Below are 132,317 nucleotides of genomic sequence, written 5' to 3' on the forward strand. Positions count from 1 at the left end.
ATATGATATGATAATGTATTTAAAGGACTCAAAGGACTCACTAAAAATCTATTTAATAATCAATAAGTTTAACAAATTTGCAGGATATGAAATATATTTAACCAAGTTAGGATTTCTATATAATACCAATAAATGCCACCAAGATATAATAGAAAAAGAAATCTATTTTAAAATTATCGTACAAAGTATAAAATTCTTGAGCATTTACCTTCCAATATACACATAAGAATATTATAATTACAATTGCTAACAATAGTTCAACATAATAACAATGACCCAAATAACTGAAAAAAAGTAATTGTTCGCAGATGAGTCAAAATAACAAAAATGGCAATGTTACCTTAATTAATTTGCTTATTCAATGCCATTACATTTAAACTACCAAAGAATTACTTTTTAGAGCAAAAAATAATAGTGAGATTTATACAGAGAAAAAAATTGTCAAGAATTTCTAGAGAAATTGAAAAGAAATGTGAACAATGAACTTCAGTTTTAGTTATCTACCTCTGTCACAAAGAAGTTTCTCTTAAAATAAGTTGATACTAGTTAAGAAACAGATTAACTAGTGAAACACATTAGTTGTACAACTTACAGAAACAAAGGTATTTAATATCCTAGCAGTCAATAAATACTATCCCACAAAAATCTGCCAGGAAAATTGGACATCAGTGTATAAGAAATGGATTTTCTATCAACATTTCACATTTTGTACAAAGATAAGATCCAAATAGATATGTACCCTAAATAAAAAAGGTCACATCATAAATAAATTAGTGAACATAAAAAATATACCTACCAGATCTATGAGCAGGGAGAAAATTCATGACTAGAAAGTAAGAGAACGTTATAGGAAACAAGATAAGTAATATTGTTTATAAAATTTTAAGAGTTCACACCAAAAAAATCAAAAAATCTAAGATGAAAATGGAAACAATTTACTGGAAAAATATTTGCAATAAACTTCTATGCTAAAATTTTCATATCCAAGATAACTCAAGTTCAAGTAACTCAAATATGTAAGAAAAAGAGCCATTTTTCATTTGAAAAATTTAAACAAACAATTCTAGTTCTTAAAAGAATACCAAGTTATCTCTATGAAAAAAGCAATTACAAATCACTACTTTTATATTTATTTTTTAAGTTTTTATTGATATTTTCTGTTTCTTATATCACCAGAGTATACTATGCATCTCTTTCCCTCCCTCTCTAGAGGCATCACATTATAGCAAATATTATTTTTTAGATTAGCACAATTGATTGACATAATGAAAACGTCCAAAAACATGGGGTTTGCATAACACCTGTACACCTCAATAAAGGAGTAGGTTGGGGATATCTTCTCATATTTTTTCATTTAGATACTACTTGATCTTTATAATTTTGTTACACATTTTTTTTGGTGTGTCATTGTCATTTATACCTACATCATACTTACTTTTATATTGTTTTCTTGGTTCAGCTTATGTTTAGTCATTCTCTAATTTATAGGTATGTACTTTGTTTCCAATTCTTAGGTATCACAGTAAGTCCTGAGAAAATATTTTGGAGTATATAGGGACTTTTTCTTATTGATAACTGGATTTTCTGATTCAAAGGTTATAGTCACTAAAATCATCATTTATTGGCATAACTCTAGATTGCTTTATAAAATAGTTTCTTCATTTCACAATTCCACTAATGATATATTAGTGTGACTATCTTTCCATAATTCTCAAACCTTGACTCTCATTCTTTTTGGTCATTTTTGTCCAATTGCAGGACATGAAGCAAAACTCCAGGATTATTTTGATTTGCAATTGTTTTATTATTTATTTGGTCAGTTATGTGGTACAGTGGATAGAGCACTAGCTTTGGAGTCAGGAGGATGGGAGTTCGAATCTGGTCTCAGACACTTGCCACTTACTAATTGTGTGATCTTGGGTAAATTATTAATCCTGATTGCCTCATATCCAGGGCCTCTCCAGTCATTCTGATTCATATCTGACCACTGGACCCAGACAGATCTGGAGGAGAAAGTGAGGCTGGTGACTTAGCACCTCCCTTACTCAAACCTAATTCATATGCTTAACATGGCATCACTTCCCTTGATGTCATGTTCTTCTTTGAAAATGAAGGACAACTACTGCATCTATACCCTGAAGAGTTCATGAAAAAGTTATGGAACACTATTCTATCAGAAACCAGGAGGGATGGGATTTCAGAGAATCCTGTAAAGACTTGCATGAACTGATACTGAGCAAGATGAGCAGAACCAGAACATTCTAAAGCCTAACAGCAACATGGGAGTGATGATCAACCTTAATGGACTTGCTCATTCCATCAGTGCTATAATCAAGGACAATTTTAGCGTAACTATGATGGAGAATACCTTCTATATCCAGAGAAAGAACTGTAACCAAAGATTATTGCCTTCAATTTTGTTTTAAAAAGTTGTTTTGGAGTCAGGAGTAACTGGGTTCAAATCCAGTCTCAGACACTTAATAATTATCTAGCTGTGTGGCCTTGGGCAAGCCACTTAACCCCATTTGCCTTGCAAAAACCTAAAAAAAAAAAGCTTTAAAAAGTTGTCTTAAGTACTACATAATTTTGTTATTTCTAATATTTTATTTTTTCCTCAAGGATATGTTTTTTTCTCTCAAGACATTCAATTTTTACCAATGCATAGCAAGGAAACAATGTAAAGATTATCAGATTGCTTTCTGTGGGGGAGGGGGAATTGTAAAATTCAAAACCTTACCCAAAAATGATGGGTAGAAACTACTATTGTATATAATTGGAAAACAAATAAAATATTTATATAATAAAAAAGAAAATGATAGACAAATTTATTTATTGTTGGGGATTGGAGGATTTTTTCCTTTTGAGGACTGTTTGTTCATTTCCTTTGACTATTTGTGTATTGAGGAATGACTATAAGTCATATACATACATATATAAATATACACATATATGTATATACATGTTATGATAGTTGCTTCTGATTCTTTATCATTTCATTTGGGGGTTTTCTTGGCAGGAATACTGAAGTGGTTTTCCATTTCCTTCTCTGCCTCTTTTTATAGATGAGGAAGCTGGGGTCAACAGGTGAAGTGATTTGCCTAGAGTTATGGCTAGTAAGTGACTGAGGCCTGTTTTCAACTCTTGTCTTCTGACTTCAGGCCTAATGATCTATCCATTATGCCACCATAGATAGATAGATAGATAGATAGATAGATAGATAGATAGATAGATAGATAGAGACAGATATGGATTATAGACATATAGATAGAGATAGAGATAGAGATAGAGATAGAGATAGAGATAGAGATAGAGATAGAGATAGAGATAGAGACAGAGATAGAGACAGAGATAGAGATAGAGATGTATGTGTATATACACATACACACATACATGCACATGCATGGACTTCCAGGGCAGAGCTAAGATGGCAGCATGAAGCTAACATGCTCCTGGAGCTTTTCCCTACCAAAGATAAATGAAACCTCTACTCTGACATTCACACTACAGATTCCACCAAGTAAAAGACAAGATTCAAGAAGTTTCCAACTGTAGACATCATGGAGGATCTTCAGTGAAGGTCTATCTAGGATATTCAGTGAAGGTCTGTCTCTTCAGGGGAAAAGGGGAAGTAAAATCCAGGAGGCAGGAGAGCAGGAAAACCAGCATGAGACTTTTAGTCATAGTGTAATCCTGATCCCAACAGCTTAGCAATAGCAGAGGTCCCAACAACTAGATAGCAAGAAAGCAGGGAGGATCCAACCCAAAACAAAGGCTGAACCCTGAGAACAAGGGAATAGAAGACAGGATGGGGTTAGGGACAAACAACTGATAAGTCAGAACCTGGACATAAAGAAGGGGAAAAAAACCTCTACAAAGGCAATGACTAGCCTGCATAGGCAACACTTGGCCAATGACAAGTCAGGGATGAGACCCCAGTCCTAGCAAAAAAAAAAAATAGCTTAGAGCTATATTCCCTATACTCCAGGAGCAGAGCTCAACCAATAAAGATGAACAAAAAAGCTAAAAGAACACTCACTATAGGATACTACTTTAAAGACAAAGATGATAATTCCATGTCTGAAGAAGAAAGCAGTGAAAAATCACTCACAGGGGCAGCTAGGTGGCGTAAGTGGATAAAGCACCAGCCCTGGAGTCAGGAGTACCTGGGTTCAAATCTGGTCTCAGACATTTAATAATTACCTAGCTGTGTGGCCTTGGGCAAGCCACTTAACCCTGTTTGCCTTGCAAAAACCTAAAAAAAAAAAATCACTCACAGGGGAAGTATCAAAACAGTCTATAAATTGGACTCAAATACAAAAGCTCATCCAAGAGCTTAAAAAAGAATTTAAAAACCAAAGTGAAGAGGAAGAAGAAAAATGGAAAAAAAAAAGAAATAAAAGTTATGCAGGAAAATTATGAAAAGTTGACCAAAGAAATCAACTCTGTTAAAAGTAAAAATAACCAAATGGAAAAAAGAAACACAAAATCTAATTGAAGAAAATAAAATCATAAAATTAGAATTGAACAATTAGAAACCAATGGACCTACAAGACTACAAGATTCTGTCAAACAAAATAAAAAGGCTGAAAAAATTGAAGTAAATGTAAAGTACCTTTTAGGGAAAATGAATGACCTGGAAAATAGATACATGAAAGACAATCCATGAATCATAGTACTACTAGAAAACCTGGATCAAAAGAACTTGGAAAACATCATGCAGGAAATTATAAGGGAAAACTCTCAAAATCTACTAGAACAAGATAACAATATAACAAATGAAAGAATTCACAAGACCCCTCCAGAAAGAGATCCCAGGATAAAAACTTCAAGGGCTGTAATAGCCAAATTCCAGAACTCTCAAATAAAGGAGAGAATATTGCAAGCATCAAAAAGAAAACAATTCAAATAAAAAGGAAACACAATCAGACTCACACAGGACCTATCAGCCTCAACACTGAAGGATCAGAAGACCTGAAATAGCATATTTCAGAAAGCAAAGGACCTGGGATTACAACCCATAATATTATTACCCTGAAAAATTCAGCATACACTGTCAGGAGAAAAGATGGATATTCAAATGAAATAGAGGACTTCCAGAGTTTCCTGACACAAAGACAAGAAATGAACAGAGAATTCAATCACCAAATACACGACTCAAGAGTTACATAAAAAAATAAATGAAAAGGGGAATGAAAACAAAAAAAACAAAACAAACATTGGTCAAGACCATCAAATTGTATACAACCCTAAAAGGGAAGATACAACATTTCTAATTCTTTAGAATTTTACTTCTCTTAGTATAATTAGAGGGTAGAAAATAATTGAAGAGAATGAACTTAAAGGACTTGGGTAGAATTGGATCTTATCTCTCCACTGAAGAGCTCAAGATGACGTCACTATGTTTGAGACAAAAAGCCCTGAAGAAAAGCAGGAATGTTAACTTTAAACTTAAGTATCTCATTATCCTTTGACCCATTTTAATTCTCCTGTGCTTAGCACTTTGTCAGATGAAGACATCATAAACTTTGAGATCCTGAGCCAGTGTCTCTATAACTGACAATCAGCTGTAAAGCTCTTAGGTGAGATCTCCAGAGCTTCCCAGGACTTAGAAATCTTAGAAATCTATAATATTTGTGCAATTAATTAGATCAAGGTTTGACTTAACTGGTTCTTCACTTAACAAGGGGTTAATTACCCTGGGTGAGAGGAAGGGAGTGGAATGGGCTTTACTTCACTTAAAAAGGTGGTAAGTACTTTGGGTGGGGAGAGGGGAGGTAAAGTGTGAAAGAAAATATGCCTTTCTTAACAAGGGGTTAAGTACCATGGTGGGGTGGGGGTGGGGGGTAAAGTGGGAGAGAGAATAGGCCTTGCTTCACTTAACACAGGGTTAAGTAACCTGACCTTGGGGGTAATGTGTGGAGAAAATAGGCCTGGGGGAGGGGCACAAATACTTCAAGAAGTGGTATGGCTTTACATGATAATTTGGCTCATGAGGAAGATTGCCTGTACTTGAAAGATATTTGAAAAAGGAGTAGGATAAAAATGGTTTTAATTAAAATTGGATGCAATTAAAGTCAATGTTGCTTATCAAGCAATCAAGCAAACAATATGTGATACCTTGATAACAATATGAGCAATCAAATAATCAAAATGTGATTGATGATGCCTGATTAATAGTATTACATCAATAAAGAACCCCAAGGGAAGAGGCACAAAGATTTATGATTTTAGAGGAAAAGAAGGGAGAATGTGAATGCTGAGTAAATTCTTTTCAATTTAGCCCACAGAGAGAATAAGCTACATTGCCACTTGGGTTTAAAAATCTACCCCAATCTACAGTAAAGGGAAGACTGGAAAAGGGAAAGATAAGGGAAAAAAGGACTGATAAAAGGGAAGGTGAAGTTATAAGTGAAAATAAACTGAAAGTTAAATTTAAAAAAAATCAAAGGGGAAAGGTAGTAAAATTTTGGTAAAGAGGAATAAGAGAAAAGGAAAGAGGAAAAATATAAATGGAGAAAGATAGCATGAAGGAATATACAGAATTAGTAATCTTAACTGTAAATATGAATGTGATGAGTTGTCCCATAAAACCAAAGCAGATAGCAGAATGTATTAAAAACCAGAATTCTACAATATGTTGTTTATAAGAAACACATTTGAAGCAGAGGGAAACACACAGGGTAAAGGTGAAAGGTTGGAACAAAATATATTATGCCTCAGCTGAAGTAAAAAATTTGGGGATATGATCTTAATCTCATATAAAGTAAAAGCAAAAAATCAATCTTATTAAAACGGATAAGGAAGGAAACTACATCTTCTTAAAAAGCACCATTGGTAATGAAACTGTCTCATTACTAAACATGTATGCACCTAGTGGCATAGCATTCAAATTTCTAAAGGAAAAGCTGAGTGAATTACAAGAAGACATGGACAGCAAAACTTTAATAATGGGAGACCTCAATTTCCCTCTGTCAGAATTAGATAAATCTAACCACAAAATAAACAAGAAGGAAGTTAAGAAGGTGAATGAAATCTTAGAAAACTTAGATATGATAGACCTCTGGAGAAAACTTAATGGGATAGAAAAGAGTATACCTTTTTCTCAGCAGTACATAGTACCTTCACCAAAATTGACCATATACTAGGGCAAAACAAATCTTATAATCAAATGCAGAAATAATAAACACACACTTTTCAAACCATGATGCAATAAAAGTTCTATTAAAATAATAAATATCTATCTAGAACCATCACAAATATTATATGTAATGGGAATAAACTTGGACATTTCTAGTAAAATCAGGGGTGAAACATTATCACCATTACTATTCAATATAGTATTAGAAATGCTAGCTGTAGCAATAAAAAAAGAAAAAGAAGTTGAAGGAATCAGAATTGGCAATGAGGAAGCAAAACTCTCACTCTTTGCAAGTGATATGATATTATATTTAGAGAACTTGAGAAAATCATCTAAAAGACTCCTTGAAACAATTAACAAATTCCACAAAGTAGCAGGATATAAAATAAACCCACATAAATCATCTGCATTTCTATATATGAACAACAAAGCAAAGCCCAAGAGCAAGAAATGGAAAGAGAAATTCCATTTAAAATAACTATAAACAACATTAAATGCTTGGGAATCTACTTCTCAAGACAAACACAGAAATTACATGAATGCAATTATAAAGCACTTCTCATCCAAATAAAGTAAGTTCCAAATAATTGGGAAAATGTCAAATGCTCATGGTTAGGTTGAGCTAATATAATAAAAATGACAATTCTACCCAAATTAAATGACTTATTCAGTACCATACCAATCAAATACTACTTTACTGAGCTAGAAAAATAGTAACAAAAATTCATCTGGAGCAAAAAAAGGGCAAGAAGAGCAAGGGAACTGATAAAAAAAAATGTAAAGGAAGGTGACCTAGCTCTACCAGAGTTAAAGTAACATCAAAACTGTCTTGTACTGTTTAAAAAATATACAGTAATGAATCAGTGGATTAGGATAGGTGCAAAAGAAACAACAAAAAGTGACTATAGCAATCTACTATCTGAAAAAACCAAAGATACCAGCTTCTGGATTAAGAACTCACAATTTGACAAAAAAATTAGTTGGAAAACTGGAAAATAGTATGGCAAAAACTAGACATAAACCCGCATCTCACACCTTATATCAGAATTAGGTTAAAATGGGTACAGGATTTAGACATAAAAGGTGACACCATAGATAAATTAATAGACCAAGAAATATTCCGTCTATCAAATCTATGGAAAGAGGATAAATTTATGACCAAAAAAGATCTAGAGCACATTATTAACTGCAAAAGGAATGATTTTGACTGTTAAATTAAAAAGGTTTTGTACTAATAAAATTAATGCTGCCAAAATTAGAAGGAAAGCAGAAAGCTGGGAAACAATCTTCACAATTAGGAGTTCTGATAAAGGTCTCATTTCTAAAATATATAGAGAATTGCATCAAATTTATAAGGTTACACGTCATTTCCCAAATGATAGTCAAAGGATATGAACAGAGAGTTTTTAAATGAAGAAGTTAAAGCTATAAATATGAAAAAAATGCTCCAAATCATTATTGATTAAAGAAATGCAAATTAAAACAACAAAGGGGTATTATCTCACACATACTAGACTGGCCAAGATGAGAAAGAGGGGAAATGATCAGTACTGAAGAGCTTGTGGGAGGATTGGGATATTGCTGGTGGAGTTGTGAACAGTTCCAACCTTTCTGGAGCAATATGGAACCATGTCCAAAGAGCAATAAAACTGTTAATACCCTTTGACCCAGTAATTCCAATTCTAGATCTCTATCCAGAAGAAATTATAAAAAAGGGAAAAGTTCTACATGTTCCAAAATATTAATAGCAGTTCTATTTTTAGTGGCAAAGAATTAGAAATTGAGGGGATGCCCATCAATTGGGGAATGGCTAAACAAATTATGGCCTATGAATGCTATGGAATACTATAGTTCTATAAGAAACCAGAAATGGTCAGACTCTAGAGAAGCATGGAATGACTTACAGGATCTGATGCTGAGGGAAGGGAGTAGGACCAAGAGAACAATGTACACATCAACAACAACATTGTGAGTTGAACAACCTTGATGGAAACAGCTTCTCTCAGCAATCCAAAGAGCTAGGACAATTGTATTTGGCTGGCTATGGACTACCATCCAGAGAAAGAAACACATACACACACACAGACACACACAGACACACACACACACACACACACACACACACACACACACACACACACACACACACAAAACCACCCTTCCAAATCCAATGAATACTTTATAAAAATTATCTCTTTTGTATCTCTTTCCCTTAATCTTAATTCCTCATACTGAAAATTACTAATTTGTAAACATGTTTATCAAAATATGTATGTACAATGATAACCTGACTGTCTCTGAAGGGAGGGGGGGTGGGATGGGAGGGTGGAAGGAAATTTTGTAACTTAAAAATATACATGTGCATATGGACAAAATAAATAAATAAATAAATTTAGTTTTAAAAAATAATAAGAATAAAGTGGTGTGTGTATATACATATATACATGCAAATATATGTATATAAATGCAGATAGATAGATAGATAGATAGATAGATAGATAGATAGATAGATAGATAGATAGATAGATAGATATGCGCTTTGGATACAAAACCTTATCAGAGAAATTTGAATTTGATATGAAGACTTTTTCTCCATTTGTCCACCACTTCTCTTCTTATCCTAGACACCCTAATGTTGTCTATGCAAAAAGTTTTTTTATTTTCAAATGATCAAAATTATCTATTTTATCATTTATATCGCTGTTATCTCTGTTTGGTAAGGAATACATCTCCTGCTTGTAAGTGTGAGAAGTATATGATCTGTTTATCCTTTAAGTTTTTTATAGTATGATCTTTAATATTAAAGTACATATTGATTCAGAATGTTCTGTGGAGTGTGTTGTAATGTTAGTTTAAGCCTAATTTCTGCTGCATGACCTTCCAGTTTTCCCAGAAGTTTTTTTAAATACAATAGGGTGTTTTTTCCTGTCATTAATTTATTTCCACCTTTTCAAAAGTTGAGCCAAATTCTATTTTTACTGAATTTCCTCTGTCTAGTCTGTTCTATCGCTCTAGTTCTTGCTTCTCTATCAATATCAAATGATTTATTTGATTTTTTTTTTGGGGGGGGGTTGCAAGGCAGTGGGGTTAAGTGACTTGCCCAAGACCAGACAGCTAGGCAATTATTAAGTGTATGAGGCCAGATTTGAACTCAGGTACTCCTGACTCCATCCACTGTGCCACCTAGCCGCCCCTCCAAATTGTTTTGATGACTTGATTTACAATACAGTTTGCAATATGAAAATGCTATGCCTCTTTCTCCTTACTTTTTTCATCATTCCTCTTGATATTCTAGATTTTTTTTTCCAAATGAAATTTGCAATTACTGTATCAAGTTCTGTAAAGTGTTCCCCTAGTAATTTGATTGATATAGCATTAAAATGCAAGTTATTTTTGAAATATTGTCATTTTTATTATTTGGTAATTTTGTAGTATTGTCATTTTTATTATTTTGGCATGGTCCAGCCACAACATTAAATATTTACCCCCAAATTTAGATTTTTTCTTTTATTTCTTTAAGGAGTGAGTGTCATTGAATATATAGAAGTCTTTTGTGTGTTGTGGGAGGTTGATCCTCAGATCATTTTATGCATTTTGTAGTAATTTGGAATGGAATTTTTCTTTCTGTTACTTGTTTCTTTCTGTTACTTACTGTTTCTTGTGTTTTGCTATTATTTATAGAGAAAAGCTATTGATTTTGAAGTTTGTTTTGTAACTTAAAACTTTGTTTAAACTATTATCTCAATTAATGGGATTTTCCAAGTAAACCATCATATTATCTCCTCTGTACCTATTTTTATTCCTTTAGTTCCTTTGGTATAATTGCTATTTCTAACATTTCCATAATTATATCAAATAATAGTGGCATCTCTGACTGACTTCCTTATTTATTGGAAAAGATTCTAGTGTATCTTGATTACATATGATGCTTACTTTTGGTTTTCAATAGAAGTTTTTTAAGGTTTTTAGCACAAAAGAGTATTGTTGATTACTGCTGTTTTACAATATAGTTTGAGACAAAGTTGTCAAATACTTTTTCTACTTCTATTGAGATTATCATGAGATATAGGATTGTTTTTTTTTAATTTTTTAAATTTTTTTGCAAGGCAAATGGGGTTAAGTGGCTTGCCCAAGGCCACACAGCTAGGTAATTATTAAGTGTCTGAGGCCAAATTTGAACTCAGATACTCCTGACTCCTGGGCTGGTGCTCTATCCACTGCACCACCTAACCACCCCAGGATTAATTGTTTTTAATGTGTTTAATTATGTTGTTTTCCTCATGTTAGATCATTCTTGTATCCCTAGTATAAATTCCATTTGATCATAGTGAAAGATTTCTTGGCCAAATATTATAATCTGCTTGACAGATTTATTTTTGTTCAAAATTTTTGAGTTAGTGACCCTCAATGACACTGGTCTATAATTTTCTTTTCATTTTATATTATTTTGTAATATAATATAATGTAATATAATATAATGTAATAATAAAATTTATATTTTTTTGGTTTTAGGTATTAGAACTCTCAAAAAGAGGATTCTGGTCACCTGCTATCTGTCCCAAATTTTTAAAAATGAGATGGATGTTTTATTCCAAATTAATATATATTAGCCTCTATGATACTCACATTCTCATTCATCCTGCCAAAATGGTTTGATGAGAATATGTTATTTTTAATATTTATTTAAAAATTTCTTTTTCCCAATTACTGGAAAAAGCAATTTTCAACATTTTTTTTTAATTTTGAGTTTTAAATTCTCTCCTTCCTCTCCTGTCCTCTCATAGAAAAGGAAAGCTATTTATATAGATTCATGTGTGAAGTCATGTAAAACATATTTTCATATTAGACATGTAAAAAAACAGAAAAAAATCCAAGAAATAAAATTTTTAAACATATGCTTCAATCTGCATTGAGACTCCAACAATTCTTTTTCTGAAGATGGTTAGTATTTCTTATCATGATTCCTTTGGAATTGTATTGAATCATTGTTTTGCTGAGAATAGCTATCATTCACAGTTGATTATTATACAGTATTACTTTTACTTTCAACAATGTTCTCCTGGGTTCTGCTGATTTCACTTTGCATTTACTCATGTCAGTCTTTCCAGGTTTTCCTAAGAGTGTCCTGCTCATCATGTATTATAGTACAATAGTATTCCATCGCAATCATATGCCATATCTCATTGAGATACAGAGCTAGTAGTGTTATTACTAAGTCAAAAAGAATGCAAGGTTTTATAAACTTTAAGCAAGTAGGTCTCAAATTGTTGAATCAGTTCAAAACTGATGCATTAGTGTTTCAATTTTCCTTCATTGCCTCCAATATTCATCATTTTCCTTTTCTACCAAATTAGTCAATCTAATAGGTGCGTGGTGGTAATTCAGAGTTGTTTTAATTTTCATTTTTCTAATCAGTAGTGATTTATAGAATTTTTATATATGACTGTGGATAGTTTTGATTACTTCATTACATCATTACCTGATCTCTTTTGGCCAATTGTATCAAAACTGATTCTTTCCAATTGTAAAATGACCCTTATTTTTAAAAATTTAACTTAATTCTCTATTTTTGAGAAATGAGACCCTTATTAAAGAAACTTGCTATAAAATTTTTTAATGGTTATTATTACTGAATATTTCCCTCCATCCTATTTTACCCCATTTATATTCTCTCTCTCTCTCTCTCTCTCTCTCTCTCTCTCTCTCTCTCTCTCTCTCTCTCTTTCTCCTTTACCCTGTATATCCTCGAAATTGTTTTGCTTCCTGCTATGACCTTCCCAGCCCACATTCCCTTCTCTCATTCCCTCTCCTCCTCTTCCCTTCCCTTCCTGTTTTTCTGTAGACCAAGATAGATTTCTCTATTAATTAGGGTATATATTATTTATTCTTTGAGCCAGTTCTGTTAAGAATAAAATTCAAGGGGCAGCTAGGTGACACAATGGATAGAGCATTGGCCCTGGAGTCAGGAAGACCTGAGTTCAAATCTTCCCTCAGACCCTTAATAATTGTCCAGCTGTGTGATCTTTGGCAAGGCACTTAACCCCACCTTAAATTTGAAAAAAATTAATAAAAAAAGAATAAAGTTCAAGTACCCCTCTTACTATCCCCATCTTGCCCTCTACTGTAAAAACTTTCATGCCTCTTTTATGTGAGATAATTCGTCCATTCTACCTCTCCCTTTCCCTTTCTCCTATTACATTACTGTTTTTCATCTTTATTTTAATTATTTTAGATATCATCCCATCATCTTCCACTCACCACCATATTCTTGGTCTATCTATATATACTCCTTCTAATTACTCAAATCATGTTAAAGATCTTAGGAGTACCAGTATCAAGTATTATGTAGGAATATAAACAGTTTGTTGAATCCCTAAACTTTTTTTTCTTACCTTTTGATGCTACTCATGAGTCTTGTATTTAAAAATCAAGTTTCTCTCCAGTTTTGATGTTTTCTCTGGTAATGCTTGAAAATTCTCTATTTTTTAAGTCCATTTTGCCCCAATGAGTCTTATTCTCAGTTTGCTGCATAGTTGATCCTCAGTTGTAAACCTAGTTCCTTTGCCCTTCAGAATATCATATTCCAAGCTCTCCAATCTTTTAATGCAAAAGCTGCTAAATTTTCTGTTATCAACTATGGCTCCATGATATTTGAATTACTTCTCTGTGACAGCTTGCACTGCTTTCTCCTTGACCAAGGAGATACAAAATTCCTTGGAGTTTTCATTTTGGGATCTTTTTTAAGAGAATCGGTGCATTCTTTTCATTTCTACTTTATCTTCTGGATCTAAAGTAGAGGGGAGTATTCCTTTATGATTTCTTGAAATACTTTTGTCTAGGTTTGTTTTTATCATGAGTTTCAGGTAGTTCAATGATTCTTAAATTATCTCTATTCAAAATTCATTTTTGTTTTTCCAATGAGATAGTTCTCATTTTCTATTTTTTTTTCTTCTTTGGAACAATGATTCTCATGGAATCATCAGCTTTGACTTTACCAATTCTAGTTTTTAAGGTATTTTCTTCAGTGAGCTTTTTTTTACCCATTTTCCATGTGTCCAATTCCATTTATCCAATGTTTTTGAAGGAGTTTTTAAAGTGAATTTTTAGTGAATTTAGTGCATTTTTCCCATTTGACTACTTCTACTTTTTAATGCAACTATCTTCAATGGATTTTTGTGTGTCTTATTTTTTATTATTTTATTTTTACTATTGGTCTATTCTATTTTTTAATTGTGTTGTGTTGTTTCCTTCAATATTTTTTTTTGCCTTCTTGACCAAACTCAACTTTTTTTCATAAATTTCTTTTAACATTCTCATGTCTTTTCACATTTTTTCTTCCACCTTTCTTCTTAGAATTTTAAAATTTAATTTTAGTTGTTCCTGGAATTATTTTCAGCCTCAACTAATTCATGTTTTTCTTTGAGGCTTTGAATGTAGCAGTTTTTATATTGTTGTCTTCTTCTGAGTTTATGTGTTTTGTTCTTTTTTGTCGCCATAGTAACTTCTTATGGGTAGGTTCTTTTTTGCCATTTGTCCATTTTTCCTAGTCCATTTCTTGACTTTTAATTTTATGTTAAAATTGGACTCTTCCCATTATGGAGGAGACGTTGTACCAAGTTCCAGGGTTTCTGTGCAGTTGTTTTCAGCTAGTTCTGGAGTCTTTAAGTTTTCAGTTCCTATAAGATGGTATGATCTAAGGAGAGATATGTTTACTACTCTCCTGGTCTGTGCTCTGGTCTGTGAGAGATCGTTTTTTTTCTGCCCTGGAGATATGACAAGGGTCCCTTATCTCCTGGTGCCTTAAGTCTGGTGTGCTCATGTACCTCCTCACCATGTGTAATCCAGGACTGTGACCCAGATCCAAGTTCAGGCAATGCAACCAAGTCCTACACCCAATGCCAACCAGTTTTCAGATTCCTTTCCCTTCTGTAGTTTAGCATTCTGAAAACCTCAGCTGTCAGTTCAGCTGCCCCAAAGGCCTGCTGCATTGCCAGTCCATTGTGCTGGACTAGACTCCACTCTCCACTCCATTGTGACAGATCTTTCCTACCACCCTTTTAAGTTGCCTTGGATTGGAAAATTGTTTCACCTCATTCTTTTGTTATTGTTGTTGTTTGCAAAGCAAGGGGGTTAAATGACTTACCCAAGGTCACACAGCTAGGTATTTATTAAGTATCTGAGATCATATTTGAACTCAGGTCCTCCTGACTCCAGGGCAAGTGCTCTATCCACTGAACCACCTAGTTGCCCACCTCATTCTTTTGTTAGTTCTACTTCTCCAGAATTCATTTTGGAGTCAGATAAATCTTTGACTTTTCTCTGCCACCATGGCTCTACTTCCATCTTTCTCAATTTTTAAGAATAATTTGTGAAGTATGATTACAAAGAGTTCTTTAAAAGTGTTATATAATTCTCCAGTGAACCCATTAGTACCAAGAGCTTTTTTTCTTTTGTAGCACTTTTACAGCTCTATCTATTTCATTTTTATGAGATTGGGTTATTTAATAGCTCTTTGTGGTATTCTGACCATTTGGATAGTTTATACTTTTGAAGATACTCTTCTGGTTTTTTTTGTACTGAGTTTTGTTAACATATAAAGGTATATAATGTATTCTGATTATTGGGTTTTTTTTTAAATTTCTTCAAGTTTTGTTGTTATGTTATCTTGCTCATTTGCTATTTTATTGATTTGATTTTCTGTTCTCTTCTTTTAATCAAATTCATTAAGGAAAGGTATGTCAATTTTATTAATCTTTTTAAAGAACCAGCTTTTACATTTATCTAATATTTCTTTTTATTAGGTTTCTTTTTTTTTTTTTTTGCAAGGCAATGGGGCTAAGTGGACACACAGCTAGATAATTGTTAAGTGTCTGAGGTCAGATTTGAACTCAGGTACTCCTGACTCCAGGACCAGTGCTCTATCCACTGTGCCACCTAGCTTCCCCTTTATCTAATATTTCTATGGGTTTTTTTTATTTCCAGTTTATCTATTTCCCCTCTAATTTTTAGTATATCCCCATTTGTGTTTGTTTTGGATTATTTATTGATTTTCTAATTAAAAATGCATATTCAGCCAATCATCTATGTTCCTATTTTGTTAATATATGATATGATTTTTTGATATATGATATATATATATAATCAGGGCTTTTGATATGTATTTGGTATACGATTTGATAATATATATGATTTTTTCCCCCAGAGGACTGTTTCAATTGTATCCTAGAAATTTTGGTACACTGTTTCACTATTATCATTTTCTTTTACACAATTATTCTTCTTTTGAGCTCATCTAAACATAATAAGATTGTATCCAGGCCCTCTGCCTAATCAAGTTTTCTCCAAAACTCTTGGTATTGATAAAGTTCTGAGGGGTTATATGTATCATTTCCCCATAAAATAATTTAAACAATATAATCTTGATAATATTCTGTTATGATAGCTCACTCATGTTTACCTCTTTATGTTTCTCTTGAATTCTATGTTTCAGTGTCAAAATTTCTATTCAGCTCTGAACTTTTGATCAGAAATTTTAAAAGTATTTTGCTTTATTAAATGTCCATTTCCCCCTGTAGGATTATACTCAGTTTTTCTTGATGGTTATTCATGGTTGTAATCATAGTACCTTTGCCTTTGAGAATATATCCTGAGTCCTCTGCTCATGGTTTACAAATAAATCTTGTGGAGCCTAACTACATCTTTAAGGAACTTAAATTGTTTCTTTTTGGCTGCTTTCAATATTTTCTTCTTGACCTGGGAGCTCTGGAATTTGTCTATAATACCCTTGAGAGCTTTAATTTTGGAAACTCTATAAGAAGGTAATTGGTGGATTCTTTCTATTTCTATTTTGCCTTCTGGTTCTATGATATCTTGGCAGTTTATTTTCTGATTTTGTAAAATGTGATGTCTAAGTGTTTTTTGTCCTTGATTTTCAAGTAGTCCAATGATTCTTGTGCCTTCTCAATCTAGTTTCTATATCAAATGCTTTTTCCTATGACATATTTCACATTTTCTTCTTTTTGTCAGGCTTTGACTTTATTGACTTTATTTTATTATTCCTTGATGTTTTATGAAATCAATAGCTTTCATTTGGCCAATTATGATTTTAAATGTTATTTGCATCAGTGTGATTTTCTAATCTCTTTTGTCATTGTTGCTGTTTTGTTGTTGTTGAGTTTCAGTCACGTCAGGCTTTTTGTGATTCCATTTGAGTTTCAGTCATGTCAGGCTTTTTGTAACTACATTTGAGCTTTTCTTGGGAAAGACATTAGAATGGTTTGCAATTTCCTTCTCCAGCTCATTTTTATAGGTCAGAGAAACTGAGGTAAACAGAGTTAAGTGACTTGTTCAGGGTCACAGAGATAGTGTAAGAGACCAGATTTAAACTGAAAAAATTGAGTCTTCCTGACTTCAGCTCTGGTACACTATCCACTGTGCCACCTAGCTGTCCTTTGAACCTCTTTTACCAAGTTATTCTCTTTTCATAGTTTTTAACTCTTGCATTGCTCTCTTTTCTTTTTGAATTTTGCTTTCATATTATTTTTAAATCTTTCTCTCTCTCTCAATGTTTTCTTTAACTCTTGTATGAAATCTTATTGAACTTTTGTCCAATCTGTATTTTTCTTTGAAGTTTTGAAGATATTTTCAAGTTGTTGTATTCTGTATTTGTATATTGAGTTTCCCTATCATCATAGTAGCTCTTTATGTTTAGTTTTTTGTTTTTTGTTTTATTTTTCTGTTGTTTGTTCATTCTTCCAGCCTCTTCTTGACTTTGAACTCTATGTTGGCTTGTGTCCTTTTTTGGGGAGAAGATGGTATTAGAGGGTGGCTGGCCTGAGCTTCTGTCCTTTTATGTGATTCTACTGTTTTCACAAGTCACATTGGGAGCTTGCAAACTTTCATTGCCCCATAAGTGGTTTTATCTAAGAGGTCTGTTCCCTGTCCTTCTGGCCTACAAGTTCCTGTCTCATGTTTGGGTCTGTTGGCTTTGTATTGTTGAATTTCAGTAGATTACTATTGAACTTAGTCACTGTTGGCTCTTGTGAGATTTTGAAGGTTCAGAGCAACTGAACATCCTTTTTCTGTTCCTTGTAATTCTTTCTCCTTTTTTTCTAAAACTCCAAATTTGGCTATTCTACTGCAGGATTATGTATAAGGCTGAAGATTAGACCTGAATTCCTTATGCTTTACTGCTGAGTTCAAAGCCTCATTGATATTTCCAGTGTTTGTTTTGCTCTCAGGGCTTAGCTAGGGCCCATCCTCCACTTCATCTTGGATCTGTGATTCAGAATTGGGCAATGGATGACAGAATTGCCAGATTACATTCATTCATGCACCCAGCACTTGCTCAGTGAACTCCACGGATCTTTCTGCCCAGTGCTTTTTGCCCCAGTGCTTTGTCTAAGCCCTCTTTCTGTCTTATTGTTGGAATGTTCTCTGCATATTCCACATATTTCTGACTAACCCTTGTCCCAGTGTCAGCAGACCTACCTCCCTAAGCTCCCCTGGGCTTGAAAATGACTCACTGTGACATTTTCTTAGCTTTCTCAATCAGAATTCAGACTGTCCCATTTTCTAAATTATTGTGGAGATGTACTAGACAAACTAGGCAAAAATACTTCCTCTCACTCCTCAGTCTTGATTCCTCTGATTAACCAGATGCTGATCTTTATACTGCACAACAACAGAAAAATCATTAGAACTCTGAGCACTTGAAATAGATGTCAAGAATACTACTAAAGTCAGGGGGAAGGGGAGGCACCACTGAGTACAGTGGATAGAATACTGACCTGGAGTCAGGAGGACCTGAAATCAAATCCAGAGTTGTGTGACCTTGGACAAGTCACCTAACCCCATTGTCCTGCAAAAAAACAATATAATTGGGGCAGCTAGGTGGCGCAGTGGATAAAGCACCGGCCTTGGAATCAGGATTACCTGGGTTCAAATCCATTCTCCTACACTTAATAATTACCTAGCTGTGTGGCCTTGGGCAAGCCACTTAACCCCATTTGCCTTGCAAAAATCTAAAAGCAAAAAACAAAAAACAATGTAATTAAAAAGAGGGGACATGGAATGCAGAAAGAGAACTCTGGATAAATCAAAGATAATTAAAATATGCATGTACAAATTAGAGAATATGAGAAAAAAGGAACCTTTAGAAACTTTCTTAAACTGCAATCCACAATCTGTTCAGCAACATAAAATCTTAGAAAATTGCTTAGGACATTAAGAAGTTAAGTGACTTGTCCAAAGTCACACAACCAGTACAAATTTGAAATTTTGTTGACTTTCAGGCCAATTCCTTTTCCTCTATGCCACATGGTTATTCCAGAGAATATGTTAGCAGGTCCTTCATTCTTGAAGAAGACTATGACATCAGGGAAGTGATGCCATGATACGCACATGAATTGGATTTGAGTTAAGAAGTGCAATGCTAAGTCACGAGCCTTACTTTCTCTTCCAAAGTCATCTGAGTCTAGTGTCCAGATATGAATCAGGACAATTGGAGATGACCCTGTGAATGAGAGGCAATTAATAGCTAGTAAGTGTCTGAGGCCAAATTTGAGCTCAGCTTCTCCTGACTTCAAGAATGGTGCTTTATATTCATCTATTAAAAGGAGATATATTGGGGCAGCTAGGTGGCGCAGTGGATAGAGCATCAACCCTCTAGTCAGGAGGACCTTAATTTAAACCTGACCTCAGATACTTAATAATTGCCTAGCTATGTGACCTTGGGCAAATCACTTAACTCATTGCCTAAAATAATTTTTAAGAGATATATTTAATCAATACAACAACTTTCTGGTTCCAGACACAGAGGAGGAATAAGAGGAGAAAGCAATAGAAATTTTTTTTCTATTTTTTTATCTCTTCTATAGGATTTACCATTTTGGTTTTCCATTCAGGTCTAAGCAAGAAGTTTTCCAGGGAATGTGCAAGGAATAAGAAAAGGGATGGGTACTTCCTACATAATAGCAGTTCATATATTCTTAGAATTTTAAGGGTTTTTTTTACTGTCCTCAATGTAACACTTTAAGGTAAGTAACACTCATTTTAAATGTAGAGAAACTAAGACTACATCCTGACTTCCATGTGATCACATAGCTATTATGTATCAAAGCAGGAATTTGAATCCAAGTCAGACTCTTTTTCCATGATGCTGAGCTGTTTCCTGCCTATTTCTTGCCCAACTTTCTGAGAAATGCAGAATACAGATCATTAATCATGGAATTTTAGAAGTAGAGCATCTTTAAAAATTATTCTTGCCCCAAGGAGCCTTTAGTCTCAAAGAAGAGCTATGACAAATTCACAAATGAAACAAAGGTAAGTAATTAAATTAGGTAATATGATAAAATTAAGACAAAGAACAAGGGGTTTGATAGGGTTTGATAGGGGTTTGATAGGGATGTGATAGGCATTTGAATGGAGAAAGTAATGTAGAGTGAGAAGACTCCACAGAAGAGGTAAGTTTTGAACTGAACCTTTAAAAAATAGTTTAAACTATTAGATAGGAGGGGAAAGGAGATGAGGAAATTTATTTTTTATTCACTTCATTATGATCATATTTCAGAACTTCAATAGTTCATTAACTTTATACTATGTAGTGATTTAAAAAATAGCCAAATATTTTACTATGACCCCATCTCAGTGGATACCAAGGGCTTGGTCTGTTTTTGTTTTTCCTGCAAAGATCCCCGAGTAACATGAAGTAAAGCAGCTGACTGAAAATGTTGAGTTGTACTTTAAAAAATGTGCTAGACAGGCAAATCTGGCCAAAGTCCTAAATTCCATGGAATCCACTTATTACTTACAGCTGTGTTGGTTTGCCTTTATAATGCATTCTCAGCATTCTCATTTATGTGAAATATCCTAAAGTGCATAAACATAGATATAATTGACTTACTTTTGTATACTAGATATGTATGTATTAGTATATAAACACCTCCCCCCAAAAATGGAAATTTGTGCTTGAAGGAATGTTGTTCCTTAAATAATAAAATCTTTTATATTGCCCCTCCCCATGAAGTCTCTCACTGCTGTTTTGATGGTTTTGTGTCCTTTGTTTCATCAGCTCTCACATTATGTGAAGGACTCTGGTATACTACAGGAAATTGTTACTACCCCTATACAGAAAAGCTTGGAGATTTGTTGTATGGCATCATCTAGTATAAATTTTCATCAACTTCCCTTCAGTGTTTGCAAAACTTAAAGAAGCAAAGTTTTATTTAAAGGTCAATGAAAGCAAATTAAACCTGAATAGTGCCCATGAAAAATAACATCATCTGTCAATGAGAATATATAGTCTCAGCAAACTTACATTCAAATACTAGAGAGGAATCTACAGCCAGCAATAGTCTCCTGAATTTCCTCCTCAATGGTTTCTTCTGTGGTTTGGGGCAACTCCCAGTAGGTGGCATCAATACTATTTCCCCATCATAACTTCTTCTGTATTTCTGATTCCGCCACTTAATTTTGATTCCTCTGAGTATTTGTGTAGCTCAGTAGGTGTAGTCAGAGAGATCACTTCCCTGCTGTGTGGTCTGTCCCAATGCAGAGAAGAATGCTCCAGAATTACCCAATTTTGCCAAGGAACACAGTTCTCCCAGTTGTTGTTATTGTTTGTCTTTTATTCTTGAAGAGGACCATGACATCAGGAAGATGATGCCATGACTTGCAAGTGAATTGGATTTAAGTGAGGAGAGCTGTGCAAAGTCACCCAACCTCACTTTGTCCTCTGGAGCTATGTGGATCCAGTAGTCCAGGTATAGATCAGGACAACTGGAAATGGTCCCAAATGCAGTGACCTTTATAAGCTAAGATTTTTCCCTTCATCTCAGTTTGACTGAAGCAGCACTCATTCAGTAATTAATGCTAGGAATGAGGAAAAGAATGGTCTGGTTATTTCCAGAAAAACAGATCATCATTTGAGCTAAAGTTTACAAAATTCTCTGTGCTCCAAGTAATTCATCCCTGAGATAAGAAACCAACATTCTCATGTCCAAAGAAGACCTGTGCACAAGCTTCAGGTTCAGATATAATGGCTTCAAAAGTCTGATATACTTATTCCCCTGACTGGTTTAGAAACAAAGCAAACACTTCAGTTTCTTCCTAGTGATTTTTTATTTCATTTTCTCTGGGAATAATTAACTCTTGTTAATCAAAGACTAAAAAATTGCTACCCTGGGGTAAAGAGAATGGATTAAGATGCTAAGGGTAATTTGAAATTCAGGAGGAGTTAGAGGGAAAGTGGAGGTAGAGACTATGAAAAAAAAATCCCCTCTCAGTTACCACAGCTTAAAAATGGTAAAGTTTAAAATAGCTTTGAAGTCATTAAGTAAACCTTCCCAGTCTACCAGACTTTCCTTGCCTAAGTCAATTCATTTCAATGACTCAAGTTTTCTTGGTTAATGAACCATTCTGCTTTCTGCCATGCTTCTATTTTTTTGTATGTTCCAAGTATAAGGTACAGCCTGGGAAAATCTTCTGAAATTCAGAAGTTCAAAACATCTAGGAAGTTGAAAGATGCATCTGCCAAATTGTGATGATAGGCCAATTGAAAAGCTAGAAGGGGAAGGATATTTCTTATCCAGCAATCTGGAAGTAGCCAATTTAGTCTAGGGAGAAAAAGATAGCTGTAAGTTCTTGGTGGAAGTCATTAACAGTATTCTACCAAAATGAACAAAAATAGTTTAAATATTATTCTTTGACCAAAGGGACAAAAATGCTTTAAAAAAATATTATTTTTCTTCCAAGTCTTGTTGCACTTTATACATTTTATCTTAGCAGGTTTTCCCAAAGTGAATTTAAGCCATCTGAGATGAGGTTGCCTATGCACCATCCCATCTACTGTCTAAAACTAGTCCCTGTGGAGGCCATGTGACCTGAGTCCAGAAGATAAATCTAGATTGTTCATTTTACCCTAGTCTTTAATTCCCCAAGACAGTGATTCCACCTTAGGCTATACTCCCAGATGGAAATGACTTTCTTTTTTGATTTCTGTGCCCTTGGGTGGACTTCTCCAAGTTCATTGGCAAAGCTGATCTAACAAGCACACTCAGAGCCAATAAACACTTAATACCTTTTCTTGACCTGACTTTTGGCTGTAAACATCTCCTTGTACTAGATTTCTGAGTAATGGCTCTTGTCCAAGGGAGTTGTTTCTTGATTTCTGATATATCACTAGAAAAATGCATAACATACAGTTATAAGAATAACAGAACATTTCCCAATAAAACCACCATCACAAATGATAAACTAGAGTGCTAAGTCAGGCAATTTTAATTATAATTTCTAGTAATTCATCAAAGACTGGGTTGGCACTTCATGAAATTGGATGAGACTGAGACTGAGGAGGATAGTAATTCTGCATTGAACTTCTTGTCCTAACAGAGCTTTTACAGTCACACTATGTCTAGTACTTAGAATTAGATAAATATGACTTGGCTGCTACAAGTGTTTGGGGAAAACTTGGCAGAGCACACTTTGGCTCTTTGGATCTTCCTGTCAGTTTGAATCAGATTTTCAATTCACATGATTAACGACACTCCCACAAAACTGGTTCCATTGCTTCACCAATTCTGATAATTTACTGTTGTCTGAGACAGGTTTATTATAGTTTAAGTGCTATTTCTTAAAAGCAGAGTTAACATTTTATAAAGAAGCAAATTAAGTAGAGGCAGGAATTCTGCTAATATTTGATAAATAGTATGTTACTGATAATAATGAGAGAACAATAATGTAGTATATTACCTTGGATTCAGGAAGAGCTAAATTGCAATACTGCCTTTGACATAATCTTAATATATTACTATGAACAAGTCACTTAATCTCTCAGTCCTACTAACACTCTAAGACTCCAAGTTACCTGACTCAGTTGAAGAAGTTTTTATTACCAAAAGATTCTCTACACTGAAGAAATCACAGGTTTGTACTGCACACAAATCTGCCAGTTAACCCCTGATTAGTAAAGCACAATTGCAGAATTGTGGAACTATGAATTTATTGACACTTTTTTATAATGGATAATTTTTCATTTAAATTTTTGTTTATTCACATCAAATAAGAATTAATAATACCATCTACCATTTATATAGTAGTTCAAGACTGACAAAGCAATTTACAAATATCTCATTTTATCCTCACAATGTGCTCTTATTGTCTCTATTTTTCTGATGTGAAGTCAATTAAGTTATTTGCCCAAGGTCATCCAACTAGTAAGTGTCTAAGGCTGTTTCTCCTAAATGTGTCTAGTACTCTATCCATGCCACCTCTAGCTTGAAGATCCAATTCCCATTATGTATGTGTTAGCAAAGACCTGGTTATTCATTTCAGATTTGGAGGTGCACCACTGGTTTATGTCTGAGAACCTCATTATTTGACCTATTTTAGTTATCTCCTAAAGATACTACATTTCCTTCTTGTAAGTCACAGAGGCTCAACCAGACAGCAACATAGATAGGATTTTTTCAGGGTGCGTAAAGAATAGAGAAGTAAAAGGTTATATTTATAGATAGCTTTCTACACAGTTCTGGTCACAATTCTTACAAAAAATTCACAAAAACCAATAAGAGAAATTCCTATATCCTAATGTAGAAACAAGAGCCAATTCAATGTCATCTACCTTCCAGTATTTTCAAGGGATCAATATTACTTTTATTCTGGTATAAACTGCCTTTATCTCATTCTTTCCTCTTCTGTTTGCAGCTACCACTACTACTGCTATCACTTATTTTGAAGCTCTGGTTTGCCTCAGATATTTTTCTACCAATCATACTATAAAAAAATAGTATTCTCTGTTCACTACAAATTATTTTCCTTCTTCATCACTGCCATCTACCTATATGAATTTTTCTCTTCTCTAGCAGTCCCTGCGAGGTCCTTTTGGGGGACATGCACCCTGAACTCATAGCATTATTGGAGAATGAATTATTTCTGGAAGACTGGCTCAGTATACTCAGAAAGAGAGGGGTTGTTCAAAACTCCTATTACTATGAAGGGAATCAATCTTTTTCTTCTACATTTATTTATCTTAAGCTAGAGTTGCTATTGCTTACAGAGAAGGAAGAAAATACAAACCATTCTCTGACCATATCCCTATGCTTTCCATATTCCTATTATTCCAATTTCAGACTGCCCAAATGAAAACTCCCTTGCCTTCCTTAACCTTATCTAACTCTATTATTCATTTTGCATTCTTATCACCTTTGTCTTTCCCTTTCTATGGAACCTCTACTAGTTGAAAAGAAGTTAAACTTTTTTTTGTTCACATTCCTCCCATGTATCAGGAGAGAGAGAGAGGGAGAACCATGCACTCAGAGAAACCCCCCAAAGATATTGCACCTCTGTATACCCTTTCTTGAACTGGCTGTACTTTTTTGGCACTCATTGTCACTTAGCAATGTTTTGGGTTTCAGTCAATTTATGTATATCAATTTTAGTAGAATGAATATCTCTACCAGAGTCCCTCATCATGTAAAAACAACTAATTCTTTTCTTTACAAAGTCCTGTCATCAACTGTTGAGTGTCATCAACACAATTGACACAGGTGGCCAAGTCTTGTGTCTTTGACACAAACTTCCTTGTTGTTGACTAGTCACCTGAGTACAAAAAGGTTTAAGAACTCAACTACTTCTTAACATTTAACTGGGGATTACCATGAATGGCTTAGAGACAGGAAAATTGTGCTAAGTCAAATCAAAGAGATGTCCTTGCTATATATCTTCGTTTAGGATCTCTCCCTTACTATAGTTAACTAAACTACCAGCGAACTAGCCTAGTCAACCCTAGCCTATAATATCCATCCATATTTAATCTCTGTCTCTCCCAGGCATTTTCCATCCTTCTAAGGGAATTTAGCAATCCTTTCCTCATACTTGAAACTTCCAAATGCATGTCTGTTTCCCTATCATCATTCTGCCTTAGACACAAGCAGGGATTATCTTCTTCCATGAGTTTTTGTACTCTTTTACCATCGACCAATTCTGCTTTTGAGATGTGATTTTCTTCACTATTTTTGTGCCTGTTTAATCAAGCTGTTGTCTTCTCATAGTTTTCTTGTTTCAATCTTCTTTCTCCACTTTTTCCTCTATCAGTCTTATTTGATTTTGAGTGGAAGGGGGAATGAGAGAGCCTTCATTTTCATCAGAAATGGCTCAGAAAGGAAATATAGAAATATATCTTACCCTAGAGGAAAAATGAGAGAAAAGGAATGGGATAAGGGGGATGGGGATGGGGGGGTAAGGGAAAGAGTAGGTGATAGAAGACAAGGAACAGGTTGAAAGGAGAGAGAACAGAATAAATGGGAGTGGAGGGGAATAGAATGAAGGGTAATATAGTTAACAATAGCCAACTATGGAAAAAGAAATTGAAGCAACTTCTTTGATGAACTAATGATAAATAATCTAATCCCTCCCAGAGACAGAGTTGATGATTTGTGAACACAGACTGAAGTACACTTTTTTCCTCACTTCATTTCTCTTGAGGTTTCTCTATTGGGGGTGGGGAGGAGAGTTATATTTACTTTCACAACAAGATTATTGTAATAATGTGAAAATAAATGAATAAATAAATCAAAAAAGGAAAAAAATGCTAAGAAGCAAAATGGAAACAAAAAAATTATATTTCAGCTCTTCTAGGAATTCTTATTGGGCTTGTGTCCAATTCATTTTTTTTCTTTAAGATTTTGCTTGTTGGCTTGACATTTGTTCTGAGTTTGTGTCTTGATCTTCCTTCTCACCATAAAAGTTATTTATGCTCATTATTTTTGATGTTATTGTTTTCAATATTTTTGATATTATTTTCCCAGTCCATTTTTTTGATTTTGAAATTTATGTTAAAACTGAACACTTTTCATCTGCAGAGGGGGTGGGGTAGTTGTGGTAGGGACTGTCTCAAGGTTCAATGTTTGTCACACTGCTGTTTTCAGTTTTAGTTCTGGGAGTTTGATTAGTTTTGGTTAGTTTGAATACTTTTAATGTGATGTGACCTGAGAAGAGTTGTGACCACCACTCTCCTGATTTGTGCTCTGGTCCTTATATAAGAAGGGCCCCTGATTCCTTGCAGTCACAGGTGCTATTGCTCCTCAAGACCAAAAGCACTTGTGACCAAAAGTACTTCTCTCTACCTTGGAACTGAGATTTTGAATGTCAAAGGACTTGCTATACAGTGCCTTGTTCTGTATATGGTACTAGTATGGGGGTCCCTTATGATCTCTTTCTGACCAATTGCCAAATCTTCTTACCATCTCTGGATTAAGAGCTCCCAAAACTTCTGTTGCTGGCTATTGCCACCAAGTCTCACAATCACAGCTCCCACCCTAGCATTTCAGACTTCTCCTTCCAACCTCCTAAATGATCTGGTGTAGAAAAATGTCTGTTTCCAAACTTTTGTTGTCTCTGCCACTCCAGAATTCTATTTGAGGTATTATTTTAAAGTTGTTTGGAGGGGAACATTAGGAGAACTCATTGTAGTACTGCCTCTGTTCTATCATCTTGGTCCTACTCCTGGAGATGTCCAGGTAAGTTATTCTCAATTTTAATATTAGCTCCTTTGCTTTTTGGAATATCATATTCTCAACCTTCTACTTCTTTAAGTAGAAGGACTGTGTGATTGTGTGGTTGAAATTTTTTCTTTTTGACTCCTTGCAATATTTTGTCTTAGATCTAGGGACTCTACTTTTGCCTGTGATATTCCTGTGTGTTTTAATTTTGGAGTATCTTTTAGGACATGGCTGGTGGATTCTTTCATTTCTACTGTTCCTTCTAAGAGATATGGACAGTTTTCTTTTACAGATTCTTAAAATATGATGTCTAGGCTTTTTTTTTTGGATTGAGGTTTTCAAGTAGTTTATTAGTTATTTTCATCAATAAGGCTTTATGCCTCAATTCTCTATTCATAATTTTCTTCTATTATTTTCATTTCTTTTCCAAATTTTTTTCCTTTATCATTCTTATTTAATTCTTAAAATGATTTTTCCTACTCTTTGTGATCTCTTTCTTTAGCTCTTCTAAAAATTTTTATAGGACTTTTTGTCCAATATGCATTTTAATTTCAGGTTTTGTTTATAACTGTTTTCTTGTCATTGTCTTCTGAGTTTTTGTCTTGAGTTTCTCTGCCACCAGAGTAGCTTTTTATGATCACATTCCTTTTTTTTAGTTATCTCATTTTTCCAGCCTGTTTATTGACTTTGGACATTATGTTAAGAGCTGAACTCTGCTCTACTCTGAGGGATATGGCTAGCCTGAACTTCCATGGCTAGATCTAAAGGCCTATAAATTTTTGATGCTTCCACAGTGGTGTGATCCAGGAGGTGTTTTGGTCACTCTCCTTCTTGTTTGTACTCTTGCCCTTCTCCAGATAGGACCTCTGCTCCCTGGTGATCACAGACCATAACTCCTCCTTTTGCCCTGGAACTGCAACATAAAACTAGGTAATGAGTGAAGGAACTGCCAAGTCTATTGCTAGCACAGGATTCTTCTTTAGTGGTTCTTGTCCTTCATTTTCAAAGAAGACCAAATTAACATCACTATTTTAGAAACAGATTACAGTGTGCTACAATTCTGCCTGCATAGCACCTTCTCCAAGGGGAGCTGGGCAGTCTTGTGCCAGTATCTCCCATGATGCACAATCAGTTCTCAAGTTCTTAAGAGGGAAAAAAACCTAAAAAGTTCTTAAAAGAGACCTTTAGCATGTCCTTATATCACTTTTTTGGATACTCCCTTTGAGCTCTTGCCCTCTGTAAGTTCTCCATATTTTTGGCAAGTGCACATTTGGAATTCAAATAACATGACCAGCCCATTGAAGCTGCACTATCTATGGTAATGTTTGAATGCTTGGCAGTTCAGCTTGAGAAAAGACCTCAGTATCTAGCATCTTCTCCTACCAGGTGATCTTCAGAATCTTCCTAAGACAATTTAAATGTAAGTGATTCAGATTCCTGGCATGGTGCTGGTAGACTGTCCAAGTTTCACAGGCATATAGCAATGGGGTCATCACAATGGTTCTGTAGACCTTCAGTTTGGTAGTCGGTCTAATACCTCTTCTCTCCCACACTTTCTTTTGGAGCCTCCCAAACAATGAACTAGCCCTGGCAAAGCATGTGTCAACTTCATTATCAATGTATACCTCCCTGGAAAGTGTACAGTCATTCACAACATGTAAAACTTCTCCACTTACCGTAACCAATGGTTTCATGTATGGATGATGTGGAGCTGTCTAATGAAGCATCGTGCTTTTTTGGTGTTGTTAGGCAAAAATTAGCACAGGCAGCAGAGAAGCAATTCATACTCTGTTGCATCTCAACTTCAGAGGCTGCATTTAGTGCACAATCATCTACAGACAGAAAATCATGCACCAACAATCCTTCCATTTTAGTCTTGGCTTGTAGCCTTTTTAAGTTGAAGAATTTATTGGCAATGTAGTAATTGACTTTTATGTTATGTCCATCTCCAGATTGATAGTATGGTTGAAAACAGCATTCTAAAAAGCACAGGAACAAGAACACAGCCTTGTTTCACTCCATGGATTCCTGGGAAATTGCAATGTCCTCCTCCAGTATCCAGAACCCAGGCAAACATGCCTTCCTGATATTGACATACAATAATGATGAACTTCTCTGGGCAACCAAATTTTGACATAATTTTCCATAATCCCTCATAGCTAGCAGTATCAGAGGCCTTGGTCAGATCTACAAATGTTATATATAGACCACTGTTCTGCTCTTGGCATTTTTCCTGGAGTTGTTGGGCAAATACCAAATTGACTTTCTGAAACTACCCTGGCTCTCAGTGTTACAAGTGAAGAATCAGCTTCTTCAGGAGGACTCTGGTAGTGACTAAGAAAGAAGCACCCCTGTGATCATCAAAAGACAATCTGTTCCATTGTATAGATATGGACAATGAGGCATACTTGAACTCTTGGGGGATAACCTCCTCATGCCATATAACCCTGAAAATTTCAGTCATCTTTTGGTCCATAAGCAATGGATCCCCCCGCATCTTGTAAATCTCAGCTGGAATAGAATGAGCACCAGGTGCTTTGCCACATGAAAAGAACATAATGGGGGCAACTAGGCAGTGTAATGGATAGAGCATCAGTCCTGGAGTCAGGAGGACCTGAGTTCAAAGACCTTAGACTCTTAATATTTATTTAGCTTTGTGACCTTGGGCAAGTCACTTAACCCCATTGCCTTACCAAAAAAAATTAAAATAAAATAAAACCCAAAACAACAAAAAAAGAAAAGAACATAATGGCATTCAGATAGGGATGGATTGACCCCAACTTGAGGTAAACAGTCAATGACTTCTGCATTGATTGATGATGGTCTATTAAGAACATTTTGGAAGTATTTAATCTATATTTCTAGAATCATGCCCCTAACACTAATTAAGGTGGCTCTATCAGCACTGAGTAGTTGAGATGCACCATAGGTCTTTGGCCCATAAATAGTTTTCAGCAAGTCATAAAAACAATTTGAATTGTTAATATTCACATAAAGCTGAATTCCATCTGCCTTCTTACTGAATCAAGAATCCTGCATCTCTCTAAGCTTTACTTATGATGGAATTAAATGCTGCCCTCTTAGAAATGGATGAGGGATGGCTAGGTGGGACAGTGGATAGTGCACCAGCCCTGGAATCAGGAGGACTTGAATTCAAATCTGGCCTCAGACACTTAATAATTACCCAGCTGTGTGGCCTTGGGCAAGTCATTTAACCCCATTGCCTTGCAAAAAACAAGCAAACAAAAAGAAATAGATAAACTATCCTGCTGGTAAATCTTGAGTTCTCTTTTTTCATTTAGCAGCTTCTGTATTTCCTCATCATTTTCATCAAACCAGTCTTGGTGTTTGTGAGGGCTCTTCTGTAATATCTTTCTGACCAATTGTTTAGTCCCCTTACAATCTTTAGGCACTAAAGCCACTTGGTGCCTCCACTGTTGCTACTGGTGCTGTAGCTGTGGGTGCTGCAACTGCCTCCACAAGTACTTCTATCCAAATCCCATTCTCAAACAGATCCTCAAGCAATCCTTTCCTTTAGTTTTCCTATGCTATCCTAGCCTGGAAAAAATGTGATTCTGCAGTTTATTTTTTTTCTTCTTAAGATTTTTTTTTTAATTTGCACATTACTAAAATATTCTTATTTAAGAGTAAACCCCCCTCCCCCACAAAAATATAGACCCTCATGAGAAATAAAGTAAAAGAAAGAGGGAAAAAGTGTGTTTCAGTCTGTGTTCTGATACTAACAGCTCTGTCTCGGATGGATCACATTCTTTATCATAAGTCCATCATAGAAGTTACTTCTATATTTCTCCACAGTTGCTGTTGCTGATTGAAATTCCCACTACCATCTATTATATTTTCTTTCTCCTTTCACTCTATCCCTCTTTGAAATTGTTCTGTGTGTCAGTTGAGTGGCACCAAGAGGCCCTAAGCCCATATCCCACCCCAGAGACGCAGCAACCACCTGGCTCCATGTTCACAGACAGGCCACCCAATCCCAGCACCTTGAAAAAAAAAGTAAAAAAAAATGTGTTATATCTGACTATCCTCTCCTATGCTCTACCCTTTCCTCTATAACCCACATCCCCTCCCCTCCCCCTGTCCCCCTTCTCTCCTTTTTCCTCTAAATGTCTATACCCTATTGAGTGTATATGCTGTTTCTTCTCTGAGTCATTTCTGATGAGAATGAAGGTTCCCCTCATTACCCCTCACCTTCCCCCCCTTCCATATCATTGCAAAAGCTATATGAAATATCTTTTATTTAAAACATCTCTACCTATTCCACCTCTCCTTTCTCTTACTCCCAGTACATTTCCCCTTTTAGCTATTGGCTTCATTTTTATAATATATTATATCGGGGCAGCTAGGTGGCACAGTGGATAGAGCACCAGCCCTGGAGTCAGGAGTATAATATATCATATCTTCAAATTCAGCTCTCTCCTGTGCTTCATCTATAAAAGCTCCTTCTACCTGCTCTATTAAATGAGAAGGTTCATTTGAGTATTATCAGTATCATCTTTCCATGCAGAAATATACTCAGTTCATCATCATTAAGTCCCTCATTATTTACCCTCTCCTCCACTCTCTCTGTGCTTCACCTGAGTCCTGTACTTGAAGGTCAAACTTTCTGTTCAGTTCTGGTCATTTAAACAGGAACATTTGAAATTCCCCTGATTCATAGCAATCCTTATCTCAGAAAAAAGCAGCTGCAAAAAGAGATAGTGTTAAAAGATATAAGGAAGGAAACTATATCCTCCTAAAAGGTACCATAGACAATAAAGTTATTTCAGTACTGAATATATGTGCACCCAATGGGATAGCATACAAACTGTTAAAGGAGAAGCTGAAGGAACTACAGGAACACATAGACAGCAAAACTCTACTAGTGGGAGACCTCAACCTCCTGCTCTCAGATCCAGATAAATCAAATCATAAAAATAAACAAGAAAGAAGATAAGGAGGTAAATAGATTGTTAGAAAAACTAGATATGGCAGACTTATGGAGGAAACTGAATGGGGATAGAAAGGAATATACCTTTTTCTCTGCAGTACATGGCACTTATACAAAAATTGACCATGTACTAGGATACAAAAAACCTAATGATCAACTGCAGAAAGGCAGAAATAGTGAATACATCTTTCTTAGATCACAATACAATAAAAGTCATATGCAATCTTGGGCCAGGGAGATGTAGACCCAGAACCAATTGAAAACTGAATAACCTCATTTTAAAGAATGAGTGGATCAAAAAAACAAATTATGGAAAGAATTAATCATTTTACCCTAGATAATGACAATAATGAAACAACATACCAAAACCTATGGAATTCACTCAAAGCAGCTGTCAGGGAATATATTATATTTTTTAATGCTTAGATGAATAAATTAGAGAAAGAGGAAATCAAAGAACTAAATATACAACTAAAAAAATTAGAGAAAGAACAAATTAAAAATCCCCAATTAAATACCAAATTAGACATTCTAAAAATTAAAGGAGAAATTAGTAAAATCGAAAGCAAAAAACTATTGAATTAATAAATAAAACCAAAAGTTGGTTTTATGAAAAACCAATGAAATTGATAAACCTCTGGTCAATTTGATTTTAAAAAAGGAAGAAGAAAACCCAATTGCTACTATCATAAATGAAAAAGGTGAACCTACCACCAATGACAAGGAAATTAAAGTAATAATTTGAAATTATTTTGCTCAACTCTATGCCAATAAATGTGACAATCTAAGTGAAACAGATGAATATTTACAAAAATATATGTTGCCCAGGTTAATGAAGAGGAGATTAAATACCTAAACAACCCTAACTCAGAAAAAGAAATTCAACAAGCCATCATTGAACTCCCTAAGAAAAAATCTCCAGGGCCTGATGGATTCACAAGTGAATTCTACCAAACATTTAAGGAACAATTGGTTCTAATTCTATATAAACTCTTTGGAAAAATAGAGGAAGGGAACTCTTCCTAACTCTTTCTATGAAACCAATATAGTTCTGATACCTAAACCAGGAAGAGTTAAAACAGAGAAAGAAAATTATAGTCCTATCTCCATGATGAATATAGATACAAAAATCTTAAATAAAATCTTAACAAAATGATTACGACAAGTTATCATTGGTATAATACATTATGATCAAGTAGGATTTATTCCAGGAAGGCAGGGTTGACCCAATATTAGGAAAACTATTAGTATACTCATTTATATCAACAACAGACCTATCAGAAATTATATGCTCATATCAATAGATGTTGAAAAAGCTATTGACAAAATACAGCACCCATTCCTATTAAAAACACTAAAGAGTGTAGGAATAAATGAACTATTCCTTAGAATAATTAGCAGTATCCACCTGAAACCATCAACAAGTATTATATTCAATGAGGAGAGGCTATAGGCATTCCCAGTAAGATCAGGGGTGAAAAAAGGATGGCCATTATCACCACTACTATTCAATATGGTATTATAAATGTTAGCTTCAGCAATTAGAGAAGAAAAAGAAATTGAAGGAATTAGAATTGGGAAGGAAGAGACAAAACTCTCACTCTTTTCAGATAACATGATGGTATACCTAGAGAATCCCAAGAAATCATCCAAAGACCTACTGGAAACAATTAGCAATTTTAGCAAAGTTGCAGGATATAAAATAAACCCTCATAAATCCTCAACTTTTTTATATATGACTAGCAAGATATAGCTTAAAGAGCTAGAAAGAGAAATCCCATTCAAAGTAAGTTCAGAAAATATAAAATACCTGGAAGTCTATTTGCCAAGACAGACTCAGAAACTTTTTGAAAACAATTATAAAACACTTCTCACACAAATTAAATCAGATTTAAATAACTGGGCAAATATCAGCTGCTCATGGATAGGTAGAGCTAATATAATAAAAATGACAATTCTACCAAGACTAAACTACCTGTTTAGTGCCCTACCAATCAAAATTCCAAAAAATTACTTTAATGAGTAAGAAAAAGTTGTAAGTAAATTCATATGGAGAAATAAAAAGTCAAGAATTTCTAGGGATTTAATGAAAAAAAGTGCAAAAGAAGGGGGCTTAGCCCTACCAGATCTGAAATTATATTATAAAGCATCAGTCATCAAAACTGTGTGGTATTGGCTAAGAAATATAATGGTGGACCAGTGGAATAGACTAGGTGCAATAGCAGGAAACGATTACAGTAATCTGCTATTTGATAAACCCAAAGAGTCCAGCTATTGGGATAAAAACTCTCTCTTTGTTGGAAGTTAGTATGGAAGAAACTTAGATTAGAACAACACCTCACACCCTATACCAAGATAAGACCTAAATGGATACAGGATTTACACATAAAAATCAGTACTGTAAGAAAATTAGAACATCAAGGACAAGTTTACCTGTCAGATCTATGAAAAGGGAAGCAGTTTATGATTAAGGAAGAAATAGAGAACATCATTAAAAACAAACTAGATGATTTTGATTACATTAAATTAAAAGGCTTTTGCACAGATAAAACCACTATAAACAAGATCAAAAGAAATGTAGTAAACTGGGGAACAATCTTTTACAACTTATGTTTCTGACAAAGGACTCATTTCTAAAATATACAGAGAACTGAGTCATATTTTTAAAAAAGCCATTCCCCAATTGACAAATGGTCAAAGGATGTGCAAAGGCAATTTACAGATGAGGAGATCAAAGCAATCCATAGTCATATGAAAAATTGCACTAAATCATTACTTATTAGAGAAATGAAAATTAAAGTTTCTCTGAGGTACCACCTCACACCTCTCGGACTGGCCAATATGACCAGAAAGGATAATGATCATTGTTGGAAGAGTTGTGGGAAATCTGGGACACTAATACATTGTTGGTAAAGCTGTGAACTCATACAACCTTTCTGGAAAGCAATTTGGAATTATGCCCAAAAGGCAACAAAAATGTGCATACCCTTTGATCCAGCAATACCACTACTGAATCTATACCCTGAAGAGATGAAGAAAAAAGTGTAAAACATCACTTGCACAAAAATATTCACAGCAGCCCTGTTTGTGGTGGCAAAGTATTGGAAATCAAGTAAACTGTGGTATATATATGTCATGGAACACTATTGTTCTATTAGAAACCAGGAGGGATGGGAATTCAGGGAACCCTGGAGGGATTTGCATGAACTGATGCTGAGTGAGATGAGCAGAACCAGAAAACCACTGTACCCCCTTACAGCAACATGGGGGTGATGATCAACCTTGATGGATACACTCATTTCATCAGTGCAACAATCAGGGACAATTTTGGGCTGTCTGCAATAGGAATACCATCTGTATTCAGATAGAGAATCGTGGAGTTTGAACAGAGTTCAAGGACTATTCCCTTTAATTTAGAAAAAACTGATATCTTATTGTCTGATCTTGTTATCTCTTATACTTTATGTTTCTTCTTTAAGGATGTGATTTCTCTCTCATCACACTCAATTTGGATCAATATACAACCTGGAAACAATGTAAAGTCTGACAAATTGCTTTCTGTGGGGGGGGGGGGAGAAGTAAGATTGGGGGAAAAATTGTAAAACTCAAAATAAATAAAATCTTTGATTAAAAAAAATCATTAAAAAAATTCCCTTGTTTCATTGAAAGCCCATCTTTTCCCCCTGAAAAAGGATGTTCAGTTTTGCTGGGTAGTTGATTGTCAGTTGCATTCCAAGTTCTTTTGCCTTCCAGAATATTATATTCCAAGTCCTTAATGTAGAAGCTGATAAGTCCTGTGTGATCCTGCCTGCAGCTCCACGATATTTGAATTGTGTCCTTCTGGCTGCTTGTAATATTTTCTCTTTGACTTGAGAGTTCTGGAACTTGATTATAATATTCCTGGGGGTTGGTTTTTTTGGATCTCTTTCTTGGGGAGATCAGTGGATTCTCTCAATTTCTATTTTGCCCTCTGCTTCTAGAATATCTGGGCAATTTTCCTGTAGGAATTCTTTAAAAATGAGGTCAAGGCTCTTTTCCTGATCATGACTTTCAGGTATCCCAATAATTTTTAAATTATGTTTCCTGAACCTGTTTTCCAGATCAATTGTTTTTTTTCAGTGAGATAGTTCACATTTTCTTCTAATTTTTCATTCTTTTGGTGTTGCACTATTATGTCTTGATTTCTCTCAAAGTCATCAGCTGCCTTTAACCCCATTCTACATCTGAGGGATTTGTTTTCCTTGGAGAGCTTTCTTATCTCCTTTTCCATCTGGTCAATTCTGTTTTTTAAGGCATTCTTCTCCTCAATAACTTTTTGAACTGTTTTATCCATTTGACCTACACTGGTTTTAACATGTTATTTTCTTCATCATTTTTTTGGATCTCCTTGACTAAACTGCTGACTTTGTTTTCATGTTTTTCCTGCATCTCTCTCATTTCTTTTCCCAATTTTTCTTTTATCTCCCTTACTTAATTTTCAAAATCTTTTTTGAGTTCTGTCATAGCCTGAGTCTAACTCCTATATTTCTTGGAATCTTTAGATGTAGAAGCTTAGACTTTCCCATCTTCAGATTGCATACTTTGGTCCTCCATGGGACCAAAGTAATTTTCTATGGTCAGGTTCCTTTTTTTTCCTGTTTACTCATTTCCCCAACCTGTGCTTGGTTTTAGGTTGCTTCCTGAGCTTTTGAGTATTATTGGGACAACCCACAAGGAATGCAGTGTGTGAGGCTCTGACTGCTCTCCTGGTCTGTGAATGACCACAAGCTCACTCTTCTGCCATGAGGCTGTGGTAGGAAGGGGGGGGGGGTGCCTGCTCTATGAGTGGCCTAGACTGAATGTGTTGAGAGCCCCAGAGTCCTGCTCCAGGGACAGAGGATAGACCTCAACCATTTCCCTCCACTCCCTTACCTTCAGTGGGCTAAGCACTCAGGGCACAGCTCCCTGAAAGCTCCTGCTGGGCAACTCCACAGGCCTGCTTCCCTTTCCTGGATCTGGGCTGCCTTGAATGATCATACTGAGGGCTTGGTTTTTGCCCTCACTCTGACCGAGGTCTTCCTGTTGACCTTCTAAGTTGTGCTTGGTGCTCCCTGGGTCGCAGGTCAGGAAACTGTTTCTGCTGCTAGGAGCCCTGCTCCCAGGCATCCTGCAGCTGTTCCCTGGAGGCTGAAGTTCCTTCACTCTGGCCCCCTCCATCCCTGTGGAACAGAGTTTTTTGACTATTTTCCAGGTTACCTTGGGCTAGAGAATTGCCTCATTGGATCTTTCTGTGGGTTCTGTCTCTTGAAAATTTACTTAGAGTCATAATTTTAAGGGTTTTTTTGAAATATTTTGGAGAGAGCTCCTAAGAGAGCCATCTTGGTTCCGCCCCCACTTATCTTTTTTGATTATCCTACTCAACTGGTTGAATGGCCGGGCTTCTGTGGTTTGTATGAAGACTATCCATTTTTTAGTTGTCATAGGAAATCCTGAGTTGTATATAAGAAAGTATGAATGACAGTGACAATGTAAACACTGTGGTCTTTGTATGTTCAGACCCTTCAATTATATTTGGACTTAATAGCATTGTGGAACCAGTTCCAACCTATGTCAGAGCATAATAGTACTAGGAATTTAATATACAATCTGAGTTTCCTATAGACAAATTATATAGAAGACAGGGCTGTTAAAGAATAAGTAGTCACTGAACCACCTACTCATTAATGGATACGGGGCAATTGTAACTTTAGTAAATCTCAAGTAATGGAAGTATTATCTGAGGGAAAAATATGGAGAGGAACTGCTGTCCTTTTTTATTGTATGTCTTAGATGTGGGGTTGAAATAACTAAATCTACTTTAGTGACTCCCAACCTTTTTAAGATCAAGCTAAAAAAATATCCATCTAAGAATAAATTACATAAAATTTATTAAATGATTATTGTGTGAAAAGTGAAGGAATCAATGCAAAAGTTAAGGCAAGCCTTTCCTTTCAGGGCATTGGAATCTAATAGAAGAAGGCAGTACATAGAATGGTGTCCAAAGAAGAAGATTTTGGTCTGCGAAGTCACAGGAATGGTGAGTGGAATAGTAAAGTTGACTTACAAAGGAAAAAGGAAAGCAGAGTTGTTAGTAGTGCTTATTTAATTTACTTCTCAGAGTAAAATATTTAAAGACAATAGGGGGCAGGGAAGTTGTGCATGGTACAAAAATGGAAAATGGACAGGTGAAAATGAGGATACTGGAGTAATTTAACTCTTCCCAGGCATGGGAAGTAAAGTTAAGGATGCACATTCCCAATAAGTTCTTAGCTGAATGTTTCAACAGCAGAGACAAATGACCTATTGTCACAGCTGAATGTTTCAGCAGCAGAGACAAATAACCCATTGTCACAGAATCTTCTAGCACTTATAGCAAGTTTGAATGATAAGATGTCAAATAAGTGTTAAGGTGAATAATGCACAATACCAGGAGTTGAAGATGTCTTACATGTTTTTTTTTTCCACATGGTAAGTGTCTCTGGGAATCTTATTCTCAAGATCAAATTAGCCTTCATAGTTAATCCATATCCTCTGCCCCTCTGATTGGAGATCCTTCCAAAAGTTCCATTTAACGATGGCACCAAGGTCACCCATTCCCTATGCAACAACATTACTTTAAACTTCTCCATTATTCCCTCATGGTGGCTACCCTTTACCATTAACCCCTTTGTTATCTTCCTTCTGTATGCTGTTTTCCTATTAGATTGTAAGTTTCTTGAGGACAATAGTTGTCTTTCTTATTTTGAATTTCTATCACCATTGCTTAGCATAGTACCTGGCAACATGGTAGATGCTTAATCAATGTTTATACTTTCTAACTTGTATTTGTGCTATCTTATCTCTATGGAAGAAGACAAGAAAAAGACAGACATCATGCTCCTAAAATAGATATGACCCATGTAATTTATTTTCACCATTACCATCTTCCTTCCTGCTCCTGGCACAATTAAAATAACCCATAGAAAAACTCATAGTTGACATGAATTACTTGAAGGTATAGCTGGATGATGCCATTATCATAGTGAGGAAAAGACTGGAATAACCAGAAGAAAGAAGGTATTAGGTTGTCTAGAAACTAGTGATTCTAAACTATCAATTGACATTGACTAGAGTGTAGGGTGTGTTTCAAGGAAGATTAGTACCTCTAGTATGAGGGCTTCTTTCCACTTTTGATGTCCACCTGAGTCACCTACTTTTCTCCAGTGACTCCAAGAAGCTGTAGCATGCACAGCAGCCACACCCTGGGCTAAACCAGGTTGAGCGTAACTGAAGGCATCTCAGACTCATCAGTGAGTTATGAGAGGTTACTACTCCAAGCATGTGAAATCTTCCACTGGTGGAAATGGGTGGATGAGAACACTTTGTTTCAACAGCCATGAATGCAACTGAAGTAGGTAGAAGTTGCAGAGCAATTAGATTTTGGTTAGTCTTTTTTTTAGGTTTCTGCAAGGCAAATGGGGTTAAGTAGCTTGCCCAAGGCCACACAGCTAGGATATTATTAAGTGTCTGAGACTGGATTTGAACTCAGGTACTCCTGACTCCAGGGCTGGTGCTCTATCCACTGTGCCACCTAGCCACCCCTTAGTTAGTCTTCAAAGACAACAAACTCATACATTTCACCTAGAGCAATAACCAGTTATCTTGATGCTATCTTGTCTCTGGATCATTACTTTAGAAGAGCGAGACCAGTGACTTCATGCAACTCTACCTCACTTAAATCCAGTTTACACACACACAGACACACACATCAAAATACATCACCCATACTTACCATTCCTCAAAGTCCTGTGGTGACAGGCAAGTGATAAAGCAGCAGGTATGGGTACACTGGGAACTGTAGTCACAACCCTGCACATTGGCAGCTCAGACCATAGTGTAATTTCTCCACTGAAAGCATCAGTAAGATTAAACATCCCCCTGCGTGACTGAGCAGCCTTTTTAAGGATCACACTGCTCATGTCCTGGGTTAAGAAAGGAGCTAGAAAAGGTAGCCTAAAAATTGTCTAGCTTAAGTAATCCTAGCCTGATTACCATGTAACCCTAACCTGATTACCATGGCAGGCAGAGATCCCACAGTGCAGTTATCAAACATCTTCACTGAGGATGAATATGACATTAAGATCAGCTACCACATTGATGGTAGATTCTTCAGCTTGAAAAAGCTATAAGCCAAGACTAAAGTGGAGGAGTGTTGGTATATTATCTGTTTGCAGATGGCAGTGTACTTAATGTAGCCTCTGAAGCTGAGCTACAACAAAGATAGATCAATTCTCTGCTGCTTGTGCTAATTTTGTTCTAACAATTAACACCAAGAAAACATAATTGCTCCATCAGCCAGCACCACAACATCCATATGTGGAACCACTGATTACAGCAAATAAAGAAGTTTTGAGTACTGTGGACAAGTTCACTTACCTTGGCAATGTCTTTTCTAGGGAAGCACATTGACAATGAGGTTGACACACACATTGTCAGAACTAGTTCCAAAAGAAAGTGTAGAAGAGAAGGGGTATTAGACTAACCCAAATGAAGGTCTGCAGAGCTGTTGTGCTGACCTCATTGCTGTATACCTGTGAAACCTGGACAGTCTACCAACACCATGTCAGGAAACTGAATGACTTCCATTTAAATTGTCTTAGGAAGATTCTGAAGATCACCTGGCAGGAGAAAATACCAGATATTGAGGTCCTTTCTTGAGCTGTCAAGTTTTCCAACATTACTACAGTGAGTGCAACTATGATGGGCTGAGCACATTGTTAGAATGCCAGAACTATACTTTCCAAAATGAATTTTTTATGGAGAACTCACACAAGGCAACTACTCACAAGGAGGGTCAGAAGAAGCAATACTGGTCTAAAGGTCTCAATAAAGAACTTTATAATTGATTATACAGCATGAGAGATATTGGCACAGGACCACCCATCATGGCATGCCTTCATTAGTGAGGGTACTGTGCTCTATGAGAATGGTGGCATTGAAGCAAGCATCTCAAAGAAAACATGATATATGTAAGTTTAGCAAACATCCCAGGTGTTCACATGAATTATTTGTGCTTTAACTGTGGTAGAGCATTCTGAGTTTATATTGGTCTGATCAGCCACAGTTGGACCCATTGTAATTTGTCTCATTTTTGTCTTCTTCAATAACAAAGGACAACCACCAACCAACTGAAATAAGCCAATTCTGTGAAGACTACATCAAACAGCATTTTGGATTTGTTCCTGGAGGCATTGGGGAGTCAATGGAATTCATTGAGTAGGGAAATAAGGTATGTGGAGGGGGGAGGGGGGACATGATCTCATCTGTTTTTAGGAGAATCACTTTGATTGATGAATGGAGAAGAAAGAATGACTTGAAGAACCAGCATGTTATTCACATATGAAATGATAAGGATCTGCACTAGAATGACCACAACATCAGAGGAGAGGATAGTGTTGCCCTCCAATAATGTTTGTCCTTAATTTTTGAAGACCACAACATCAGGGAAGTGATGCCATGACAAGCACATGAACTAAATTTGAGTGGGGGGGGGGCAGTGCTGTGCTAAGTTACCAGCCTCACTATCTCTTCCAGAGCCATCTGGGTCTGGTGGCCAGAAATGAATCCGGTCAACTTTGGAGATGGCCGTAGAAGGAGGGTAATCAGGTAGTAAGTAGCAAGTGTCTGAGGTCAGATTCGAACTCCTATCCTCCTGAATCCAAGGCTAGTGCTCTATCCACTGCACCACCTAGCTGCCCCTTTATAGTAATAAGGAAGGAGGGTGTAGTATTTAAGGGAGAAGATGAGTTACATTTTGGACATATTGAATTTAAGATGTCTACTAGAAATCCAGAAACTGAGATGTCTGAAAGACAGTTGGAGATGTGAGATTGGAAATCAGTAGAGTGGAGTGGAAGACACATAGTTCTGAGAATCATCAGCATAGAGATAGTGATGAAATCCACAGAAGATGATTATTTCATTAAGTAAAGTATCATATGAGAAAAAAGAGAGACAAGAGTAGAACCCTAAGGAGCCTCTATAATTAGAGGGCATGATCTGGATGGAGTAGGATTCAATAAAAGAGATAGAAAAGGAGTAGTAAGATAGACTGGAGGAGGGCCAGAAGAAAGTGGTGTCTCATAAACCTAGAGATAAATGAGTATCAAGGAGAAGAGAGTTATTACCAATATCAAAGGTTTCAAAGAAGTTTAGGAGCAAGAAGACTGAGAAAAGGTCACCAGATTTTGGCAACTAAGTGATCATTAATAACTTTGGAGAGAGCAGTTTAAGTTGACTAATAAGGCCAGAAGTTGAATTGTAAGGGGATTAAGGAGAGAGAAGAGAAGAAATGGAAACATCTATTGTAGATGATCTGTTCAAGGAGATATAGAATGATAACGAGAGGGGATGGGAAGATCAAATGAGAGCTTTCAGGCAGGGGAGACATGGACATGTTTATAGACACTAGGCAATGAGCCAATAAACAGAGAGACTGAAAATAAGTAAAAGTAGTAATGATGGGGCAGATGGGTGGTACAGTGTATAGAGTACTATCCCTGGAGTCAGGAGGACCTGAGTTCAAATACAGTCTCAGACACGTAATAATTACCTAGCTGTGTGACCTTGGGCAAGTCACTTAACCCCACTGTCTTGCAAAAACTAAAAAAAAAGTAATAATGATAAAGAGGGTAATAAATTGGAGGAGATGGGAAGAAATGTAATAGCCTTGGTAAGGAGTAAGATCTCTTTAGCATGTGAGACAGAAGAGGAAGAGATAGTGGCAGAAAGTTCATGGAGAATGGCCTTGTTTGTCTAGAAAATATGAGGCTAAGGTTCTTAACTGAGAGAGTATGGAGAGGTAATGAGGAACCTTGTCATAAACACCAATATTATATGTACTTAGGACTTTTAGGGATCAAGTCAGTGTTTTCCTCCTAGAGATAGTGATATTTTTATGGTTGAAGAGATTATTGTATGCATCAATGAGTGTAAATCATCAATATGTTCCTTTATATTAACATATTGAAGATAAAAATACATAAACTGGTTGGTCTATACATCATACATTACACTTCTTTCTCCTTCTACAATACATGGTTGCCTGGTACCCCTGGACAACTTCACCTTAGGATGAATTCCTGTGACAATGATAATCCACCAGAACTCATTCTCCAATGAGTTACACACCTCTATCCCATCATACTTAGCCCAGATTTGGAGCCCTAGTTACCATTGTTCAAATACTATTTCTCTATCTTCCACTGACTGATCCTTTATATTTTTAACTCCACCCCTCAATTTCTGACTCTAAAATTTCCCTACATTTCCTCTGTGCTCTCTGGAATATCCATTTCAGATGTAACACAGTGGATATCATCTCAAACCTTTTCCATTCTTATTCCTTCCATTCCGTTCTTACTCCTTCCATTTTGTTGGACTTGTTGGACCCTAGTTCCCTCCTGATCACACAGTTTCTCTGGCTACTCATTCCAGTAATTTAACTCATATTCCATTGGTCATAGTATGGGGGCTGAAATACTCCTTATGAATCATTGTCACTAACATGATCTCCCTCTACCATGATCACTTAGAGGTTAATTCAATCCATATTTATTACCCAATTGAGATTCTGTAACAGTTGTTGACAGACTTTCTCAATGACTTCAGTACCTGGCTTATAACCATACTCTCTACCTCAACTCCTTCCCTCAAGGACTTCAACATTGATGCTAACTCAAATATTCTAAATTTTCATTTCCTCAGTTTGTTTCATTCCTGTGACCTAATGTTCCATTCCACCTTAGCTACACACAGAGAAAGTCATATCTCAATCTGCATATCTTTATATCACCTACAAGGGTTCTGCTCCCATATTCACAAACTCTAAAATTGTTTGATCATAATATTTTATCAGATAATCTCTTTTGTAAGAAGTCTAGCATAGACATCACTGGAGAAGAAAATCAGGAAGATAACTGTAAAAATACAAAAAAAAAATAATGCACTGATCACCTGAAGTTGCTGGAGGTTAGGGTGAGGAACCTGGAGGGTGGTTCCATTTCAGTATGACCTCCATTCCTTCCATCCCTGATTTTCCTCTCAAGGCAATCACTCATCCACTAGCTATACTCTCTGCCCTTCCCTTGGTGAGCCAACTCAATTTTTCACTATTCTGAATCCAATCATATCTTGCCAAATCCCAGTCCTGCATTGCTTCCACCATTTGATGTTTTTGCTGTTCTTTACATTCTACTGAACAAAGAGGTAGAAAATCATGCAGCCATATTGACTGGACCCACCATAAATATATGTTTTCTAAACTCAACTGGGCTGTCATTGCGCCAAGGCAATAATTCTGTTGTTCAGTTGCTTGGTCATGTCTGACTCTTCTTCATGACCTCTTGGTCATGCCAGGCCAAGCCTTCTATCCTCCATTATCTCTCAAAGCTTGTAAACTTCATGTTCATTGTTTCCATGATACTTTCTATCCATCTTAACCCTACTGGCCCCTTTTTCTTTTGCTTTCCCAATCTTTCCCAATATCAGAGTCTTTTTCATTGAGTCCCATCTTCTCATTTTGTAGTCAAAGTATTTAAATATCAATTTCAGTATCTGACCTTCCAGTGAATAGCCTGAATTAAATTCTTTAAAAATTGACTGATTTGATCTTGCTAACCAAAGGACTCTTAAAAATCTTCTCCAGGACACAATTCAAAAGCATCAATTCTGTGGTGATCAGTTTTTCTTACAACCCAACTCTTATAGTCATACATTGCTAGTGGAAAACCATAGCTTTGACTAAATGAAACTTTGTTGGAAAGTTGATGTCTCTATTAGTATGCTATTCAAAGAGGAACAAATGTCTTTTAATTTCATTATTATAGTCAGCAATCTTTGAGCCCAAGAGTATAAAATCAGACTCTGCTTCCATTTCTTCTCCATGTGCTAAGAGAAGTGATAGGACCAATTCCCAAAACCATAAGTTGTTTGTTTATTTAAACATTAAGTTTCAACTCAGTTTTTGTGCTTTTCTCTTTCACCCTCATCTAGAGGTTTCTTAATTCCTCTTTACTCTCTACCATTAAAATAGTATCATTGGAATATCTGAGATTGTTGATATTTCTCCTAGAAACTTTAGTTTTGGTTCTTGATTCATCCAGCCTGGCATTTCACATGATATACTCTACATGTAATTAAATAATGTGAAAATATACAATTTTGTTAAACTCCTTTTCCAATTTTAAACCAATCAATTGTTCTATGTTCAGTTCTAACTGTTGCTTCTTGTCCTCTTACAAGTTCCTCAGGAGACAAGATCTTAAATCCCATTTCTTAGAGGACATCATAAGATTTTCTCCCGCTCCTCATTTTATGAAATGGTTTCAAAAAAATATTGATTTATCAATAGATAGAGTTCTACCAAATTCTATCCATAATGCCCCAGGTCAGCAATTCCATTACTATTTCTACCTTTACCTTTGTCTTCTTGGAAACATTTAGAAAAAAGTCTCTTACTGCTGTGACTGCTGCTGTTACTGTCCTTAGCTATTGCATTTTTTCACCCCACTTGAATTTCTGTTGTCTGGGGTGCTCAAGAAGCAAATAATCTCAAATTTGGTTTTCTTTCTAAGAATTTCAAATGCTTCCTTACTATTGACTTTCTATATTTCTTTTCATTTATAATTAAGCTCAGAGTTATATGACAGGTCACATGGGCTACAGACTGATTAAATTGAAACACATTATTCCATTCCCTTTTATGTTTTTCTGGTGGGTCCAGAATAATCTTGGGTTATATATTTCTTTTTTTCTTTTCTTTTCTTTTGGTTCCCTTAGTTGCTTGAAAAATTTGTTTTTTTCCCAATGGAAGTGTTTTATTTCATTACTTTGTATGCTTTATTTTACAGTCTTTTTCTGTGTTCTTTTATTTTATTTTCCTGGAGGTCTATTGGGTTTTTTTAATTAGTACTTCTTTACCTGCATTCAGTAGTTCTGGACAGTTTTCTCATATTATTTCCTTGCATTATGGTATTCAGTTTTTTTACTTATCATTTTCCTCTAAAAGACTTATACTCCTTGGACTATCTCTATGCATTCTGTCTTCAAAATCAGTGTTTTATTTAAATAGAAAGTATGTTTTCTTTTTCTTTCTTTTTTTTGAGGTGTTTGCAAACCAAGATTAATTTTTTATTGAATATTTATTTATTTATTTTTTCCAGCTACAGAGATAGTAGTTTTCAACAATCATTTTTTGCGAGGTTTTGAGTTTTATGTTTTTCTCCCTCCCTCCTGTTCCCCCTCCACTTGACAGAAAGCAATCTAATATAAACTATACATATATAACCATGCTAAACATATATCCATATTAACCATGTTGTGAAAGAAAAATCAAATCCAAATGGAAAACAAAATCGTTAAAGAGAAAAAAAGTCATAATACATAAGACAACTTTTAAAAATGGAAGATAATAAGCTACATTTAAACTCCACAGTTCCTTCTCTGGATATGGATAGTATTTATTATCAAGTTTTTTAGAATTGTTTTGGATTATTATTCTACTGATTTGAGTGGGTGATTGAGAGACTGGTGGTACCTTCAAGGATAATACTGAAGCTAGGAAACTGGGAAGAGGGTTTGAGAGGAAAGAAAGATGTTTTGCTTTGGACATAATGATTTTGAAATTTTTATTGGACTTTCACTTTGAGATTACCCATAAATTGGTAATGAAGGTATTCAAGGTTTATTTGTTTGTTTTTCTCATTTTATAATTCTTACCAATCATTTTTTTCAAGGTTTTGAGTTTTACATTATTCTCCCTTCTTCCCTTCCCTCCCCCCCCACAGGAAGAAATCTGATATAGGTTTTACATTTTAAAAATCAATAGAAAGAAAAAAAGACATATTATATAAGACAATTTTAAAAATTGAAGATTGTAAGCTTTGTTCTACATTGAAACACTATAGTTCCTTCTCTGGATGTGGACGGTATTTTCCATTATAAGTCTTTTAAAATTATATTTTGATTATTGTACTGCTAAAAATGAACAAACCCATCATAGTTGATCATCACCTCATGTTGTCGTTAGTGTGTATAAATGTTCTTCTGGTTCTGCTCATTTCACTTCACATCAATTCATTCAAGTCTTTCTTGGATTTTCTGAAATCATGATTTCTTATAGAAAAATAGTGTTCCATCACATACATATACCACATTGTTCAGCCATTCTCCGATTGATGGGCATCCACTCAATTTCCAAGTCCTGACCACTACAAAAATAGCTACTATGAATATTTTTGTATATGTGGAATTACCCTTTTTCATGATCTCTTCAGGATACAGACCCAGGAGTGGTATTACTGGATCAAAGGGTATACACAATTTTACTGCCCTTTGGGTATCAAATTGCTCTCCAGAAAGATTGGATCAGTTCACAACTCCACCAACAATGCATTAGTGTCCCAGTTTTCTCACATCCCCTCCAACATCGATCATTTTCCTTTATAGTCAAATGGCCAATCTGAGAGTTGGGAGGTGAAAAATTTACATTTCTTTAATCAATAATTATTTAGTGTTTTTCATGTAATTATAGATATCTTTGATTTCTTCACCTGAGAATTGCCTTTCCATATCCTTTGATCATTTATCAATTGGGGAATGACTTTTTTTTTTTTTTACAAATTTGACTCAGGGCTCAATATATTTTAGAAATGAGTCTTTGGTCAGAAACATTAGGTGTAAAAATTGTTTCCCAAACCTCCTACATTCCTTTTCATCTTGGTTGCAGTGGTTTTATTTGAGCAAAAACCTTTTATTTTAATGTCATCAAAATTATCATGTGCTTTTTATAATGTTCTTTATCTCTTCTTTGATCATAAACTGCTCCCCTTTCCATTGATCTGACAGAGAAACTATTCCTTGTTCTCCTAATTGACTTATAATATTAACCTTTTATGTCTACATCCTGCATCTATTTCGATTTATGTTGGTATAGGGTATGAGATGTTGGTCTATGCTGAGTTTCTACCACATTATCCTCCAGGTTTTCAGTGGTCTTTATAGAAAAGTTCTTATCCCAGAAACTGAAATCTTTGGATTTTCAAACAATAGATTACTGTAGTAATTCACTGCTGTTTCTTTTGCACCTAATCTATTTCACTGACTCATCATTTTATTTCTTAGCCAGTACCAACAGTTTTGATGACTATAATTTTAGATCTGATACTGCTAGGTCACCTTCCTTTGCATTTTTTATTAATTTCCTTGATATCATTTTTATTCCTCCATATGAATTTAATTATTATTTTTCTAGCTCAATAAAGTGATTTTTGGATGTTTTATTTGTATGGTATGTAATATGTAATTTAATTTAGATAGAATTGTCACTTTTATTATATTAACTTGGCCTAACCATGAGCAATTGAAATTTGTCCAATATTTAGATCTGATTTTGTGTGAAAAGTGTTTTATAATTATTTTCATATAGTTTATGTCTTTACAGGTAGACTTCCAAGTATTTTATGTTGTCTACAATTATTTTAAATGGAATTTCTCTGTCTCTTATTGTTGTGTCTGTTAGTAATATAAAGATCATGTTTTCTTTTAATGTTACTTTTTTTCACTTCTCTTCTAGATTGACCCTTACTTCTATGAATTTTAATTCTCAGATAAGCTTCATTCTTTTTCGTTTCTTTGGAGAGAATTATCATAAATTCAGATTTTCTGCTCTGTTTATTTTTTTAATGTGCAGGTCATAAATTCTGCTCTCAATTTTTTTAAACACTCAGGACCACATGCTGTGGTTCCATGTTCTCCTCAAATTCCACAGAGTCTTCTGTCTCACAAGATGTTGGATCACTTTCCTTTGTTTTGCAGTATTTATTCTTGCATGTCATATATATATATAATATGTATATACATATAATATACTTATATATCTTATTTACTAGATTACTAGATCTGGAGGTCATATTTCCTCTTGTTAATTTTTTTCCTGTTGATTTATATGTGCATGTTCAAGGTCTTTGGGTTTCCTTCTTACTGAGATTGTATTTATAATATCAGTGTTTCCCCCCTCATTTCCTCCTATGATTCACTTTCTGACTCCCCTCCTTTCTGATGGTTTTTCTAGGGTCTGAATCTCAAAATGCCTCTTCCCATGCGAGGTAATTCATGTTTAAGTTACTTTTGGATGAACAGGCCTGGTTTCCAAGTCTTTCCTTAGCTTTCCTTTAGGTTTAGTGGACTGTCACACAATCCCTATATTCTTCCTTTCTTCTTTTCTCTGTTCCTCAGTTTTCTCCCCTAGAACTGGTGATTCAGAGAAACCTCATTCTGGTACTACAGAGTTTATTTCTGTAGTTTTTAGTCTTTGAGACTTAGAAGAAGTGGTTGGGGAAGGGTACAGGGTTAAGCTATATTTCAAGCCTAGACACATGTCCTGATCCTTTCCCTCTCTTCCTCCATTCTTCAGAGATTTTTTTTGCAGTCAAGAGCATTGCTTCTGGGGTACTGTTATAGCCCTCAAAAGCTTAAGTAGCCTGGAGACAGAATCTAAAAAGGGGTAGGTGCTGAGGTTGGGGGGTTCTGGGTTATAAGGTTGTGTTAGATTCTTAAGTTTTCTTGCAAATTCATGTATTAGTTTCATGGATCAGCTAGTACATACTCAGAGCCTGGTACGAGGTGGAAAATGAGTTCTGAGTGAGCTCAGGGTAGGTATCAATTGTGTGTTGTGTGTGATTTTTAAAATTTTTTAGATTTCAAATGCCTTAGATCATGGATACAACTTTAGTATACGACTTCTGATTTAGGGAAGTTTGAGAAATTGTGGAGATCAGAGAAAACATTTAGTCTTCCCATCATATTGGCCATTTGACTAGCAATTCCCCCACTAAATCACTTTAATTGAAATTGTGTATTTCTGTCTTAGTTCTAGTAGACATTAAATTTCAAATATTCATATTAACTGGTCCCAAACCATGGGAGAAGATGTTTTAAAAAGTTGAGACTGATTATTAAGATATCAAATAGTTTCATTTTAAAATAAGTCTAAATTAGTTTAAATGAGATTGTTCCTAAAGATTTTAGATAAGGAAATTTGAATAAGTAATTTTTAAAGTCTTTTTAGATCTAACCCTTTTAAAAAATGTGAGAAAGAAATTTCCAACAAGTAAAAGCCTAGCTAAACTGGCTATTGGCTCAATTAGAATAAATTCCCTGGGTTGGCTAAGTGTCGCAGTGGATAGAGCACTGGCCCTGGAGTCAGGAGTATCTGAGTTCAAATGCGACCTCAGACACTTACTAATTACCTGGCTGTGTGGCCTTGGGCAAGCCGCTTAACCCCATTGCCTTGCAGAAACTAAAAAAAAAAAAAAAAAAAAAAAAAGTTTCCTTTAGTTTTCCAAGAGGGTTGCTGCTTCCTAACCAAAAGTCTTTTCTTTTTCTGGTTGTTGTTCTCTGGAGGTAATAAGGGCATGTACATACTTTAAATGAGCATATTCCTTGGATGACAGAATCTACTAATTTAATGGATTGATTTCACAAGAGTATAGCTACCAGCTAGCTTAAAGATTCCAAATTACACATTCCTTAGCCATCACTAGCTAAACAAAAACTGTCTATATATTTTCTTTCAAGAATAAGAGATGCCCCCAATTCTTAGTCCTAATCTAAACTTCAATTCTAATCAGAAAATGTTCTAGAATTTACTGAAAATTTAGAATAAAATAATTAACTACATTGAGTTAAGAGAATTTTTTAGTGTTTAACTGTAGAAAATGAGTAATGAGAATTGCCTCCTCCCAACCTCTCCTTCACCATAATTCTATTTGGCATATATAGTTGACTTCTATAAGCACTTGGAAGAATTGCTCATTGAATTCACTAAGGGAAATCTTTTAACCCAAGATCGAGATTTTTATTGTGAACATCTGTTTATGAATATTTGGTACAAAGTATAAAATGACTACATTGTCAAAATATTCTTTTGCAAAAGTTCACTTCTCTTGGGTGATGACTAATTGTCTTCTGGTGATTAGTAATAATGATTATGTAAAAATGATGATTCCATGAAACTTTTTCTACCAGTAAATGAAATAACACATTTCATACTTTAGATTTTTGTACATTTAGTTATTCTCAAGAAATTAACAAGATATATTATGCATTATGTAATGCATAAATGCAAAGTAGAACAAAATTCTTTATGTTTATAACAGAGCTGCTGCTTTCTACATAAAATCACATGTAATTTTCATACCTATACATGAATCATATGAATGGGAACGCCACGGTTTAGTGTTAAGAACTTCTGAATTTGTAATGGGAGAATCTGTGATCTTTTTTTCCCAATTATATGCAAAGATCGTTTTTAACATTCATCTTTTTGTAAGCTTTTGAGTTCCACATTTTCTACCACCTTCCCCTCATTCCCCCTCCCTATGGCAGCAAACAATCTAATATATGTTGTACGTGTCCAAATCATGCTTAACATAATTCCATATTAGGCATGTTGTGAAAAAAAATTAGAACTAAGGGAGAAAAATCCATAAGAAAGAAAGAAAAAAGCCAAAACTTTTAAAAAAGTGAACCTAATATGCTTTACCCTCCATTCAGACTCCATAGCTTTGTTGTTAGGTATTGTTTTTTTTTCTGGGGGGGGGGGGGGTGCAAGGCAATGGGGTTAAGTGGCTTGCCCAAGGTCACACAGCTAGGTAATTATTAAGTATTAAGTATTAAGGCTGTATTTGAACTCAGGTTTTCTTGACTCCAGGGCAGGTGCTCTATCCACTGCACCACCTAGCTACCCCCAGTTTGTTTTGTTTTTTTCTGAATGTGAATGGCATTTTCCATAACAAGTCTCTTGGGATTTTCCTTGATCATTGAATTGCTGAGAGATAATGCCATTATAGATGATCATCTCAAAATGTTGCTGTTACTGTATGCAATGTTCTCCTGCTTCTGCTCACTTCACCAGCATCAGTTCATTCAAATCTTTCTAGGCTTTTCTAAAGTCCGGTAACTCATGATCTCTTACAGAACCATAGTAGTCTATAACATTCGTGTACTAAAACTTTAGTCATTTCCCCAATTGATGGGCACCCCCTCAATTTCCAATTTTTTTGCCATTACAAAAAGAGCTGCTTAAATATTTTTGTCCATGTGGGTCTTTTTCCCTTTTCTTAATATCTCTCTGGGACACAGACCCAGTAGTGGTGTAGCTAGATCAAAGGGTATGCGCAGTTTTATTGCCTTTAGGCAAAGCTCCAAATTGCTCTCCCAAATGGTTGGATCAGTTCACAATTTCACCAGCAGTGCATTAATGTTTCAGTTTTTCCACATTGTCTCAATATTGCTCATTTTCCTTTTCTGCCATTTTAGTCAATCTGATAGATGTGAGGTTGCTTTAAACAGAGTTGTTTTAATTTGCATTTTTCTAATTAATAATGATTTGGAGCATTTTTTCATGTCTATAGATAGTTAATTTCTTCATCTGAAAACTACCTATTCGTATATCAATTGGAGATTGATATTCTTATAAATTTGACTCAGTTCTTTATATATTTGAGAAATAAGTCTTTTATCAGAAAAACTAGCAGTGAAAAATTGTTTCCCAGCTTTCTACATTCCTTCTAATCTTGATTGCATTGGATGTATTTGTGCAAAACTTTTTTAATTTAATGTAGTCGGGGTGGCTAGGTGGTGCAGTGGATAAAGCACTGGCCCTGGAGTCAGGAGTACCTGGGTTCAAATCCAGTCTCAGACACTTAATAATTACCTAGCTATGTGGCCTTGGGCAAGCCACTTAGCCCCATTTGCCTTGCAAAAAAAAAAAAAACTAAAAAAAATTTAATGTAGTCAAAATTATCCATTTTGCAACTTATGTTCTCTATCTTTTCTTTGATCATAAACTCCTCCCCTCTCCATAGAGCTGAAAAATTTGGTTGTTATATTTTTGTAGTTTGTTGTTCTTCTATCAAATTACATTGATGTAGTCACCATTTATGTTATTTTCCTGATTTTGTTTAATTCATTTTGCATCAATTCATATACTTTTCCATAATTCCTGTTTTCATTTCTGAGATAGTATTCAACTATCTTGATATACCACAATTTACTTATTCTTCAACTAAACATATGTATTGTTGCCAGATCTTTGTTGTAACAAAAATTGTTGCTTTAAAAATCCTAGTGTAAAATGAGTCTCCTTTACCTCATAAGCTCCTCCCCTCTCCATAGATCTGAAAAATAAACTAAAGGATCTGGGTTCTAATCTCAGTTCTGCCATTTAATACTTTTGAGACCTTGGTCTATCACTGAACTTTCCTAAACTATAATTTCTTCATCTGAAATATAAGGGACCCATGCAATTCAGTTCAACAAGAACTTAGTACACGCAATATATTTTTACTGGATATTAAAAAGTCCTTGGTCTCAAGGAGGTTACCTGTAATGGATGAAACAAGACCATAAGAGAGAAGCAAATACAAAATATATTCAAGATAACTAAAAGTAATGACTGGGGGCATTTACAATATCTCAAATGTGTTTGGGTAGAGTAGGCTATAGGATCACTCAGACTAGCAAATTAGATCCCTTGAAGGTAGCTACTACTCTCAGCATTCTAGAAATTACCTTGGAGATGAGGATTGTGGCTTCCAATATCACACACAAGTACCCATCTAATATGTTCCCTATTATCAGCTAATGAATTAAAATTTCCTCAGCAATCAATAAATGAGCATCTACTGGTTTTTACAAAGGAATATTTACTAAAAAGATAAATAAAGGACCAAAATACAAAAACATCTCAGATCAGATGTACATTCTTCCTTCTATACATGCCTTTGGTCCCTGAGGAAAGTTGATTCAAACTTTATTTTCCTGATTTTGTTTAATTCATTTTGCATCAATTCATATACTTTTCCATAATTCCTGTTCTCATTTATGAGAGTATTCAATTATCTTGATATACCACAATTTACTTATTCTTCAACTAGACATATGTATTGTTGCCAGATCTTTGCTGTAAAAAATTGTTGCTTTAAAAATCTTAGTGTATAATGAGTCTCCTTTACCTCCTAAAGGTTTATGAATAAAAAGGTAACCTCTTGGTCAAAGAAAAGTATTTTTTAGGGAAGATGGTTTTCAAATACACCAACTCCACATAGATTAAAGAAGAATGAATAAAACATTAATTAAAGGTTTACTATGTGCAAAGTATTACGTGGGGCCAGCTAGGTGCAGTGGATAGAGCACCGGCCCTGGAGTCAGGAGTACCTGAGTTCAAATCTGGCCTCAGACACTTAATAATTACCTAGCCATGTGGCCTTGGGCAAGCCACTTAACCCCACTGCCTTGCAAAAAAAAAAAATCTAAAAAAAAATATTATGTGAAATGCTGGGATACAAATAGAAAAGTACTAAAGTGAACAGAGCCAAGACAACAGTAAAGTGAACATTTTTGCAAACTTTTTCTACAGCCCTCTCTAAACAGCTGTTATAAAATTCATCAAATTAAATTCTAAGTGTCATAACCAACAAAAAAAAAGTCATAATGAGTCATTTTCCAGTCTAGGACAGCTTAGGAGGAAAGAAAGAAGAATGATGTGAAGACTGGTCAGGAACTACAGCAATGATAGCAACGGCAATAGCAATAGTTAAAGCTCTCAGTACCCAGGCAGTGGGAGGATTGAATATGTAGCTAGTAAGAAATTAAAGGGGACTCAGGTTTGGTGTCATTTGATAATTCCATCTCCCAATGCATAGTTCTGAGTCAGAGTTCCATGGCAGAGAGGAGCACTTGAAAATAGAAGGAAAGGGATCCTAACTGTGAAGGAGCCAAGACACAGCCCAAAATGGTGGTGATCACACATCTCCCTGTTCACACAACCTTAGAGATATTGACATATTGACTACAATACAGAATTTTGAAAACAGAAGGATGTAAAATACTAAAGTTCAGGAAAATTGCCACCACCAGCAGCAACAGCTGCAGCCCCAAAGTAAAAAGAGTCCAACTCTGACATAAAGTCCAAAATTCAGAAATAGCTTGGGTCTTTTGGTTTTTTTATGAAATAATGTATTTATTCTCATGTTACATTTTACAGAAGAATGGAATCTAAAGTGGCTGCTTAACTCTTTTTTTAATTAAAGATTTTATTTATTTTGAGTTTACAGTTTTCCCTCAATCTTACTTCCCTCCCCCCATCCCAACACAGAAAGCAATTTGTCAGTCTCTACATTGTTTCCATGGTACACATTGATCCAAATTGAGTGTGATGAGAGAGAAATCATATCCTTAAGAAAGAAACATAAAGTATAAGAGATAACAAGAGAGGGGCAGCTAGGTGGTGTAGTGGATAAAGCACCGGCCTTGGAGTCAGGAGTACCTGGGTTCAAATCCAGTCTCAGACACTTAATAATTACCTAGCTGTGCCTTGGGCAAACCACTTAACCCCATTTGCCTTGCAAAAACCTAAAAAAAAAAATCTATCTCTTGAGAAAACTGTTCCATGGCTAGCAGAACCTTGGAAATGAAAAAAAGAGAGAGATAACAAGATCAGACAATAAGATATCAGGTTTTTTCCTAAATTAAAGGGAATAGTCCTTGAACTTTGTTCAAACTCTACAATTCTTTATCTCCATACAGATGTTATTCTGCATTGCAGACAGCCCAAAATTGTCCCTGATTGTTGCACTGATGGAATGAGCAAGTCCATCAAGGATGATCATCACCCCCATGTTGCTGATAGGATATACAGTGTTTTTCTGGTTCTGCTCATCTCACTCAGCATCAATTGATGCAAATACCTCCAGGCTTCCCTGAATTCCCATCTCTCCTGGTTTCCAATAGAACAATAGTGTTCCATGACATACATATACCACAGTTGGCTAAGCCATTCCCCAACTGAAGGACATTTACTTGATTTCCAATTCTTTGCTACCACAAACAGACCTGCTATGAATACTTTTGTACAAGTGATGTTTTTACCCTTTTTCATTATCTCTTCAGGGTATAGACCCAGTAGTGGTATTTCTGGATCAAAGGGTATACACATTTTTGTTGCCCTTTGGGCGAAGTTCCAAATTTCTCTCCAGAAAGGTTGGATGAGTTCACAGCTCCACCAACAATGTAATAGTGTCCTAGATTTCCCACAACCCTTCCAACAATGATCATTATCCTTTCTGGTCATATTGGGCAATCTGAGAGGTGTGAGGTGGTATCTCAGAGAAGCTTTAATTTGCATTTCTCTAATAAGTAATGATTTAGAGCATTTTTCATATGACTATGGACTGCTTTGATCTCCTCATCTGTAATTTTCCTTTGCATATCCTTTCACCATTTGTCAACTGGGGAATGGCTTCTCTTTTTTTTAAAAAGTTTGACTCAGTTCTCTATATTTTAGAGATGAGTACTTTGTCAGCAACACTAGTTGTAAAAATTCTTTCCCAATTTACTACATCTCTTTTCATCTTGGTTACAGTGGTTTTATCTGTGCAAAAGCTTTTTAATTTAATGTAATCGAAATCATCTAGCTTGTTTTTAGTGATGTTCTCCATCTCTTCCGTAGTCTTAACTGCTTCCCTTTCCATAGATCTGACAGGTATACCTTGATCTTCTAATTTTCTTATAGTATGGTTTTTTTATGTCTAAATCCTGTATCCATTTAGATCTTATCTTGGTAGAGGGTGTGAGGTGTTGTTCTACTCTAAGTTTCTTCCATGCTAACTTCCAATTTTCCCAGCAGTTTTTATCAAAGAGAGAGTTTTTATCCCTATAGCTGGACTCTTTGGGTTTATCAAACAGCAGATTACTATCATCATTTCCTGCTATTGCACCTAGTCTATTCCATTGGCCCACTACTCTATTTCTTAGCCAGTACCAGACAGTTTTGATGACTGATGCTTTATGATATAATTTTAGATTGGGTAGGGCTAAGTCCCCCTTCTTTTGCACTTTTTTCATTAAATCCCTGGAAATTCTTGACTTTTTTATTTTTCCATATGAATTTACTTACAGCTTTTTCTAACTCATTAAAGTAATTTTTTGGAATTTTGATGGTAGGGCACTAAACAGATAGTTTAGTTTTGGTAGAATTATCATTTTTATTTTATTAGCTCTACCTATCCATGAGCAGTTGGTATTTGCCCAATTATTTAGATCTGATTTAAAGTATGTGAGAAGTGTTTTATAATTGTTTTCAAAAAGGTTCTGAAGCTGCCTTGGCAAATAGACTCCCAGATATTTTATATTGTCTGAAGTTGCTTTGAATGGGATTTCTCTTTCTAGCTCTTCCTGCTGTATCTTGCTAGTCCAGAAATAGCTTGTTAAAATGAAAAAAACAACAAAACAAAAGCTGACCATAAAAAGTCATTATGATAAGGAAGCTCAAGACACAAACTCTGAAGAAAGTAATTCCTTAAAAAGTAGAATTGAACAAATGCTAAAAGAGGTATAGAGTCTAAAAGAGGAAAATAATTCCTTAAAATGAGAATTGGGCAAGTGAAAACTAAAGATTCCATGAGACAACAAGAAACAATAAAAAAATTAAAAGGATGAAAATTGGAAAAATAAATGACTTCAAAAATAGATTAAGAAGAGATAACAAGAATTATTGAATGATCAGAAAGTTTTAATTTTTTCAAAAGAGCCTAGACATCATATTTTAAGAAATTATATAGAACTGTTGAGATATCTCAGAATCAGGGGGTAAAATAGAAATTGAAAGAAACCCGAAAAATAATTCCAAAATGAAAACTTCCAAACTTCCAAAACTTCCAATATTACAACTAAACTCCAGAGATACCAGGTCAAGGAGGAAATTTTTCAAGAAGCCAGAAAGAAATAATTTCAAATATCGTGGAGCTGCAGTCATGATCGCACAGGACTTAGCAGCAACTACATTGGAAGCTCATAGCACTTGAAATATAATATACTGGAAGGCAAAAGAGCTTAGAATGCAGCAAAGAATCAACTACTCAGCAAGGCTGAATGTCCTCTTCCAGGGAAAAAGATGGACTTTCAATGAACCAAGGGAATTTCAAATGTTCCTGTTGGAATGGCCAGAGCTGAACACAAGGTTTGATCTTCAGATACAGGACTCAGGTGAAGCATGGAGATTGGAGGAGAGGGGGGGAAATATGAGGGACTTGATGATGAACTGCATGTATTCCTGCATAGAAAAATGACACTGATAATACTCATATGAACCTTCTCAGTTAATAGAGCAGGTAGAGGGAGCTTTCATAGTTGAAGCACAGGAAAAAGCTGAATTTGAAGATAAAATATGGTGTAAAAATGGAGTCAATAGAAAAGAGGGAAATGTAATGGGAGAAAGAAAAAGGAAAGGGGGAATAGGCCAAGATATCTCATATAATTAGATTTTTCTTTATTACAATGAGCTATTGCAATGATATGGAAGTGGGGAAGGCAAGGGGGGAATGAGGGAATCTTTGCTCTCATCAGAGGTGGTTAGGAGAGGAAACAGCATATATACTCAATGGGGTATAGACATCTGGAGTAAGAATGAGGGGGGGACAGGGGGAAGGGGTGGGAATGTGAATGAAGGGAGGAGAGGATGGACCATGGGGGGAGAGTGGTCAGATATAACACATTTTCTTTTTTACTTCTTGCAAGGGGCTAGGATTGAAAGGCCTGTCCAGGACCATAGGGCCAGGTGGATGCTGGGCCTAAGGGGTGGTATGGGGGCTCAGGGCCTCTTGGCCCCAGGACCAGGGATCTGTCTGCTGCACCACTCAGCAATCCCACAGCAGAGATAGAGTGAAAGGAGAGAGAAAATATAGTACATGGTAGTGGAGAAATAAGAAAGGAGGGAGTTGCAATCAGCAATGGCAACGGTGGAAAAATATGGAAGTAACTTTTGTGATGGACTTACCATAAAGAATGTGATCCACCCGTGACAGAGTTGTTGGTGTTGGAACAGAGACTCAAGCACATTTTTTATTAATATTATTTGGGGGGGGGGTGCAGGACAAATGGGGCTGGATGGCCTGCCTGGGGCTTCATAGCAGGGTGATCGTTGGGTGTCTGAGGCCGGATTTGGACCTAGGTACTCCTGGCTCAAGGGCCAATGCTCTGTCTGCCACCCAGCCACCCCTACTATTATTACTATTTTATTTTATTTTGGGTCTTTTTTTTCTGTTTTTTGGTTTTTGCAGGGCAGTGGGGTCCGGGTGGCTTGCATGTCACATGGCTGGGTGATTGTGGGTGTACGGGACAGGATGTGGGCTCGGGTGCTCATGGCTCCAGGGCTGGTGCTCCGTCCATTGTGCCACCTGGCCATACCTACAATTATTACTATTATTCTTTTATTTTAATTTTTTCTCTCCCCTTTACTTTATCGCTCAAGCAAGTCTATATTTATGGGGAGAGGAATATTTCATTTACTCTTAAACAAGAATATTTTATTAATGTATAAAAACATTATTTGTACAAAATGAGAATAAATATTAAAGAACAAAAGAAAAAAGAAATTAAATGGGAATTTGGGGGAGTTTTGTAGAAGTTGCAAATGACTTGGGTTTTTTCGGGAGGTTGTTTTTGCAACATGGCTAAGATGGAAGTGTTTTGCATCTGTATAATGGGCATTGTCTTCTCAATGGATGAGGAGGAATGGAGGCAAAGAGAATTTGGGACTGAAAATAAACATTTTTTAAAAGAAAATTGAGGTAATTTCTGCTCTCAAGAAGCTCACAATTTAATGGGTAAATTACAAATAGAAGGTTTTAGCTGCAAGTCATAGTGAAAGGTTTTATTATCCTTAGGGTTCAGATGCAAAGAAAATGGAATGCTGCTTCTTTAATGTTATTTCTCCAGATAAATTCATATTAGTTTCAATCTTGCACATGGGACACTGACAAAGACTTTGGTGACAAGAAGCTTCTTTCCTTGGTCCTCATTAACATATTCAGGAGAAGTTAGTTACCTGCAGAACCTGTAACTTCCTTGGAGTTTTTCCAGAACCTTATCTTCAGATACTTGACTGGAAACACAGCTATCTCAAGTTTCTTGGGTTCAGGATCCTGTGCTTTCTTCATCAACATTTGGGGTGGGTAGGAAGGGAAATGATGATTCAAGTGGTGGTGATAGCAGCTTGACTTCCTTAGCACATATTGTCTTCTGTCTCTCTCCCAGGGTGCCTTGCTAATTTAGTTAATCTGAAGCACCTGCCCTGTTAATAGAAAAATACACCTCTTTTCCCATGGGAGCAGTGTTCATTGGGATCCCCCCACCATTCTTTTTAAATTGACACCCTTGCTTTTTAAATCCCGTTTCACATTCTTCCTCATCTCTGCCATTTTCTTACAGTCCCTCTTCTTACTGGGTGATATAAGAATTATCATCCTCTTATTGCTTCCCCTCTTATACTTCCCTTTATATACTTGCAGAAGTCCAGCATAAATATTCTCCTCGGAGGTATGGAGAGTTTGGCATTAATAGATAGTCCAAAGCCAAGAAAAATACTTGAAGAATGAGTAGGCAGCAAATAAAAAGAATCTTATCATAGAAAGTGATACAGAGATAAAGAAGCTAAAGACACAAATTCAGGAGAATAGAATTACAAGGAAATCCTTAAAGAAAAAAAATTGAGCTTGAGCAAAAAATAAAAAAAAAGAAATAAAACAAGAGGCTAAAAAGAGAGACCTAAAAATTGATTTAAAAACTGAGATCAGTTAAAGGGGAAAATGCAAAAAAGAAATAAACATCATGGAAGAAATATGTAATAAAAGAATGAGTTTCTAGGACTAAAAATCCAAAGGTTCAGATACACAAAGCTTTAGCTAAGCAACCAATATCCTGAAAATTAGAATGAACAAATGACCCCATGAGAGAAAGTGAAAAGACTTTGAAAAGTCTTTCAAAATAGAAAAAGAATGTGTCTCATGATAAAAATAACTGACCTGGGGCAGCTAGGTGGCATAGTGGATAAAGCACCAGCTTTGGAGTCAGGAGTACCTGGGTTCAAATCTGGTCTCAGACACTTAATAATTACCTAGCTGTGTGGCCTTGGACAAGCCACTTAACCCCATTTGCCTTGCAAAAACCTAAAAAAAAATAAATAAATAACTGACCTGGAAAACAGATCAAGGAGAGATAATTTAAGAATAATCAGAACTGAAAACCATGAGCAAAATGAGAGCTGAGATACCATATTTCAAGAAATCACAAAACTACCCAGATCCCAGAATTAGCACAGTAAAAATCAAAAGAAACTACTAGTCACCTCCTGAAAGAAACCTCAAAGTGAAATACCTAAGAATAAAATAGCAAAAATTCAGAGTTCTCAGGTCAAAGAAAAATTCTTCAAGTAATTAGAAAGACATAATTCAAGGTGCCATAGAGTGAAAATGGAGGAATAAAGGCAGGGACTTACTGGAATGCTCCCTCAAACCTCTCCAAATACCATTAAATAACTACTCTAAACAAATTCTAGAGTGATGAAACTCACAAAAATTTTGAGTGAAGCATTTTCCAGTCCAAGACAGGAAAGGTCTTTTGCACCAGGTGAGAGAGAAATGCAATCTAGTGTGGGCATAACCAGAGTCCCAGCAAACTTGAAGGCAGTCTGGGGCAACTGAATCCCTGGCAGCAGTGGTAATTTCCAAACCTCTCAGACCAAAGACAGTAAAAGCAGCTTAGAAGATTGACTGGAAAGGTCTGTCTCACCTGGGTGAGAGTGGAATGCAGTCCTTCAGAGGCCACACCAGCATAGCCCTAGCTTCAACAAACCAGGAGCAGGCCTTGGGAGCCATTGAATCAATAGTAGCAGAACTTCCAGAGCTCTCAACTCACTGATGGTATAGAGGGCCTCTTTGCTAGCACTGAGGCAGGACTCTGTTGCTTTGCCCTAGTCAAATCTGGGTTACAGTTCTGAGTTGCAGTCTCAGGGAGAGGAGGAACAATATAGCACACCAGAACTTGAAGCTCCAAGGAAGCAGGGACCCTCCTCACAATTCCAGAGCAGAGAAGAGTATTTGTGATCATTCACAGACCAGAGCATAGGCCAGGAGATCATACCACCTTAGAAGAATTGAAAGCTTGTAGGTCCCAAGAAGTATCTCTGAAAACAACTACACAAAACCCCTGAAGCTTGGGACAGTGCATCTTACAAGCTGGAAATAGAGCTCTACTTTAAGAAAGAGTTAAAAGTCAAATCATAGGTTGAGAAAATGAGCAAACAATATAACAAAAATATGACTTAGAAAGTTACTGTGGTACTAATAAATAAAAGCAAGAGTTTGTTTTATGAAAAAACCAATAAAATTGATAAACCTCTAGTCAATTTGATTAAAAAAAAAGAAAGAAGAAAACCCAATTGCTAGTATCATAAATGAAAAAAGGTGAACTCACCACCAATGACAAGGAAATTAAAGTAATAATTCAGAATTATTTTGCCCAACTCAATAAATTTGACAATCTAAATGATATTTATAAATTTATTTACAAAATAATTTTATGTACAAAATATATGTTGCCCAGGTTAAATGAAGAGGAAATTAAATACCTAAATAACCCTATCTCTGAAAAAGAAACAAGCCATTATTGAACTCCCTAAGAAAAAATCTCCAGGGTCAGATGGATTCACAAGTGAATTCTATAAAACATTTAAGGAACAATTGGTTCCAATCCTATATAAACTCTTTGGAAAAATAGGTGAAGATGGAACTCTGCCTAACTCTTTCTATGACACCAATATGGTACTGATACCTAAACCAGGAAGAGTTAAAACAGAAAAAGAAAATTATAGACCTATCTCCCTGATGAATATAGATGCAAAAATCTTAAATAAAATCTTAGCAAAATGACTACAACAAGTTATTACTAGGATAATACATCATAACCAAGTAGGATTTATCCCAGGAATGCAGGATTGGTTCAATATTAGGAAAACTGTCAGTACAATTAATTATATCAATAACAAACCTATCAGAAATCATATGATTATATCAATAGATGCTGAAAAAGCTGTTGACAAAATACAGAACCCACTCCTACTAAAAACACTAGAGAGTGTAGGAATAAATGGATTATTCCTTAGAATAATAAACAGTATCTATCTAAAACCATCAACAAGAATTATATTCAATGGGGATAGACTAGAGGCATTCCCAATAAGATCAGGGGTGAAACAAGGATGTCCACTATCACCACTACTATTCAATATTGTATTAGAATGTTAGCTTCAGCAATAAGAGAAGAAAAAGAAATTGAAGGAATTAGAATTGGGAATGAAGAGACAAAACTCTCACTATTCGCAGATGACATGATGGTCTACCTAGAGAATCCCAAGAAATCATCTAAAAGACTACTAGAAATAATTAGCAACTTTAACAGTCACAGGATATAAAATAAACTCTCATAAATCCTCAACATTTCTATATATGTCTAGCAAGATAGCAGAGTTAGAAAGAGAAATCCCATTCATAGTAACTTTGGACAATATAAAATACCTAGGAGTCTATCTGTCAAGGCAGACTCAGAAACTTTTTGAAAACAATTACAAAACACTTTTCATACAAATAAAATTAGACTTAAATAACTGGGCAAATATCAATTGCTCATGGATAGGCCAAGAAAATATAATAAAAATGACAATTCTACCAAAATTAAACTACTTGTTTAGTGCCCTACCAATCAAAATTCCAAAAAATTACTTTAATGAGTTAGAAAAAAATTATAAGTAAATTCATATGGAGAAATAAAAAGTCTCCAAGGATTTAATGAAAAAAATGCAAAAGAAGGTGACTTAGCCCTTCCAGATCTAAAATTATATTATAAAGCATCAGTCATCAAAACTGTCTGATATTGGCTAAGAAATAGAGTAGTGGATCAGTGGAATAGACTAGGTGCAATAGCAGTAATATGCTATTTGATAAATCCAAAGAGTCCAGCTATTGGTATAAAAACTCTCTCTTTGATAAAAACTGTTGGGGAAATTGTAAGTTAGTATAGAAGAAACTTGGATTAGACAAACACCTCACACCCTATACCAAGATAAGATCCAAATGGATACAGGATTTAGACATAAAAAACAATATTATAAGCAAACTAGAAGATCAATGAATAGTTTACCTGTCAGATCTATGGAAAGGGAAGCAGTTCATGACCAACAAAGAGATGGAGAACACCATTAAAAAATAAACTAGATGATTTTGATTACATTAAATTAAAAAGCTTTTGCACAGACAAAACCACTGTAACCAAGATGAAAAGAGATGTAGTAAATTGGGGAAGAATTTTTACAACTAGTGTTGCTGACAAAGTATTCATCTCTAAAATATAGAGAACTGAGTCAAACTTTAAAAAAAAAAGACAAGCCATTCCCCAATTGACAAACGGTCAAAGGATATATAAAAGCAATTTACAGATGAGGAAATCAAAGCAATCCACAATAATATGAAAAATTGCTCTAAATCATTAATTATTAGAGAAATGCAAATTAAGACATCTCTAAGGTACCACCTCAGACCTCTCAGACTGGTCACTATGACCAGAAAGGACAATGATCAGCGTTGGAAGGAATGCGGGAAATCTGGATTCTGTCTTTACCTAATACATTGTTGGTGGAGCTGTAAACTCATCCAACCTTTCTGGAGAGAAATTTGGAACTTCGCCCAAAGGGCAACAAAAATGTGTATGCCCTTTGATCCAGCAATACCACTACTGGGTCTATACCCTGAAGAGATTATTAAAAATGGTAAAAAATCATCTGTACAAAAATGTTCATAGCAGCTCTGTTTGTGGTGGCAAAGAAATGGAAACTGAGGGAATGTCCATCAATTGGGGAATGGCTAAACAAACTGAAGTATATGTATTTGATGGAACACTATTGTTCTATTAGAAACCAGGAGGGATGGGAATTCAGGGAAGCCTGGAAGGATTTGCATGAACTGATGCTGAGTGAGATGAGCAGAACCAGAAGAACACTGTACACCCTAAGAGCAACATGGGCATGATGATCAACCTTAAAGGACTTGCTCATACTAACAGGTCAACAATCAAGCATAATTTTGGGTTGTCTGCATTGGAGAATGACACCTATATCCTGAGAAAGAATTATGGAGTTTGAACAAAGACTTTTCCCTTTAATTTAAAAAAAAAAAGTTGTCTTATTATGTAATTCTGCTGTATCTCATACTATATGTTTCTTCCATAAGGATATGATTTCTTCCTCATCACATTCAACTTATATCAATGAATACTATATGGGAATGATGGATGGAGGGAGGGAAGCAAGATTGGGGGAAAATTGTAAAACTCAAAATAAAACCTTTCTAAAATTAAAAAAAAAGAAAGTTCCTGTAGTGACAAGGAAGATCAAAACATCCTCAGAAAAAAGATCCTGCATCCAAAGACTCCAAGAAAAATATGAATTGATCTCAGGTCAAGGAAGAGCTAAAAAAAATTTTCATGATCAAATTAGAGGAAAAATTGGGAAGAGGAACAAGAATGATGCAAGAAAATCATGAAAAAAGGAGTCAGCAGTTTGGTAAAAGAGACACAAAAATTACTGAAGAAAATAACACCTTAATAATCAGACTAGACCAAATGGCCTTAAAAAATAGAATTAGTCAATTGGAAAAAGATGTGCTAACATTCACTGAAAAAAATCCCCTTAAAAAATAGAATTAACCAAATGGAAAAGGAGGTGCAAAAATTCAATGAAGAAAATAATTCCTTAAAAATTAGAATTATGGGGTGTCTAGGTGGCGCAGTAGATAAAGCACCAGCCCTGGAGTCAGGACTACCTGGCTTCAAATCCCAGTTCAGACACTTAATAATTACCTCGCTGTGTGGCCTTGGGCAAGCCACTTAACACCATTTGCCTTGCAAACTCCTAAAAAAAAAAAATAGAATTGAGGGTCAATCAGGGGCCTCTGTGGAGAGCACCAATCCTGGAGTCAGGAGGACCTGAGTTCAAATATGACCTCAGACATTTAATAATTACCTATGTGACCCAGGGCAAGTCATTTAATGCTCCATTGCCTTGAAATCAAAACAAAACAAGACAAAAATTAGAATTGAGCAAATAAAAGCTAATGGCTTTATAAAAAGTTAAGAAACAAACAAAACCAAAAAAAATGCAAAAACAGAAGACAATATGAAATATCTCCTTGGGGAAAAAAACCCAGTGCCATGGAAAATAGATCTAGAAGAAATAATTTAAAAATTATTGACCTACCTGAAAGACATGATCAAAAAATAGCTAGACATCATCTTTCAAGAAATTATCAAGGAAAATTTCCCTGATATTCTAGACAGAGGGTAAAACTGATCACCTTCTGAAAGAGATATCAAAATGAAAATCCCCAGTAACATTATAGCCAAATTTCAAAGCTCCCAGGTCAAGGAGAAAATATTACAAGCAGCCAGAAAAGTCAATTCAAGTATTGTAGAGTCATAATCAAAATAGCACAAGATTTAGCAGTCTCTACATTAAGAGACCTTAGGGTTTGGAATGTGATGTTCCCAAAGCAAAAGAGCTTATATTACAACCAAGAATCAATTACCCAGGAAAACTGAGCATACTCTTTCAGGGGAAAAGATGGACATTCAATGAAAAAAGGGGACTGTCAAATTCTCCTGATGAAAAGACCAAAGTGGGATAGAAAATTGGATCTTCAAATACAAGATTCAAGAGGAAACATACAAAGGTAAATAGGAAAGGAAAATTATAAAAAGATGTTGAACTGTTTATAATCTTACATGACAAGAAGATACTGAAAACTCATGTGAACTTTCTCATTCTTATGGCAATTAGAAGAAGGACATATGTGTAAGTTGAATAAGAAGGAATAAATATCTTAAAAATAAAATGAAGGGATGAAAGAGAAATGTACTGGGGAAAAAGGGAAGGGGAGGTAAGAATGGGGTGATTTATCTCATGTAAAAGAGACAAGAAAATCTTTTTGCAATGGAATTGAAGAGGGGGGAGTGACTGAATCTTATTCTCATCAAAACTGACTCAAAGAGGGAATAACACAAACTCAATTGGGCATAGAAATCTATCTTATCCTATAGGAAAGTAGGAGAGGAAGGAAGGAGGTAAGAAAAAAGGCAAAGGTATTGGAAGGGAAGAGCAGATTGGGGAGGGCCTAGTGAGAAGCAAAACACTTTTGGGAAGAGACAGGGTGGAAAAAGAGAATAGAATGAAAGCAAAGGGGAAGATGTTGGAGGGAAATATAGTTAGTAGTAACTGAAAAAAGTTTGAAGTCAGTTTCTCGGGTAAAGGTTTCATTTCTCAAACATAGAAAAATGAGTCAAAGTTGTAAAAATAAGAGCCATTCTACAACTTATAAATAATCAAAATATATGAACAGTTTTCAAATGAAATTATCAATACTATTCATAACTATATTTAAAAAATACTCAAACACTATTGTTTGGAGAAATTCAAATTCTAAGATACTAGCTTTTACCTCTTAGATTGACTAATAGAACAGAAAAAGAAAATGAAAAATGTTGGAAAGGATGTAGGGAAAATGAGACATGAATATACTTTTGGTAGAGTTGTGAACTGATTCAACCATTCTGTAGAAAAATTTGGAACTATGGCCAAAGGGCTATAAAACCATGCATGCCCTTTGACCTAGCAATGCCACTAATAAATCTGCATCCCAAGAGAGATGAAAAAGAAAAAGAAGGGGCAGCTAGGTGGCTCAAGGGATAGAGCACCAACCCTGGAGTCAGGAGGACCTGAATTTAAATCCAACCTCAAACACTTAATAATTACTTAGCTTTGTGATCTTGGGCAAGTCACTTAACCCCATTGCCTTGCAAACGTTCCCCCCGCAAAAAACCGGCTCTTTTCTTGTGACAAGGAATTGGAAATTGAGGGGATGTCCATCAATTGTGGAATGACTATGATTATGATGGAAAACTATTCTACTATTACAGATGATGACCAGAATGTTCTCTGAAAAACCTGGAAAGACTTACATGAGCTGACACAAATATTGTAGGATGATCAGCTGTGAATGATTTAGCTTTTCTCAGTGATACAGTGAACTAAAACAACTCTGAAGGACTTATTCAACCTCAGAGAAATAGCTGGTGGTATCTGAATACAGATTGAAGCATACTTTTTTACTTTATTTTTCTTGAATAATTTTTCTTTTGGGGAGGAGGTGTGGAAATCTGTTTTCTTTCACAACATGAATATTATGTAAATATTTTATGTGACTACAATTTATAACCTATTTATAACCTATTGCTTGCTTTTTCTTTGGGGTAGGAGGTAGGAAGGTACTAAGGGAGAGAATTTGGAACTCAAAGTTTTAAAAATGAACATTACTGGGGGGTGGCTAAGTGGCTCAATGGATAGGCACTGGCCCTGGAGTCAGGTGTACCTGAGTTCAAATCTGGACTCACTTAATAATTACCTAGTGGTGTGGCCTTGGGCAAGCCAATTAACTCCATTGCCTTACAAAAACTAAAAAAAAATGAACCTTACATTTTTAACAGGTAATGAGAAATATGAAAAACTAAATTTTAAAAAAATTCAAGGACCAAAAGTCACTCAATTTAATAGTCACTGTATTTAGTATAGAGTAGCAAAAATTTTAGAATCTGATATTTCCAAAATTAATAGATTTAGCCTTACAGTCAAGAATAACTTACCCAGAAAAATAGACACTCCAAAATAGTAAGGAAGGGGGATGTACTTTTAATCAAATAGGGGATTCTCAAGCATTCCTGATAAAAAGACTAAAATTGAGTTGAAAATATATAAACACAGGCATCAAGGCATTAAAAAGGTAAACAGTGACCAATAATAAAGGGCTAAACAAAATTAATGTTTACATTCTTATTTAAGCAAATAATATATGTATCTTCTTAAAAACTTATCATTACCAGATGTCATAAAGGGAATCTAATTAAACAGAGAACCTGGGAATAATTCTGTCATGTTTTTATGATTTTAAAAGAAGACTTAAAAAAGGATTTTAAAAAAAGACAAGAAAGGCAAGAAAGTGGAGAGAGGAGAATGAATGGTTAAAATTCAAACTCATATAATGTATATATAAGTAGTAAGCTATAGAAGAAGAGAGTGTTGGGGTGGCTAGGTGGCATAGTGGATAAAGCACCAGCCTTGGAGTCAGGAGTACCTGGGTTCAAATCCTGTCTCAGACACTTAATAATTACCTAGCTGTGTGGCCTTGAGCAAGCCACTTAACCCCGTTTGCCTTGCAAAAACCTAAAAAAAGAGAGAGGAGAGAGAGAGTGTTAAATTAAGCAATATTTGATCATTCTCATCTTAATTGTACAAAAGAGAAAAATGCAAGCATAAATATTTAGATATAGGAATTTCATTCAACAAGGCAATAGGAGGGGAAAGAGTTAAGGAAAAGCATAAATTATAAAGAAGGTAGATTAAAGAAGAGATTAATCAAAGCAAAACAAACTCTTAAAAAGAGAGTGGGAAAAAAAGGAAAAAGAATAAGAAAATAGGATGGAGAGAGATACCCAATCAACAATCATATCCATGAATGTGAATGGGATGAACTTACCCATAAAACTGAAGAGGATAACATAATGGATTAGAAGTCAAAATCTCATATGATGCTTCCTAGAATTACATCTAAATCATAAAGATAAACACAAAATTAAAATAAGAGATTAAAGTTAAATCTATTTTGCTTCAGGTGAAGTAAAAAAGGCAGGGGTAGCAATATTATCACAAGCAAAGCAATAGCAAAAATAGTTCTAATTTGAAAAGATGAACAAGAATAAAGAACAATATTCTGCTGAAAAAGGACCAGAGACAATGAATGAATTAATTACACCACCAAACATACATTCACCAAATGGCATAGAATCGACATTCTTAAAGGAAAAGTTAAATAAATTACGAAGAAAAATAGTAAAAAGTAATTTAGTTGTGTGTGACTTTTCTTTACTTCATGAACTGTATAGTATGTCAGGTTTTTCTATTTTCCACTATCTCTCAAAGCCTGTCCAACTTCATGTTCATTGTTTTCATGACATTATCTATCCATCTCAACCTCCTCTGACCCCTTTTACTTTTGCCTTCAATCTTTCCCAACATCAGGGTCTTATCCAATGAATCTCCCATCTTCTCATTATGGTCAAAGTATTTAAGTTTTAGCTTCAATATTTGCCGTTTTCAAAGAATAGCCTAAATTAATTTCTGATAATCTTGCTCTCCAAGAAACTCTCAGTCTTCTCTAATAGAACAAAAATAATTAAAAACATTGATTCTGTGGTGATCAACTTTTCTTAGAGTCCAACTATTGCAGCCATACATCACTAGTGAAAAACAATAACTTTGATGATATGGGCCTTTGTTAGCAAGATGATGTCTCTGCTTCTTACTAAACTATTCATATTTGTCATAGCTTTCTTTCCAAGTAGCAAATGGCCTTTAATTTCATGGTTGCAATCAGAGTCTTCTGTGATCTTTGAATCCAAGAATATAAAATATGACATTGCTTCCATTTCTTCTTCCTCTATTTGCCAAGATGTGATGCTTGGTTGCCAAGATCTTGGGGTTTTTGGTTTGTGTTGTTTTTTTTATGTTAAGCTTGAAGACAGCTTTTATGCTCTCTCTTTTTTCACACTTATCAAAAAAGGCTTTGTAAGTCCTCTTCACTCTTTGCCATCAGAGTGATATCATATGTATATCTGAGATTGTTGATATTTCTCCTGGCAACCTTAATTCTGACTTTTAATTCATCCAACCTGGCATTCAGCATGATGTACTTTGCATATAAATTAAATAAATGAGATGGAAATATATAGCCTTGTACTCCTTTTTTAATCTTAAATTAGTCAATTGTTCCCTAGTCAGTTCTACAATCTGTTGCTTGTAAGAAACATCAGTGAAGAGCCAAGATGGTGACAAGAAGGCATTGAGTCTTAGGAGCTCTCTGATAAAACTCATCAGCTAAGGACTCTAACTAAACTTTCGAGAGACAGAACCCACAAAGGGACCCAGTAAGGCAGTTCTCCTACTCAAGGTAACCTGGAAAAGAGCAGAAAGGCTCTGCTCCCCAGGATCGGAGAGGCGGCCCACCAGAGAGGTGGCCCACCAGAGGGGTGGCCCTCCAGAGGGAAAGAACTTCAGCCTCCTGGAGACAGCCCCAGGGAGCTGGGAGTCACAGCTCACAGCAGCAGGGGAGTCTCCTGAGCTGCACCCCAAGGAGCACAGGGCACAAAGTGGGGGAACAGCAGGGGACCTCTTCCAGAGGGAGCATGTGGAGCCCAGCCCTCAGGGCACACAGCAAGCAGCTTGGTCTTTCTCCCAGACCAGGAAACAGAAGCAGGAGCCCCCAGGGCATGAGCCCATTGAGCTGAGGGAGGGGAGTGAAGAGAGACTGCCTAGCTCTTTCCTCAGCCCCAGGAACAGGATTCTGGGGCTCTGACCACATTCAGATCCTGATCAAAGTCTAGCCCCCCCCCCAATAAAACAGCAGCCCCCCCACCTCAGCCCCGTGGCAGAGGGAGGTGCTTATGGTCATTCACAGACCAGGAGGGAGGACAGAGCCTCACACACTGAGACCCTTGTGGGAGTGTCCCAAAAGCTCAGGAAGCACCCCAAACCAGGCCCAGGCTGGGAAAATGAGCAAGCAGAGAAAAAAAAGGAAGACTATTGAGAAATCTTTTGCAAATGAGCCCAAGAAGGACCAAAATACTCAGTCTGAATATGAGGAAGCACAAGCTCCTGCATCTAAAGACTCCAAGAAAAACAGAAACTGGGTTCAGGCTATGACAGAGCTCAAAAAAGACTTTGAAAATCGAATGAGGGAGTTGGAAGAAAAACTGGGAAAAGAAAGGAAAGAGATGCAGGAAAAACATGAAAATGAAGTCAGTAGCTTAGTCAAGGAAATCCAAAAAAATGCTGAAGAAAATAGCATGCTAAAAACCAGCTTAGGTCAAATAGATAAAACAGTTTAAAAAGTGATTGAGGAGAAGAATGCTTTAAAAAAGCAAAATTGGCCAGATGGAAAAAGAGATAAGAAGACTCTGAGGAGAACAAATCCTTCAGACAAAGAATAGAATTCAGGGAGATTGATGAATTTAACAGAAATCAGGAATCAATACTTCAAAACCAAAAAAATGAAAAATTAGAAGAAAATGTGAAATATCTCATTGAAAAAACAACTGATATGGAAAACAGACTTAGGAAAGATAATTTAAAAATTATTGGAATACCTGAAAGTCATGACCAGGAAAAGAGCCTTGACATCATTTTCAAAGAATTACTACAGGAAAATTGCCCTGATATTCTAGAAGCAGAGGGCAAAATAGAAATGGAGGGGATCCACCGATCCCCCCAAGAAAGAGATCCCAGAAAACCAACCCCTAGGAATATTATAGCCAAGTTCCAGAACTCCCAAGTCAAAGAGAAAATATTACAAGCAGCCAGAAGGACACAGTTCAAATATCGTGGAACTGCAGTCAGGATCACACAGGACTTAGCAGCAGCTACATTGGAAGCTCATAGGGCTTGGAATACAATATACCGGAAGGCAAGAGAGCTTAGAATGCAGCCAAGAATGAACTACCCAGGAAGGCTGAATATCAAAGGTTCCTTTTGGAATGGCCAGAGCTGAACACAAGGTTTGATTTTCAGATACAGGACTCAGGTGAAGCATGGAGATTGGAGGAGAGGGGGGAAATATGGGGGACTTAATGAGGATGAACTGCATGTATTCCTGCATAGAAAAATGACACTGATAATACTCATATGAAGCTTCTCAGTTAATAGAGCAGGTAGAGAGAGCTTTTATAGTTGAAGCACAGGAGAAAGCTGAATTCGAAGATAAAATATGGTGTAAAAATGGAGTCAATAGGAAAAAAAGGGAAATGGAATGGGAGAAAGGAAAGGGGGAATAATCCAAGATATTTCACATAAGATTTTTTTTTTATTACAATGAGCTATTGCAATGATATGGAAGATGGAGAGGCAAGGGGGAATGAGGGAATCTTTGCTCTCATCAGAGGTGGCTAGGAGAGGAAACAGCATATATACTCAATGGGGTATAGACATCTGGAGCAAGAAGGAGTGGGGAGCAGGGGGAAGGGGTGGGGATGTGAGTGATGGAGGAAAGGATGGACCATGGGGGGTGAGTGGTCAGATATAACACATTTTCTTTTTTACTTCTTGCAAGGGGCTGGGATTGGATGGCCTGTCCAGGACCATGGGGCCAGGTGGATTCTGGGCCTAAGGGGTGGTATGGGGGCTCATGGTTTCTTGGCCCCAGGACCAGGGATCTGTCTGCTGAGCCAGTCAACGACCCTACAGCAGAGTCAGAGTGAAAGGAGAGAGTAAATAGAGTACATGGTAGTGGAGAAATAAGAAAGGAGGGAGTTGCAATCAGCAATGGTAACAGTGGAAAAATATGGAAGTAAGTTTTGTGATGGACTTATCATAAAGAATGTGATCCACCCATGACAGAGTTGTTGGTGTTGGAACAAAGACTCAAGCACATTTTTTGTTATTATTATTTGGGGGAGGGTGCAGGGCAAGTGGGACTGGACGGCCTGCCTGGGGCCACATAGCAGGGTGATCTTTGGGTGTCTGGGGCCGGATTTGGACCCAGGTGCTCCTGGCTCAAGGGCCAATGCTCTGTCTGCCACCCAGCCACCCCTACTATTATTACTATTTTATTTTATTTTGGGTCTTTTTTTTTTCTTCTTTTTGGTTTTTGCAGGGCAGTGGGGATCGGGGAGCTTGCATGTCACACGGCTGGGTGATTGTTGGGTTTATGAGGCTGGATATGGGCTTGAGTGCTCGTGGCTCCAGGGCTGGTGCTTTGTCCATTGTGCCACCTGGCCATACCTACAATTACTACTATTATTTTTTTTTTTATTTTAATTTTTTTCTCTCCCCTTTACTTTTTTTGCCCAAGCAAGTCTATCTATATTCATGGGGGAAGAGGGGTATTTTGTTTACTTGTAAACAAGAATATTTTATTAATGTAAAAAAACATTTGTACAAAACGAGAATAAAAAATAAATTTAAAAAAAAGAAACATAAGTGAAAACAAAGACATACAGAGTAGCTGGAACATAATTTAGGTAAATTCACCCAAAACAGGAATTGTAATTGTGCTAACAGATAAAGTTAAAACAAAAATTTACAATGCAAAAAAAGATATAAAATAAGAAGATATAAAAAAGATATAAATTTTCAGAAGAAATTAAAGCTATCTACATAGTCATATGAAAAAATGCTCTCCAAATCATTATTGGATAGAGAAATGAAAATTTTAAAAATTCTGAGGTAACACCTCACACATATCAGACTGACTGAAATAACAAAAAGGGAAAGTGATCAATATTAGAAAAGAGTAGGAAAACTACAGCATAAATACATTATTGTTATAGTTGTGAACTGATTCAGCAATTCTGGAAAGTAATTTGGAATTCTACACAAAGGGCAATAAAACTGTGCATACCCTTTGATCCAGCAATACCACTTCTAGGTCTATATCCCAAAATCATAAAAAATGAAAAAACCATATGTACAAAAATAGTTAAAGCAGTTTTTTTGGTAGTGGCAAAGATTTGGAAATTTATAGCTGAACACATATCATATATAAATGTGATAAGTATCATTGTTCTATAAGAAATAATGAATGAGGGGGCAGCTAGGTGGTGCAGTGGATAGAGCACCAGCCCTGGAGTCAGGAGTTCCTGAATTCAAATGTGGCCTCAGACACTTAATAATTACCTAGCTGTGTGACCTTGGGAAAGTCACTTAACCCCATTGCCTTGCAAAAACCAAAAAAAAGAAAGAAAGAAAAAGGAATAATGAATGACAAGATTTTAGAAGAGCATGAAAATATTCTCATGAACTGATGATGCTGAGTGGAGTGAGCAGAACCAGACCATTATACACTAGTAGCAACACTGTGGGATGATCAACTATGATGAATACAGCTCCTCCCAATAGTTCAGTGATCAAAGACAATCCTGAGAGACCTGTTATAAAAAATATCATCCATATTGAAAGAAAAAAACTATGGAGTCTGAATATAGAGCAAAACATATTATTTTCACTTTTAAAATTTTCTTTAATGTTTTTTCTTTCTTTCTCATTTTTTTTCTCCTTTAATTATAATTCTTCTTTCACAAAATGACTGATGTGGAAATATATTTAGCATGATTGTACATATACAGTGTATATAAGATTGTTCACTGCTATGGGGAGAGGGGAGGGAATGGAGGATAGTAGAATAATATAGAACTCAAAAACTTGCAAAAGGAAGAATGCCAAAAACTACCTTTGCATGTAATTGGAAAAAATAAATATTTTTTTAAAAAGAAGAAAACTGCATTATGCTGGATGGGACCATAGAAAACAAGGTAAATACATCTTTTATTTATCATTAATGCAATAGTAATACTAACCATTTCAGGGTCACATAGACCCAAATGGAAATTTAACAATAAAATCCTAAATAATGAGTGAATCAAAAAACAAATCATAGAAACAATTTAAAATCATATAAAGTTAAATTATAATGGTGAAGAGACATGCCAGAATTTCTGGGTTGCAGCTAAAGTAACCCTCTGATGGAAAATTATATCCCTACAAACATACATAAAAAATACAGAAAAGGAGATTATTGAACTAAATATACACTTTAAAAAACTAGTATTCCAATAAATTACCAAACCTAACATAAGCACAAAAAATAGGAAATTTTGGATGATAGAATAGAAATGAACTAAAATGAAAGAGAGATTACTTTAGCTTTGAGAATCTATACTATAATAACTATGTTGCGATTAGAAATCATCTTGTGGAGTTCATTCTTGCAAATCTACTAATAGCCTTTCAATTGTTTCTTCTTGTCTTGAAGTCTAAGTTTGTCAGGAAGAAAAACTAAATCAAATACATTAGGTAATAGGCCCCAATAGACCTTCCTAATCATCTCCTCCCTTTGGCAAACAAAATTCAATGTATGCTTCATATTTTAATGTCTGTTTCTCTTTTAACTCCTAGAATACTTTCAGGAATGATTGTCATTTTTTCTTCTTCAACTATCTTATTATCTGTAGCACAAATAGAAAAAAAAGGATATCATAATTGTGTCAAATTGATGAGGATCAGGACAGAAAACAAAAGAAAATGTTTACTTGAGAAGAAATTTTATGATTTGGGTCAACTATACACTTGGGATGGGCGAATCCAGATGAAGTCTGGATTTTTCAAATAAGCCAAAATTATTTTTCAAATACTTTGGGTTTCATAAAAAGTTTTCTGCATAACTTTTAAACTGATATGAATTGTGAGTTATAAGCTATGTGTTTTCAAAAAAAATTGTTATGTAAATTATCAAAAAAATTGTTCAAAAAGTATAAGACCTCATTTAGACATTCTTAAGTTTTTATACTAGGAAAAAAACAGATTAAAAAATCCACCATATTCTGTTGGAGCTAAAAAATGTTAACTCTCATTCTATTTTAATTTAAATTTTGTCTCGAGTGAAATGTGTAAAATTAATATCATGTATATGTTACTATAAAACAGATTTATAGAATTTACAAATATTGAAACAATTCATCTACTTAAATATTGCAACAAACAAATGTGAAAGATCCCTTTTGGAAAAGATGTTTGGAGGTATAATTTTCAAATCATTTGTTCTATAACATTTTATATGGAAAGTTATTTTTTCAAACAATAATAATAATATTTTGAAGGGGAAGGATATCTTCACTATGTATGGTACAGAATATCATATTTTTCTCTCTCTAACTTAGAAGAATCTAGGGAACAAACTAACTAGTCAATTTAATATGCATCTAAATCTTGAACATTTATACACATGATTATTTCTTCATAGAGTTTGGGTTTGGTAACAGATTACGTGTCTGTATTCCAACAGCCAACATAGCTAAGTATGAATTAGCTCAACATCAGGTTGGCCACGAAGCAATGGATGTTTCTGGCAATAGCAACTCTTGATGATCTTCTCTCAAGTCACAGAGGACTTGTGATCTGCATTAGTAGAGAGAAGCTACATCAAGAAGGACCCTCTCTTAGGGTAAATTGAATCACAAATTCAAAAACAGCAGGATGTTTCTGGCTTGCCTAGGCAAAATTAAATCCACTTCTTTTTTCTGCATTTTTTCCCTTTTCATGACTTCATGTGGAGTTTACTTACATTGTATGACATATTCAAGTGGCTGAAGAGAATGACTTATTGACTAACCTATAAGATAGAGCTGAGATAATTAAAAGTTGCTATTCCTGAATAAGGGATTTAGAAAGACATGGAAAATCTTGGCTACCTGATCTTTTTGTAATTTTATTCTGAAGAAGAGAGATATAAAAAATATAACTCCCTTCTTTCTTTTCAGGGATAATTCTAAATGAGTGTTAAACACTGCCTATATTAGAAGACTTGGTAAATATATTGATGTATTTTGCAAAATTAAAAAAAAATCTTAGTTTTAAGGATTGGAGGAAGAAAGCAAGTCACAAGTACAAATTAGTATCAATTTATATTAATCTTTAACATATTGGTTTCTAGTTTAGAATTCTTCCTTTGAGAGCTGTTTATTTGTTCATATTCTTTGACTACTTATCCATCTTATAATTCCTTCTAATGTGGTATAGATTTAGGTTAAAGAGACATCATGGCATAGTGGATAAGAACTGACTTCAGAGTTAGAAAGACCTGAATTTAAGCATTGCTTCTGATAAATCCTGGTTGTATGACATTGGCATGCTGCCTAGCATTTCAATTGCCAATAAATTCTCTAAGACTACAAGTTGAAAACAGGTAAGCTGCATTAACACTTTAGTGCTAAGAAATGAGAAAATTGCTCCCCGGGCACTCGCTACACCATCTTTTGAGGGACCAGTAATTTTGTGTATATAAATATATATGTGTATACACACATTATATGTGTTGTGTGTAATTTATACTACATGCATTTATGTTATTATTTATTATATTATTTATGCATTATATTAATGTTAATATAGGGTTGTGGCCCCTGACATGGTTTTGCTCTTGAAGGACTATGGTGCATTGACTGTAATGGCTCAAATTTCCACAGCTTGGAGTCAGTGTTTCCAAAGACCCTAAAAGAGGAAGAGAGAACTGAAGCATACTGGTGGGTTATCTTGTACACATTGTCCTTGATTCTGCAAGTGCATTACTACGTGTAGGATTGCAGGTGAGGAAGGGGTGCTAAGTAAGCTCATGGTCAAGGTCAGTGAGTGTCAGCCTGATAGTTTAGGTATTCAAAGACATGCAGACTATTTAGAACTTTTTCATCTTTAATTGCAAAGAATATAATTACTCTGATTTTGATACTGACCATTTGGTTATGTCCTTGTATTAAGAAGGTAGAGGTATAGGAAGGGAAAAGAATGATCTACCAAGAAAGGGAGCATGTGGCACTACGGAAATAGTGATTAGCCAGAAGAAAAAAGAACAGAGAAAAGTGGGGCAGGAAGCCAGTGTGGGGAGTAGGGGTGGAGTGAAATTGTGGGGATGTATGTGTGTGTGTTGGGTACTGCCTCAGACCATCAGACCCAAAGGTGGGGTCAATTCTGTCCACTGAGAAGTCATTTTGGGCTGGGAATGAGGCCAGTGAAAAGTGAATACTCCAGCATTTGAAGAAGTTGAGACTAATTTGAGGATTTCTGGGTCACTTGAACAACAAGATGGAAAACAAGATATTTTCTCTGACCCCACTGACCTCTCAAAACTCTCCAAAACAGAAATTATACACTAAAGATAAAGCAACTCCAACTGTCTGTGTGGAGTCAGACAACTGAAAAACAGAAGGGGTTGGACAAGTCACTAGGACAGGACACCATGAGGGGAGGAAGGTCCTTACAATATTTCACTGAACCTAAGGGAAAGAGCTCAGCATCTAGGTGGACCCATTTCTTGAGTTGGGCCCCTTTTTGAGGGTCAGAGACCTAGACTGGAGAACTGTGATTTGTCCCAGGTGGTAGTAGGCTGGGGTGATTTTGATACACAGCCTATTAGTCAGCCTCAAAGAGGAAATAGTCTGAAAGTAAATAATATTAGAAAATAAGGAAGAAAGGAATAGACTGAAATTACCTGGAAGAAAATTAAAAGATCTTGAATATATGTAGATAAATCAACATGGAAAATATTAACAGAAAGAAATATGGCTTCCAGTTATAGTAAACAAGTTCAGACATCTATGAATAAATAAAACAAGACAAAAATAATTATCCAATACCTGATTAATAGAGGAGGAATGTAAGAAGATAGAACTAGAACAAGCTATTTCCAAGTAGTTCAAAAGTGAAATAAGATTTATGAGAGTGGAAATTATACAATACACAGCTAAAGTAATGGACAGAACAGAAAAACTGGAAAATGGAGATTGTGGCAAGTCTCATCAAAAAAACAAAAAAAGAAAACAATTGAGAATGCAAATATACCCATGAAGGCTTGTCTAGAAGAAAAGAAGCAGAAAATAAAAACATTAAAAGAAAATATGGACTTCCGGCCAAGATGGTGGAGAGAAGACAGGCACAGTTCTAAAGTCTCCTGATCTCTTCCCCATCTATCACATGAAACAAACCTCTTAAAAGAAATCTGAACCAGAAAACCCAGAAAGAAAAGCCAGGAGAGGAAAATCTACCTCAGGATTCATCTCCCGCAGCAGCCTTGGCTGAGTACCGGCAGGTGAGTCTGAGCTCCCAGGGAAGATCAGCCAGACGAACAGCTGAATCGGAACCAGGAGTCTGAGGGCCCGAGAGCCGGACCTGCTGGATCAGCGGTGGGGCTGGACGAAGGGGGCTTGGGTCCGCGGGGAAGCAGAGGCGCTGGTGTTGGGGCTGTCCCCCTGGAGCTTGGGGAAGGGGCTGCGGGGAGAGGTCTGGTGCAGGAGAGCTGCGGACAACATCCTTAGGCTCCTCGGGTCTGAGAAACTCTGAGCCCACCCCTCCATTGCACAGAGGCCTCCTCCCAAACAAAAGCAAATTACTTCTGCCTCAGGCTGAGGTGTGTGAGCAAAAGAACCAGCCCAGCTGAGGAATGACCTCAGGCCAGGGTAAAGCCCACCACTGATTGAAGGCAAAAGAATTCAATAGCTCCAATTCCCTCCCTCAAGCAAAAGGAGAAGGCCTCGCAACCAAGGTCACAGACACCCCAGAGAGGGCAACCAGCACCTCCTACTGGCCAGCCAGAGAAACTGCACTCAGTAAAGCCTTTAGAGATCCCAAGTCCAGGTGAACCAGCCCCACCCAACTCAAGGTCTTAGCATAATGAAGAAGGGTCAGCGGAAAGGTGGATCCATAGAAAAATTCCTGGAAGGGAAAGACCCCAACCCAGAGAGACCTGGAACCTCTGAAGAGAATACAATCTGGTCTCCAGCACAGAAAGACTTCCTTGAAGAAATAAGGAAGGAGTTTAAAAATCAACTGGAAAATTTGGGAGAGAAAATTAATACCTTGCAACAAGAAAACAAAACCTTATAAAGTAGAATTGGACAATTACAAAATGAGAACAATTCTCTCAGATCCTCAAAAGAGCAAATGCAAAAAGAAATTAATTCTCTCAAATCCTCAATTGGTCAAATGGAAAGCTCTTTCAAAAGTAGAATTGAGGGGCGGCTAGGTGGCACAGTGGATAAAGCACTGGTCCTGGAGTCAGGAGTACCTGGGTTCAAATCTGGTCTCAGACACTTAATAATTACCTAGTTGTGTGGCCTTGGGCAAGCCACTTAACCCCATTTGCCTTGCAAAAACCTAAAAAAAATAAAAAGTAGAATTGAGCAATTGGAAAAGGTTAATGAAGAAAACTCCTCCCCCCAAAAAATAATGGAGTCTACAGAAACTAATGACTCCACGAGACAGCAAGAATCCATTAAACAAAATCAAAAAATAGAAAAAATAGAAGCAAATGTGAAATACCTCATCAACAAAACCACTGACCTCGAGAATAGATTGAGGAGGGGCAACCTGAAAATTATAGGACTTCCTGAAAACATTGAAGAGAAAAAAAGCCTGGACTTAATATTACAGGATCTAGTGATGGAAAACTGCCCTGACATCATGGAATCGGAGGGCAAAGTAATTATTGAAAGAGTACATCGATCCCCCACCAGAAAAAGATCCTAAAATGAAAATACCAAGGAATGTTGTGGCCAAACTCCAGAACTATCAGATAAAAGAGAAAATCCTGCAAGCAGCCAGAAAGAAACAATTTAAATATCAAGGAGCCACAGTAAGGATCACGCAGGATCTGGCTGCATCAACTTTAAGGGATCGAAGGGCCTGGAACAAGATATTTCGAAGAGCACGGGAGCTTGGAATGCAGCCAAGAATCTACTTTCCTGCAAAGCTGAGCCTTCTCTTCCAGGGAAAAAGATGGACATTTAATGAAATGGAAGAATTCCAAAAATTTCTGATGAAAAGACCAGAGCTAAACAGAAAATTTGGATATCAAACAGGAGATTCAAGAGACACAGGAAAAGGTAAAAAAAAAAAAAAGGAGGGGGCGGTAAAAGGAAAAAAATGCAATCCAGCAAGTTGAAACTGGCTATATCCCAGCATGGGGGGGGGGGGGGGGCGGGGCGGGGTAGAGACTCTCATAAATCCCGAGAAATGTAACTCTAACAGAAAGAATAAACCTAGCCAGAAATGATGGACATCCATGACCTATCCATGAGATTGATATCCTAATGGGATGTAACTGGCTTTAACTCCACTAGGGAGAAAGACTCTAATAACTCTCAGGAATTTTGACTCTATTCAACAGAATATACTGAACTAGAAGGGACAGACACTCAGAATTTTCTATGACTTAGATAGAATAATGTAAAAAAAAATACACTACCTCCCTAAAAGGGGGGACAGGAAAGAGACGGGAGGAGGGAGGGGAATGAATGGGACAAATCTCATTACACTAAGAGGTACAGAAAACCTATGGTAATAGGGGGAAGAAGGGAGCAGAGGAGAAACACGTGAATCTTCTTCTCATCAGATTTGGCTTAAAGTCAACCTACACATACTCAGTTAACTTATAAAACATCTAGCCTTTCAAGTATTAAAAGGGGAAAAGGGGAGGGGGGATGGTGAAAGGGAAGGGGAGTGAGGAAATAAGGGGAAATAACAAAAGGAAGGGAAGGGAACAGGGAAAGGGGAAAGAAAACGGAGGGTGTGATATAGGAGGGCAAACACACTGAAGGGGGTGGTATTCAAAATCAAAATACTGGGAAATATGGATAAAAGGGGGGAAAGAGGGAAAAATACAAACAGAGGGAAGATAGCACAGAGGGCAATAAAGAATTAGTAATCATAACCTTGAATCTGAATGGGATGAACTCTCCCTTAAAACGTAAGCAAATAGCAGAGTGGATGAAAAACCAGAATCCTACAATATGCTGCTTACAAGAAACTCATTTGAAGCAGAGAGATACATATAGAGTAAAGGTAAAAGGTTGGAGCAAAATATAGTTTTCTTCAGCTGAAGTAAAAAAAGCAGGGGTAGCAATCCTTATCTCAGACAAAGCAGCAGCAAAAATAGATAGCATTAAAAGAGATAAGGAAGGAAACTATATCCTCCTAAAAGGTACCATAGACAATAAAGTCATTTCAATATTGAATATATATGCACCCAGTGGGACAGCACCCAAATTCTTAGAGGAGAAGCTGAAAGAATTACAGGAAGAAATAGACAGCAGAACTCTACTAGTAGGAGACCTCAACCTCCCGCTATCATATCTAGATAAATCAAATCATAAAACAAACAAGAAAGAAATTAGGGAGGTAAATAGATTGTTAGAAAAATTAGATATGGTAGACTTATGGAGGAAACTGAATGTGGATAGGAAGGAATATACCTTTTTCTCTGCAGTACATGGAACTTATACAAAAATTGACTATGTACTAGGACATAAAAACCTAATGATCAACTGCAGAAAGGCAGAAATAGTGAATACATCTTTCTCAGATCACAATGCAATAAAAGTCATATGCAATACTGGGCCAAGGAGATATAGACCCAGAGCAAATTGGAAACTGAATAACCTCATCTTAAAAAATGAGTGGACCAAAAAACAAATTATAGAAAGAATTAAACATTTTATCCTAGATAATGATAATAATGAAACAACATACCAAAACCTATGGGATTCAGTCAAAGCAACTCTCAGGGAATATATTATAGCTCTAAATGCTTATATGAATAAATTGGAGAAAGAGGAAATCAATGAACTAAACATGCAACTAAAAAAATTAGAGAAAGAACAAAATCAAAAATCCCCAATCAAATACCAAATTAGAAATTTTAAAAATTAAAGGAGAAATTAATAAAATTGAGAGCAAAAAGTTATTGAATTAATAAATAAAACCAAAAGTTGGTATTATGAAAAAATCAATAAAATTGATAAACCTCTCATCAATTTGATTAAAAAAAGAAGAAAACCAAATTGCTAGTATTATAAATGAAAAAGGTGAACTCACCACCAATGAGGAGGAAATTAAAGTAATAATTCAAAATTATTTTGCCCAACTTTATGCCAATAAATTTGATAATCTAAGTGAAATGGATGAATATTTACAAAAATATAAGTTGCCCAGGTTAAATGAAGAAGAGATTAAATACCTGAACAACCCTATCTCAGAAAAAGAAATTCAACACGCCATTATTGAACTCCCTAAAAAAAATCTCCAGGGCCTGATGGATTCACAAGTGAATTCTATAAAACATTTAAGGAACAATTGGTTCCAATCCTATATAAACTCTTTGGAAAAATAGGGAAAGATGGAACTCTGCCTAACTCTTTCTATGAAACCAATATGGTACTGTTACCTAAACCAGGAAGAGTTAAAACAGAGAAAGAAAATTATAGACCTATTTCCCTGATGAATATAGATGCAAAAATCCTAAATAAAATCTTATCAAAATGACTACAACAAGTCATCACTAGGATAATACATTATGATCAATAAGGATTTACTCCAGGAATGCAGGGTTGGTTCAATATTAGGAAAACTGTTAGTATACTCAATTATATCAATAACAAACCTATCAGAAACCATATGATCATATCAATAGATGCTGAAAATGCTTTTGACAAAATATAGCATCCATTCCTATTAAAAACACTAGAGAGTGTAGGAATAAATGGGTTCCTTAAAATAATTAGCAGTATCTATCTGAAACCATCAACAAGCATTATACTCAATGGGGAGAGTCTAGAGGCATTCCCAATAAGATCAGGGATTAAACAAGGGTGCCCATTATCACCACTACTATTCAATATTGTATTAGAAATGTTAGCTTCAGCAATAAGAGAAGAAAAAGAAATTGAAGGAATTAGAATTGGAAATGAAGAGACAAAACTCTCACTATTCGCAGATGACATGATGGTCTACCTAGAGAATCCCAAGAAATCATCTAAAAGACTACTAGAAATAATTAGCAACTTTAGCAGTCACAGGATATAAAATAAACTCTCATAAATCCTCAACATTTCTATATATGTCTAGCAAGATGTAGCAGAGTTAGAAAGAGAAATCCCATTCATAGTAACTTTGGACAATATAAAATACCTAGGAGTCTATCTGTCAAGGCAGACTCAGAAACTTTTTGAAAACAATTACAAAACACTTTTCATACAAATAAAATTAGACTTAAATAACTGGGCAAATATCAATTGCTCATGGATAGGCCAAGAAAATATAATAAAAATGACAATTCTACCAAAATTAAACTACTTGTTTAGTGCCCTACCAATCAAAATTCCAAAAAATTACTTTAATGAGTGAGAAAAAAATTATAAGTAAATTCATATGGAGAAATAAAAAGTCTCCAAGGATTTAATGAAAAAAATGCAAAAGAAGGTGACTTAGCCCTACCAGATCTAAAATTATATTATAAAGCATCAGTCATCAAAACTGTCTGATATTGGCTAAGAAATAGAGTAGTGGATCAGTGGAATAGACTAGGTGCAATAGCAGTAATATGCTATTTGATAAATCCAAAGAGTCCAGCTATTGGTATAAAAACTCTCTCTTTGATAAAAAACTGTTGGGGAAATTGTAAGTTAGTATAGAAGAAACTTGGATTAGACAAACACCTCACACCCTATACCAAGATAAGATCCAAATGGATACAGGATTTAGACATAAAAAACAATATTATAAGCAAACTAGAAGATCAATGAATAGTTTACCTGTCAGATCTATGGAAAGGGAAGCAGTTCATGACCAACAAAGAGATGGAGAACACCATTAAAAAATAAACTAGATGATTTTGATTACATTAAATTAAAAAGCTTTTGCACAGACAAAACCACTGTAACCAAGATGAAAAGAGATGTAGTAAATTGGGGAAGAATTTTTACAACTAGTGTTGCTGACAAAGTATTCATCTCTAAAATATAGAGAACTGAGTCAAACTTGGGAAGGAAGAGACAAAACTCTCACTATTCACAGATGACATGATGGTCTACCTAGAGAATCCCAAGAAATCATCTAAAAAAACTACTGGAAACAATTAGCAATTTTAGCAAAGTTGCAGGTTATAAAATAAACCTCCATAAATCCTCAACTTTCCTATATATGACTAGCAAGAAACAGCAGGAAGAGCTAGAAAGAGAAATCTCATTCAAAGTAACCTCAGACAGTGTAAAATACTTGGGAGTCTATTTGCCAAGACAGACTCAGAATCTTTTTGAAAGCAATTATAAAACACTTCTCACATAAATTAAATCAGATTTAAATAACTAGGCAAATATCAACAGCTCATGGATAGGGAGAGCTAATATAATAAAAACGACAATTCTACCAAAACTAAACTATCTGTTTAGTGCCCTACCAATCAAAATTCCAAAAAATTACTTTAATGAGTTAGAAAAAATTGTAAGTAAATTCATATGGAGAAATAAAAAGTCAAGAATTGCCGGGAGCTTAATGAAAAAAAATGCAAACGAAGGTGGCTTAGCACTACCCAATCTAAAATTATATTATAAAGCATCAGTCATCAAAACTGTTTGGTATTGGCTAAGAAATAGAGTGGTGGACCAGTGGAATAGACTAGGTGTAAAAGGAGGAGAGGATTTTAGTAATCTGCTGTTTGATAAACCCAAAGAGTCAGGCCACCGGGATAAAAACTCCTTCTTTGATAAAAATTGCTGGGATAATTGGAAGTTAGTATGGAAGAAACTTAGATTAGACCAACACCTCACACCCTTTACCAAGATAAGATCCAAATGGTTACAGGACATAGACATAAAAAACAATACTATAAACAAATTAGAAGATCAAGGACTAGTCTACCTGTCAGATCTATGGAAAGGGGAGCAGTTTATGACTAAGGAAGAGTTGGAGAACATCACTAAAAACCAATTAGATGATTTCGATTACATTAAATTAAAAAGCTTTTGCACAGATAAAACCAATGTAATCAAGATCAAAAGAAAAGTAGTAAATTGGGAAACAATCTTTACAACTAATGATTCTGACAAAGGACTCATTTCTAAAATATACAGAGAACTGAGTCATATTTTTAAAACAAAAAGCCATTCCCCAATTGACAAATGGTCAAAGGATATGCAAAGGCAATTTACAGATGAGGAGATCAAAGCAATCCATAGCCATATGAAAAAATGCTCTAAATCATTAATTATTAGAGAAATGCAAATTAAAGCTTCGCTGAGGTACCACCTCACACCTCTCAGATTGGCTAGTATGACCAGGAAGGATAATGATCATTGTTGGAAGGGATGTGGGAAATCTGGGACACTATTACACTGTTGGTGGAGCTGTGAACTCATCCAACCCTTCTGGAGAGCTATTTGGAACTATGCCCAAAGGGCAACAAAAATGTGCATACCCTTTGACCAGCAATACCACTACTGGGTCTATACCCTGAAGAGATGAGGAAAAAGGGTAAAAACATTACTTGTATAAAAATATTTATAGCAGCCCTGTTTGTGGTGGCAAAGAATTGGAAATCCAGTAAATATCCTTCAATTGGGGAATGGTTTAGCAAACTGTGGTATATGTATGTCATGGAACACTATTGTTCTATTAGAAACCAGGAGGGATGGGATTTCAGGGAAACCTGGAGGGATTTGCATGAACTGATGCTGAGTGAGATGAGCAGAACCAGAAAAATACTGTACAGCCTAACAGCAACATGGGAGTGATGTTCAACCTTGAAGGACTTGCTCATTCCATCAGCGCAACAATTGGGAACAATTTTAGCCTGTCTGCAAAGGAGAGTACCATCTGTATCCAGATAAGGAGCTGTGGAGTTTGAACAAAGTACAAGGACTATTCCCTTTAATTCGGAAAAAAAAACCCAGATGTCTTATTGTTTGATCTGGTTACCTCTGAGAATTCTGTTCTCTTTAAGGATATGATTTCTCTCTCAACACACCCAATTTGGATCAAGGTACAACATGGAAACAAAGCAAAGACTGATGGAGTGCTATCTGTGGGGTGGGGGTGGGGGGAGGGAAGCAAGATTGGGGGAAAATTGTAAAACTCAAATAATATCTTTAATAAAAATTTAAAAAAGAAAATATGCTCCTTATGCAAGTTTAGCATGCTGGACTTGAAGACAGGATATGTAAAAATAATCTCTGAGAAGAAAACAACAGGACAAAAAAAACTTTTAACATGAACAATGAAGAAAATAATAAAGAAGGATACCCAGAGCTTCTGAACATAAAAAATTAAAAGTATGCACAAATAATCACAAATTCCACCTCCCCATTAAAACCAAGCTAAACAACTAAAGAGTATTCAACTCCTGGGAAAAAAGAGTAAAAAAATAAAATTAAAAGCAACACTCAAAGCTGCAAATTAACTAACAGAGCAATTAAATTTAACAGTTTAATTCAGAAATGACAAGTTCTACAAGCAAACAGGAAATAATCTTTCAAATGCAAAGGAAAGGAAAATTTTAATAACAAGACTTTGGAATTATATGGGTCAGCTAGATGACTCAACATATAGAGCATTGGGCTTGGAGTCAGGAAGACATAAGTTCAAATCTGACCTCTGACACTTAGCTCTGTGACTCTGTTTGCCTAGGAAGTACCTAGGTGACTGTTTGCCTTTGTTTCTTCACCTGTAAAATGGAGATAGTAAAAGCACCTTCCTCTCAGGATTAATTTAAAAATATTATACAATGAGATAATAATTACACAATGCCTGGCACATAGTAAACACTAAATATTATTGTTAATTTTGATGTTATTATTTTCATCATCATTTTTAATGTATTTTTCATTCCCAAATCCCTATTTTCTCTTTTGTTTCTTTTTCTACTGAAGATTCCAGTTTTTCTATTCTTCTTAGTATTTTTGCTGTCTTGGCTATAATTCTGCTCCCATGATTTTCATTTTTCTTTTAAAACACTAAGGAACTATATTTTTGGTTCCATGTTCTTCTCAAATTCCAAATGGTCATCAGTCTGATCAAGGTTTGAATTATTTTCCTTTGTTTTGCAGTGTTTTTAAATTGATGCTTAAACTCATTTACTGCATCTTGAGGGGACTGGAGCAGCAAGTAGTGGTGGGAATTGAATGAACCACACTGACTCTATATTGTGTTTCAATTCTGGAACTAGCTCAATTCCCTTTATATTCACTTATGGGTCTAGTTCAATTTTGTCTTGTGAGAAAACTTTATTAAATTGTTGGAATTGGAAGAAAACTTTTCTTGAATAGCTGGGAAATGGACCACCATTAATGATGATGATGATATGATGATGATGATGATATTTGTCTTTCTTGAAGAAGAACATGACACTAGGAAAGCGATGCTGGGGCAAGTACTTGAATTGAATTTGAATTGGGGGAGAGAGGGTGCTAAATCACCAGTCAGTCTCACTTTCTTCTCCTGAGCCATCTGGATGAAGATATGAATCAGGATGACTGGAGATGGCCCTGGATGCAAGATAATCATAATTAAGTGCCATGCCCAAGATCACACAACTAGTAAGTGTCAAATGTCTGAAACTGGATTCAAATATCTGTCCTCCAGACTTCAAGGCCAGTGCTCTATCACCATGGCACCTAATTGTCCCACCTTTACCTGCTGCTTAGAAACCCTAACATAAGGAGCTAGGTTATGCTGACCTGGTCAGATACAAAGACTGATGTAAGTTGTTTTCTTACAATTGTACATTTCAAGCAACCTAAATGTCTTATCTGAAAACTGACTTTGTACTGATCAATCAGTTTGTTGTTTCCATGTTACTTTGATTGTTTACAGACTCTTGGTGGTGATGGTGAGGAATCTCCTCTTTTTCTGATTTCAGGGAATTTTATCTGTTCACTCTTCCTGCTGCTCTACTTGGAAAGCTCCTAATCTTTCATACAAATAGAAATGAGATTTCCTAATGTTTTTATGTTCCCTTTAATTAATTGGTCTTTGATTATTTTCACGTATTTTTTAATATGTCTCCCCCTGTATTGGGGTCCAGTTTAAAGCTAAGGAAAAACTATTGGGCCCAATTTCTTGGACAATTGGCCTACATTACTTAAGAAATTGAAATGTTCAAAAGATCAAACTTTTGTTTCCTCAATAATTTCACCTTTCATCCACTACAATTTAGAGACTATAGTTCCCTACCTATTTATCTGATTAAGCTGAATTTTATTCTTCCTAAGATCTCTGATAATTTCAGTCTTTTTTCCTCTTTATTTTCCTCTACTATTCCCTTTCTGACTCTCTCCCCTCTGATGGTAGTTTCCCTTAGGATTGAATTTCAAAAAGTTTCTGTTTCCTCTCACAGTGAGGAGAAGACTTGGGCGGCAGGGTGGAATAGAACTGAAATCAGTTGGATGTTGAATTCTTCTTTCAGGCTTAGTAGAGTACCACACACTTTCCCTCTTCATACTTACTCACAATGGCCTATTTCAATGTCCTTTCCAAATCCTTTTCCTATACTCTGCCCTAGAACTGACAGTATAAAAAGTTGCTATGTTCATACTTCAGAATTGTTTTCTGTAGTTAAGTTCTCTGAGGCTGTGAGAGGATAATGAGATGGATTGTGGTGTTGAATATTATTTAAGGTCAGACATTTGTCCTCCCCCTTTCCCTTTCTTCCTCTCTTTTCCTGCAGAATTTTTTTTTTTTTGCAGCTAAAACTATTGCTGCTGCTACTGCAGCATGTGTGTGTGTGACTCCAGAAAGCTTCTGCAGCCTGACACTATGGTCTCCAAGGCACTGGAAAAAATGAAAGAGGTTTGGGCCCCAGGATTGGACTTTGTCACAATTTGTTAAGCAGATCCATGAGTTAGTTACTGTGACCTCAATGTCAGTAGACATTCTTTACCTTTTTTGAATTCTGGCTGTCCTAGTCCTTAGAGACAGCTAAAGTTGCTCTGAAATATAATTTCTATTTTGGAAAAATTTAAGAGGTTAATGGGATTAGAAGGAAATGTCTAATTTGCCACTATGTTGATCACATGACCTAGAAATCCACTCTGGTCTTTTCATCAGTAATACTTAGAAGTCCTCTATTTTGCTAAAATTTCATATTTTCCTTTGAAGCATTAAACTCAGTTTTGCTGGGTACATTACTCTTGGCTGTAAACATTGCTTTCTGGAACATTATACTTGAAGCACTCTGCTTCTTTAGAGTAGTGGCTGCTAAACCTTGTGTAATCCTCATTTCAGTTCCTTTTCCCTTGAATTAGTTCTTTCTGGCTCTTTACACTATTTTTTCCTTCATTTTTGAACTTTGTATTTTGACAATGTTCTTTATGAGAATTTTTCTTTTGGTGTTTCCTTCAGGAGGTAATTAGTGACTACTTTCAATTTCCACTTCTCTCTAAGATATCTGGACAATTTTCTTTTATGATTTCTTGAAATATAATTTCTAAGCTTTTTTTCCTTTGTTCATGGATTTCAGGTCAGCCAGGGATTCTTAAATTATCTCCCCTGGATCAGTTTTTCAAGTCAATTGTTTTTATTTTGAGTTATTTCACATTATTTCACATTTTCTTCTATTTTTTCAGTCTTTTAATGTTTTTATTATTTCTTGATGTCTCATTTGTTTCTATTTGATCAATTATAACTTTCAAGGAGTTATTTTCTTCAGTAAGGTTTTGTACCAAGCTGTTAATCCTCTTTTATGTCTTTTCCCCTTAACTCTTATGTCTTTTTCCATTCTTCCTGGTACTGTTCTCATTTTGTTTTGAAAATACTTTTATGTCTTTTAAAAAAAATTCTTGGTTTAATACTTCTAGAAATTCTTTGAGACTTTGTAGATATTTTTGAATTATATTCTTCTCTGTTGCTATAATAGCTTCTTTATGGTCAGATTCTTTTTTCATTTGCCCATTCTTCCAGCCTTCTTTTCAACTTTGGACTTTTTGTTAGTGTTTGGCTCTGCACACTTCTGCAAGGAGAAGGGGGAAGGGAGTGAGGAAGAAAAATACTAGCCTGAACTTCTCTCCTTATATATCTTTTTGCTACTTTCTCAGGAGCTATGGGACCTGCAGACTTTCAGTGTCCTCAGCATGATGTGATTGGGGGAAGTTCCATTGATTGTCTTCCTTGGACTGAGTTCTGCAAGTTCCTAATCTCAGTTATCTTTATTTTTTTGCTTAGGAGACGGAGTATACTGATGCTTATATCATCAACTATTTGATCACTAGGAATCTTTACATTTCAGAGTAACAACTGTTGGCTCCTATTCAGTCTGGGATGCTGCATTATTCTCCAGGAATATGAGTCACATAAGTTACCCCTTTCTTCTGGAACTTGGTTGTTGTCTTTCATTCTTGAAGAGCATCAAAATGGAACCACTATGTTGGAGCCAAGCTACAGTGTGCCCTTCTGAGACTGAACAGACCAGCACAAATTTGGAAGGCTCTACAGACAGGTTAGGTACAAATAGACCATGTGAACATTGGGAGTAGATTTTCTAAATTCATGCATCTCACATTTCTTTTGAGAATATAATCTATACTCCATACATGAGAACACAGGAAGGCCCATTCTCATGATCATTCCTCTTCACCATGGTTCCATGGCCTAGAACTGGGTTCTGGGTGACAAGTGCCAAAAGGCACTATTTTCTGTACCCAGTGCTTGCTCAGGGATCTCCCTATATTTCTGACCTAGTACTTCCTGCCTTTATGCCCAGTCTTGATTCTCTTCTTGTCCTTGAGGGCTAGAATACACCCTACCAAGTGTAGTCCTGGACAGACCCTCACCCCAATAAACTCCTCTCTCTAAAATATCAAGAGCTAGAAAAATGACTCACTCTGACATCTTGCCTTTTCCAATAAGAATTCAGGCATGTGCATTTTTAGGTCTTTGCTAGGGATGGAGGGGAAAAGATTGCTAGACTCTAATGCTTCCTCTCACTTTGCCTTCTTGGCTCCACCCTTTTATTTTTTAAACCATCTGGAACATCAGGAACATCTGGCTATGGTTTCATGCTCCCTTGGGAATTCATAAGGTCCTTTTTGATTGTTGAATCATTTTCCTTTGTTTAGCAATATTCAATCATATCTGGAGTTATTTAGTTGATCTGTTTTTCTATCTTTTTCCATTGGTTTATCTGCTTATGCTCAAAATTTTTAATTAAATTTTATTTTTCCTGAGTTTTTTTGAGTAATTTCAATCTCCCCCCCCCCTTATACTTATGTTGTTCATTTTCTGATTCCTTCCCCTTTGGGAAAAATTTACCTGGATGTTGAATCTCAAAGCTATTTCACTGTTTTTCCTATATGGGCAATTCATGTTTTATTCATTCTCTACTCCAAGTGACTTGGGGGGAGGGGGAGAAGAACTGGATCTAACTGGCTTCTAGGCTCCTTCTCTCAAACATAGGGGAGCTCTACATAGCCACATAAATGTGTTCTGCTCCAGTTCTGTTTATATCTCAGTTCTTTGCCTGAACTTTGTTGTAGCACAGGACACTGCCAAGATTCTTTGCCAGTCAGAAGGGGAGACACCCGGAGCCTTTTAGTTTTCACTGACACTAGGAGGAGGGAGGGATAGAGTTGAGGACTATGGGTTTTGGAGTATTTATTTTGCATGTGCAGTTTTACTGCTGGATGCTCACAGGTGATGGAGAAAGGAATGCTAAGTAAGAACATCAGGGGTTAGAAATTATTAACCTCCTCTATAGATGTTTTATTGGGTTTTTACCTCATTTGGTTTCTGATATTATAAACAATGAAGACCATTGAAATTACTTTAATACTTATTTATGAGTTCTTCTTTGGAAAGGTTTGAGAGGTCATGAAGACATGTGACGTGGAGGCTGATATATATTTCTATACAATAATAAAATCAATAAGTTCCATCAGAATAATTATAAAATGCATAGAATATTTGAGGATCAATCTGCCTACCAAAGCACACAAAACACTTGTCTGGAATTCGATTTTTAAAGTTATCTTTAAAGATGTAATGGGGCTTATGGATGTGCTTAACACTGAGGTGCCCTGAAAGGAATTTGGAGCATACCTCAATCACTTAACATATAAACATTCTGCATTCTCTTCTACATGAGTGGACTTGTTTAATTGACTGCATAACTAAAATAGTATGAGTCTTTAAAACTGGTTATTTGGTATTTGGTAAGCATAGAAAAGTAAATCAAGGGAACAAACTAATAAATGAGAACCACAAATAACTGAACTCAATGACCCAGTGTTAAGTATCAGACCTAAAGTGAGGAAGATTCCTCTTCCTGAGTTCAAATTTGGTCTCAGATACTTACTAGCTGTGTGACCTCAGACAAGTACCTTGACCCTGTTTACCACGGTTCCTCAAGTGAGTTTGAGAAGGAAATGACAAATCATTCCAGTGTCTTTGCCAAGTAAATCCAAATGAGTGAAAAAGAGTTGGATACAACTGAAGTGACTGAGCAACAACAACAGATAATCCAAAGTGCAATAAACTTGAAAACATAAATTATTTAGGAAAGAATTCCTTGTTTGATGCAATTGGTTGGGAAAATAAGTTAAACAAAGATCAATGTTATTTTATATTTCATAATAAATTCAAAATGATACATAGCCCTAATATTAAAAATCATCCCATAAAAATTTTAGAAAAGCCTATCATAGAGCTTTTAAAACCATGGAACATTTTTAGTTAAATAATTTAAAAGTATAAAAATTTTGAAACCATTAAAATGAAAAGCTTTTTACAAACCAAGTAATCCATCTAGATTAAGAAGAAAAGCAATTGAATAAAGAAAAAAAAATCACATAAATTGTTTTTATAAGGGTTTGAAATGCAAGATATACCAACAAAGAATATGTATGCATACATGCATATGAATATACACATCATATATATATATAACACATATAACATGTACTTACATATGAACAAAAATTATTTCTCAATATTTGTGATCAGATTATGATTAAATAGTTCTCAAAACTATGAATAACATGTGAAAGAAAGTTCCAAATTACTAATAAGAGAAATGCAAATCAAAATAATGCTATAGTTTTACCTCATATCCAAAAAATTATAAAAGATGATAAGAGATGGGAATAGTCAATTGTGGAAGATTGAAGAAAGATAGGCAGATAACAGCATTGTTATTGGAGCTGTAAATCATTACAATTATTTTGGAAAATAGTTTTGAATTAGACAAATAAAGAGACTAAAATGTTCATATTTTGGTCCAAACAAAATTTTCCTATTGCCAGAAATTCCTAGGAATATCCTATGTGATAGTATTAATATTTGCTAGTTTTTCATCAATGCAACTCTTACCACCACTACCACCAACACTAGGAGAAAGGTCCCACCCCCTCCCTCCCTTATCTTTAAGGATTAACTTTCCCCTAAAAAAGAAATTGAGCCACCTTGGTCACCTAAAGTCATTTTTAAAAGTCCCAACAATAGGCAGGTGGAACTTTCAGATATGATGGATTTCTGAAAGATAAACAAATTATCATAACTTGCCCTAATGATCTGACACATTTTATGGAAACTAGGAGGTCATATCCAGAGAAGTTAAATGTCACTTTATAGTGGTAGTTAAGTGGTGCAGTGGATAGAGAAATGGGCCTAGAGTTAGAAAGCTCTGAATTCAAATGCAGCCTCACAAACTTAATGACTACATATGACCCTGGACAAGTCACTTCACTTCTTTCTGTCTCAGTTTCCTTCACTATAAAATGAGGATAATAAAGCATATGTATTCCAAGGTGGTTGGGAAAATAAAATGAAAGAACATTTGTAAAATGCTTAGTATAGAGCCTAATATAAGTAGATGTTATATAAATGCTGGCTTGTTGTTTTTTATTGTTATCCCTTTTTCTCCATGCTGTGTTAAGGCAAACTAAACATCCTTTTGTTAACTGTTCAATGACTTTTTCATGTCTCATTTCATTTCAACATGTGCTGACATTAGAATTTTCTCTGATATATTAAGAAGTTTATGAATAAGAAAAAATCCTCTACAAATTCTAAAATATTTATAAAATTGCTTTTTTCCTAGGAACAATTGATTATAAACAGTCATTTATTAGGGAATGGGTAAACAAATTAGGTATCTAAATACAACAGAAAACTACTGTGCATATTTATATTTCTTACTGTGTAAGAAATGACAGATATGATAAATACAGAGAAGCTGGGGAAGAATTACATGAGAACCAATACAGAGTTAGGCAAGCAGGGCATTGAAAACAATATACTCTTTATAAAGATACAATTATGTAAAATGACTACATCAATTGAAAGAAAAGAATAAAACCACAAAATAAATTCGCAAAATTACAAAGAATAAGTATGGGCCCAAAGAAAAAATATAAGAAGATACCCCAACTCTTCCCCACTCCTTGCAAACTGGCTTCAGGTACCTTTTATCCTTCTTTTTCTTCCTTTATAGGTTAAGGAAAGGAGATAAATCTAATAGAAGAGCTATTGAGAATTGGAAGGAAGAGTTGAGGAAATGGAGCATTATTCAGATGAGTTGGGGAATCAGGTGAGTTGAAGTAAACAGTTAGGAACACCAATTCTTCACCTTTTATCCCACAAGCACTACTATATATAAACCCTCTACTAGAAAGGGATAGACAGACAAGAGAGATAGCCAATTTGAAGGTATGAAGATAGGGGGCCGCTAGGTGGCACAGTGGATAAAGCACGGCCTTGGAGTCAGGAGTACCTGGGTTCAAATCTGATCTCAGACACTTAATACTTACCTAGCTGTGTGGCCTTGGGCAAGCCACTTAACCCCATTTGCTTTGCAAAAAAACCTAAAAAAAAAGGTATGAAGATGGGACACAAAATATTACAGGTAAGGAAAATTTTGGCTGTACCATAGAGTTCAGGAAGGATCGTGGTGTATAACAATAAGGTTACAAAGGAAGAATGGATCCAAGTTAAATAATGCAAAATGTAAATAGAGGAACCTTAAATCAATAGGAAGTCATTTGAGCTTATTAAATAAAGGAGTGACATGTTGAGGCTTGCACTTGGGGAAATCTTTTTGTCAGTTGTGAGGAAAATAGGTTGGAATAGAAATAGACTTGAAACAAAAAAAGATCAATTAGGAGACTGTTACAATAAGAAGTCACTCAAGTAGCATTTAGTGAGCTCTAGGTGAGATGGGTTGGGGACCTAAGAAAGGGCAGTAGCTATTTGTGGAAAAAGAAGTGGCAGATACAGATTGGGTGGAAATAGAAAAAGCAGGACTTGGAAATTGATTGAATATGTGGACTGAGAAAAAAATATCAAGGATGACACAGAGGTTTTCAACCTGGGGAAGGATGGTCATGGTCTACAGAGAAAATTTCTATATAGGGAAATCTGGAAGAAAGAATGAGTTTTGGAAGAAAAATACTTTTTTAAAACAATATAGTTTGAGACACTTATGAAATTTGCAGTTTGAAATAAGCATGTTGGAAATGCATGTTTGGAGTTCAGAAGGGAGAGTGAACTTTGATACAGAAAGATGATAATTAAATCCATTAGACCTGATGAAATCACTGAGTCTGAAAATTTACAGAGGGAAAGGAACAGGGACCAGACAGAATCTTGGGAAATATCTGAGGTTAGGGACTGTGATATGGAAGATGAAGCAGCAAGGGAGATGCAAAAAAGTATTCAAATAAATAAGAGGAGAACCAAAAGAGAACATTGTTCTAAAAGACAGGCAAACAGGAGGTCAGCATTGTCAAAGACATCCAAAGATTGTAAAGGATGAGAACTGATTTTAAAAAAAATAGATTTGGCAATCAAGAGATCACTGATAACAGCAATTAAATGCTGAACTTAAAGCTTTATTACAGAGAGTTAAGTGAATGATAGAAGACCAGAAAGGTACATATAGAGAGATTGACCTTGGGAAGGAAACATGTCATCTTTTTTTATCAGAAAGTAAAAGATGAGAGAATTGGGTTATTTGAATGATACCAAAAGTAAAGTTTTAAGGAGGTACAGAAAGAGAGATTTCTATTTTCTCAGGAAAGTTTGAGATGAGCTCATTAATTGAGAATAAGGTGGGAAAAGAATGGAGGGGGAGTTTGGTGAGGAAAGAGATTTGGAACAGATCCTGTAAAGAGTGGGAAAAAGCATCAATTAGGGAGGAGTAAAAGGATTGTCTTGCTGAGATGAAGTCCCCGTTGAGATTAAATAACATAATTTTGTAGTGTTCCATGTTGACTTCATTGAGTTATTTCCTCTAACTTTGTTTAGCAGCCATGAACAGAAGTAATGGAGGCAGATGGTGGAGTAATCCACTGTTGACATCTGGCAAGATATAAGCATATGTCAAAGAGATAGAATAAAGTTTACTGAAGATAAGAAAAGAATTCCTAAGCTTTAGCACTATCTAAAAGTGAAAGGGGGGGCTACCTTTGGAAACTAGTAGCTTCTCCTGAATTTGAAATATTTAGGCAAATGCTAGAAAACTATTTCCTAGGATGTTGTAAAAGGGATTTCTGTTCAGTTGAACCTGAAGCTCCCTCCAACTCTGACATTCTGTGAATTTTCCTTTAATTTGAAAAAGTGTCAAATGTGTTTAAGTTTAGAATTTTCCCTGTGAAGGTTGAAATGCGGGGAAATAATAGTTTAGGTTAGAGACAATTGTCAGGAGTTTTCTAAATGGTAGGTATTAAAAGAGGCAACAAAGTCCTTGTTCTCAGGGAGTTCACAATCTAATGGGGAGACAAAATATAAGCAACTGTGTAAAAATAAGGAAGATGCAGAATAAACTGGAGATAGCCTTACAGAGAAGATATTAAGATTCAGGTGGAAAGTTTCTTGCTAAAAGTGGGACTTTAGCTGAGATTTTAAGTAAGCTAGAAAAATTAGGACACAGTGAGTTGAAGGAAGAAAGTATTACAGTGCCTAGAGAGGAGGCTGATGTCACAGAAGAGTTTGTTGAAGGGAGTAAGATATAAGACAGGAAAGATATATATATATGGCTTCAAAAATCAAACAAAAATCAAAACATCAAAGTTAACCTGGAGGTATTAAGGAAAAAATAAACTTGACTGAATTTAGCAAGGAAGGGTGGAGTATGGACTGGAAGGGGTAAAGAGATGAGGTAGACAATTGTAATCATCTTGGTGTGAGGTGATGTGAGTCTACACCAGTGTGGTGGCAGTATCACAGGATAGAAGAAAAATATGTCATAGATGTCACCAAAACGGGGGGGTTGGATCATATCTAGATCATCAGAGATGGAGAGAGCAACTTCAAGGACATCTTGTATTTCCCTACCAGGTGGGAGGATATAATATTTCAATTGGCTGCATAATTGGGTTCCATCTAAAAATTTGTCAAACTAGGACATTGATTTTTTCCCCTGTGGCATTCAGAGAGGTTGAAGGTCCAACCATAATAGGAGGTTCCTTGAACTATGCTGCTGAGAAGAGAAGGGCTACCTCTCCCTACCCTGGTATTTCTTTGGCCCCAGGAAATAGGATTAGGGTTTTGGTCTGATCTCTTTTGCTTTTCCTCAGATCTGGTTGCAGGGGATGGAATCCTCACTGAACCTGGGAATTCAAATCATTTCAGCCTTGGAGGCAGGAAAATCAGAAGAAGCCTGAGACTTAGAACTTGAGCCTCAAGTGTAGTGGAGATGGGGTTGCATTTGGAACATGGGAATGGACTGCATAGGAACAAGCTAAACTGTGAACCTAAGTCCCTTTGACTCCTCAGAGTATAAAGTGACAAAACAAGGGATTATGATCTTACATGTTAGAGAGCTATGTTTGAATGTTTATTATTGCAATTCCTTTGAATTAAATATAAACATTCCATTGTAAATACCAATACAATTGTAAAGTAACTAAATGGAACTGGGATCCAGTTGATGTCCTACAATTAAGGATATGTAATCGGTTGGGCCTGGAACCAATGGCAGAAAGTCTAAATACCCCTATGTTCCCTTCAGAATATTGAAGAAATATGAAGAGATGGGGCTTTCAGACAATGAGGACACATATTGAGAAGGATGAAACCACAGTGATTAACCACTGATTGGATATGGGAGTTAGATTAAGGAGTCAAGGGTGACACCCATGTTGTGAGCCTGGGTGGTTGGGATGATGGTTATACCCTCCACAGTAACAGTAAAATTAAGAAGAGTAGAGAGTTAGGGAGGAAGTATGAATAATGCTTTAGTTAGTTTACTTTACTTTAATTTAAGATGTCTATGAGATGACTGTAAAATGTCTAATAAGTAGTTGGAGCTGCCAAACTGGAGCTTAGGAAAGAGGTGAGGAATGGACAAGTAGGTCTGAGAGTCATATGCATAAAAATGATAATTGAAACCCTGGGAACTGATTAGATCTCCAAGTGAAAAATTATAAAAAATAGAAAGGGAGAAAAGAAGAGAGCCCAGTTCATAATGGGTGTGACATGGATCTAGAGCCAAGTAAAGGAAACAGAGAAGGAGTGGTCAGACAAGTAGAAGAATGAGGAGAGAACAATGTCATGAAATATAGAGAACAGAGGATCAAGAAAAAGGAAAGTGATTGACAATGTCAAAAACTTGACAGAAGTCAAAAGGGATTTATATTTTAGTTCTTGAAATTTATTAGAAGGTGCATTTATGTTATCCTTTTACTATGTAACCTGTCAAGAAACAAATGAATAACAACAATTTTTTCACAGTCCAATGTGTTCTCTTTCCTTAGAAATCCATGTAATGAAAAACATGTGCAGGGGCACACAGACCTACACTCAAAAGCTCCTGGAAGAAAGTAGAACAGTAAGTCAATTGTCAGCAAAAGCCCTCAGGCATGAATCATACCAGAACTTAAAGAACTTTTGAGATTCTATACAACAAACATCTGAAAGAAAATGGAAAAAATTCTACAATACTTATAAATGCTTGGCTTTTTATTGCCTCTTTACAAAAATGTTTCTGAATTTTCATTTATATTTTTATTTTCAGTTCCAAGTTTTCTCATTCCCTCCTCTTTCATTCCTTAAAAAAGGTAAGAAATATAACATCCATAAAAATGAAGTTCTGTAAAACATATTTCCATGATAGCAATGTTATGGGAGTAAAGTTTAAAATAAAGACAAAGTGAAAAAAAAATATGTGTCAATATGCATTCAGAATTCATCAGTTCTCTCTCTGGAGGTGGAGAGCCTTATTCCTCATGAATCCTTTGTATTGATCAGAATAGCTGAGTCTTTCGCAGTTGATTTTCCTCATAATATTGGTACAATAGTCTCTTAGTTCTCATTTTTCTCTTCATCAGTTAATATGTCTTCCCAGGTTTTTCCAAAAATATCCCTTTCATCATTTCAAATGGCCGATAGCATTCCATAACTATCATATACTACAACTTATTGAAGCATTCTTCAATTGATAGGCATCCCTTCTGTTTCCAATTCTTGGGACTACACACACACACACACATACAGTTCATATAAATAACTTGTAATTATGGGTCCTTTTCTTCTTTGATTTGTTTAGCATATAGACCTAAGTTGCAGTATTATAAATCAAAAGGTAGGCACAGTCTTATAGCCCTTTGAGCATAGCACTAAATTGTTCTCCAGAATGACTGAACCAATTTACCACCCAATAGTGCATTAATTTCCCTATTTTTCAACAACCCCTCCAGCATTTGTAATTTTCCCTTTATGATCATGTTAGCCAAAGTGATGAGTGTGAGATGGTATATCAGAGTTGTTTTAATTTGCATTTCTCTAATTGATAAAAATTTAAGCATTTTTCATATAATTGTAGATAGCTTTGATTTTTTTCCCCTGAAAATTGGCTATTTATATCATTTAATAAATTATCATTTGGGGGAATAGCTTTTATTTTTATAAATTTGAAATAAGAAATGAGACCTTAATCAGAAAACTTGCTGTGAGTTTTCTCCCATTTCCTGTTTTCCTTTTTAACTTTGACTGTATTGGGGCTTTTTAATGAAAAACCTTTTAAATTTCATGTAATCAAAGTTATCCATTTTACCTTTTGTGATCCTCTCTATTTCTTTTTTGGTCATGAACTCTTCCCTTATCCATACATTTTACAGGCAAAATTTTCCACATTCCCCTATAATATCATCCTTTGTGTCTAAATCATTACCCATTTTGACGTTATCTTGGTAAACAATGTGAGAGGTTGATCTATGCCTAGTTTTTCCCTGACTGTTTTCTGGTTTTTCCTAGTAGTTTTTGTTGAAGGGTAAATCTTGACCTGAGAATTGGAATCTGACCATTTACTTATGTATATGCTACACATGATATATTCCACTGATACACCACTCTGTTTCTTAGCCAATACCAAATGGTTTTGAAGATTACCACTTTATTGTATAGTTTGTTAGATCACTTTCCTTCACTTTTTTTCATTGATTCCATTGAAATTCTTGACCTTTTGTTTTTCCAGATAAATTTTGTTATTATTTTTTCTAGTTCTATAAAATAATTCTTTGGTAATTTGATTGGTATAGCACTGAATAAGTAAATTAAGGTAGTATTACCATTTTTATTTTATTGGCCCAATTTACCCATGAGCAATTAATATTTCTCCAATTGTTTAGACTATTTTTATTTCTATATAAAGTGTTTTGTAATTGTATTCATATAGTTGCTAGGTGTGTCTTGGCAAATAAACTCCCAAGTACTGCAGTTATTTTAAATGGAATTTCTCTTTCCTATCTCTTCCTTCTGGGTTTTGTCAGTAATATATATAAATGCTGATGATTTGGGAAATCATTTTAAATCTTGCAACTTTGCTAAAGTTATTCATTCTTTAGTTAATTTTTTAGTTAATTCTCTAGGGTTCTCTAAATAGATTGTCACATCATCTACAAAAAAGTATTAGTTTGCTTTCCTCATTGCCTTTTCTTATTCCTTTCTTTTTCTTGTCTTACTGCTATAGCTAGCATTTCTAGTATGATATTGAATGAGTGGAGATAATAGGCAATTTTGCCTCATTCCCGATCTTAATTTAAAAAGCTTCTTTTTGGGGATGCTAGGTGGCATAGTGGATAAAGCAGTAGCCCTGGAGTCAGGAGTACCTGGGTTCAAATCCGGTCTCAGACATTTAATAATTACCTAGCTGTGTGGCCTTGGGCAAGCCACTTAACACCATTTGCCTTTCAAAAACCTAAAAAAAAAAAAAAAAAAGCTTTTTTTATCCCCATTGCAGATAATACTTGCTCTTAATTTTAGATAGATACTATTTATCATTTATAGAGAAGCTTCATTTATTCCTTTGCTTTCTAGTGTTTTTTAATAGCAAGAGGTATTGTATTTTGCCAAAAAGATTTTTCTGTGCTTATTGGCATAATCAATGATTTTTTTGTTTTTGACATGGTCAATTATGTTCATACTTTTTTAATATTGAACCTTCCCTGCATTCCCAGTATAAATCCAAGACTGTCATGTATATGACCCTTATGATGTATTGCTGAAATCCCCTGCTAGCATTGTATTTTTAAAAGTTTGTATCAGTATTCATTAGGGAAACTGATCTGTAGTTTTCTTTCTCTGTTTCTAATCTCCCTAGTTAGGCTAGCATAATTATATTTGAGTTGTAGAAGGAATTTGGTAGGATTCCTTCAGTTTTCAGTTGCTTTATTGGTATATAATTGGGCAAAATAGATATATATAATTGCTTTAATTTCATCTTCATTGATTGTGCATTCATCATTTTCACTTTTAATACTTTATTTTCTTCTTTTATAAAAAATTAAATCAACCAGTGGTTAATCTACTGTATTGGGGTTTTTGTGAAACCAGCTCCTAGTATATTTATGAATTCAATCTTTCCAAAACTTTCAATTTTATTAATTTCTACTTTGATTTTTAGGATTTTCTTTTTTGAGTTTTAATTTTTTCTTTTTCTGATTTTTTTCATTTCCATGCCCAATTCATTTATCTATTTTTCTCTCTTTTACTGAAATAAGCATTTAGATATAAATTTTCTCCTAAGTAATTTGCATTCACAAATTTTGGCAGGTTGTCTCACTGTTGTCATCATCTTTAATGAAAAGTTGCTTCTATGATTTATTTGGTGTCATTCCTTAGAATTAAATTCTTATCTAATTAAATTTTAATTTGTATCTCCAAGATCTTTTTGAATATATTTTTTCAGTATGGTTTTGAAAAGTATGTTTCTGAATTTCTGCATTTGTTTATGAAGTTTTTATTACCTTAATACATGGTCAATTTTGGTAAAGGTGCCATGTACAATTGAGAAAAAGATATGCTCCTTTCTGTTCCCATTTAATATTTTCCAGAGAATAAGCATATCTAACTTTTCCTTTAATTTGTTTTCTTTCAAAAATTTGGATAAGCTAGTATTGATGCAGTTATGTTTAATATTGATATTCATTGTTTATGATAACCTTTTAGTAAAATGCAATTTCCTTGATTTTAAAATTAGATCTATTTTTGCTTTTGCTTTGAGATCATGATTGCTACCTTTGTCTTTTTTACTTCAGCTGAAACATAATACATTCTGTTCCAGTCCTTATTTTACCTCTCTTTCTCTTTCAAATTTGTTTCATAAACAACAAATTATTGGGTTCTGATTTCCGATCCATTTTGTTGTCTTCTTCAGTTTTGTGGGTGTGTTCATCAGTTATGATCACGAACTGTATTTTCCTCCAGTCTATTTTCTTTTGATTATCTTTCCTTGTCCCTTCCCAAAAGACTACTTTGTTTCTGATCATTGCCTCCCTAATGTGTCCTCTCTTTTATCATCCCCTTTATTTTTACTTATTTCCTTCCCCCTCCTATTTCCCTGGTGGGTAAGAAAAATTTCTATATCCAATAGTGTAAACACACACACACACACACACACACACACACACACGCATCCCTCTTTTAATCAGTTCAGATGAAAGTGAAGTTCAAGCATTGTTCCCTTAGCTTATGCTCCTTCCATTATAAAAACTCTTTCTTGCATTCTTCTTTGTGAGTTATTTTTCCCCATATTTCTTTCCCTTTCCCCATCTCCTAGTTTGTCCCTCTATCTTCATTTCTTCATTCTTCTTTTGAAATATATTAATATAAGAGATTCACACCCATACTTTCTATCTAAATATATTCCTTCTATATATCCTCATGACAGTAATTTGTTTTTTGTTTTTGCAAGATAATGGATTTAAGTGACTTGACCAAGATCACACCTAGGTAATTCTCAAGTGTCTGAGGCTGGATTTGAACTCAGGTCCTCCTGACTTCAGGGCCAGTACGCTATCCACTGCACCACCCAGCTGCCCCAAATACCAATGTTTTTAAAGGTTACATGTATCATCCCACTTGGGAATATAAGCAATTTAATCATATTAAGTTTCTTATGATTTCTCTTTCATGTTTATCTTTTTTATGCCTTTCCTGAGTCCTTTTTTTAAAAGTCAAATTTTCTATTCCGCTCTGGTCTTTTCATCAGGAATGCTTAGAAGTCCTCTATTCATTCAATACCCCTTCTCCCCTGAAGGATTTATTCAATTTTTCTGGATAAATCATTTTTCATTGTATTCCTAGCTCCTTTACCTTCTGGAACATCATATTTTAAACTTTCTGCTTCTTTGTTGTAGTAGCTATTAAATTTTATTTGAACAGACTTTGAATTCTTTCTTTCTAGCTGCTTGCAATATATTCTCTTTGACCTGGGAACTATAGAATTTGATTGTAGTATTCCTCTAAGTTTTCATTTTGGAATCTCTTTTAGAATGTGTTTTATTGATATTTTCAGTTTATTTTTTTCTTTGTCCTCTGGTTCTAAGATATCTGTGCAATTTTCCTTGATAATTTCTTGAAATATAATGGTCAAGGGCAACTAAGTGGCTCAATGGATAGAACAACAGCCCTGGAGTCAGGAGTACCTAAGTTCAAATCCAGCCTCAGACACTTAATAATTACCTAGCTGTGTGACCTTGGGCAAGCCACTTAACCCCATTTGCCTTGCAAAAAAACTTAAAAAAAGAAATATAATGTCTAGTCTTTTACTTTGATCATGGATTTTATTTTTTTATGTTTGGCTTTTTTTTAAAGAGTTTATTTATTTTGAGTTTTACAATTTCCCCCCATTCTTGCTTCCCTCCCCCACCCCCCACAGAAGGCATTCTTTTAGTGTTTACATTGGTTCCATGTTATACATTGATTTCAGTTGAATGTGAAGACAGAGAAATCATATCCTTAAGGGAGAAAAATAAAGTATGAGATAGTAAAATTACATAATAATATAATGCTTTTTCCCCCTAATTTGATGGTAATAGTCTTTGGTCTTTGTTCAAAGTGCATAATTCTGGGGCGGCTAGATGGCTTAGTGGATAAAGTACCGGCCCTGGAGTCAGGAGTACCTGGGTTCAAATCCAGTCTCAAACACTTAATAATTACCTAGCTGTGTGGCCTTGGGCAAGCCACTTAACCCCATTTGCCTTGCAAAAAAAACTAAAAAAAACCCCAAAGTGCATAATTCTTTCTCTGGATACAGATAGTATTCTCCATTGCAGATAGTTCAAAATTGTTCCTGATTGTTGCACTGAAGGGATGAGCAAATCCATCAGGGTTGAACATCACCCCCATGTTGCTGTTAGGGTATATAATGTTTTTCTGGCTCAGCTCATCTTGCTCAGCATCGGTTCATGCAAATCTTTCCAGGCTTCTCTGAAATGTTCCATCACATACATATACTAGTTTGTTAAGCCATTCCTCAACTGATGGACTTTCACTTAATTTCCAATTTTCTGCCACCACAAACAGGAGTATAGACCCAGTAGTGGTATTGCTGGATTAAAAGGTATGCATATTTTTGTTGCCTTTTGGGCATAATCCCAAATTGCTCTCCAGAAAGGTTGGATGAGTTCACAACTCCACTAACAATGTATTAGTGTCCCAGATTTTTCACATCCCTTCCAATATTGTTTGATCATGGATTTTAGATAGACTAATGATCTCCTTGATCTATTTTCCAGTAAGTTTATTTTCAAATAAGATAGCTCACATTTTCTTCCATTTTTGTCATTCTTTTGACTGTTTAATTGTTTCTTGATCTTTCATGTAGTCATTAGCTTTCACTTTGACCAATCCTAATTTTTAAGGAATTTATTTTATTTAGTGAAGTTTTATATTGCTTTTACCATTTGGTCTGTTCTACTTTTTTGAGGAATGCTTCTTCAAGTATCTTTTTTTGCCTTTTTTGGCAAGCTGTTAATTCTCTTTTCATAATTTTCTTGCATTACTCTCCTTTTTTCTCCAATTTTCCTCTATCATTTTTAAAAATTTTTAAAATCAGTTTTGGCTCTTTTTTACTTTTTCTTTAACTCCACTGGGAACTCTGGTTTTGCTTGTATACAGCATACATTTTTCTTTGAGGTTTTCTTAAAATATTTTCAAATTTATTGTCTTCTGATTTTGCATCTTGAACACAGAAGTTGTTATGGTAATATTCTTTTCCCATCATTTGCTTATTTTTACAATCTATTTCCTGACTTTGGTCTTATATTAAGTTGAACTCTGTTTACATCTGGGGGTAATATGACTGTCCCAAATTTCAGTCTTTGATGTCCTGTTATTTTTATAGCTAGGTTCTGGGATCTGTAATATTTTTGTGCTTTCAATATGGTGTGATCTATGGAGAAATGTGGTTACTGCTTTGATGGTCTTCACTCTGGTCCATTCCCAGCTAGGGCTCCTGTTCCCTCATAAACAAAGTTCCTCTCTACCCTGAAACTACAACCAATATTCAAATATGGGTCTTTCTCCCTTATGACCACAGGTGCTTCTCTCTACCTTGAAATTCTGACTCACAACTATTTAACAGGCAATAGACTTGCCCTCCAGTTTTTTCCTGACCAAGTGTTCAAACCCTTTATCTAATCTGGGCATTTAGTGCTCTTAGCACTACTGCTACTACTGCTTCCACCTTCAAGGTATACATATGGTTTCATTTCCTCATGATAGATGTTGACCAGTCACCAACCCAGTGTCTACAGAACTTTATTTCTCTCTTCCTAAGTGCTCTGGTCTGGAAGAATGACTTATTCTAATTTTTTTGGTTGCTTATCCCAATTAGAATTCAATTTGATGTTCTTTTTAAAGTTACTTAGAGGGGAATGTTGAGAAAGTTCAGTAAAAATACTTAAAATTACTCCACCATCTTGGCTCTGCCTTTAATTAATTTTGACATCATACCCCAGATTAGAATCCTGAAGCACATTTGTTTTTACAAAAGAGAAAAGCAAATCAATTCTGTAAAAAAAATTTTCATGATATAAATCTCTCTTATCAGTAGATTTTAAAAATCTTCAATGCTATTTAAACATATATGCCTAAACAGAACTATTAATAATGTATAAACTGTAAATTACACTTAATTTTTAAAAATTCAAATTTATTTGTGATCTTGTTATTTGTTATCTTCACTATAGCCTTCTCATAGAGAAATCTCAAAGATTTGTCAACTCAGGTATCCAACATTCAAGTTGGATAATTCTTGATACCCTTAGTCTTTAATTCATTAGCATCTTTCCTACAAGATAGCAATCATAACAGGGAAATTCAGATACTCTGTCTCTGGCTTGATTTTACCTTTATTCCTCAAGCTCCATGACTGCTTTAGAAGTTGCAAGTAAAGTGTTTGGAAGTTACCATTCACTCAAAGGAAAAACTCTGGCTGTAGGAGCTTCAATATTCTCTGAAGTTCATTCTCCATGTGAGGGAGAAAAGTTTTGGATCCAGTCTTTGAATCTTAAAGAATGGCCCTAATAAATATATAACTCTTCTGTCCCCACTTGGAGAAGACTCTGTAATATAAGCAAATCAAATCTGAGCATATCCTAAGAACTTCTGGGCTTGGAATAGATTATGTACTTTCTGGTGGCTGCTAGTTGATGCTGAAGGTTAGAATTTCCCCTTATTTTTGTTTTTTATTAATATGGAATTAAATTTACATATATATTATGACTTTACATATATTATGACACATTTAAGGATATAATCATAATGGTCCATGAGCCTTGGCATGCCTTGTCCAAGAGGTATACCAGTTTTTTCCTCATAGTATATATGTTGCTTTTGGGAATATTTATGAACAAATGAAATTTTCAAAATTTTCTTTTAACAAGTAATTTTTTCTGTTAAATGATTACATTTTTGAATTCTTTAAAAACTCCTCATGAGTATTTAAGTTCCTTGATTCTGTTAATATGTTCTTTTATCTTTTATACAAAATAAGGATTCCACATTTTAAAAATGGCACTCTAGAAGACATTAAAATGAAGTTCATTATATTAAACTTTTATAGTTCATTATTTTTCCCTGATTATGTTTGTTACATTTGATTGTTGACCTCCAAAATAAATAGTAACTTAAATATAGGATATTTCACTTCTTCAGAATAGTAGTAATAAGCTATGTCAAATGTCATAGTAATAAACTATAAGAGCACCTGAATTCAGCATGCAAAATGTATTAATAAAATTATTATTGACCAATAGACATATCTTTCCCACACACATGTAAGAAAACAGAACAGCAACATGGGTGTAATTTTTTTCTTTTTTGAGTTTTTATTAAAATATTATCATATCTAAGCTTTGGTCAAAAAAGTTGAAAAACAAAAGGCTATGAGCAAGTACAAATTTGTTGCATTTCACTTTCAGTCTAGTTATCATTTTTAATAGTATAACACAGAGAGAGTAATCTGTCAGTATATTTGGAAATTGTGAAGAATACATTAAGAAATTACTATGATAGTTCTAAATCTCTTCATGGCAATAGCTCTGTCCCTAATCTTGGTTTCCTGGTTAATTAAACAAAGTGTTTGGTCTGGGTCATCATGAATATCTCTTTGAGCTCTTTCTTTTCCTTTGAACTCTGAAATTATGATCATCATAAATCTGTCATAAACACTCATATTTACATAAAGACTGAAAAAATATAGGAATGATTTTGCCTTTACTGCCTGGTATGTACACAGAGGTCATATGCTTGGCAAGAAATCTTTGATAAGTCATGTTAGCCTTGGATGATCTATCTCCTAATTAGCAAAGTCCTTGTGCTGCTCCAGGGTTGTGATTTGGTTATTCAAATGACTGCATATTATTTTGTGTGCTGTTCTTTCAACTGATATAAAATTCTTCAATACTTACAAATTATTGTCAGAAAAAAAATTTTTAGATGGCCTTTAGCTAAAACATCTCTGGACCTTCCTTTTAAGATGACAGTTGTTTCACATTCTCAGAATTCCAACATGTTCGGTAATTGTTAAGAACCCATCCCAATTCTACAGCAAGCAATTATTTAATCTGCTGGAATGAGAACAGCTGGAAAAAGTTTACAGATGACTATTCTAAAATTCATTTTAGAAAACAACCCATCAGAGTGTTCTACTGCTATCTTATGTGAAATCAGATTTGTTACTTATGTCTGCCAAAACAAGAAGCTGATTAAAGCAGGTTTTCTTAACCTATGATCCTTGAATTTTTTAAAAGATATTTTGATAACTTTATTTTGATTTAATTGACTTCTTTTGTAATACTATGATTTTATTTTATGCATTTGAAAAATTATTAGATGGAATTTGTAGGTGTCATCAGACTGATGAAGGGATCTGGAAAAAATGTGACAATAAGTTCTGATGGTGGAATAACTAAGCACATTATTTGTATTAAAAATTATTATGGTCTATTCTATGCAGTAATAATTCAATGTAAAGTAAAACATTGTTCAATGATATTTCTTTATAAAATGTTTTTATTATTTAAAGTACTCTCACACCTCTCTATTTATTAGATCCTTAAGAAGAGAGGGTAGATATTAGTCTTCATCTCACAGAGGAATAAACAGAGGCACATAGAGGTAGTCAAGGTCACAAAAACAGTTGCCTACATATGTCTTAGACAGATAATGATTATGAACCTGGGACTGAGAAAAAGAGCCTAGTGGACAGGATTGTCTCTTGAGAAGTTGTACAATGTTTTACATTGCCCCATATTCTTCTTAATGAAACAAATGGCTATCAATTAACAGTATGATTTGTCTAACGTTGAGAAGCTTCATAGCAGAAGACTCAGGTATAAGACCCATTTAACAGATTCTAACTATGTGACTCTGTGCAAGTCTTTAGGGGATGCTAAGTGGCACAGTGGATAGTGCACTGGATTTGGAGCAAGGAAACCCCAAGTCCAATATGGTCTCAGCATTATGACCTTGGACAAGTCCCTTAACCTTTTTTGGGGACCTCAGTTTCTTTGACAGCAAAATGGGTATAATAATAGCTCCTACCTCTAGGAGGATCAAATGGCATATTTGTAAAAAGCACTTAGTACAATGCCTAAGTTACAGAAGATGCCATTTAAATGCTTATTTCTTTGCCTTTTCTGCTCCTCCCCCCTCCCCATTTAACTTCTCATTGCCCCAAAGCAAGTCTTAAATAAGTTGCTTCAGTAAATGGAGTTTCCTTGGTGAGAATTCCCTACATGAAAAGTAGAAAAGGAATAGGATTTTGAATATTTACTTCTATACTTCAAAGAGCTGTGTGATTTCATAAATGTGAGTCCCTTTTTTGTTCAGAGCACAGATAGGGACCATTTGGCCAGCAGATCAAATAAGGCCCACAAAATCATTTGGTCTGGTTCTGCCACAGCAACCACAGGTTGCTAATCAATAAATCTAGGAATTTTTAGGGATGAATTAATTAAATGTTTAACCAAATATAACAGACTAATTTAAGTTGATAATTTTGTATGACCCATGAATGATGCTATAAATATCCAAATGACACTTGACAGAAAAAATGTTCCCCACCCCTGATGTAGAATATAACTCTTATCTAACTTAATAGTTATTTTGTATTGCTACAGCTTAAAAATAGTCCCAAAAGAAAAGTTCTCATATCTCAGAATAAAAAAGAAAAACAATGATTTTTTTAGGTTTTTTGCAAGGCAATGGGGTTGCCACACAGGCAATTATGAAGTGTCTGAGGCCGGATTTGAACTCAGATACTCCTAACTCCAGGGTTGGTGCTCTATCCATTGAGCCACTTAGCCACCTGGTTTTTTTTTCAAGGCAATTAGAGTTAAGTGACTTGCCAAAAGGTCAGTTAGGTAATTACTAAGTGTCTGAGACTCAATTTGAACTCAGGTCTGACTCCAGAACAATGATTTTTTTTCAGAATGATTTGAGTCACCATGTGTAGCATTTGGAAATGACCCTAATAACACTATGCAATATCACCACATGTTGATCTTTGACATAGGCAAAAATTTAATCTCAATCCCAACTTTTTGGTTCCCACCAAATCATTTAAACTGATTATGAAAATGGAATTGTTTTTTTAATGGAAATTCTAAATGTGTCAGTATTTAAATATATAAATTTGGAAAGCCATTGCTTGTATAGGTTTAGATGATGAGAGGTATAACATTTATCTCACACTTCCTCGGATTAGCCTTTTCCCAACACATATAAATCTCCTTATCAAGGAAAGCAGTAAATGGAAATCTCTGTATAAAAAAGGTCAGTTTTCAGATAAAGCCTTAGCAGTGTGGTTGTCAAAGGGTCAGAAAGTGAAGTGTGTCTTAACTAAAATAGCTAATTACCTTGCAAAGGATTGCCTCTTTGGTGTGAACAGAATGATGATAAAAATGAGCAAGAAGAGAACTTGATTTAAATTTTATAAAGTATAAGCATGAAAAAGCCCAGTCAGTACTCAAAGACAAGAATATTTCCTTCCTGATTGTGGACTCATGATGCAGGGAACTGTAGTCAGGTCATATGGCATAGAACAATATATTAAATAACTATTGGAAAACTACAAGATGATTAAGAAGTGTTGATTTCAAATGGGATATTTTTTTTTATCAATTTTTGCTTCAAAAGGTAAATCACTGAGTATGAGACACTGATTTGAGTCATTAAAAGTAAAGAGCCTGACTGATAGAACAAGAGAGTGAAGAATCAAAAGACGGCTGAAAACCCCATGTATGAAGAAACTGAAAGCAGGAACAACAAACTGAGGGCTTTAGATGTTAGATTGCTGATTTACCGGATAAGCTCTTTAGAGCTTTAGTTTCAATTATTTCCCTTCAGCACCATCTACTGTTGAGAATAGTGAAGTCATTCAAAAATTATTATCCTTTGGTTACCGGGGAAGAAGGGGAAGGGGGGAAGAGAAATTTTGAAGAAGATTCCCTATATAAAAACAGATGTTGATATCTAATAGATGTTATAGAATTCCAATGAGTGAAAAGTTGCCTGGATTTTTTCACTTTACCCAGAAAGAAAAGACCTAATGAACTTGGCAGGAGTCTGGCTTAAAAACCTGAGTCTTTTTTAGAGTGATTTATAAAAGTATAACTAGTTCATCAGTTTTAGAGTAAAAGAAACAAGTAATTTGTGCAATATAAAAGAGCTAAAGACTAAAGGGGAAAAAGCTGACAGAGAAATGACTTTATGGGAGGAAGATGATCCTGAATGGATACATAATATTAAGGTCTACAGTCCAGAGTTGTGAGGTAATCCAAGCATGTAGCTTTTCCTCAGTGCTACATTTCAGCTCCTGTGTACACACTTTCCCCTACAGATACTGAATGAAAGGTACTAGAAAAAATTCTGGTTATTTAAAAAATAAAGTATATTTTAAAAATTAATACCAAGAAATCATTCAAGTTCAGGTAAACATGACTTTTCCTAGGACAGGAAGAATAGTGTGTAAACCAGATTTATATGTAAACAATTATATATTGATTATTCCTGAATTTGTTTTATAAGAAAACCTATGGTATTACTATTACTTTCACCTTATGTAATATTAAGATCTAATTGACAATTACAGTGGTGAGGTGGGAGAAGGAAGAGGAGTAAACCTAGTATACTGACTTTGGGTATAGACCGATGAAGTCTATTGGCTGCTTCTCTACTATCTTCAAAAACTCCCATTTCTCTCCCATCCTCAAAAAAAACCTCATTTTTCCATTCAATTCCAAAAACTATCATCCTATATCAATCTTTTTGTGGCTAAACTCTTTGAGAAAGCCTTCTACTATCAATGCCTCCACTTCCTTTCCCTCATTCTCTTGGCTTCCAACTCCATCATTCAATTGAAATTTCATTCTCCTAAGTTACTAAAGTGTTTTTTTAAGTTTTTCTTTCAATAAAAAAAGAAATAAGAATCAAATACAATTAAAGGTAACTACAAAAAGGCAGGAGGTATCTAGTCCCTCTGCTTAGACACAGCAGTGAGAAATAAGGATTGGATGATTATTAAGTAAAGAAGAGGTAGAGACCCAACCAACTAGAGTCCTGAGGGAGATGGGGATGAGGTACCAAGTTACTGGTCCTGAGGAACTGTCCAAACAAATTAAGGGGCAGTATTCGAAGATATCAAAGATAGGTGAGAAAGAACTGCTCACCCTACCACCAATCAGGTGGTGATGGGAAAGAGTATTGACCACAAGCCCATCTCTCTACACCAGGGGTACTTATGTTGCAGAGAATTATGAATGTAGCTTTAATGCTGTTAAAATCTTGTTAATTGTGGAAGGCTGTTTGCTCTTGGGTGGTAAACTGACCCCAGTTGATTGTATCCTGTCTCTCCTTGACCCTGTAGATTGTATCTCATCCCCCATTTTCCCCTCCACTTAACCTTGGGACAGGAAGGACCAGTATCACCTGACATGACCAGAAATGACATGTTGAACTTAGAGGAGCACCTTGGGACAGGAAGAGTCATTGGAAGATACCTGGTCCAAGATGTAGGACCACCAAGGCCCAAACTACCACATGAGGGTAGTTAACAGGAAACCACCACTTCTTTCTTTCTTCCTTCTTTCTTCTTTGACTCTAGCAGGCCATCCTGCTCACCTTCTTTCTTAGGCTCCATGGAGCTCCATGGTGCCATGTGGCCAAACTAAGCTAAACCTCATGGCTGCCTGTTCTTCTCTCTCTCTCTCTCTCTCTCTCTCTCTCTCTCTCTCTCTCTCTCTCTCTCTCTCTCTCTCTCTCTCTCTCTCTCTCTCTCCCCACCGTCAATTAGTTCTCTGTCTTATATCCACCTCTCTTTATCTCCCACTCTCTGTCTCACTCTCTGTCTACCAAGCAACTGTTCCTAGCTTTTTGTTCTTCACCTCCTGTCCTAAAGTGACTGTTGCTTCTTCAGGAGGGAAAGGAAAAGTTTTTTAACCTGTTTACTTTGCTATATTTCATAATCAAATCCTCAGCAGTTTTAACATCCCAGAGAGCTTGAATTCTTTAGTCTTCCTATGCTTATCTGTTACTCCAGATCCCATCAACAATACTTGGGGCCAACTGCCTAGGATTTCTCTGCTTTCAAAGAAGAGGACTTACCTCAGTTCAATAGCAGGAAAACAATAAACATAATTACTCTTTAGAAACCAAAACATGGGGGGCGGCCAGGTGGTATAGTGGATAAAGCACTGGTCCTGGAGCCAGGAGTACCTGGGTTCAAATCTGGTCTCAGATACTTAATAATTAACTAGCTGTGTGGCCTTGGGCAAGCCACTTAACCCTGTTTGCCTTGCAAAAACCTAAAAATAAAAAGAAAAAAGAAAAAAAAACCAAAACATCAAAAGCCATTTAATAGATATAGGAAAAAAACCTTTGGAAAAAGTACAATACTTTTTATGCTTAAAACAAAAAAAAACTTATAAAATATAGGCATAAAAGTGCCTTTTAAAAATTGAAAAAAGCATCTACCTAAAACTAAAAAAAAATTATATAATGAGTATATACTAAAACCTTTTCCAATTAATGCCAGAGTGAAGCAAGAATTCCCATTCTCCCTATTATCTAGTTCTGGAAATACTAGCTGAAATGATAAGACAAAGAAAGGGATAAAAAGTTTAAAGATAGGTAAAGAAGATACCAAACTAACTTTGCTAATGATATGATGTTTTAATTGGGAAACCCTAGGAAATCAGCAAAAATACTGAAACAATGAATAGTTTCAGCAAAGGTTCGGCTTACAAAATAAATCCTCAAAACTCAAAAGCATTTCTGAACTATAATAACAAAACACAAGAACCAATAACAGAAAAGAAAATTCCATTCCAAATAGCTAAAAATTCATAAAGTATATAAGGATCGATTTTCCAAAGCAAACAAAATACTTATGTAGCTTTAATTATAAAGTTCTTATCAAAGACTTAACAACCTAAATAGCTGAAGAAATATTCAATGCTCAAAATTAGTCCATGATAATATATTAAAATTTTTAAAGTTAATTTAATAAATTAAAAAATTAAATGAATTAACAGAATTAATTTATATTTTAATGCAATACCAATCAAATTACCAAGAGGATACTTTAAAGAACTTAGTAAATAATAACAAAATACATTTGGAAAAACAAAAGATTTAGAATATCAAGTGAAATTATGAAGATGAAGGAGGAATAGCACTATCAGACCTCAAATTATATTATAAAGTAGCAGTCATCAAAACCATCTAGTATATAAAACACTTCTCACACAAATTTAATCAGATTTAAATAACTGGGCAAATATCAACTGCTCATGGATAGGGAGAGCTAATATAATAAAAATGACAATTCTACCAAAACTAAACTATCTGTTTAGTGCCCTACCAATCAAAATCCCAAAAAATTACTTTAATGAGTTAGAAAAAATTGTAAGTAAATTCATATGGAGAAATAAAAAGTCAAGAATTGCCAGGAGTTTAATGAAAAAAATGCAAATGAAGGTGGCTTAGTACTACCCGATCTAAAATTATATTATAAAGCATCAGTCATCAAAACGGTTTGGTATTGGCTAAGAAATAGAGTGGTGGACCAGTGGAATAGACTAGGTGTAAAAGCAGGAGAGGATTTTAGTAATCTGCTGCTTGATAAACCCAAAGAGTCAGGCCACCGGGATAAAAACTCCCTCTTTGATTAAAAACTGCTGGGATAATTGGATCCAAATGGTTACAGAACATAGACATAAAAAACAATACTATAAGCAAATTAGAAGATCAAGGACTAGTCTACCTGTCAGATCTATGGAAAAGGGAACAGTTTAAGACTAAGGAAGAGTTGGAGAACATCACTAAAAACCAATTAGATGATTTCAATTACATTAAATTAAAAAGTTTTTGCACAGATAAAACCAATGTAATCAAGATCAAAAGAAAAGTAGTAAATTGGGAAACAATCTTTACAACTAATGATTCTGACAAAGGACTCATTTATAAAATATACAGAGAACTGAGTCATATTTTTAAAACAAAAAGCCATTCCCCAATTGACAAATGGTCAAAGGATATGCAAAGGCAATTTACAGATGAGGAGATCAAAGCAATCCATAGCTATATGAAAAAATGCTCTAAATCATTAATTATTAGAGAAATGCAAATTAAAGCTTCGCTGAGGTACCACCTCACACCTCTCAGATTGGCAAGTATGACCAGGAAGGATAATGATCATTGTTGGAAGGGATGTGGGAAATCTGGGACACTATTACACTGTTGGTGGAGCTGTGAACTCATCCAACCCTTCTGGAGAGCTATTTGGAACTATGCCCAAAGGGCAACAAAAATGTGCATACCCTTTGACCCAGCAATACCACTACTGGGTCTATACCCTGAAGAGATGAGGAAAAAGGGTAAAAACATTACTTGTACAAAAATATTTATAGCAGCCCTGTTTGTGGTGGCAAAGAACTGGAAATCCAGTAAATGTCCTTCCATTGAGGAATGGTTTAGCAAACTGTGGTATATGTATGTCATGGAACACTATTGTTCTATTAGAAACCAGGAGGGATGGGATTTCAGGGAAACCTGGAGGGATTTGCATGAACTGATGCTGAGTGAGATGAGCAGAACCAGAAAAACACTGTACAGCCTAACAGCAACATGGGAGTGATGTTCAACCTGGAAGGACTTGCTCATTCCATCAGCGCAACAATTGGGAACAATTTTAGGCTGTCTGCAAAGGAGAGTGCCATCTGTATCCAGATAAGGAGCTGTGGAGTTTGAACAAAGTACAAGGACTATTCCCTTTAATTGGGGAAAAAAAAAACCAGATGTCTTATTGTTTGATCTGGTTACCTCTGAGAATTCTGTTCTCTTTAAGGATATGATTTCTCTCTCATCACACCCAATTTGGATCAAGGTACAACATGGAAACAAAGTAAAGACTGCCGGAGTGCTATCTGTGGGGTGGGGGTGGGGGGAGGGAAGCAAGATTCGGGGAAAACTGTAAAACTTAAATAATATCTTTAATAAAATTTTTTTTAAAAAACCATCTAGTACTGGTTAAAAAATAGGAAGAGATCAGTGGAACAGATTAGACAAGACAGAATTAATAGAACTCATAATTTAGCGTTTGATAAGTAGAAAATATTAAGTTAAAAATTTCCTATTTGATTGAAAAACTGCTGAAAAAATTGGAAAGTAGTATGGAAGAAATAAGGTATCCTGTATAAATTGCTCAAAAAAGTTGTAAAGAAGTCCTACCAAATTCCTTCTAGGACACAAATATAGTATTGATACTTAAGTCAGATTGTAGCAAAAGAATAAAACAATAGACCAATTTCCTTGATGAATAATGATGCAGAAAGATTTTTAAGAAATTTTTTAGCAAGAAGATTACAATATATCACAAAGATTATATACATGGTGACAAGGCTGGATTTATATCAGGAATAGAGGACTAGTCCAATAGTATAGCAAAACCAGAAAAATAATTGATTATAAAAATATCAAAAATCAAATGATTATGACTATAGATCCAGAAAACACTTTTGAAAAGGAAGAAGCCAAGATAGCAAAGTAAAGAAAGCAGCTTAACTCACTCTCTTAACTATCCCCTTCAAATAAATTTTAAATTACACCTCAAATCTAATTCAGAAATGAATACTTTTTTGGTATACAAACCTAGTGGTTCGTAGGGTATGCAGTCTTAAAGCCCTTTGTACATATTTCCTAATTGTTCTCCAGAACTAATTTATAATTCCACCAACAGTCTTATCAATGTCACTGTTTTCCCACATCCCCTTCAACATCCAGCATTTTTTTCTTTTTTTTTGTCCTATCAGTCAATCTGGTAGGTGGTACCTGAAAGTGGTTTTAATTTGCATTTCTCTGATCAACAGTGATTTAGAGCATTTTTCAAGTGACTATAGAAAGCTTTGATTTCTTTGCCTAAAAACTGCTTATTTATATCCTTTGACATCAAGTGGGCAATGACTTGTACTCTTAAAAATTTGACACTCAGATATTTGAGAAATGAGGCCTTTATCAAAGATACTTGTTGCAAAAAAATTCCCCAAACTTTCTGCTTTCCTTTTAATTTTGATTGCATTGTTTTTGGTGCAAAAAAATCAATTTACTATAATCAAAATTATTTTACATTTTGCAATATTCTCTGTATCTTGCTTGGTCCTAAATTCTTCCCTTATCCATAGTTAATAGGTAAACTATTCCATGCTCTCCTAATTTGTTTGTGGTATTGCCCTTGAGATGTTGGTCTATGTCTCGTTTTTCTCTCTCTAGTTTTTCCAACAGTTTTTGTCAAATAATGGTTTTGTTCCAGAACCTCGGATCTTTGTGTTTATCATATACTATATTACCCTGGTCATTTATTATAATGTGTAATTTACTATAATGTGCATCTAATCTGTTCCACTGATTCACTACTCATTTCTTAGACATTACTAGATTGCTTTGATAATTATTGCTTTATAATACAATTTGAGATGTAGTATTTCTAGACCACCTTTCTTCACATTTTTTTCACTGATTTCCTTAACATTTTTGACTTTTTGTTCTTCCAGATGAATTTTAACAATGTTGTAAAAAGAGACACACAGAGATTTAAAATAAGGGGCTAGAATAAAATCTATTATACTTCAGGTAAAGTTAAAAAAAAATAACAAAGAGCATGAGCTCAGACAAAAAAATGAACTAATTTAAAACAAAAGCAAAGAAATTACATCTTATTCAAAGGAATCATAGACAATGAAGTAATATCAATACTGGGGGCAGCTAGGTGGCGCAGTGGATAGAGCACCAGCCCTGGAGTCAGGAGTACCTGGGTTCAAATAGGGTCTCAGACACTTAATAATCACCTAGCTGAATGGCCTTGGGCAAGTCACTTAACCCCATTTGCCTTGCAAAAAACCTAAAAAAAATATATATCAATACTGAACATGTATTTACCAAATGGCACAGCATCCAAATACTTTTTTTTTGGTTTTTGCAAGGCAATGGGGCTAAGTGACTTGCCCAAGGTCACATAGCTAGGTGATTATTAAGTGTCTGAGGTCATATTTGAACTCAATTCCTCCTGACTCCAGAACCGGTGCTCTATTCACTGTGCCACCTAGCTGCCCAGTCCCCGCCCCCAAATCCAAATTCTTAAAGGAAAAGTATAAGGAAATAGACAATAAAGCTACACAAGTACAGGGCTTTAATTTCCCCCTCTCAAAGATAGATGAATCAAAAAATAAATCAAAAACTAAACTGAAAAAAGTTAAGGAGATAAACAGAATTTCATAAAAGTTAGATATGATAGAATTCTGGAGAAAACTGAATGGGAACAAAAAGGAATATATATTTTTCTAAGGTACAAACCGTATATTCATAAAATTAATTGTGTATTATGGTAAATAGCCTCACAATCAAATGAAAAAAAGCAAAAATATTAAATGCATCCTTTTCAGTCCATAATGCAATTAAAGTTATATCCAACAAAAGTTGTGTAGCATAGATTAAAAATTAATTGAAAACTAAATAATCTAATTCTAAAGAATAGTTCAAATAACTAAAAATAATAAAATAGATAAATTATTAGTTTGATTTTTAAAAGGAAAGAAGCAAAATTACAAATATCAAAAATGAAAAGGGTAATTCAGCATCAATGAAAATGAAGTTGAAGTAATTATTAGGAGTTACTTTTCCCAATTAATATACCAGTAAAACTGATGATCTAAGTGAAATAGATTTTAGAAATTGTCTAGATTCACAGAAAAGTAAGTTCCTACTTACTTAAATTAAGTAAGTATCCTTACTTAAATTACCCTATTTTGGAAAAGGAAATTGAACAAGACATAAATGAATTCTTAAAGAAAAAAAATAGAATAGATGGATTTACAAGTGAATTCTACCAAATATTTAAGGAATAGATAATACCAGGTATATATAATCTATTTGAAAAATTGTTTAAGTCCAACCAAATTTCTTTTATGACACCAAAGTTGTATTGCTAGCTAAACTAGAAAGAACAAGAACTAGAAAAAAAGAAAATGATAGATCAATTTCCCTAATGAATATTGATGCAAAATTGTAAATAAAATACTATTAGAGAGACTACATCAAAATATCTCACATTATATACTGTGAACAGGTAGAATTTATATCAGAAATGCAGTGCTGCTTCAATATTGGGAAAACTATAAACATAATTGATCGTTTCAATAACAAAACAATAAAAATAATTTGATTATATCAATCAGTACAGAAAAAACTTTTGACAAATGCAATACCTATTCCTATTAAAAACATGAGAAAACTTAGGAATCAATGAAATCTTTCTAAAAATCTAAAGCCAAGAGCAAGTATTATCTGAGAGATCATTATAAGGAACCATCCCAATAAGGTGAAGCAAGGATGCCCATTTTCACTGTATTATTCAATATTGTATTAGAAATACTAACAATGTAAGTAAGACAAAAAATTGAAGGAATAAAAATGGGCAATCAGGAAACAAAACTATCACTCTGTAGATAAAATGATCTCATCCTTAAGATTACTAAAAGAATAGTTGAAATGATAAACAACTTCAGCAAAGTTGCAGAATATATTATAATAAACCCACACAATCAGCATTTCTGTACATTACCAGCAAAATCTAGCAGGAGTAGATAAAAAGAGAAATTTAATTTAAAGCAGTTACAGATATTATAAATGTTCTTGAGTGTCAAGTACAAAGCAAGACAAACCCAGGACAAAATACTTTTCACACAAATTAAATAGAACTAAGCAATTGGAGAAATATTTATTGCTCATGGCTAGCCTAAGTCTATATATAAAAATTATAAATTATATAAATTAATTTACTTAATTAAATTGCCACACCAAACTACAAAGAATTATTTTATAGAACTATATAAAATAATAATGAAATTCACTCCAAAGAATAAAAGGTCAAGACTATCCAAGGAATGAAAGAAAAAATATGTGAAGGAAGATGGTCTAGCAGTTTCAGATTTCAAGCAATATTATAAATCAGTAATCTTGGAGCAGTTAGGTGCCACAGTGGATAGAATAGGGGTAGAGTTAGGAGGGTCTGAGTTCAAACACTTAATAATTACCTATCTATAATCTCTGTGTGTCTCCTTTTAAAATATTGTTAAAATTCATCTGTAATAAAAAATAAATAAACAAACAAGCAAACAAACAAATAAATAAATGGATATATAAATAGATAAATAAATAAATAAAATTCATCTTAATGATTACCTTGAACAAGTCACTTAACCCCATTTCCTTGCAAAAAAATAAAAATAAAAAAGAGGTCATCATCAAAAAAAATTTATGCTGGTCAAGAAATCGATGGATCAGTGGAATAGATTAAGTGCATTATACAGAGAAGTAATTTATATTAAGTTTCTCTAATAAATACCTTATATTGTCAAATATATAGGGAACTGAGTCAAAATAATAATAAGAAATATTACCAAATAGATAATTTGATCAGAGGTTATGAACAAAGTGTTTCAGAAGAAGAAATAAAAGCTATCAATAGTCACATTAAAAATGTTCTAAATCCCAATTGGTTGGAGATAAGAAAATTAAAACAATTCTAAGGCACCACCTCACACTTATCAGATTGTCTAACATTACAAAAAAGGGAAATGATAAAAGCTGGAAGGAATGTGGGAAAAAAACAACACTAATACATTGTTGGTGTAGTCATTAATTGGTCCAATCATTCTGAAGAACAATTTGGAATTATGCCTGAAGAATTATAAAACTGTATATCCTCTTACCCAAATAATACCAGTCCTATGAGAGTCCTATCCCAATGAGATAGAAGAAAGAGGGGCAAAGATTTATTTGTACAAAAATATTTCTAACACTTCTTTTTGTGGTGGCAAAGTATTGGAAATTGAAGGAATGGCCATCAATTGAGTAATGACTGAATAAGTTGTGATATATGATTGTGATGAAGGACAGTTTTCCTATATGAAATGACAGGGTTAGTTCCAGAGAAAAAAAAATGAGGAAAGATTTGAAGGAACTGTTGCAAAATAAAGTGAGCAGAACCAGGAGAATATGTATATGATAAGAGCAGTTTTGTAATGATGATCAAATGTGAAAAATTTGGCTATTATAATCAATATATAATAATCAAAAATATTTGATCTATCATGAAAGGATCCATCATGAATATACACTTCCAGAGAGAGAGATCTGATGAACTCTGGGCACAGTCAATCTGCAAACCTTTTTAAACTTTATTTTTCTTGTTTTTTATTATTTTTTTCACCATGGCTAATATAAAAATTTGTTTTGCATGATTTCACAGGTATATTTGATATCATATTTTTACCTTCTCAATGTGTAGAGAAGGAACAAGAAGGTGGGAGAAAATTTGAACTCAATTTTTAAAAATGATTGATAAAAAACATTTTTAGAAATCTCTGAAAGCAGAGGAAAAAATGGAGCTTTCCTTATTATGATAAGCAGCATCTAAATCCAAGAGTAAGCATTATCTATAATGGAGATAAGTTAAAAGTCATTCCAATAAAATCAGAGTTGAAGTAAAATTATGCATTATCACTATTACTACTGAATAATGTACTAGAAATTCTACCTATAGTGATAAGAGTAGAAAAATAAATTGTAAGACTAAGCATTGGGAAGGAAGAAACAAAACTTACTTTTTTACAGATGATGTGAGGATTTAATTAGAGAAATCTGGAGCATTTAATAACAACAAAAACTAATTAAAACAATAACATCAGCAAATGCATGATATAGAATGTACTCACACAAATCATTAGTATTTCTATATATTACCAACAAAACCTAGGAAAAAGGGATAGAAAGAAAAATTTTATTTAAAGAAGCTATGAACATTATAACATATTTGGGAGTCTACCTGTCAAGACACATAAAGGAATTATATGAAGACAATGACAAAACACATTTCACATAAATACAAATATAAATAGAGAACCATCAATTAATTGTTCATGATTATCTTGAATCAATATCATTAAAAACTATAATACTACCTAAATTAACTGATTTAAAATATCAAAGGATTCACTTATAGAGCTAAAAAAAATAAAATAGAAAAATTTATCCAGAAAAATATAAAGGTCAAGACTAATAAGGGAATCAATTAAAAAAATAGGAAAGGAAGGTAACCTAGCAGTATTAGATCTCAAACTATAGTACATCATAAATATCAAACAATTTGGCACCAGGTAAAATATATAGAGGTTAATTAATGAAATCGATTAGCTATGCAATATTCAAAAGCAAATGAGCCTAGTAAACTAGTAAATAAATCCAAAGATCCTAGCTATTGTAGAAAGAATTCAATATTTGACAAATATTCTTGGGAAAAATGAAAAGCAGTCTGACAAAAACTAAGCTGAAACCAACATCTGTCACCCGATACCAAGATAAGTTCGAAATAGGTACAGAATTTAGACATAAATGAATATCACTGTGAAATAAACATCATTGTGAAAAAAATAGAAATTATAGTAGAAATTATGTCAAAGTTATAGTTAGAGAGGAGTCCATGATCAAACAAAAAACAGAGAAATTTGCAGGAAGTAAAATAAAAACTTTTAATTACAAAAATTTTTAGTTTTTGCACAAATAAAACCAGTACATCTAAAATTAGAAGAAAAGTAGAAAATTGGGGGGAAAACTTTTGCAACAAGTTTCTCTAACAAAGATTTCATTTCACAAATATATAGGTAACTGTGCCAAATTTAAATAATAAGCCATTCTGCAATTGAAAAAAAAATGGTCAAAGGATCCATATAGACCATTTTCAGAGGAAGAAATCCAAACTATCAATAGTCATATTTTTAAAAATACTTAAAAGCATTACAAATTAGAGAAATTCACATTATAATAACTCTAAGGTACAACCTCACACCCATAAGACTAGCTAACATGACAGAAAAGGAAAATGACGAATGCTGAGGAGGATATGAACTAGTTCAACCATTATAAAAAGCAATATGGAACTATGCCCAAAAAGTTTTTAAATTGTACATACCCTTTGACCCTGTAATACAGCTACATTGCAAACGGGACACCAAAGCACCCTATTACATCTATTTTTGATGCAAGAAATCGGAGGGAAAAGGTACACAAGCCAGGATGATCAGTCTAAGTTTTACTAGGGGATTTCCTTGCAGGAGCCCCCAGTGATAGCACCTTGAGACAGACAACAAGCAACAGAGGCTATGTCCATGCTGAGGATTTGTTCTTAAGCTTTTTATATGTAGGTTTTTTCCCTTTTACTGCTTAAGAAGGGATTGGGTTGAAAAAGTGCAGGATGTGCAGGGGGAGTTTGGCCAAAATAACAGGATGTGTAAATGTTCAACTAAGATGGAGTTGGCTGCCAGCCATACATCATTCTTGACCTAGCTAGAATATTTATGAGTTTCTTTCCCTTAACTGCAACTATAATCCATTTAACCCACAAATCCCCTAATTGCAACCTTGATCATTTTACCCCACAATCTACCCTTTCATGGTTGACTGTACAATCTCAGTGCTCATCTCTTCCACAATGTATCTAGGGTTCCTTGGAGGGAATATGTGATAAGATCTAATGGTCTTAGTTGCCATGATATTTATAAATTCAAGCACATAGCACACCAACAATAAGAGAAGGATATACAATGCAAAAAACTAGCCAACAATTATTTCCACCATCTTTCCCATCCAGAGAACTATTCTTATTTCTAATTCCACAAATTATCTTCTTCTAAAATCTCTATGGACTTAATTGTGGACTTGGAACACTATTGCCTGATCTTAGCTTCATTAACAAAAATCATTAGTTATTGGCTCTCAGATTCAATTGTTCAGGTTACTTCTCCATGACCATGGAGAAGCATAGCCAGGCAGGTCCAGCAACTAAAATTTTGTTCCACATGTGCGATACAGAACACCCAATCTATATACTGATTTTCATATTCCCATTTGGCACCATTGTGGAGAATGGGGGTTACATAGTTAAAACGATACAATGGACAAACCTAAAATTCAATGAGAAAAAAAAAGTAATTAGTGCAATATTTAGAACGTCTAAATTTGTTTGGATCATAACAATGACACTGGTGGTTTCAATGGCAGATGATAAAACTTCTGCTTTTATCTTTATTCAATGGATAATTTAGGCCAAACATGTCAACCTTCTTATCAAAAGATCAGTTCTGTTATTCTCATAACATCCAGTAAGTACATAATGGAAGAGGGTATAGCCTTCCAGCATTTAATAACATAGAATATTTTAATCATATGTAAATATTTCTTTAGGCAGTCCATAGGAGCCCCACTCACTTGGTTTTTTATTTCATATTTCAAGACATACTCTCTAAAACCAGAGTCCCCTTTAACCCAGTTAAAATTATAATTTGTCTTAAAAAACTGGGGGCTTTATCCAATTTATCCTGCTCCTGTAAGGCATAAACTAATGGAAACTCCATTTATTTACTCCTCCCATCGAGCAATGTCATTACCTGTAAAATGATATCCTTTGTTCACTAATGATCTCCATGGGTTACCATATATGACTATTTGGGGGCAGCTAGATGGCACGATGGATAGAGTGCCGAGCTTGGAGTCAGGAGGACAGGAGTTCAAATGTGACTCAGACACTTGCCGCTTACTAGTTGTGTGACCTTGGGCAAGTCACTTAACCCTGACTGCTCCACATCCAGGGCAATCTTCTGATTCATATCAGGTCACTGGACCCAGATGACTCCGGAGGAGGAAATGAGGCTGGTGACTTTGCACAGCACCCCTTCACTCAAATCTAATTCTACTGTTTGTCATGATATCACTGCCCCTGATGTCATGTTCTTCTTTGAGAACAAAGGACAAACATCAGCAGCAGCAGCATTTTAGGCCTTTTATTGTGGCAGCTAGACGACTCAATGGATAGAGTACTAGGAAATCAGAAAGTCAGGAAGTCTCCCTTTCCTGAGTTCAAATCAGATCTCAGACACTTCCCAGCTGGATAACCCCAGGCAAGTCATTTAATTCAGTTTGCCTCAGTTTCCAAGAGCTGAAGGGGGGACTATCCCAAATAGTCGAACATAACTGAAACAACTGAACAACAACAAAATAGTGGATTCTTGTTTTGCTCTCTTTTCAGGAAAAGCCTTCCATGCAGAGCATACATTCTTGACTCTTGGGGAAGGATCCACTATAATCTATTTATCATATTTCACCAGAATTTTTCCTTGTTTTATGTATCCTTTTTCTATTGGTAGTGGCTGAGTTTGACAATATAATTGGCATTTGGGGCATTCTTGCCACTTTCATCCAATGTCTCTAAATCACAAGGAGGCCATATGTCTCACATACAAATGTGGAGTCAATACCCTTGCTGTTGGTCTCGAAATGCACCCAGGGACCTAGTTCATCCTCTAAAGAGGGTATCTGTATATTCTGAGCAGCTAAGGTGTAGGTATATATAGGTATACACCTATATATAACTTGAGGAGGAAACCTGAGGCTTGTATTTTTCCCCCTACTTCACACTTCATCCTCATAATGGATGACCCTTAATCATTTATTTGTCCTGCCCTCTAGCCTCTCCTCCCACCACCACCATCATTGAGTTAAGTCCTTTCACTATTATTGCCCAGAACTCTATGCATATAGTTAAGGGACAGTCCTCTCCTCTAAGCACCATCCATAGAGCCCTAAGTTCAGGCCAAAGGACACTATTTTCTTCATCTTGATCAAGCTATATGGTATTAGTGCTAGGTTAAATGATGACTGTTACCCATCTGGAAGGCTACCTGTGGGCAAAACAATCAGTATAAATAGGCTTCAGCTGCCTGACTTACCTCACCTCATTTTACCTTAGACAAAAGAGTTCTCTTGCTTTTAACTCCATAAATTGTACTGGATCTAAAAGTTTGTAATTTAGTGATTAAAGGGCTATTGGACAAGATTGGGGTTTGTATAATAATAGAAATGGGCATTGTCAAACAGTTGTCATTCCATCCATTTATGGGTAGAGATGTTCAAAGAATCACAATTATAACAAGGGGCTGCCATAGCCTAGGATGAGGGCACTACCATAGAGTCCAACTAAATCCCTTATTAGATATAGCAACATGTAATTTTTAAAATACTAAAGTTTGGGACTTTTCCTAACTTGTGCCAGTACCTTCACTTTAGGAAAGGTAACTTGTTGTTGATTGTTACCCTATTCTTCCTTCCTTCCTTAAAATGGCATACAGAAGACATAGTCATTGAGTAAGATGGGAAAGAAAACTCCAGTATCCCAATTTCCACCATTTTAACAGTAGTAGAAATAAGGAAGCCTTGAATTTTGTTACCTGACTATGCTAAGCCTAGGAACTTCCCAGTATGTTCTGCTTCTTGCACCTTGCTGGGGTTTATTGTCCACCCCTTTTTGAGGAAAATATCACGCAGTTGGTCAAAATGTTTTTGAAGTAAAGGCAAATCATCAGATGTTAGCATAATATCTCCAATATAGGTTCATGGTGATTCCCACAGGGACAGGAATGGTATCCAGATTCTGTGCAACAAAGCCATATTTTATGATATGGTTGCATATTTATCTTTGGGGTACAATCTGGAAAATCCATTACTATCTACATTATATGAATGTAATAAGAGTCCTGTGATTCCTCTTCTATAGGAATTCTTTAAAAAATCAATAATAATAATAATAATTTCAAAAGCATTAACTAGATCCAGATAATATGTCATTGTCCTACCTTTGTGGTCAATCTCTCTAAAAGATGGTACAGTGATTGAGCACCAGCCCCAGAGTCAGGAGGACCTGAGTTTAAATTCAGACTCAGGCACTTAATAATTACTAGCTGCTTGACCTTGGACAAGTCACTCAATTGCCTATTGCCTTATAAAAACCAAAAACAAACAACAGTAAGAATAATTGGGATATCAATATGTATTGGGAGAGTGGTCTTGTTTAATTTACAATCGTCTACTGTCATCCTCTAAGTCCTACCATTGGCAATTATTAAAGATTTAGAGATTGAAGACAGAAGATTTAAGGTCATTGAAAAGATTAAGGAATTCACATGCTCTCTGGGAATTTAAAACTGTTCAGGATTTTATTATGGCAAAATATTACAAATATGCAGATTAAAATTCCTAGAAAAGCAGTAACCACTTTAAGAATAGACCAGGTGATCACACCCAATTTGGATCAATGTACAACATGGAAACAAAGTAAAAACTGACAGATTGCTTTCTGTGGGGGTGGGGAGAGGGAAATAAGATTGGGGGAAAAATTGTAAAACTCAAATAGAAATCTTTAATAAAAAAAACCCCATGAAACTAAAAAAAAAGAAGAGATCAGGTGAAGTTTGAGTGAAAGTGAGAAAGAGAGAGGGAGAGAGACAGAGACAGAGAGAAAGAGACAGAGAGAGACAGAGACAGAGACAGAGAGACAGAGGGAAAGGGCAGGCAACCTTGAGACTTGTCTTGGTCTCGCCACAAGACCAAGGGGGAAAACCCATGGTCCACATAGCCTAAGAAAGAGAATGAGAAAAACGCATTCTGCTAGAGTCAAAGAAGAAAAAAGAAAGGGCAGAAATTGGTGCTTCCTGTTAAATACTCTTCTGTGGTAGGTTGAGCAGGGGGTGGCACTTGGGGAGTGGTCTTACAGCTTGGGCCAGGTATCTTCCAATGGCAAGCTATGTACCGGTCTTTCCTGCCCCAAGGTGCTTGACCTGGGGTGGTTAGGTGGCCAGTGAATAGAGCCCTGGCCCTGGAGTCAGGAGGACCTGAGTTCAAATCCAACCTCAGATACTTAATAATTACCTAGCTGTGTGATCTCAGGCAAGTCATAACCCCCCATTGCCTTGCCCCCCCCAAAAAAAAATCTCACACCAAGGCGCTTGACCCCCACGGTCAACACACCAGCATCTCCAGTCAAGTTTAGATGAAGGGAAAAATGGGGAACAAGATACAAATAACAGTGACAAAGGGAGACAGGACACAATCGACAATCAGCAATCAAAGTCAGTTTACATACCTGGAGCAAAGAGCCTTCCACAATTAATAAGATTTTAACAGCATTAAAGCTACATTCATAATTCTCTATATCACCATTTTTTTCTTAGGCCACACTGAACTATTAAAAGAGCCTTATGATATTTACTTCAGCCAATTCCAGAATTGTTTCTGGTATTTCTTGGTACCTTCCCAGATCATAATATTTAATGTTGACCACTTTTGTGGTGGAGGAGGGAGATGGATGTCCATTTAACAAAATGCTTTTATCCCTCAGACCTGTAGCCAGAATTCACCCATAGTAGTTTGCAAGGCTACCCCGAATAATACATCTATTATCCTAATGTTTAGTGAATTATTACTCTTAAACAAGAATATTTTATTAATGTATAAAAAATTATTTGTACAAAATGAGAATAAATATTAAATAAAAATGAAAAAATGTTTAGTGAATTAGGGATTCATGAAATATGCATAGTATGTTCATGAGGTGGTGAGGGTCCTATTGTAACCCAACTTTAATTTTTTTTCTGGTATTTCAGTACTACTATCTATTTATTGTTCCATGAACAATGTTAACTCCTATATAAGCCTTCATTCTTCCTTTTCCACCTTTTTCTTCGGGAGTCTTGGCCCTACACCTAGTTCCTTCTAAATACAGAAATTTTCCAGGTGGCAAGGGAAGGGTACAGTTTTCTATTTTGCCCCTTTCCTCTTGTCTGTAACTTTATTTTCTTCAGGATTTTTTCTATTATATTGTTGATATTTCTCTTTAGTAGCACTGCACTAGGTTTTCTTTTTCTTCTCAAGTACACCAATGCATATCAAAAACAAAAGCAAACCTATATTTGCCTCCTTATAAGATTTTTTTGACAAATTTGTTGTGGCCATTTTCAATCTTGAATCAGTCAGTTCAACCAATTCTTCCCCAAAATCAAAGTTCAAAGTTCCCTAAAGGAATACTTAAAACTATTAATCAGAACCCCTTCCAATGGCCAGAGGCTAACACTAAAAGTTTATTCCTTCTCCCAGCTGTAACAAGTCTTGTATCAATGAGGTCTTAGAACTCAGGGACATGTGAATGCAACAGATTCCATAGTCACTTCCTTAAGGATAAACCTTAGTTTTTCAAGGAAGCCATTTTACAGGCATATCGGGACACCTGGTAAACATCCCTAAAGGCCTTAAAAACACAATCTCTTGGGAATGATTTCCCTGAATTCTTCTTGTATAGAATAATATCTGTCATAAGACTGGGAGTGTGGGGATATTAATCACATTTTTCTCTTGGATCCATATAACTTTACATCTGCTTCAGTATCCCATAATCAAACCAACTACCCAAGAATGGATTGCCTAGATTTCTAATAAAATATACCTATTAAATCTATTGACTCTCTTGCAGCATATTTTCTGAGGTTCATAATATGTCATGGAGGGAGGTGGGAGAGGAAAGCAGACCATAGTTATTTCCCATATACTCCTGGTTTATCTGGCTAATACCCGACCAAGTTGTATAATTGCAGAAAGTCTGTGTCCTTCCTCCCCCCCCCCCCCAGTCTTAGCTACTGCCTTCCATTCCTCACCTGAATCCATTTCCTCCTGGGACCATGGGTCCAAGTCCCGATTCTTAGAATTTACAATTCTTAGATTTTTACAAGAACTCTTGGTATTTGGCATCCTCTAACCCTCATAAAAGCAACATACTAAAATAGAAAGATTTTTCTCCTCTTTCACTCTTTTCAGATATATTCTTCATTAATTGGGAGGCTCTAATCTATATATCTATCTAGCTCTAGGTCTTTCTCTCACTCACATACTCAGGTCTCAGAAGTTAACTACTGCTAAGACACATAATGCAAAACAATTAATAAAAGCCAAACTGTTTTGGCAAATGCCACCCCCCAGCCTCTTTCATCTTGGCTAGCAGGGTATTCAAACCTTGTGGAGCCTTGGGGGCATCTCCTAATCTCTTTATAACCCACATGAATTTATTATTCATCCAACTGGCACCCACATTCCCATGGACAGCCATTGGAATATCTCCCCTGCACATTCCTCCCTTCCCAAGCCCATTTCCTGGAAACCTTTCCACTA

At 35.2% G+C, this 132,317-nt stretch overlaps 1 long non-coding RNA gene across 4 annotated transcripts; it reads left to right on the top strand.

Annotated features, from left to right (window-relative positions):
• The first annotated feature begins 38,560 nt into the window (after positions 1–38,560).
• Positions 38,561–101,065, top strand: LOC141506836 (uncharacterized). Of its 4 annotated transcripts, XR_012473983.1 has the most exons (4): positions 38,561–38,642; positions 41,757–41,873; positions 96,427–96,522; positions 100,688–101,065. It is a non-coding gene; the product is annotated as an uncharacterized LOC141506836 (long non-coding RNA). The 4 variants fall into 4 exon arrangements; XR_012473986.1 differs by lacking the exons at positions 38,561–38,642; positions 41,757–41,873 and adding an exon at positions 81,985–82,057; XR_012473984.1 differs by lacking the exons at positions 38,561–38,642; positions 41,757–41,873 and adding an exon at positions 89,651–89,702.
• The last annotated feature ends 31,252 nt before the right edge of the window (positions 101,066–132,317 follow it).

Source organism: Macrotis lagotis, chromosome 1 (genome assembly GCF_037893015.1).
Source record: "Macrotis lagotis isolate mMagLag1 chromosome 1, bilby.v1.9.chrom.fasta, whole genome shotgun sequence".
Classification (NCBI taxonomy): Eukaryota; Metazoa; Chordata; class Mammalia; order Peramelemorphia; family Peramelidae; genus Macrotis; species Macrotis lagotis.